This window comes from Chionomys nivalis, chromosome 9 (genome assembly GCF_950005125.1).
Source record: "Chionomys nivalis chromosome 9, mChiNiv1.1, whole genome shotgun sequence".
NCBI lineage: Eukaryota > Metazoa > Chordata > Mammalia > Rodentia > Cricetidae > Chionomys > Chionomys nivalis.
The window spans coordinates 27,922,402-28,065,087 of record NC_080094.1 but is presented as its reverse complement, the minus strand read 5'-3'; the positions used below and the strand labels follow the sequence as shown (position 1 = coordinate 28,065,087).

At 44.0% G+C, this 142,686-nt stretch overlaps 8 protein-coding genes across 8 annotated transcripts in view; 6 read left to right on the top strand and 2 right to left on the bottom strand.

The window, feature by feature from the left end:
- The first annotated feature begins 28,211 nt into the window (after positions 1-28,211).
- Nxt1 (nuclear transport factor 2 like export factor 1) lies at positions 28,212-32,107 on the top strand. Its single transcript, XM_057781240.1, has 2 exons — positions 28,212-28,438; positions 31,383-32,107. Exon 2 carries the CDS (start codon positions 31,441-31,443, stop codon positions 31,861-31,863), a length of 423 nt encoding a protein of 140 aa, XP_057637223.1. The 5' UTR covers positions 28,212-28,438; positions 31,383-31,440; the 3' UTR covers positions 31,864-32,107.
- Positions 32,108-40,823: 8,716 nt separating this feature from the next.
- Positions 40,824-53,916, top strand: Gzf1 (GDNF inducible zinc finger protein 1). The gene is made up of 6 exons (XM_057781860.1): positions 40,824-40,923; positions 43,941-45,312; positions 47,330-47,424; positions 48,762-48,929; positions 50,761-50,918; positions 51,642-53,916. Exons 2-6 carry the CDS (start codon positions 43,958-43,960, stop codon positions 51,981-51,983), a joined length of 2,118 nt encoding a protein of 705 aa, XP_057637843.1. The 5' UTR covers positions 40,824-40,923; positions 43,941-43,957; the 3' UTR covers positions 51,984-53,916.
- A 3,173-nt stretch (positions 53,917-57,089) lies between these two features.
- On the bottom strand, positions 57,090-99,805 carry Napb (NSF attachment protein beta). The gene is made up of 11 exons (XM_057780913.1): positions 99,623-99,805; positions 82,536-82,615; positions 78,294-78,410; positions 75,865-75,911; positions 75,650-75,727; positions 69,159-69,214; positions 68,938-69,022; positions 64,388-64,492; positions 62,738-62,806; positions 62,002-62,052; positions 57,090-60,754 (listed from the first exon to the last, which is right to left on the bottom strand). The coding sequence occupies exons 1-11, from the start codon at positions 99,718-99,720 to the stop codon at positions 60,644-60,646; spliced, it is 897 nt and encodes a 298-aa protein (XP_057636896.1). The 5' UTR covers positions 99,721-99,805; the 3' UTR covers positions 57,090-60,643.
- Positions 99,806-113,926: 14,121 nt separating this feature from the next.
- Cstl1 (cystatin like 1) lies at positions 113,927-118,380 on the top strand. Its single transcript, XM_057781981.1, has 3 exons — positions 113,927-114,148; positions 117,545-117,655; positions 118,266-118,380. Exons 1-3 carry the CDS (start codon positions 113,927-113,929, stop codon positions 118,359-118,361), a joined length of 429 nt encoding a protein of 142 aa, XP_057637964.1. The 3' UTR covers positions 118,362-118,380.
- A 5,791-nt stretch (positions 118,381-124,171) lies between these two features.
- On the bottom strand, positions 124,172-128,392 carry Cst11 (cystatin 11). The gene is made up of 4 exons (XM_057781151.1): positions 128,356-128,392; positions 126,504-126,738; positions 125,674-125,778; positions 124,172-124,255 (listed from the first exon to the last, which is right to left on the bottom strand). Exons 2-4 carry the CDS (start codon positions 126,729-126,731, stop codon positions 124,172-124,174), a joined length of 417 nt encoding a protein of 138 aa, XP_057637134.1. The 5' UTR covers positions 126,732-126,738; positions 128,356-128,392.
- Positions 128,393-129,513: 1,121 nt separating this feature from the next.
- LOC130881540 (cystatin-14) lies at positions 129,514-131,453 on the top strand. Its single transcript, XM_057781150.1, has 3 exons — positions 129,514-129,729; positions 130,159-130,269; positions 131,373-131,453. Exons 1-3 carry the CDS (start codon positions 129,514-129,516, stop codon positions 131,451-131,453), a joined length of 408 nt encoding a protein of 135 aa, XP_057637133.1.
- A 2,950-nt stretch (positions 131,454-134,403) lies between these two features.
- Positions 134,404-137,808, top strand: LOC130881538 (cystatin-12-like). Its single transcript, XM_057781147.1, has 3 exons — positions 134,404-134,598; positions 136,571-136,681; positions 137,728-137,808. Exons 1-3 carry the CDS (start codon positions 134,404-134,406, stop codon positions 137,806-137,808), a joined length of 387 nt encoding a protein of 128 aa, XP_057637130.1.
- Positions 137,809-140,930: 3,122 nt separating this feature from the next.
- Positions 140,931-142,686, top strand: part of Cst8 (cystatin 8) — a 4,893-nt gene continuing 3,137 nt past the window's right edge. The window contains exon 1 of the mRNA XM_057781146.1: positions 140,931-141,161. Coding sequence (XP_057637129.1) covers positions 140,931-141,161 — 231 coding nt within the window. The remainder of the gene's footprint in view (positions 141,162-142,686) is intronic.

Below are 142,686 nucleotides of genomic sequence, written 5' to 3'. Positions count from 1 at the left end.
ACAGAGCTTGCTGATCTCTGGTGCTTCCTCACGGCCAGTCTTGTTTAATTAGCAAGCCCAGGATTCCACTGAGAAATGCCACCTTAAGAAATAAATAAAATAAAATACAAGTTGGGAGCAAACAAGGTAGGGGCTGGAGAGATGGGTCTGCAATGAAAACGAGAGAGTATTCTCACAGAGGACCCAAATTCAGTTCCCAGCACCCTTGTTGTCAGCTCACTGCTAAAAAGAATCTTAAGAAGGGCCTCTCCGCTGATGCAAAATTAGACCAGATTAGATCAAATAAAAAATGCCCACATTTAATAAATGCCACACTCCCAGGTGGACCAGCACAGCGGGGGGGGGGGGGAGCCCACGCAAACCCAGAGACCACGAGTTCCTTTTTTCTGTGCAAGCCTAAATAGCCTATGGGAGTGGTCCTGACACTCCCTGGGAAGGAGCCAGCGCTTAGCAGGCTGGGAGTTGGAGTCTGGAGGTGGAGTCTGGCCCAAGGCAACTTCCAGGAGGAAGGGGCCTGAGATGGAGCTTTCAGCTCCATTGGCCCTCCATTGGTGCCCCAAGGATGACTGCCAGGGGCTGCGGTGATGCCCCTAACTTAATATTGCACTCACAGCTGACTGATCTACATAGTGAGTTTCAAGCCAGCCAGAGATACACCCTCTTTTTTTGTACATTTATTTTATTTTATATGCATTGGTGGGTTTGCCATGGGCGTTGGCTCCCCTGGAACTAGTGTTACAGAGAGTTGTGAGCTGCCATGTGGGTGCTGGGAATTGAACCGGGGTCCTCTGGAAGAACAACCAGTGCTCTTAACCACTGATCCATCATTTTAAAAAATGTAAAAAGGTAGATGTTTCCTGACAAATGCCACCGAAGGCTGACCTTTGGTTGCCACATGTACATACACGAACATAGATCCAGTGACTGGATTCTACAAAGAGCACGAGAGTGGATTCTGTTTTACTCCTGGGGTGCAGAAGGCAAGAGATATTCTCACAGAGGACCCAAGTTCAAAGAAATCCTAGGAGCGACAGCTATGCTGCAGTGAACGTCACAGCCTCTTTCGCATCTTATCCCTGCCGGTTTGAGTTTCATAGCTCTTTGCTCTCATTCAAACTGCATTCCTGCTCATCAGAGCCAGGGTAGACACAATATTCAAATAATTTCATGGCTTTGATTATTTTATTTAAGCAGAGGCCAACCAGAAGGAAAGATGAGACCTGAGACTCATTGTGTGTTTGGTTTTCCACATAAATAGGAGAATTGAGATCTAATGAAACAAGGTGACATGGAAAAGCCACAGGGGACAGTGTTGACTGCCAAAAGCTAACTGCTGAACTACTTCCTGCACACATTTCATTTGTTCACTCATTCATTCATTCTTTAGCCGAAGTTTTAGTGTATGTTAAGACTGCGGCATCCAGTGACAAAGGCCAGAAAGGGGAATGGGAACTGATAGGAGAAGGAAAAAGAATGGAAATTAATGGAGTGTGGGGCAGATGCCTCTAATCTCAGGAAGGAGCGTTGTGAGTTCAAAACTATCCTGGGATGTAAGGGAAGACTTAGGGGAAAGAAAAACAAAACAAAAGGATATCACTAGGCAGCATACGCCACACTGGGGAGTTAAGAGGGCGCGTCTCAGCCACTCATCTACTGAGGGCGCTTCTCAGCCACTTATCTACTGAGGGCGCTTCTCAGCCACTCATCTACTGAGGGCGCTTCTCAGCTACTCATCTACTGGCAGAAACACCTGTAAATAACTAAGGATCCTAAAAGCAATGGGAGTCTTTGTTTACCTAGTTCTTCTTCTTGTTACTCATTTTCTTTTGTCTTCTTTGAAATAGAGTTTCATGGATCCCAGGCTAGCTATGTAACAAAAGATGATCTTGAACTTGTGACCCTTCTGTACTCTCCATCATGCCTAGTTTATTTGGTGCTGGAGACTGAGCCCAGAGCTTCAAGCATGCCAGACCAGTGCTCTACCAACTGAACTACTTCAAATTCATCACACTGCTGAGGACGGCCTTGAATTGACCCACCTGCTTCTACCTCATAAGTGCTAGGGTTACAGATGGGAGCAACCGCACACACCTCTGAAGCAGAAGAGAGCCAGAGTCAAGCACTCAACATCAGCAGAAGGCAATGGGACTTAAACATAATGATATCACAGGATGTGTTTAAGCCAGGATCTCAGGACCGTTGACAGTTCAAGTCAGAAGGACTCCCCTCCCAACTCCTCCTACCCCACTCCCCGGCCTCCCCAACTGAAAACTGGTCTGCGCATTGCAGGTTCTGGTAACACTTCTGCCTCTCATCATTCAGTGCTACAGCTCTCCCCAATCCCAGAGCTATCTCCAGACATTCTCTGGGAATCTTTGGAAAAGTGAATTACCACAAGGAACAAGGAGAATTGGGTATTTCTTCAGAAGAAAAATCCTGAATAATCAGAATTTTAAAAACCACCCAGGTTAGTACATTGAGTAGTTCAGGTGGGTTTAGTAGAGGCAGGACATAAAATATCCTAGAGGTATGTATCAGTTAGAATTGCCTGCAGGTGGCCTGAATTGCCCCAAAGGAAGATTTTAGTAAACTAAGTGCAGAGATAAGCAAGTTGAGGATGCCTGGTGACTCCAGATGTCTTCCCAGCTTGCTCTTGTGCCATCTGCCACTGTGCCTCAGAGTTGCACACAGTGCTTCAGCTCCAGCTAGCACATCTACATTCCTGCCAGCTACTGGCCAGAACTCTAAGAGGGGCTAGCAAAGGCACGTCTTTATTCTGTGCCACCATGTACCCTCCCACTTCAAAAGGCTCAAGAGAATCTTTGCTAAAGTGAAATAGGAAGATGGATATGGAGAGACCATGTGATCGTGTGTCATTTCTACCTCAGAAGCTACCAGGCTACGGAAGAGATACAGGGGCTTATTGCAGCAGAGCTGAGGAATAATAGGAACCAACCAAATCCTGAGAACATTCTTGAAGCACAATGGATGGGCTTGTTGAGGGTTTAGGTATGGGGGTGACACAAAAGGGGTGCAGAAACTTCCAAGTTTATATTGATTTCCTGGGGCATGGAACAGGTTACCAAAAGCCTCTGACATAAAATAACTTAAGTTCATCCTCTTATGTATCTGAAGGTGAGAGAGCTGAGGGGCATCTCATGGTATCAAGCACAGGAAAATGGATGAGTTCAAGAGATGGAGAAGGGGATACAAAAGGCTACAGGCCTCAGGGTGTGCCCATGCCAGCTCTGTTATCATCACCAACTGGTCCCTTGCTGTTCTTTAGCCCTCCCCTGCAGTCCTGCTTCTTTGAGAGCTGAGGCTGCTCACTCCTGGTTTCCTATCTACAGATTCCACCCCACATGCTATTATAAAGAGGTTGGGAAACGACAGTCATCAACAGTCAGACAATGCAAGCAGACTCCAGCAATGGTTTAGAACAAGGATTTGCTTTACAAGCTAAAAGAATCTGCTGTTTGGGAGTTGCTGTCAATCATGAATCCTGATAAAAATGAATAATGATACGTTTGCAGTCGTTTGACACAGGTTTTTTAAAATAAAACATGTCTGATTTGATTTCCAAATTGCAGGGTTCGTTCCTAAGCAACATGCAGATGCATTTAGAAATATTGACAAGAACAAAGGGAACCAGACCTCTTCTTAGCATCACTTGTGCTGAATGAAAATCAGCTGAGGGGGGAGTGTATCTGCCTCTCACCACTATCATGAGCCAGCCTCAGAGATCTCAAGGAAAAGGTGGTCTCAAAGAGACAGGAGATCCTTAAGGCAGACCACAGCCTTGCTGAGCTATGTGCCTAATACTGGAGCTCTGGCAGAATGTTTTGTTAGGCCTCAGTGCATCAAGTCCACAGACTATCCTGGTTACACATGTTGGCCTTGTGGCTAGCTACCAGCCATTGCTCCTGCTTCAAACCCAAAAGGTCCAAACACCATATTCTTGTTCAGTTCTGGTAGCATGGTTTCTGTGGACCCATACACCAACACAGTACAAAGGCCTGATATCTGGATTTCTGAACCCATGTTCTCCACACACACACACACACACACACACACACGAACAGGATGCCTCCTACAAAGTTCTGTAAGTTCCTCAACCCATATCCTGTGGGTTTCCAAGAACCCTGACCCATCCCTGGCCTCAAACCAAGCTGCTTCCAGAGACCCAGTCAACAAATGAGTTTTGTTCCCATTAGGTATTTCCCATTCCCACACCATGCCTTCAGAATGCCACCCTTTCCCCATGTTTGCCAATAGGTCCCCACTCAGTTCTCATCAGCACTTTCTCATTTCTTTATGAAGCTATTTGCTTGCTGTTCAAGTCAACAGCAAGACCTAACAAAGTCTGATGCTGTTGTTTTTAATGAGGTGAACTGAAGAGGGGCAGTTTTCTTTGCTTAGATGGTCATCTCCTCTCTGCTGCCCTATCAGGATTTGTCTTTCAGGAGATGTCTTGATGGCAAAGTGTTTGAAGGTCTCGGGACTCAAAAGCACGAGGACTGAAGTTCAGAACCTCAAGATCCACATAAATGTCAGGTGGGCGTAGCCACCCAAGTATAATCCAAGTTTCAGAAGGAAACGACAAAAGATCCCCAGACCAGCCACATCTGGGTTTATTGAGAGATCTTGTCTCAAGGAATGAAGCGGAGAAATGACTGAGGATGATTTCTGACATCCATCTTGGGCCTCCACATGCGTGCAAACACACATACATGTGCAGCTACACAAACCTGTGCCCATACTCATATCAAAACATGAATATACACATGTATACCACACAGATATGAAAATGATATTTTTAAAAAAAAAAGGTCTTTAGAAACTGAAATTTATGACCATGATGAGTTTATCTTTATAAAAGTGAGATGCTATTCTTGGCTCCTGATTCATCTTGGAATAATTCTTTGTTGCCAAAACCAACGAACAAAATTGGGTGAATTTCTTCATTAAACACCGTCTCTGGAACTCTGTCTGCTTTGGCACAAGTGTATCCCATTATCCACAGCCCAATACACAAAGTTCAAGGATACAATTAAATATGACCAAGGGTGAATGTCACTTTACATGTCAGCTTGACTAAGTCACTAAGCATAGTGGTACATCACTTTAATCCCAGCACTTGGGAGGCAGAGGCAGATGGATATCTGTGAGTTTGAGGCCAGCCTGGTCTACAGAGTGAGTTCCAGGACAGCCAAGACTACGTAGAGAGAGCACGTCTCAAAAAAGACATAGAAATGTCGAAAAAAGAAAGAAAGAAAAAAAATAAATTATATATTACAAATCTGCTCCTAGACATATATCTGGATGCATGATTTTTATATATACTTATACTTATTTATATTTATTATTTATTTATGTATAACATTTAGGGTATATCTTTTTATATTTATATAATTTTATGCTAATATAAAATAATGTGCTTTGTATATAGAACAGAAAATATGTTTTCTCTGGGGACCCCTAAGATACCAATGATGATGAAATTCAATCGGGGTGACCACTCACTGCCTTCTCACTGAGTCTAGCTACTTGCTTTCTTTCTTTCTTTCTTTTTTTTTTTTTTTTTCTTTCTTTTTATTAAGTGTCCATGAGAGAGGGTTTAGCATACTCAGAGCCTTGGCCAAACTGTGTTCCACAAAGATGAAAGGGTCACAGAGCTCAAAGACAGTCCACAAAGGGGAATGAATATGCACATAACAGAAACATTAAAGTGCAGATTCTCAAAGCGATTGGGGCTAAATGACAGAGAATGGCATTTTTTTTTTTTGGTTGCACATTTTGTGTTAATTACTTTTCTTAAAGTTGTGACCAAAACCTAACATGAGCAGCTTAAGAGAAAAGGGATTCTTTTGGCTCATGGTTAGAGGTTACAGATCATTAAGATAGGAAAGACATGGCTGCAGGAGTGAGGCGGGTGGTCACATTGTATCCAGTCAGGAAGCGGGGAGATGAATGGTGATGTTCAGTCTCCTTTTCCTGTTTATTCAGTCTGGGGCACTAGCTATGAAATGGTGTCTACTCAACCAACCCAGTCTACAAACTTCCTCAGAGACATTCCCAGAGGTTTGTCTCCTAGGTAAGGTAAAATCCTCTCAAGCTGACAAATTAAGCCTCATGACACTTGACGCTTGAGAATTACGGTGAATATTAAGACCAGGGGTATATTATTGAAGCTGCGTCTTAGGCAGCATAGTCTAGCATCATATGTAATATGTACTAAAGAGGATCTTAAAGATGAGAAACTCAGGTTGTGTGGGATAACAAGGAGAAGGGAGTGTGGAACCAGAGAGAGGGTGGGACTGAAATGCCAAAGTTCCATATTTCAGGGCTTCTTTTTCAGAACACTGAAGTTTGGTTTCCAGAACCTGTGTTGGGCAGCTCACAATTGCCTGTAGTTCCAGCTCCAAGGGGTCCTACACCTTCTTCTACACCAAAGCAGGCACCCACACACAAATGTACAAACGCATACACACATGCGCACACGTGAATAAAAGTAAGTAAGCTTTTTAAGAAGAGGAACAGTGATGGGGGCTGGAGTGATGACTCTGGCTAAGAGCAGTTGCTGCAGTTCTAGAGCAGGGTTTGGTTCACAGCACCAACACAGCAGTTTGTAACTATCCGAAACTCCAGCTACAGAGGAGCTGGTGCTCATAGGCACCAGGCATGCACACAGTGCATTTACATATATGCAGGTAAAGCAATCATATACAGAAAGTAGAAACAAATAAACATCAGGGCAGTGGTGGCACATACTTTTAACCCCAGAACTAAGGAGAAGGAGACAGGTGGAACTCGGTGAGTTTGAGGCCAGCCTGGTCTTCAGAAGTAGTTCCAGGACAGCCAAGGCAACACAAAGAAACCCTGTCTCGAAAAACATCATCATCATTATCATCATCATAAATAACAACAATAAATACATATTTAAATATTTAAAGAAAAAGAAGGAGAAAAGAGTGAAGGCATATAGGAGATACAGGAGGGCTAAGCTAGCTCTCTTAGAACCAGAGCCAGAGAAGGGGATATGGAAATCTGGAAGTACCATCTGGGATGGCTCTCAACAAAGAGAAAAGGAGACAGGACAAGGCAGAGGGAAAGAGAGCAATGAGCAAGGGTCTTGTTTCCATGGTACCAAGCCTCATTGTAACCCACAGAAGCATAGGGACATGGACTATGGTATAGAGTGAATTGCACTTTGATTTAGATGCTATGTTGGTAGTGTTTGTTATGACCAGTTAACACACAGTGAGCACACTAGGTTGGTGAAATATCCAGTAATAGAAATTGGAGCGGAGGACCTACCCAGCCCACACATGCCCTTGAAACAAACAGGATTTTAAAACTCACAGACAGACGTGGCTTTGACCAAAAAATGTTTATGCACTCTTTCACACACAAAGTTATTGGTGTTTTCCAAGGAGGCAGACTATAACAATACTTGAACTCTAGAAAGAATAGCTTCTTCTAGAACTGGGGAATTTATTTGCATGGGTTTTCTTTGGTAGTTTTTCTTAAACAAGATTCATTGGAAAATTCTTTTCTGGGGAGGGGGGAGGCGGCAGTTCGAGACAGGTTTTCTCTAGCTTTGGTGCCTGTCCTGGAACTAGCTCTTGTAGACAAGGCTGACCTCAAACTCACAGAGATCGGCCTGCCTCTACCTCCCAAGTGCTGGGGTTAAAGGCATGTGCCACCACCGCCCAGCAGAAAATTCTATAAGAGACCCATAATAGGGGTTCAGGATGGAAAGAAGGATGAGAAGGACAAAGTTGATATGTGAGACATGACTACCAGAGGATAATTATAGCAGGTATGACCAACCTCAAGTATTCTGTTTGTTGGCTACTCCCCAGAGTCACATCTAAGAGGCCACGTCCTTCCCCAGGTGATGGAAACTGCCTTGGCCCATCTGATAGGGCAGAATTTAGATAGGTGGAGTAAACAGAACAGAATGCTGAGAGGACAGCCTGGTCTACAGAGTTATTCCAGGTCAAAGATACAGAGAACCTGCCTCAAAAAGCAAAAAATAAAAGTAAAAATAAACAAAAGAGAGGTCAAAATAAAGTGCACAAAGATGGAAAATACACAGAGAATTTTGATACTGTATGCTATTATGCTCTGTTTGAATTGTTTGAATGCTGAGGAAGGAGCAATAGCTGCTAAAAGATATTTGTTTATAAATGCTACTGAACTAATCCAACATAGATATTTTGAAAATACCTTGACTTCAGAATTTGGATCTAAGGATATGATACTTTGAAAAAGAGATTCTTCTTTTGTTTTCACAGACGATGACACCCTGCGGATTGCTTCCATCCCAATATGGTATGATGGACCACGCCCTCCTGAAAGGTTGCAATGAACACCTTCAAAAAATTACTTCACTCAATTGACGACTGAAATGAACCTAGCACACAGGTTATACCCTGAAATATCTGATTAACAGTGCCCCCATTCAGCAGGAAGCAGTTTGGAGAGAAATAACTACGTCCATATTCCCAAATATTGTTTATAAATGTTCTTTTACATTTAAAGGGGGATATGATATAGGTATGAATAATTTTCATTGATATGGATTTTGCTTTAGTGATTTAAATTTAAGGTCAATTATATGTATTTCTGATCTTGATTAAGGTATTGTGATTGTGTAGTTCACTTAAAAATGTAATGTATATAGGTTGTTAATAGATAATCATAATAGTCAAGTTTGTAGTCATGTTAGTTAAGATTTTCTAGATGTACATAGATATATTTTAGATAGGCATTATTCATATCTTTCAAAGATTATAAAATATGGCATTTTAAGTGTTTTAATAACTTAGGGTTTTTCATGACAATGAGACACGTCTGCTCCTGGCAGCACCAATCTACTTCAAGAAGAAAGAAGATGGGCATCGAAGAGGCACCTTATGGAGTTTGATAGCCATTTGGGCAAGAAATTGCTCTTGCCTGGACTATTGCATAAACTGGACACAGAGAACCCACAGAGAGAGGACTACTGAACTTGCCTAAAGGTGAGATGATCTTTTGGGGTTCCTGATTCATGAAGGAGTCTGCGAGACATTCTGCAGGACACAGCAGATAGTGACTGAACTGCCTTTGAAATTTCCTGCTTCATGGAAATGTCTCTGGATACTATGGACCTGTAGGCCGAAGATGGATGCCCCAATGGTACAGAGGAACTTTGGGTGACTGTCCAGGCAGTGAGATGTCTCTGTGATTTCTAGAGTTTTGTAAGTTGCTTACTTCTCATTTACTTAGGTAATATTATATCCTTCTGGAGTCTTTGATGGAGTTGAAGAATAGATAGATAGTTATAGCTGTTTTCCTTTGTTATGATAAAAGATAAAATAGATGTAAATATTGTAACTGTAATTCTTACTTGATAACTGTTTTGTTATATGTAATTGTGCTATGTTAAAGCCTTTCCTTTTTGTTTAAACAGAAAAAGGGGAAATGATGGAGGAAGGTCATTGGCTAATAAAGAAACTGCCTTGGCCGATCTGATAGGGCAGAATTTAGATAGGAGGAGTAAACAGAACAGAATGCTGGGAGGAAGAGGAAGTGAGCTCAGATGCAGGGCAGCTCCTCTCAGAGCCAGACGCGATGAAGCAAGCCGCCAGGTCAGACATGCTGAATCTTTCCCGGTAAGACTGGTGCTACACAGATTATTAGAGATGGGTTGATCGGGATATGAGAATTAGCCAGTAAGGGCTAGAGTTAATGGGTCAAGCAGTGTTTAAAAGAATACAGTTTGTGTGTTGTTATTTCGGAGCATAAGCTAGTCAGGCCGGGAGCTGGGTGGCAGGAACGCAGCCCGCAGCTCCTTCAATACCCAGGGACCAAAAGCATCAGATAATTTTTCCCTCCCAAGAGCTTCATTAAAAGCTTTCGCACTGGGATCTGGGATAAATCAACCATGACTTCTCACTGTAAATCTCAAAAAAAAAAAAAAAAAAACCAACTTCATCTCCCTATAAGAACACCAGGCTTTAAGTCTCATTTTCTTTGAATAATTTTTTGGTATTTGTATACATCTCAAGCCCCAGAAAAAAATAATTACTTAAAGAATCATTTTCTTTCTCTCTCTTTTTGTTAATGCTTTTTTTCTTTTCTTCCTCTTTTAAATTTTTCAAAAAACAAACAAACAAAAAAAAAAACCCAAGAAACAAAAAACCCACTAGACTCAGGAAGAAAGAATCATTTCTCCCATGATATCAAAAACACCTTCTTTAACCACCCATCCACTCCTGTCCAGCCACAGCCTTCCTTGCTTTGGACCCAGTTAGGTGTGCAATATGAAAGCTTGTTTCCAGTGTCCAGGGAGTAGGTATGCAACCCAAGGGGCTTGGATCCTTATCCCTGGTGAATCAACTCTGGGGAACAAGAAAGACAGTCCATCATACAACCTGCTCCTACCTACGTTTTTTTTTTTTAAAAAAGATACTTCATAGACATTAGGCTGTCTCTGTGACCCCAAAGCTATGCCACCCCACCCTTCACCTGCACCTCCCACTTGCAAGCAAGGTCGTCTTCAAATGTGGCCTACATTTGGTTGTCGATAAGAAGAGCATCAACCCTATCATCATCTAAGCTCATCTTTGAGGAGTTTCATTAAAGCTAATTATTATTTACTATGGTAAAACATCACTTCTTGAATAAATGCTGTTTGTAACCCTGAACTTTTACTTTATATTTTTTTGTTAAGTTTTTGCAAACCCTTCTAGCATGAATCATAGCTCTGGAGCTACAGTGAAGGAAAAACAACCAACAGATGAATAAAGACAAATAAATAATTCAGAACCCAGATGCCATTTGCCTTTGCCTCTCTCCTCTCTCCTCTCTCCTCTCTCCAGAGCCAGCTGGGTCCTGTTTCTCTAGTTTTCATTCCTCTGCTAAATAAGCTTTTTCAGCTTGTTCCAGAGAGGTAAATAAAAATGAATAATTCAGTTTCCCATCTCATTTGTCCTCCCCTGCAGGGAGCCGGCGTCCTCTTTTGTTTTCTGTCAATCTCTGGTTAAACAACATTAGCACCAGCCATGTATTCTTTCTCCAGTCTCCACCTAGGAGATGGCTTGCTATGGTCACCAACCATTCCTGCGAGGGGAGTGCATTTGGGGGGTCTCAGATGTGACCAAATTGCCTTTGAATGCATACTTTCTTTGTGGTTTAATGAGAACTGAGATTGATGATCCTACACTGAGATGTGCCAGGACAAGCAGCTTCAAAGATACTCATCAAGGACTGTGGAACTCCCTAGAGAGACTAAAGAGTCTCTCACCAGCCAGGAAAACTTGGGTGGCTCCACCAGGGTCTTTCTGAGTGCCAAGGCCAGACTGACCACTTGGTTATACCATAGTGACCAGTTCAGTGCCTCATCCCTTTTTTCAAGGAGCTGCAGGCCTTCCTTCTTGGTGTGCTGGGAATCTGAATAGGAAAACATCCGAGCAGTTGTTCCCTTTTCTTAGCCTGTAACTAAGTTCTTCATATTTAATCTTTCAGAACATCCCTCTGATTCCCTATGGAGATTTGTCTCTATGAATCAATCACATGATTTGTACTTCCAGGTACTTAAATCATTTAAGCATCTCTGGTGCCTGCATAAGTTGATTCATTACATCTTTGCAAGCTCCCTGTACCCAATTTAGTCCTGAAAATAGCTCTGATTTTTCATGTAATTTGTCATTTCCATTTTCTGCTCCTAGTGGAAGTATAATAAATTCTAATATTCAACAGATAGAAGAACCTATAGAGAAAGATTTTAGCAGCTATAAACAAAACAAACAAACAAAAAAGCCCTCAATTAAGTATATACTATAAAATGAATGTCATAGCTAGCACTATTTATGATGAGATGCCCTAGGCCAGATTGCTCTGGTTTGGATATGAAATATTCCCTGGTGACTCATGTGTTAAAGGCCTAGGTGCCTGCATAAGCTGTTTTTCTGTTGCTATGATAAAATGGAATGCCCAAAAGCTACTTCTGGAACAAAGAGTTGATTTTAGCATATGGTTCCAGAGTGAGAGTCTACATGGCAAGGGAGGCATGGAAGCAGGTGGCAGGAACAGGAAGCTGAGATCACATCTTCAAGGGTAAAGCAGTGAGTGAACTGGGAGAAGGTTGAGGCTATAAGCTCTCAAAGCTCATCCCCAGTGACATACTTCCTCTAAGAAGCGGCACCTCTTAAAGGTCCTACAATCTTTCAAACTGTGCCACAAACTGGGGACCAAATATTCAAATACCCAAGCCTGTAGAGAACAAACCTCATTCAAACCACGTGGCCTCGCTCAGGCTTCCAACGATTCTTGCTTTTCAGTATAGTGCTGTACATTTTTAACTTCTACTTTCTGGGGGTGTCTTTAAGATAATGTACAAGCTTTTCATCTTTATGGGGCACAGCATGGCTTAGACTCCGGCCTGATCATGGATTAATCCCTTGATGAAGTCATAGTAAGAAAGTATTATTGGGATGTGGTCAGAGGAGGAAATGGGGCCTAATGGAAGAAATGGATCTCTAGAAATATATCTTCTCAGTCCCTTCCCTTGCTTCCTGGTTTCCAGGAAGTGACCAGCTTTGCTGCCCCACATATTCTTACTGTAGTGGAGTCTGCCTCACCTCAGGACCAAAGCAATGGTGCCATCCAAGCGGGGGTAGAAACCACATGTCAGAACAAATCTGTCTTTTCAATTGCTCCTCTGAGACTTTTGTTACAGTGACAAAAAGTTAATATCCTGGCACCTATATGCTGGGTCCTGTGCTTCTGGTGGCACCGCAGGCTGAAACACAACAATCAGGGTAGCACTGGAGTGACTGTATCTTTCATCTGCATTCAGATCCTCAGAGACATACCTTTAACCAATGTGTCATCTGTGCTCCAGCCTGAACAGCAAATGATTTTCCACTTAATATCTGCTATGTTCCCACACCCAGCCTAATATTCCCGAATTGCATCCATCTCTTTCCTGGTTAGCACCATCATATGTGGTCCCCATCATCTTGCTGAATTATAATGTGCAGAAATATCCAAGTAGGAAATCCGTATCCCCCCACTTCTCTCCCCACCGCCTGCAGTCAGCTTCCATGTCTCATAGCTTTCTCCACATCTCAGTACTCTTGTAGTGATATGGGAGGCGGCAGAGAAGAATCACCTGGAAGCTTGCACACAGAATCAAGGAACAACTCTTTTTTCTTCTTGACCTTTATTTATTTACTTATTTTACACCCCATCACAGTTTCCCCTCACTTCTCTCCTCCCAGTCCCTCCCCACCACCTCCTCTCTGCCCCCCAACCCCCGCTATCCACTCCTCTTCTGTTTCTATTCAGAAAAGAGCAGGCCTCCCATGGATATCGACAAAACATGGCACATCAAGTTGTAAGATGAAGCACCTAGCCTTGTATAAGGCTGGGCAAGGACAACCAGTTTGAAGAATAGATCCCAAAAGTCAACAAGAGTCAGAGGTAGCCCCTGGCTCCCACTGTTAAAAGTCCCACAAGAAGACCAAGCTACACAATTGTCAGATATATGTAGAGGGCCTAGATCAGTCCCATGAAGGCTCCCTGGTTGTTGGTTCAGTGTCTGTGAGCTCCTATAGGCCAAGTTTAGTTGATTCTGTGGGTTTTCTTGTGATGTCCTTGACCCCTCTGGCTCCTACAATTCTTTCTCCCTCTCTTCAGCAGGATTCCCTGAGCTCAGCCTAATATTTGACTGTGAGTCTCTGCATCTGTTTCCACCAGTTGCTGGATGAAGCCTCTCTGATATCTATTGGGCTAGGCACCAAGCTATGAGTATAGCAGACTATCATGAGGCATCACTACATAGACATTTTTTTTCCAGTCATGTTTGGTCCTATTCTACATCTCTAGACCATCCAGACTCTGGGCCTTAGCACTCCAGTCAGTGTCAAGGGTAGGCTCACTTGTGTGGCATGGGTCTCAGGCTGACCCAATCATTGGTTGGCCATTTCCACACTCTCTGTGTCACCCTTTTTCCAGTACATCACATAGGCAGGACAGATTGTAGGCCAAAGATTATGTGGTTGGGTTTGTGTCCCAGTCCCTCCACTGGTAGTCCTGCCTGGTCACAGGAGGTGGCCAGTTCAGGCTACATATCCCCGATGGCTAGTAGTCCTAGCTAGTGTCATCCTTATAGATTCCTGGAGTTTCTCTTGCACCAGGTTTTTACCTGACTCTGAAATGACCCCCTTTCCAGCCAGCTCTTTCCGTACTGTCCCCTTAACCCCTCAGGATGACTTTTTAAAAACTAAAGATTCCCTGGTTATTAAGCAGTGTCCCATTAGCTTGAAAAACTGGATTTATACAGAATGTCTTTATTAACAAAAGGAATGTGCTCTGTAGAACTCTATAGGAAACATCAGCACCACAGATAGGAATGACCTAAAGCCCTGGGAGCACAGCATATGAGGACCATTTGTGAGTAAAACAACAATCATTAAACAAGATGGAACATAATCCCAAGGACAACAGAAACACTGAAAGATGCACCTGAAAGCTGAGGAAATAGTTAAGGAAGCATCTGCAACGGTTCTCAATCTGTGGGTCACGACCCCTATATACATATCAGATATCCTGCAAATCAGATATTTATGTTACAGTTTGTAACAGTAGGAAAATTACTTGCCTATGGAATTAATGTCTTCTAATAAATCTCTTTTAAAGAGGAAAAAATGGGGGCTAGAGAGATGACTCAGAGGCTAAGAGCACAGACCACTCTTCTAGAGGTCCTGAGTTTAATTCCCAGCAACCATGTGGTGGCTCACAACAATCTGTAATGAAATCTAGTGCCCTCTTCTGGTGTGCAAGCATACATACAGGCAGAACACTATACATAATAAATAACTAAATCTTAAAAAAAAAAAGAAAGAAAAAAGAAAAAAACTCAAATGTTTTTTGTTTTCTTGACTGGAACTAACATTCAGGCAATAAAACTACCATATAAATTGGTAGTTTATGCCAGGTGGTGGTGGTGTATGCCTTTAATCCCAGCACTTGGGAGGCAGAGGTAGGTGGATCTCAGTGAGTTTGAGGCCAGCCTGCTCTACAAAGCGAGTTCCAGGACAGCCAAGACTGAGAAAACCTGTCTTGAAAAGCCAAAAAAAAAAAAAGTTGGCTATTTATAAAGAGGAAGAATAACTAATGTAAAAAGCGAGAATCTCTTCATAAGTTTGGCGAAGAGAACTGTGGTTTGTAGCTCTTTAAACAGACACTTGTCAGAACTTTCACCCAAGAGCAGAACTTTTTCCCGTGCTGTCCCAGTTTAGGGCAAATTTAATCTATGGAGACAGGTTTTTGTCTTTTTTTCTTCGTCCTTTCTCCCATTTGGTACCTGCCCTGAACATATAAAAACAACTGAGGTTGGTTAGTACAAAACTAACAACTTACACCCCGATAAAGTTGTGAAGCAGAGAAAGTATTTTATCATTTACTGCATGACAACTACAATAGCAATGGGATTGAGTTCATGATTACATCCACTGCATATTGGCATTGAAATGCAATCTTTGACTTGGAATTAAAACCTTTTCCTGTTGAGGCATCTCAGGCATTGTGGAATTTGTCATCCTACAAGGCTGTATTAGCAGAGATAGCTTTGACGTTAACCTGGATGAGCAAATAGCAATGAAACTGATTTAAGATGCTCCCTGATGCTCCAGGGGAAACTGGGAAGGTGCTCATGGTGCCTTTTTCCTAAGAATCATTCACAGCAAACTAATAATGTTGTCCATCCTCTATAACAAGGACCAACTCTCGAAAGCTGTCTCTTACCTTCACACGTGGGCCAGAGTGTACATGTACTCAGACTCTTATACACACACACAGAGAGAGAGAGAGAGAGAGAGAGAGAGAGAGAGAGAGAGAGAGATCAATTCTTTCTCTTCCTCTCAGAAAAAATACAAAAAATCAATTATTATATTTACTATAAAACAAAAAATTTTAAAGCAACCAGCAGGTAAAGAAATGCATGCAGACAGAGCAGGTGTCACGGTTCACAGTGACTGAGAAACAAAGGCTGTTTTCTAAGCAGTGATGGTGTTCTGGGGAGGTTGGTCCACTGCAGGGTAGGGTTAAGGCACATCATCATCTTGCTAATGGTAAACAGCTACCAGATTTTTAAAAAGATTTATTTATTTTGTATACAGTTTGTATGTTTGCCTAAAGGCCAGAAGAGGGCGCCAGATCTCATTACAGATGGTTGTGAGCCATCATGTGGTTGCTTGGAATTGAACTCAGGACCTCTGGAAGAGCAGCCAGTGTTCTTAACTGCTGAGCCATCTCTCCAAGCCAGCAACCAGATTTTAAAAAAAAAAAATCAGAAATGCCAAGAAAAATGAAATTCTACCCAAGAAAGCCATAAAATGGGAAGCACACTAAAGTTAGGGAGGATGGAAGAGTGCAGGGAAAGAGAACACCTAGTGCTGTGAACCTGACAGCACCTTCAGGAGGCAAGGGCAATGGGCAGAGGAGAGTGTAAGCCCCCACATGCTGCCTGACCTATAAGAGGAAAGAGTAAATTGTAGTCATGTGAACACTGCTCATTCATTTTCCTCAGAAGATAACTTTGGTCAGTATTGACGACAGAGGCAACGCTGCTAGTCTTCAAATGGGCCTGATAGTACTTATAATTTACTTTGTTAGCTTCTAAAAATTAGCCTGGAATTCTGCAGGCAAAATAGATTTAATACATAAAGCTTGCCTGAAGTTCATAGAGCAAACCAACCACACTTTCTGTCAGACATTCTGTCATAGAGACAATTAACTGAAGCCGCAAAACAATCCCACACCAGTTCAGAAGAATGGATAATAAAAAAGGGTTATTTAAGGAGAAAAACTTACAGATCACCGTCCCAAACAACAGTCCTCTCATTGCAAACAAGAAACAGAGTCTAGTAGCAGGAATGGGAGCCAGAAGAGAGAGAGAGAGAGAGAGAGAGAGAGAGAGAGAGAGAGAGAGAGAGCATGCAAGGTTCCCACTGCTTTTTAAAGTATAAGAAACCATGATGCCCCAGTGGGCTGGGATCTTATAGGCTATTGGCTGAAGGAGCAGAATGTACTCCGGCAGCAATTAACTAATAGAAGAAATGTCTCCCAAAAGGCCCATGTGTGTAGGATTTGGCTCCAACTGGCAGCATTATTTGGGGAGGTCCTTGACATTTTAGGATGTGGGTTGTAGCTGAATGAAGTAGGTCACCAGGAGTGTGCTGTTGGGAGTATCTTGTACTAGCTTATATCTGCCTGTCTCTGCTTCCTGAGTGCAATGAAGAACTTCCTGGGTCACATCCTCACCATGTGAAACTCTGCCCAAGCACCCTCTGAAGCAGTCAGCTGAAATAAGTCCCTCTACCCTTACATTTTCTGTCATGTAGTCAGAGCAATGCTACACCACCATAGCTAACACATCCACACAATCACCACAACCTTTTCTATTTTTTTATCAGCAACCTCTAAATTCTAAACAACTTTATATTCAAGTTTGACTTATCAACTCTAGTCATTCATCAGTGACTAATATAGAGAAAACTGAGAAGAAAATCTTAGCCAGTTTTATTAGCTGAGGCATGGCCAGCTCACCTTGTTAGGGTATCCTTATGGCCCCCTATTGGGGGGCTCTGATGTCCTGAACACCTACCCTCCATATCTGGATATAGGCAAGGAAATCTAGAATGTTCTTTAATCACGCACTTTTTCATGGCTAGAATCTAGCTAGGTTCCTCTGTCAGCGGCATCTGGCCAAAAAGATGTGGCTGCCTGGGGGTTACCAGGGCTAATCCTCTCACCATCCCTTCTGTGTACTGCCCACCTGGAACCAAGCCTGATACAAAGTCCCAACTGCTAGCCATATACCTAAAGTGCTAATCAAGAAGTATTCTGAGCAAGCACTTCAGAGACAGAAACAACACAAGTTCCAGTGCTTTGAGCAGGAGCGACACAAACCTGGAGTGTCTAAAGCTCCCCTCTAAGGAATGAAACGACATCAAAGCCCCTGGCCACCACCACCTATCCAGATGACAGACAGCCTTGGAATTTTGAGGTTTGTCAAATGTTTGAGCTAGGGGAGAAATAAATGCCTTCTAAAGGATAAAATGAACGCAACGCAGCAGCACCGTTTGCAAGGCGAGAGCGCCCCCATGTGGCAGGTACTTTGAATGTCAACTCAGAATCCAAGAGCAGGCCAAATGAAGGCAGCTTCCAAACAAGGAAATGGAGGCTCAAACTTTGAGCCTCAATTAACAGTCGGATAGTGTAAAGTTGTTTTATTGAGTGAGCTTGCAGCATTTGTACACACAAAGTGTTTTTGTACTATAGTCAGAGCAGTGTTCCCACTGTGTGATCCATGACAACAGCAGTATCTCTGAGAACTGGTTAGAAATGCAAATTGCTACTGCTTTAGACACTCTGAAGCTAAGGGTCCAGCTTCCAAATATCACATGCCCTCTTTGAATTCTGAAGCTTATTCATGTGTGTCATGTGGAACATGTGTTTATGTATGTGTGTACACGCGTGGGTGTGTATGCACATATGTGCATGCGTGTGGAAGGCATACATCAATATCAATATTAAGGAAAATATCAATAGTGGGTATTTTCGTTAATGGCTCTTCATCTTATTTTTATTTTTATTTTTTGTGTTTGTATGTGCACATATCCTAATATATACACCTGTAACTCCAGCTTTGCACAGACTCATCTACCTTTTTCACCTTATTTGAGGTAGGGTCTCTCACTGAGTCTGGAGCTCATCAATTCTGCCAAACTGGCTAGGGATTCTCCTGTCTCAGCCCCTAGAATGGAGTTTTACACACACACACACACACACACACACACACACACACATGCATATACACCTAGCAGCAGCTATGACATAACCACAGCAGCATCCATGACAATCACATTAGCATAAGAAGTACACCTGGTGGGGTTCAGGGACCGCACAGGACAGGGTCAGCACATGAATTCTCTCTTTCTGCCATACAGGCTGCAGGGATTGAACCCTGATCATCAGGCTAGGCAACAGGTGCCTTTACCTCATGAGCCATCACAGCCATGCAAACTGCCAACTGTATACTAGACTAACATTCCAACTTGGAACTTTGTACCAGACATGGTTTCCAGGTGGGCAGTACACACCAGGCAGGGAGGATGAATGATGAAAGAACCAGCCATGCCCCCCTCCACCCAGATGTTAGCTGACTTGTTAGCCAGATGTTGGCTAAGAGTGAGATGCCTAGGAGGTTCCACTTCCACAAAGGACCTCAGCTTCTAGCCAAGAGAGGACAGGTTATGCAGCAGGAAGTCCCATAGCTACTGGGGCCATCAGGGTACCCTGACTAGGAGAGCTAGCCATGCCTCAACCTGGGTGAGCTCTCTGCCCCAGGAAAACCCCTTTGAAAGGTTATAGATTCCTTTTCTTAGGAAAGAAAAGGAAGGCAGAGACAGAGTTTGTGGTAAGGGAACCTACCTAGACACACCCAGAGCAGTACCTACCACCTGGGCATCAACTCATCTATCCATGTGTCAGCATGAGGAAGAGAGCACCAACTCTGCGGATTGGGAAGCTGAGTCCTCAGGGATTAGACAATTCACACTTGACCTTGCATGTCTACCTTGTCTTTCTGCTTCCTCTGCGTGGATTTCTCCTAATGATCCCCAAAGCCAATGAGGCTCTTGCTCCAGTTCTAGTAGGAACTGTGGGGCATGAGTGGCCCTGTGGGGCTGATGCAGTGCGGGCCGCACAGAGAGAAAGGAACATTACCCAGACTGTGGCCCTTTGCTCACCGAATCAGACGTACAGACAGATGGTACAGGATAGGAAAACGAATTCTCAGAGGTTACTGCTAGCTGGTATTCCAGAAGGAGGCAGCAGAGAACACCTGGCTTTTGAACTGAATCTAGAAAGAAGGGCTTTCTTCCCTTCCCTGTTTAATACTGGTGATAAAGAAGCAGAGGCAGGCGGATCTCTGGGAGTTCAAGGCCAGCCTGGTCTACATTTGAGTTCCAGGACAGCCAGGATTGTTACACAGAGAAACCCTATCTCGAAAACAAAACAAACTTGACATAAAAATTACACAGCATTAAATGACCATTTTAAAGTGAATAATTTGATGGCATCTAGTACACTCAATCTTACTCAACTTCTGTCTAGTTTCAAAGTGTTCCCACAGCTGCACAATAAAATGCTTTTTCTATTGGGCTGCTTCTCCCCAACTCCTCCCTGCCCACAATCCCTAGAAAATGCCAGTCTGCATTCTGTTACTATGGATTTACCTAATCTTCTTTTTTTTTTTTTTTAAGATTTATTTATTATGTATACAACATTCTGCCTCCATGTATGCCCGCACGCCAGAAGAGGGCGCCAAATCTCATTACAGATGGCTGTGAGCCACCATATGGTTGCTGGGAATTGAACTCCAGACCTTTGGAAGAGCAGCCAGTGCTCTTAACCGCTGAGCCATCTCTCCAGCCCCACCAGATTTACCTAATCTGGATATTTCACGTAAGTGGAAACATATTCTAGGTGACCTTTTGTGTCTGGCTTCCTTCACACAGTGTGATTTCAAGGTTCATAGATGCTGTAGTGTATAGCAATACCTCATTCATTTTTCATGGCTGAATTAAATTCCATCATACAGTCAAACCACATTTTGCTTGTTCATTCATCCATAGATGGACATTTGAGTTGTTTCCTGATTCGGGCTATTATAAATATTCATATACAAATGTTTGCTTGAGCACCTGTTTTCAATTCTTAGAGTACATATCAAGAAGTAGACTTGCTGGTCATATGGTAAATCAGCTTAATTTGGGGCAGGGGAAGCAACTGTCACGCCACATCCCACAGTGACCATTTTACAAGCATACAGTGTACACAGCTTCCAATGTCTCAACCATGCCATTGGCATTTATTTTCCAGCGATACCTCACTGGGATTTTATTTGCACACTCCTGAAAGGGCCTTCAGGCCATATCACAAGGTCACTGGCTAATCGGGTAATGGGCCTGCAAATTCCTGCTACTTGGGAGGCTGAGGCAAGATAATCAAATTCCAAGGCCAATCAGAATGTGCACAAGACCAGCCCTGATCCAATGAGACCCTGAATCCAGCTGAAGCCATTTAGAAGGCTCAGTGTCGAAATAAAAACTACAAAGAGGTTGAGATGGCTCTGCAAGAAAAAGCTCTTGCCATCAGCCCTGACCACCTGAGTTTAATCCCTGGCACCTGCGAGAAGAAAACTGATCCTCAAAGCTGTCCTCTGATCTTCACATGCGCACTGACAAGCAATACACGCGCACACGCGCACACACACACACACAAAGATGGCTGGAGGTATAGCTACATGATAGGGCAGTTAACTTACACGCACAGGTCATGGGCTTAATGGCTAGTGCCAAAACAAACAAGACCACAGAACTGTCCCCTCAGTTCACAGGTGTCATGCCCTCACCCGAGACTGGCTTACTGATGGCAGAGGTCATGCCATATCTCACTTTTTCTCTATGTCCTCAGTTCAGTGTACCCTGGGCTTCGTGTGGCACCCAGTCCCTCCCCACACAAACTGGCCGCTGATCCACATGGCTGGATGTCTGATGGCAACAACCTCTTGGAAGGTCCTCTTCAATGTCACCAAGGTGTCTATGAAGCACACAAAATGTGCTGGGTCATCCAGGGCCACTTGGGAAATTCACAATCCCTGCCACAGTCAACACTATGCACTGCAGCCTGGGGCTTACCACATCAGAGAAGTCAGCAGATTTCTCAATTCCTGGTGAGCTTTGGGAGGGACCTCTGACAACTTCTGTCCATCTCTTGCTAGGCAGTCCAAAAGTACCAGCACAGTAGGAACTTCCCAAGCAGTCTTCATACTCGAGAGATGTGTAATTTCTCACGGCAATTCCCTTCCTCAGGCCCCACCCCCTCCTGCAGCACATCCAGTGAGAACTCTGAAGTCTGAGCTCAGAGGGGGCCTATGCTGGTCTATGCTGAGCTCCATAGTGTGATTTCATAGTGGCAGCTGCCTGAGTGCTCATCTCTTCTCCTACACATTCCCAACCAATGCCTTGCACTGGATCCCTTCTGTGAATCTTGTTTTACTTTTTTCTCAGATAGGTGTCACTACATAGCCATAGCCTGGGCTGGCCCTCTATACGTAGACCAGGCTGGCCTCAAATTTGTAGAGATATGATGGATGACTCTGTGTCCCAAGTGTCAAGGTTCAAGGCCTGCACTACCCTGCCCAGCTCCCTGATCTAAATCATTTTTAAAGATTCATTTTTATTATTTTTAATTATGCATATCTGAGTGTATCTGTGTGAGAGTATGTGCACATGAGTGCAGGTGTCTTTGGGTACTGGATCCCCAAAGCTGGGATTACAGGCAGTTTGTGGGAACTCTGGTCCTCTAGAAAAGCAGTAAGTACTCTGAACCACAGAACCATTCTCTCAAGCCCCTAAATCTGTTCTTAAAGAATACATTCTAGGGCAAGTGAGAGGGTTCAACAGGTAAAGTCACCTGCCCCCAAGCCCAACAACCTGAGTCTGATCACAAGGACTCACGTGGTAGGAGAGAACTGACTGCTGAAAGTTGTCCTCTCCCTCCACATATATACCATGGCACAGGCGCACGTGTGTGTGGATGCACCTTCATCACACACACTAAATAATAAATAATGTAAATTTAATTTTTTAAAATGCAAGCTAATGGTCTGGGGAAATGGCTCGGCCAGTAAAGTGTTTGCCGTGTAAGCATGAAGACCCAAGTTCAGAACCCCAGCACCTATATGAAAAGGGAGGCACAGGAGGGTGCACCTGCAATCCTAGCACTGAGGAGGCAAAAGTAGGATCCCTGGGGCTTGCTAGGCAGTCAGTCTAGCTAAAGACAGGAGCTCTAGGTCCAATGAAGAGACCCTGTCTCTAAAAATAAGGGAGAAGAAGACCCCTGATGACCTCTGGCCTCCATATGCTTATGAACATGTTTGAACACATATATACCAACCATACACAAATAAAGACAAAAACAAAATAAAAAATTAAAGAATTGGTACTGGCAAGATAGCTCAGGAAGTAAGGGCACTAGTTACCAAGCCTGACGACCTGGTTCAATACCCAGAATCCATAGCGTGGAAGGAGGGAATTAACTCCCTAACGTTATCCAGACTTCTAGACACACTCCATGGCATATGCATTCTTCTTCCTGCCCACCCCCCACAAAAGAAATGGCTTCTTAAAAATTAAAGTAGGGACTGAAGAGATGGCTTAGCAGCTAAGGAAACTTACTGCTCTTGCAGAGGACCAAGGTTCTATTTCCAGAGTTCGCATGACAGCTTACAGCAGTGGTTCCTAACCTGTGGGTCAAGACCCCATTGGCAAAACTCTATTTCTAAAACTATTTACACTATGATTCATAACAGTAGCAAAACTACTGTTAATTTGAAGTAGCAATGAAAATAATTTTATGGTTGGGGGTCACCACAACATGAGGAACTGTATTAAAGTGTCATGGCATTAGGAAGGTTAAGAGTCGCTGACTTACAGCTTTCCATAACTCCAGTTCCAGGGGACTGACAACCTCTTCTGGCCTCTAGGTACCAGGCATGTAAGCAATGTACATACACATAAAGACAGAAAAAATACTTGTTTATAAAATAAGTAAGTCTTTAAAATTTTTTAAATGAGAGAGTCCAAACTAAGCTCCAGGCACTTCACACACATTAATCAACAGAAATTCCTAAGAAATAGAGGCGTAAGAATGTCCCCGGGAGTTTTCAGTAGGACATTTATCATAGTCACACAGACCTTTATGATCCACAGCAAGGGCCATGAGCAATGTCACCATTAAGAGAAAGAAGGCTCCTGGTCACAAATGTGTGACACAATAAAATACCTCCACCTAATGCAAGCTACATACAACAAACACATAGCCAACATGATACTCATGGGAGAAAACTAAGTCTACCTCCTAAAGTGAGAATGGGACAAGGATGTCCACTCTGCTCATTCAGTTCAATGTAATGAAATGGCTGAATGGAATGCTCCCCATGGCTTGCTCAGCTTGCTCTTTTATACAACTCAGGACCACTTGCCCAGGAGTAACACCATCCACAGTGGGCTAGGTCCTCCCATGTTAACCCCCCACAACTTGCCTATAAGATAATATATTTTTTTAATTCTATTTTGCTTTATTTCACCTTATGTGTGTGAGTATTTTATGTGCATGGGTGTCTACGCAAGACTTGTGTGCCTGGTACGCAGAAAAGGGCATCAGATCTCCTGGAACTGCAGTTATAGGCGCTTGTGAGCTTATGGAGGCATTTTCTCAGTTGAGCTTGGACCCCAACTTATATCAAGCATCAAGCTAACACAATAAACAAACACTAACTAACCAGCACACCCAGCACACATCTCTTTATGCAGTTCTGTCTAGTTCATATTCCTAGACCCCAGGAATCACCTTCCTAATGGTTGCTGCCGATTTTACTAGCAGCCTTCCCATAAAGCCGTTTTGGCTTAAATTAACCAAAATTGGTTTCTTGTACTTTGCAAATACTGATAAATATAGATGTCCCATTTTGACCACACAGAGGCTTTGTAGACATGTGTAACCTGTCCCACCATTTCAGGTTGCTGATAGCAGAGATGGGAAAAGGCACACCTGAGACTTAGTCAACAGTGATTATTACAACCTTCTCAGGCAAACAATGACATCACAGGGAACACTTACATGTAATGTCTACAGAAGCCACATTCCCAGGAATACATTCTATTCCTTGACAATAGAGAAGGCAGAGCATGGATTTTACAAAATACTACCTGGTTCTATTGACTGTGCTTCTTCCGTGTCCCCCCATAGTGTCCGCACAGTCCAGTCCCTAAATGAGCACAAAGCCCTAGCTCACCCTGGTCCACTAAAACTTAGATGGGCCTGCCAAGGTCAAGAGACTGGAGGAGACAGATGTGGTTCAGGTGACAGTGTACTCAAGACACAGCTGTGAATTCACTCACTGCAAGTCACAGCTGCTCTGCAAACAGGCTGCTCAGATTCTGGCCTAGGGAAGAGCATTGGCAGTGGGGAAGGAGAGCAAGCCCATATTGACAGGCTTTAAGATTTTTAAGTCAGGCCCAACTCTGTGTGTGGAGCAGATGTGTCCTTTTTCTGGACAGGATCCACGGCTGCTTAGGCCAGCCTCATTTATCAAAAATGTCCACGTGATCAGGCAACAAATCCCAGCAATTTGTCATATGCTTGTCCCAAATGTAAAAGTCAATCATCTCATTAGAAGGACTGTTGACAAATGAAGAAGTTGCTGTTGACATAAAATACAAACCATAATTTGGTCCCATTAACGTTTCTGAATGCTAACTTGGACTCAGACCCATATGAAGCTGTTCCCAAGAATATCATTAGTGCCCCTGCTTTATAGAGAAGCAGCTGGTTCCTAGACAGGCAACCTCACATGCCACAATCATAAGGCTGATACTCAAAGACACAAAGCTGAAGCTGCAAGTAAGTAAAATTATGCCCAGTTTTAAACACTAATTCTAGAAACTGCAAAACTGAAGACTGGGGCTGAGGTTTGGTACAGTGGCAAGGCACTTGGTTAGCATGTTGAGGCCCTGGGTTCAACCACCATTACAATATCTCTCTCTCACACACACACTCACCAAAGGCCTGATTCCTTCTTACCCTTCTGGTCTGCCTCATCACTGATCAGTCAGTTTCTCCTCGGGGAAGCAAAAAGGCTGAAGCACTGCTGTCCACACCTATATTAAAAAAAGAAAAAAGATGCTCCTTTCCCAGAATGCCCTATCAAAGTCCTTCTCCAGTCCAATGAGTGTAACTGGGCCTCCAAAACCCTGTGATGGCTATTCTTAGTTGTCATCTTGACTACATTTGAAATTAACTAAAACCCAAATAACTCGGAAAAACTTTGAGGGATTGTTTTTCTTTTTTCTTTCTTTCTTTTTTTTTTTTTTTTTTTTTTTTTTTTTTGGTTTTTTCGAGACAGGGTTTCTCTGTGGTTTTGGAGCCTGTCCTGGAACTAGCTCTTGTAGACCAGGCTGGTCTCGAACTCACAGAGATCCGCCTGCCTCTGCCTCCCAAGTGCTGGGATTAAAGGCACCACCGCCCGGCTCGAGGGATTGTTTTTCTTGATTAAATTATTTAAAGTGGGAAGACCCATTTTTAATCTGGGATTCTGAGGTGGGATGATAAACCTTTAATCCTTTACCTTTATTCTGGATCACTTGGGGTATGATTAATAAAAACTAAGGACAGAAATTGGGGTTCAACCTGATGGTCAGAAAAGCAAAACAGCCAGACACTGGCTCTCACCTCTACCTCAGTCCGAAATGGAGATCCTGCCTCCAGGAATCTCAGAAAGAGACTTAGAGCTGTCTCCTTCCGTTTTACAATTCTCTCTAGTTCTGGGATTAAGGGCATGCACCACTACCACCTGGTTTCTATGGCAAACTAGTGCGGCTATTAGAATTAAATGTGTGTGTCACTGCTGCATGGTCTGGCCAATGTGGTGGTTTTACTTTTCAGATCCTCCGGCAAGCTTTATTTATTAAAATACAAATGAAATAAAAATGAAATGCCACTGCACCACACCTTCTACTAGCAGCCTATATAAAGTACATGGAAGAAGGAAGTTCTTTCTCTTTGCCTGCTTGCTCTCACCCTTGCTAGCAAGTCCGTTCCTTCACTGACATTAAAGCCTACTTCCAGCACACCACAGTGTATGAGCTGAGACACCCAGCTGGACCACAGTGTATGAGCTGAGATAGAGAGAGGGGGAGAAAGGGCAAGAGAGAGATTCATTCATTCATTTTGTAAGTTCTGTTTCTCTAGAGAACCTTGGCTAATATCCATCCTCAACTGTGTCACTGGTATGTCCTCTGGAGACAGGGGTATCTCTAATCTCCCCAAACTGAAGGGCTACAGAAAGAATAAAACTCAAGTCCTCTCTCAGGATCACTACCTACCGCCATGTTTATAAAGCTATTTTGGTGTCTGCTCCGAAGGCACTTGATTCATCCTCTAACCTCAGCCTCCCACTTACTTCTTTCCATAAAGCAAGCTTTTCACCTACTTGACTGGAGTAGGGTGTGGCCTAGATTAAATAGTCTATCTGGTTTCTCAAGTCTATAAACAAAAGTTATCTCAGAGCACTCGGGAGGCAGAGGCAGGCGGATCTCTGTGAGTTCGAGACCAGCCTGGTCTACAAGAGCTAGTTCCAGGACAGGCTCCAAAACCACAGAGAAACCCTGTCTCGAAAAACCAAAAAAAAAAAAAAAAAAAAAAAAGTTATCTCAGGAACATGAAAAGGACCCGAGAGGTTGCCTACAAAATGCAGTACTTCAATTAACCTTCTTCCAGAGGGCTCTCCCAGCGGGACAGATGAAGCAGAGAATCGCGTGTCTCGGGAAAATGAGTTTTTCGAGTTTTGTGTTACCCTGAGCAGTTTCCAAAGTTCCTACACTAAATTGTTCCATTCTAACGCTAAGTATCTAGACGGCTCCAGATTAACCAAAACAAAACAAACAAACAAACAAACCTTACGTGCGTGCGGAGGAACAGCGCGCCGCAGCCAGAGCCAGAGAGGCTCATCTTACAAGGCACAGAAAATCAACTGCCACCGCTAGCTGTCTCTCCCGCAACCTCGGCCCTACCCTCAATTCTTCTCTCTTGACTGAAACTGGTTCTCTTGTATAAGCACATCTGCAATGTCTATGGCTTTGCCTAAGAAAGAGCGATCAGCTAAGAAGCTTGACTCCATGGACTTTACGGGACTCTCTCACTTAGCTTTCCACTCGGGCTCCAATACTGCGGGCGTCCTATGGGCTAGGTTCAGTCCAGAGCCTTACTGCAGCCATGCTGCTGTCTCCCTAGATGGCATCAAGCCGTGAAGCTTCACGAGTCTTCACAAAAAAAAAAAAAGAAAGAAAGAAAGCCTAACAGAGATGGTGGGAGCCTGACGCGTCCCAAAGCACTCTCTCGTCAGCCAAATCTTCCGCAACTGAGCGAGTAACCCCACCCCCACCCTCCCATACCCTCCAATCAGAGCTCCCGCAACCGGATCTTTTAAGTTGGTGACTGCCCCGGAAGCCGCCCTGTCGTCGCAGCCACACCTGGGCGGAGCCAGCTTTTCTACTGGCTCGCGTCACTGCCCGTCGCGCGGACGAAGAAGCTGTCGGGAAACCGGGACCCTCGCGCCTGCGTAGACCGCAGCTCGCCGCGCGCGGGAAGCCCCTACCGGCGCCCAACCGTTTCCCACCTCCAGGACGCCAGCACCCCAGGCAAAGCCTCTGGGAGGAAGAGGGAGGGTAGGAGCGTGACTCTTCTGGCCCGGGACCGCAGCCAGGGCGGGACCCGGGACCGAGTTGCCTTGGAGGAGCTGACCCGGGCGGAGCAGGTAAGTGACCGCCCCTGCCAGGCTGCGCGGTGGCTGTCGAGCGGCGCCGCGGGGCCGGGCTCAGTAAGACCTGGGCGTTGTCTTTTCCCCACGTGGTGCCTTTGCAGCTGGGCATCAGGCTTTTTTTTTTTTTTTTTTTTTTTTTTTTTGGTTTTTCGAGACAGGGTTTCTCTGTGGCTTTGGAGCCTGTCCTGGAACTAGCTCTTGAAGACCAGGCTGGTCTCGAACTCACCGAGATCCGCCCATCAGGCTTTTTTCTATGCAAAACGGTAGCGGTGAGTTTGCCCTGCCTGGAGGAGAGCAGCAGTTTGGGGTCCCGAGGATGGCTCTGAAGAGAGTACAGTCAACTGCCAGCGGCTTTGATAAGAAGCGACGTCCGGCTGGACAGGAGGCCCTGGCAGGGCTGCCGCTCCTGGGATCCAGCTCCGGGAAGTTAGAGTGTGAACCACGGAATGAAGCACCCTCCTTAACTCTTACTCTACTGTGTTTCGGTCTTACTGTTTCCCCCTCATTTGATAGCTAAGCAGGTTCTGTGGGTAGCTGAGGACCAAAATTAAGGATGATTATCATCGTTGGGGGGCGTGACCATTGTTGAATTGTGTTTGGAGAAAGACCCGGAAGCATCGTGGTCTAGGGAAGCGGCATTTGTATAGATGAGCAGGTTAGGCAGAGAGAAATGTGCCTACGTGGGAGTACATTCCCAAGCCGGCATCCCTGGATATAGACCTACTTTCAAAAGTCCAGGAACTTAGTAAACAGGACCCCATGGCCTCGACCCCTCGTATGACCTTGAACCTTGAGAGTCTGCTGCTCCTCTTCCTCTTTAGTAAATTTGTTACAGAGATACCCATTTGTGCAGTGATGATTGAGGGCATGTTCCTAAACTACTTAGCAAATATGTCTTCAGATTGATTGTTGAGTCTTCAGTCTGAGGTCCTTGGAGAGAGTGGAAAGAGCATTATCAAACTGGCTCTGAACTGCTCATCTCCCAGCCCTGTGTGGAATCATCGTCCATGAACTGATAGTTAATAAGAGTTGGGTCAGGCATGGTGGTGCACACCTTTTAACCTGGCAGAGGCAGGTGAACCTCTGTGAGTTCGAGGCCAGCCTGGTCTACATAGCAAGTTCCAGAAGTACATAGAGAGACCCTGTATCAATAAAATGAAATAAAGATACTCGAAATGAAAAAGAATTGTCCACTACCTAAGTTCTAAGCTTACTCAGTAGAGGCCCTGTTTCTGGAAATTGACAAATACTACAAATTACTTGTGACTACTATTTTCAATAATATTGGTCAGTATTAGTTTCTTTTAAATGGAGAATTTTAATCATAGAAGAAATTAACAGACATTCCTGTTAATGGAAAAAATACTGTGTAGTGATATTTCATTTGTATTTTAATAAGTAAAGCTTGCCTGAAGTTCAGAGAGTAAAACAGCCACACTGACCGCCTTACAGACCAGGCAGCAATGACACACACCTTTAATCCCAGTAGCCACACTAGCTTGCCACAGAAACCAGGTGGTAGTGGTGCATGTCCTTAATCCCAGCACTAGAGAGGATTGATTATAAGACAGGAGGAGACCGCTCTAGGTCTCATTCTGAGATTCCTGGAGGCAGGATTGCCATTTTGAACTGAGGTAGAGGTAAGAGCCAATGGCTGGCTGTTTTTTGTTTTTCTGACCTTCAGGTTGAACCCTAATTTCTGTCTCTGGGTTTTTATTAATCATGCTTCAATGCTGTTTATTTGTTGGAACTTAAATGTTTTTAGGGAGCTGTGATTTTTCAGATAGAAATACTGTCCATCACCTCCCCCTTAGAATGTTTGAATCCAAGGGGCTTTCTGCTATGGTATTATGGTCCCTCTGGTCTAACATTGTGGGCATTACTGCTAAAGATGTAAATTCCAGGCAATCTTAGGTTTACTTTTTTGGGGGATTGTGACCACTATCCTCCACTGTCCTTAGAAATCTGCCATTCCCTGCATCTTCTGGGTCTTTGTTGGGTTAGTTCCTTGTAGTCTTCCCAGACTAGCACCTGCTCTTCCTCTGGTAGCCTTTGTTGGGCCAGTAACCACTCAATTCTTCAGCATGAGCCACTGTCTTGATGAAGATGAGCCACACTCTGGTTTCCTAGAGGCAGTCACACCTATTCCAAGCTTTCAGGAAGGAACAGTGTTCTTTCATCAAATGTGCTCTAGTAAGAAAATGGATTTTAAAGTTTTAAAGCCCATTGTAAGATTAACATATCAGACTCCTTTTTTTCCTCCTTTTTTTTTTTCCTTTTTTCCTTTTTTCATTTTTGAGACAAGGTTATCTCTGTTGCTTTTTGAGACCAGGCTTGCTCTCTCTGTTCCAGGCTGGCCCCTGCCTCAGCTTCTTCAGTGTGCCCCTCCACTCCTGTCTTAAACTTCTTGACTCAATGCTGGATATTCATTTTCTATTTTAATTCTCCTGTTGCTTTTTTTTTTTAATGAGGAAACTGAGGATTAGTAAGATTAAACAGGCAACAATTGTTGGGCTTTGTGGTGAACACCTTTAATCCCAGCGCTTGACAGAGAGAGGCAGATGGATTTCTCAGTTCCAGGGCAGCCAAGACTACATATTGAGACCTGCCTTGAAAATGAATAGGCACCAGTGTGAGCCTAAGGTCATCTGCCTGCAGTATGTAAGTGTTCTGTCAGCTGTGGGAAAGGAGGGTTGGGGCAGGTGGTCAGTAGGGATAGGTGCTTGCTGTCAAGCCTAACGACCTGAGTTTGATTCCTAGTACCACATGGTGGGCAGAGAAGACTCCTGCAGGTTGTCCTCTGACCTCATGTACCGAGCCACATCCATACATACATACAACTATAATTTTAAAAATTAAAACTTGAGAGAAAAGTTTTATCAGAGCAGAATAGACTTTAATATTCACATGTGTTCCCTTCATCTTTTCTGTCCTACAGCCCCTGGATTCCTACAGAGGAGCCACTCTGACAGAGGCCTCTGTCAGCCGAACCAGAGATGGCATCAGTAGATTTCAAGACCTATGTGGACCAGGCCTGCAGAGCTGCAGAGGAGTTTGTCAATGTCTACTACACCACCATGGATAAGCGGCGGCGGCTGCTGTCCCGCCTGTACATGGGCACGGCCACCTTAGTATGGAATGGAAATGCTGTTACAGGACAAGAATCCTTGAATGAGTTTTTTGAGATGTTGCCTTCCAGTGAGTTCCAAATCAGCGTGGTAGACTGCCAGCCTGTCCATGATGAAGCTACACCAAGCCAGACCACAGTCCTTGTGTTGATCTGTGGATCAGTGAAATTTGAGGGCAACAAACAGCGGGACTTCAACCAGAACTTCATCTTGACCGCCCAGGCCTCACCCACTAACACAGTGTGGAAGATAGCAAGTGACTGCTTCCGGTTCCAGGACTGGGCCAGCTAGTGGGGTGAGAAAGGCTTCTTGGCTTCAGCCCAGCCCCGCAGAGGAATGCCAGTCTCAGATCTCAGGATGTGGAGGACACAGTGCATTTTTGTTGTCACAGCAGCACTGCAAACTGGATGTTAGACTCCCAGAAACCCCTGTCCTGCTTATATACTGGTTTGTCATAGTTGCCTTTTGAAAGTAGTAAACTTGCTATTTTTCTACTTAACAGTAGAGACCCTGTTTCTGGAAGTTGACAAATAAATAATTTAAATGTTGCTTCTCTGCCTTATGTGTCTAAATTTTGAGAAGGACAGAGGAGCCTGACAGGCAGAAAACATAGTAGAAAGCACCTATAGAGGTGGGAGGGTCCAGGAACAGCTCCTATCCCAGTGTGAACGCTGTGGGTAGCACTAGCCACACTAGAATCCTCAAAACATTGCAAATTACCTGTCCTAGGCCATATCCCTAGCCAGCACCTCCATCACAAATAAGATTCTGGGCATTGGCATTTTACTATTTTTCAAAAGCCCTTGTGTTAATGTGTGATTAATAAAAAAGGTGATGGACCTGACAGTTGGCTTTGCCCTTAGCACCTGGGATGGGAGTTACTGGTTATAAATGTAAAGAGTTAGCTGATGGCTGAGTGCTGCTCCTGCCAGAAGCACCAGGGTTAGAGGGAACATCAGAGGCTGCAACTACAAAGGACCCACTTTTTAGTCTGAGTTATTGCTAGATTGACATGTGATTAGATTCTGGCCAATGAAGCAGAAGCTGAAGGATTGAACTGGGGGATTTTGCTTCAATTAAACCTTCACTTCCTGACTGCTAGACCACTTCATCTTGAGTGACAAGACAATCTGAATGTGACCTAGAGGTAGGGTCCTCATGCAATACCGCAACTGCATGTGGAGAGCACAACTGCCCAGAGTAGCCCGATTTAGGATTATATTACTTTATGTCTCAGCCAGTCATACCCATGATATAACTCCAAAGCCACATCTAGAGCAGTCAAACCAGTCCTACAGACTTGGTGACAAGATGAAACTCGAAGTTCAATCTGAGATGCTACTAACATGTGAAATAGCAAACAGGTTTCTGCCATGAATTCACTTAAGATCCTGGAACACTAAACATGACCCTTAGGAAGACAGGAAAGAAGAATGGAGGAGAATGAGAAGTTTCAGTGATTTGAAAGGACATGTTGCTGAGCTTTAAATACCACAAACTGTCACCTTGATACAAAAGCCCTGGAGTCAAAGAATTAAGTTCTTTAAACTCTATCCTGTCCAAAATAGCAAGAATAGAATGGTGTTCACTTTCCAGGCTTGGAACTGACATATTCTTAAGGTTCCGATTTTCCTGGCACTCTGGGAGTGTTTGAATCTGAATTAACATGACTTTCAAAAGACAAGCTTTGCTCAATATCCATTCCACACTCCACCCTCACTTCTTTCTGCTAGCGTCCTTCCAGTTCTCCCCTTCACCTCTGTTCTCCAGGTTACTGTTCCTTACTCCCTGCCCTGTCAGGGTTTCCTGCTGTGTCCCTCACATCAGCCCACCTCCCTTTTGCCCTCCCTGCACACTCAAGCCTCACCAAAGTGCACTTCACACACAAGGAACAGGCAAGCACACCCTGCTGTCAGCACCAGGCTGGCTGCTGTCACACTGCAAACCAGAGCACGCACCCAGGGACCTGGAAAAAGTAGTAAGAAAGGAGGTGACTTTTGGCGCCGCAACAGCCACATTTTGTTTTGGAGCAATAAAGGCAAAGTTGGCTTTAATCACAAATCCTCATTTTAGTCATATTTCAAGTTCTCTGCTATGGTGTTTGCCAAATTGCGAAGTTTGGATTCTGTTATAACATGTATTTTGTTATAAAAAAGACAAGATGCTCTATATCTTTGATGCTACCTTGTTGGAAAAATGGAAACAGTCTTTACATTTAGCAGTGAGGGTAAATTAATTTTTGCAGAGTTTTCTTTGCTCTCAGCAGTGATGAGGACATGGTAACGACAGAAAACTGAACTCTTTTCAAGTTCCCAAGGCTCTTGCGGCCTCTGTAATTCATGTGCCATGCCCTGGTCCCTGGAAAGAACGGTGAGAAATGCTTTAGGATTGGCCCTAAATGGAAGGACTTTGGGAACCAGGGTGGCCCGACTTAGGGCTGGAGATGGCTCAGCAGGAAGGGGCCTTGCTGCTCTTCCAGAGAACCCAGATCAATTCCTAGCATCTGCATGGTGTTTCACAGCTGTGTGTAACTCCAGTTCCCAGGTCTGATGCCCTTTCCAGCCTCCTTGGCCACAAGGCCCACCAGTGGTGCACAGGCATATATGCAGGCAAAACATCCACACAGTCAAATTAATTTTTGTTAAAAGTGGGCAAACTTATTGGAGAGAAAATGATGTCAGGGTGAGGGAGGTGTCAAAGTTGAGTCCTAGACATACAACATATATGTAGATGACTTAACTAGAAAAGTGGACACAAACAGTTAGGTTTGAAGATAGAAATCTCTAAGCCCAGATTTTAGATTACTGAATTTTCAGTACTTTGGAGACTGGAAGAGGAAACACTGAGTAGGAAGTCTGAAGTTCAAGGGAAAGGTCTGTGCTACTGCTATATAAATAGGTGAGTCATTTATGAGTCACACTATATACAGGATTGTCTCATGTGTTTTTCATATTTAATATGTTACATATGGATTAATCTCAATAGCCAAATATCATTTGGTGTTGAATTCAAATGCACTATCATTTATTTAACTATTTCTTCAGTAGTGAACATTCACGTTACCTCCATGATTTTTAAAAACTATTACACATTATAATGTTTATACATATTTTAAAAAGTGGGCAAGCTTGATCCTGATTCATAGACTGACATCTTCCCATCCACTGCCAATCCTCTCCTGGTGGACCCTGGCCAGGGGAAAGCTAGTAGCATAGGCCCAGCTACTCTGAGACAACCAGGATGGTGTGGGGTACAATGTCTTTTGGGGAATCTTACTGCTCAGGCATCATCAGCCACAGGACATAGGACCACATTCCAAACACTTGCGAGGCAGGATCCAGCATCCACAGCTCACTGAGATTGATTTGTGAGCAAACAACACAAGACCTTGGCCAGTGAGGTCATGTTCTGGCTGATCACAGCACAGTGAATAGAAACAGCAAATACAGGAGATGTTTTCTACGATGGGGGTCTCACAGCACTGCCCAGGCTGCTTAGCTCGTAGGCTCACATGTTCCTCTTGACTTTCCAGGGAATAGCCGGGACTACAGGCACAGGCAACTGCACCCATGGTCTTGGTATTAGAAAAGTGTCTTCGAGTAATGTTTGCCTTTTCAGGGAGTTACCAATTTTACTGAGTTTTCAAAGAGTTTATGTCAGTGATTTTTCTGTTTTCAGTTTAGCAGGCTCTTGCTCTCTGTGATCGCCTTCCTCCTGTTTATTTTCAGTCTTTTTTAAAAAAAGTTCTTCCACGGAAAGTGCTGAGATTAGCCTGTGCCACCACACCTGGCTTAGATCCCTATCACAAGCATCCTTTGTGAAGTGGAAATCGCGAGACTCCCAATGTCCACTAGCATGATTATTTTTAAAATTCTAATATTGCCACAAAGGAGACTATTGTGCAGACCTTTATGTGATAGGGTTCATATGAAATGTTTGAGTTTAGTAGCAGAAAAGCTCGAACTCTTGGAGGATAAGAGTCAGAAACAGCACAGACATCCCAAGAGCTGCTCAAGTTGTCTTGCCTTTAATACTGATAAGGTAATTGATTTGTGAATTTAAAATGAAATTATAGTAGACATGAAATTTATAGAACTTCGATCAAAATTTAGAGCTGTTTCTCAGGCACTGGCTTCTAGGATTTTAATATTCAATTACTGGGACCAACATAGTGGGAAGGAAGGAACTGACACCTGCAAGTGGTTCTCTGATCTCCCCAACATATGATCCTATCCCAATGTAATTTAAGAAAAAAAAAATGAGTCCTCTAATGTGTTTAAAAATCAGAGATGAGGGGGATGGAGAGATGGCTCAGTGGTTAAGAGCATTGCCTGTTCTTCCAAAGGTCCTGAGTTCAATTCCTGGCAACCACATGGTGGCTCACAACCATCTGTAATGAGGTCTGGTGTCCTATTCTGGCCTGCAGACACACAGACAGAATATTGTATACACAATAAATAAATATTTAAAAAAAAAAGTCAGAGATGAATCTTGTGGATTTGGAATCTGTAAGAACAGTCCAACGCGAGCAATGAAAATAAGATGGTTTTACACACACACACACATCTTAAGTTAATTGTCATTACCAAATGCACTTGTGAGAAAAGGCTTATATCGGGTTGTGTACTGGGTGAAGTTTTAAGTAATAATGTGCCCAAATTTAAAGCAGGTAAAAACCTGTAGGCTGTTGAAACTCAACTCTTGAACTGACCCATAATTGACACGCTAGACACAATAACATCACTGGCAGAATTTTGGAGCCTGGGACTCGCACATCACGACACTACTACCTGGTTCCTCCATCAGCATCCACACGGAACACCGCCATAGCAACTCACCCATTAAGGTGGAAGGATCGCCGGAACACTCGACCTTTAAGACCATATAGCGTCATCATTCCGCGACCACGCAGAACCAATTGCAAGACGGTTCCCTGGGAAACGCAGCGGCAGAACACGTGATCTGGGCCCCTGAGTGTTAGCTGCCCTGAGTCTCCTGGAGCAGGGACAAAGCGGTGCCCCAGGCCGCCGGGGTACTCCTATCGGCAGTGCGTGCTCACCATGGACGGCGTGGTCCGGCTTGTTGGGTGTTCGGGAATGCGACCAACAATGTCTAACGTACTGTTCACCTATCTCCTTAGGAGTGTGTAGATTGTTTCCAAAGTTTCACCGAAATAAGCGCATTGAAGTGAACACACATTATAGTTGATTTCCACATACTTCTTCAAGATGACTAACAGGGAAAAATTTTACACACACGTAAACACATGACATCTTTCCCTTTCCCCCCTCACTGCTGAGATTGCACTTCTTGTACTTGCAGTATCAAATACTATTTAACATTTTTGTCAGTTTGACTGCATGCAGTGGCTTTTATGCTGTTCCATTTTCAGCCGATTCTTCTATTCATCCAGCATTCTGCTGGTGGTTTGCTGCTGATTTCCAGAGGTTCTTTGAGGTCTGTCCTGCTGTCTTACATGAGAGTAGCTTCAGTCCCTTGCCACAAGGACGCTCATGGGTCTGTAGCTCTGAAATCCAAGGTAACCTTAAGAAGAAAGGTTAGGGCAATGACTTAACTGAAAGGGAATGAAGTGAGGTCAGCAGAGTCAAGCAGGAATCTGAGCCGAAGTAACTTAGACACAGAAAGAGGTGACTAGGCTTCCATCCAGATTTTAGTTACTTTGAAGTAGAAAAAAATTATAAAGGATTTACTAAGAGATTTGCATAGGAGACATTAAGTCACACAAGTGGAATTTAGCTAAAGGAGCTGCCTGCTAAATACCCCAGAGATAAATAGTTTGCTAATTAGGTCTGTTAGAGAGAAACAAAACTTAGGATGCTAGGATGCAAATATGTATTCACCAGGATTGGTGAGCCATTAGGATCAAAGACTACCTCTAAGAGGAAGCTTAAGGGGGCAGCTCAAAATCTCACCATCATGAAGTGTACAGCTGCCTTTAAGTCCCCTGGGTAACAACCATTCAAAAAACAAAGCAACCAAAAGACTGATGTGCCCAAACTAATTCTGACAATATGTTATATCTTTGGATATAAATATAGGAGATGTAAATCTCCTAAGCAGCCAGACTTTGCAGTCTCCTGTCTCTGTTTAAATTGTTCAAAGTTCTGGTGCCAGAGCCCAGAAGAAATGTAAGGATGAAAGCATATGTAAAATGCAGAAGCCTAATACATACATATATATATATATATATATATATATATATATATATAGAGAGAGAGAGAGAGAGAGAGAGAGAGAGAGAGATAGTAAGCCAATGAAATCTTTGTTGATGCTAACCCTTACTTGGGCCTTAGCCCCAGTTGTCAGGTACTTTTGTAAAGAGCTTTATCTTCATTAATCTCTAAGTGTGCAGAGTGATTTCTCACTAGGAAGGCAGATTTTCTATAACAACTTTGTGGGCCTAAGCAGTCAGTGTTTTCTAGCAAAAGTATTCTAAGTTACAAACCCATTAAGAGTGTGTGCAGAGCAGCGCTGGTGGGCTGTGAGGAGCTCAGAAATTAGAACCTTCAGCTCTACCTGCAGAAACAATGTCTGGATATAAAAAAAAATGAGAGAGAGAGAGAGAGAGAGAGAGAGAGAGAGAGAGAGAGAGAGAGAGAGAGAGAGAAGCTTTAACTTCCTGGTAGCTACCCACACATATGTGTCTGTACATATACCTGTCTGACAGTCCTTATTAACGCATCCAACTTTCATCCCACAAAAAGGAGGGGGTTCACTGAGCAGTGGTGGCTCACACCTTTAATCCCAGCACTTGGGAGGCAGAAGCAGGCAGATTTCCATGAGTTTGAAGCCAGCCTGGTCTGAAGAACTAGGTTCAGAACAGCTTTTTTTGAGACAGAGAAACCCTGTCGAAGAAGAAGAAGAAGAAGAAGAAGAAGAAGAAGAAGAGGAGGAGGAGGAGGAGGAGGAGGAGGAGGAGGAGGAGAAGAAGAAGAAGAATGTTGGCTCCTTAACACATCTTGTAAGTATTATATTATTTAAAGTCACAGAAAGTGGTTTCCAAGTTACACAAAATGGTTTCACTTGTGTTCCTAATGGAATTGTCAACAAGATTTAATTCTTCTGTGTAGCAAAGCAGTTATATTATACATATATAGACATATTTTTAAGATATAATCTTCAAATATAATTTGATGGCACTCCCACACATACTTTAAAATAACTTCATCTTGTAATTGAATTGAACCTTTATTTGAGATAATTGGCTTAATTCAAAGGACTCGATCACCTCTCTGCAGCAGGGGCTAGTTTCAGTAAGAGCAAGGCATTTGCCAAGTTAAAGAAGCTATCAATCCCGGTGGGCATTTCTAGTTCAAATAGGTGGCTTCCACAGCTTAGAGAAAGATGAGGTCTATATGTTACTCTTCTAGAAGACTGTATACATTTCAAAGAGGGGAAGGCACTATCTCCCTAAACTAAATGCTCCACGAAGGGAGAGTGACTCGAGATTGTCTATTCTCTTGTTCTCAGCAAGAAGATGTCTTGTTGGCTGATTGCAGTATGGAGGCGACTTCACAAAGCTTTAGCAGTGAGTTGTAGCATCAAGCATGATCGCCATTTAACAGGAATTGGACATCTAAGCAGGGCTTTCATGTTACCAGGTTTTAAAGACAAGGATGGAGCCGGAGGGGCACACACCTTTAATCCCAGCACTCAGGAGGCAGAGGTAGGTGGATCTGTGAGTTCGAGGCCACCCTGATCTACATACAGTGCTAGTTCCAGGGCAGACTAAACCACCCCCCACCCCAGAAAAAAGATGAAGGATTTAGAGCACTGTGTCATCCTTCCCACCACGTCACAGCAAGCACGCCTACGATGAGATCTGGGCCACCACGGCACCCAGGAGGGCCTAATAGTTGTTTCCAGCAACATAATTGTAGAGGAATGTGGTACAGTAGTGGTGTTGGGATATCCTGACTTATCGGGAAGCCAGGATATACTTAGAGCCACAACAGGACAACTCTAGAGGGGTAGAGCCACAATTGGACAGCTCTGGGGGTGGGGGTGTTGAGCCGCAAAAGGATAGCTCTGGAGGGGTAGAGCCCCAATTGGACAGCTCTAGAGGCTGGAGCTGCAATAGGAGCTGCTCAGCCCTGGAGGAAAGGTGTCCTGACTATTGGGAAGTGAGGCTACCTGAAGCTGGGGTGCGGTGGGGGAGGGTCTCCCTGCAGAATATAGGGATCCTGCTCCTCTCCTGGAGAATCGCTACAGCTGAGTTCTGCTCTGTTCCCTTATGGGAGCGTCCTAGCAGAGCTATCTGCTTCTTCTCAGGCCCAAGATGTTTCTTTTGCTAACACTCTGCTAAAGGGAAGCCCCCTGCAGAAATGTAGCAATGTCCTCAGCTGGAGGAAAAGTAGTTACAACTTTTCCTCCAGCTGGCCTTCCTCAGCTCCCTTAAGGAACATCCTAGCAAGGTTCTTCTGTTCTGCTTGGCCTTGCTGAGGACCCCTAGGGAGAGTCTCAGCAAGGTTTTTCAGCTCAGTCCCCAAAGGGACATCCCGCCAGGTTCTTCTGCTCTGAGCTGACCAATGAAGGTCATCATCCAAGACTCTTGAGAAAGAGATTTGGGAAGGAGGAATCACTGAAGGGTGGAGAGTCTTATATATGGCTTCTTAGGGGCAGTTTTCCCAGGGAGAAGGGGGATTGGTTAGTTTTTTCCTGCTCCGGGATTGGCCAGTTTAGCTGGTCAAGGGCAGAAATGGCTCTGACTTCATGGCCAAACTGTTTCTTTCACTGGTCCTTTTTAGCTTTTTGACTCTAATCTTAGGACCAGGTCATACTTCTTTCACTGACTGATCCTAGGGACAAAGTGTGTTTCTTTGACACTAGGGATAAAGATGTTTTTTTCTTAACCCAGGCCTCAAATACAGGGTGTGTTTCTTTCACTGGCACGGGGTTCAGAGTCAGGGTGCTCTGTTATTGGTTGTTTTCCTGCTCCAGTTGTCCCTTTTACTCTACAGTAACGACCAGCTGAGGACAAGAACGCAGCAACGTAGCCCCAGGTATTTCCAACTTGGGCAACTAACACTCCCCTATCCCCCCCCCCCCCTCCGCCATTGCTGTCTTCTGCACAGGCGTGGCCTTGGCTTGCTGCAGGTACACATCCGGAGCTACCAGCAGCCGCCCTGCCCCAAATCACGTAAAACCACGCAGCGCACAGCACAACGGCCGGAACCGCCTCTGCAGCTGGACTTGCGCGCGCAGCGCCTTCCTGGCCTGCGGGGGGCGGAGCCCACTAGGGGGCGGGGCGCGCTCGTGGCAACCATTCCGTGGTCCCCAAGTGCCGCTGTTCCTGCGGGACTGTTCCAGGGGTACGGGCCCGGCTGCGAGGTGAGTGTGTTGCGGACTGTCTGACTTAGTAGTTGTCCTCCGCCTGCTGTCCCTTGGAACGGCGGGCTGTGGGGACCCAAGCCGAGAGCAGTAGTCTGGTCCCTTTGGGCTCTGGAGGCCGGAATCGGGGACAAGGGGCTGGACCTTGGCCGCAAGAGTTCGTTCTCCCCGTAGCTTTGGAAGATCCCCTTGGTCGTCTGGGACTCTGGGGGATCACAGTGGGGACGGAGGTGGTGCCGTCAGAGAGGCCATAGCCACCAGGACTTTACACCCTGCGTGAGAGCCAGGATCCCTGGAGAGTGGGCACGCTGCGGAGAGCAGCATCTCCTGGAGGCCTAGCCTGGAAGTCCAGACCCCAAGGCTACTTAGCGACCTTGGTGAGGATGCTCGGCCTTCCCAGAGGCGGCAGAAAGCCAATGAGTGTCAGTGGAACACAGCTGTCACCAGGCCACAAATAGCCGCTCAACATGACTGGTGGCTCCCCCCCCTCCTCGCCGCCCCCCATTTGGAAGGCAAAAGAGGAAATCTGCTCATGGTCTCCTTGGTTGATGGTGAAGTCGCTGCCAGGTCTGCTGGAAGGACTTTCCATTTAGGGGGCAGAACGAGGTGTTAGGAAGTCAGGCTAGCCGTATGAGCATCAGGTAGAGAGGAGTCTATAGCCTTTGTCCCCAGGCTGCGACCTGGTGTTGGGTCCTGGAATCACGCAATTAACAGGGAGCAGACCACGGAAGTCTACTAACTAGAAGCAACTTTCTTCAAAAACACTGCTGGAGCGGTGGGGTGGGGTGGGGGGACGGACGACGACTTCTAACTAGCTAGAAAATTATTTGGTTCCCCGAGTAAGAAATATAAGCTTTTTTTTTTAAAAGATTTATTTTATTTATTATGTATACAACATTCTGCCTCCATGTATGCCCTCATACCAGAGGAGGGCGCCAGATCTCAGTCCAGATGGTCGTGAGCCACCATGTGGTTGCTGGGAATTGAACTCAGGCCCTCTGGAAGAGCTTCCATTGCTCTTAACCTCTGAGCCATCTCTCCAGCCCAAGCTTTTTTTTTTTTTATATAGTCAAAGGTTATACATAGGACAGAGAATACAGGGATTTACGGTGTCTTGGCGTCTTAGTATCTAGGGAGTGCTGTCCTCTGAGCTTGAGCTTGGAGATTTATGGCATTTCAGGAAAATCTTCCTGAGCTCGAACTAGGGGATTTACGACCTCTGATAACAGGGTGTTTGTTCAAAATGTTCCCTTGTCTGGGAGAATGCAGGGCAAAGGGTTAAAGCAGCTATCAGTCCTCATACAATCAGAAATATGTGTATAGGCTATAAGCATACAATTTTTTCATATTCCTGGACTTCTCGCGGGAACTCTGAAGAGCATTGGCTCACCACTACTGCTTCAGGCATGTCTCCTTTACTTAAGCTTCCTTGATAGGTAGCTAGTGTTTACCTGTGGAGGCCCCTTCAGTCCTTCCACAGGTGCTGATTTTACAGTCGCCTCCCTAGGAGAGTCTTTTCTGTGTTTGAGCCTGGGTACAATGGGTAGTGGTCTCTTGAATGAGATGGGCAGGCAATGGCGAAGATCAGCAGGAGTACTCTGGACGGAGGAGACTTGGAAACTAAATGGAACCTAGAAAGGGAAGATAGATTCAGGGACAGAGGTCTCAGTGAAGAGTCCACAGAGCAGAAGACATGAAGTTGGGTTAGCATTTTAGAGTCCAAAAGAGTCCTGGGGGGATAATAGCAACTGCAGGGGAAACAACTTTCATTTGGTGAGGTTGCGGTGAGAGTGGTTTTGAGAAACTTCAGTTAAATATAGACCATGAGGGCCATGAGATTTAGTTTCAAAACCCCATCAGCCAGATAACCAATTTTCTTCCTAGCTTGTCACCTGTAAGATGAGGCTCCCTCAGTACCTTTTCAGGTATATAGGAAGTCTATTACAAGATAGCAGATGTCAGGCCAGCTGGAAGTGTTTGCAGTGTTGTGTTCCTTAAAACCTCGGGATAACTGGGCCTTCGAAGAGGAGGAAGTGAAGGTTCAGAGAGGCTCTAGCCTGCTCAAGGTAGCACAGTTTAGAAATGCCAGGGAACCGAAATTATTTCAGGAGAGTATCTTTATTTACCAGGCATTTAAGGACATTGCAAATGAGGATAGGTGTTTGAACTATTATCCCAGGAAGTATGCAACAGTTTTCAGTGGTGGCAGTGATTATCAAATGACTGTTTCTTGTTCAAAGAACTAAACACGGATTTTCCTATATCTTTGGCATATGTCTTTTAGTAGATTAGAAATGACCTTGGTAAGCAAACTTTTGCCTTGAGTTTCACTAAAGGCAAGCTAATCAATCATTTGTGCTTATCACTGGGGGGTGGGAAGTCTTGCCAAAATTGTTTTCATGAATATTATCTCATGAAACCTATTCAGGAACTTTAGAAAACTGCTAAGAAGTGTAATTTTACTCTGTGTGTCTATGTTTGGGTTTTTTTTTTTTTAAGATTAGTCTTGTTTTTAATAATGTGTGTATGTCTTGTTTGGGGTATGTGTATGTGAATACAGGTACCTGAGAGGTTAGATCCCCTAGAACTGGAATGAGAGGCATCTGTGAGTCACCCAATGTGGGTACTAAGAATTAAATTTGGGTCCCCTACAAGATCAGTATGTACTCTTAACTGCTGAGCTGTCTCTCTAGCCTTGTCTGTGCGTTTTGTTTGTTTGCTTTCATTGTTTTGAGATGCGTTCTCACGTAGTTTAGGCTGGCCTCAAAGTTACTGTGTAGCTGAGATTGGTTTTGAACTCCTTATCTTCCTGAGTCTTACCCATCTAAATACTGGATTGTACCTGGGGCTATAAATCATGCCACCACATCCAGCTGTGATTTGAATCTTTCAATGAGAAAAGTTGGGTTTGTTAGTTACCGTTTATCTTCTCAAGAATTAATCTAAACCCTGATAATTTCAAGTCCCTTTTCTTCAGGGATTCATATATGAGCTTATTCGTGTTTTTGTTTTCAAAGCTGTTTTTAGAAGAAAGATGGAAAGCGGCACAGTTTTGCTGGAATCCAAATCTTCACCGTTGAACCTTCTGCATGAGATGCACGAGCTCCGACTTCTGGGCCATCTTTGTGACGTCACAGTCAGAGTAGAGTATCAGGGTGTCCGTGAAGACTTCATGGCCCATAAAGCAGTGCTGGCAGCCACCAGCAAGTTTTTTAAGGAGGTGTTCCTGAATGAGAAGAGTGTAGACGGTACCAGGACTAATGTCTGCTTAAATGAACTTCAGGTCGTTGACTTTGCTTCATTTCTGGAGTTTGTCTATACGGCCAGGGTGCAGGTAGAAGAGGATCGGGTGCAGCGGATGCTGGAAGTGGCTGAAAAGCTAAAGTGTCTGGACCTGACTGAAACATGCTTTCAGCTCAAGAAGCAGATGCTGCAGTCAGTCCTTCTGGAATCACAGAGTTTCCCTGAGTCTCAGGAGGTGGAGGCCAGCAGTGGCCCCCAGGTGAGTGTGACCCCCAGCTCCAAAGCAAGTGTACCAGGGGAGGATGCTCACTCCAGTGGCCTTGTTGATACCTCTGACTATCCAATAGAGAGTTTTGATAATGGCCTCTTGCCAGAAATACCATCCAGGAAGTGCAAGGAGAAACTGGACAAGAAGAAAGATGTGGCTAAGCCTCCCTACCCTAAAATCAGAAGACCTAGTGGGAGGCTAGCTGGAAGAAAAGTGTTTGTGGAAATTCCTAAAAAGAAATATACAAGAAGGCTCCGAGAGCAACAGACAAATGCGGAGGAGGAAGCTGCAGAGAATGACAGGTGTCCCCACGACCAAAGCCCAGACCATGAAAGGACAGAGTCAGAACCAGCTTCCAAAAGTGAGGCCTCCCCTGCTGGCGTGAAACTGGAGGAAAGCCTGCAGAAAGTGGAGGGGGAGAAGGAGGAGGAAGAAGGGAAGGATGGGGAGAAGAAGAGTAACTTCCAGTGCACAGTCTGTGAGAAGGCCTTCCTGTATGAGAAGAGTTTCCTGAAACATATCAGGCACCACCACGGCATGGCCACCGAAGTAGTGTACCGATGTGACACCTGTGGCCAGACCTTTGCCAACCGCTGCAACCTGAAGAGCCACCAGCGCCATGTGCACAGCAGTGAGCGCCACTTTCCATGTGAGCTGTGTGCAAAGAAGTTCAAACGTAAGAAGGACGTGAAACGCCATGTGCTGCAGGTGCACGAGGGTGGTGGTGAGCGGCACCGCTGCGACCTGTGTGGCAAGGGTCTGAGCTCCAAGACTTCTCTGCGGATGCACGAGCGCACACACACGGGCGATAGGCCCTATGGCTGCACCAAGTGTGAGGCCAAGTTCTCACAGCCCTCAGCGCTGAAGACCCACATGAGGTGCGACTGCCTGGGAACATTGCTGTGTGTAGCAGGGCCGTCCTGCGTGCAGGGATGTGATTTCCCAAGTACTAGAGGGTTCCTCAGTGCTAATGTGCACTGGGTGGTTGGAGATGGCTGTAGGGCGTGGACCAGCATGTTTGTGTCTGTGGGTCTTCGTTTCCCCACTGGTGCTATCTAGGACTTGGGAAATTGAGGCAACATTGAATCCTCTTTGGAGGTGTGGAGGTCTGGGAAATGGTTCTTTGGCCCTTCCTCCCAAGCTTAGAGGCCAGGGTACAGCAGAACCATCCAGCACTCTGGGTGCTATGTGCCTGGCCTCCAGGTGGCCTGAGGTCTCAAGATGCTCTGTACTTGAACAAGAGCTGGGCTTTTTCTTCACTCGGTTCCATTGAAGTTCTGTGAGATGAGCTGTAGTGCTGTAGACACTTCTCTAGCGGTCTTTCAGTGGTTGATCTAAGAATTAGGATCTAAGAATCAGACAACATTTTTTTAATTTTTTTTTAAAGGTATTTATTTTTATTTCATGTATACAGTGTTTGGCCTGAATGTACGTATGTACCATGTAAGTGCCTGGTGCCCTCAGAGGTCAGAAGGCAAATGTCAGATCCCCTGGAACTGAAGTAACCAATGGTTGTGAGCTACATGTGGGTGGGTGCTGGGAACTGAATGCTGGTCCTCTGCCGGAGCAGCAAGTGCCCTTGCCCACTGAGCCATCTCTCCAGCCTCTGAACAATGCTTTCTATTTGTTTTCAGACTATAGGTGGATAGTGAGTTCTCATATTTGTTTCCTTACAGGATTTTCTTTGTTGTTGTTTTAGACCAGCAGCTCTTGCCCCATGAGTCGCAACCCCTTTTGTGAGGATGTGTCCAATGACCCTTTCATAGAGGTTGCTAGCAGATGTTTACAATTTGTAACAGTAGCAAAATTACAATAATGAAGTAATATTGAAAATAATTTTGTGGTTGGGGGTCACCACACTATGAGGAACTGTATTAAAGGGTCACAGCATTAGGAAGGTTGAGAACCACTGGTTTAGACAATGTCTCACTGTGTCGTCCTTGTTGGTCTGAACTTGTCTGTGTAGACTGTGCTTGCTTTAGATTTTCAGTGGATGGGTCTGCCTCTGCCTCCCAAGTGCTGGGATCAAAGGCATGTGTCTCTTTATAGTTCTAAGTATATATGTTCTCATTCTGGCTGAGCAGTTGAATTTTCTACTGTATTCTGCCTTTGCCTTCCAACGTACAACAGACTGTGGGGAGGGAGCATGGCGGCTGTCAATGTTCACTTTGCCTGAGTTCAAAGTGCTTGTATAGAGTATACTCAGCAGATCATGGCGATTGCCATACCATTCTGTCTGTAACTGAAATGATCCTGTGTGCTTCTCAGCAATCTGAGAGCAGATTCTCTCTTTAGGCTGGCGAGACTGGTCATGTGTTAGGAAATAATGGCAAAATGTTTGGTCATATGGTACTTTGCCAGCAGTAGTTCCTAAGCTTATTCCAAATGAGGAAGCTTCAAATATTAAGTGATACCCTTTAATAGTAAAGTATCCAAAGGCACTTTCTGCCTCCAGTGCTGCACAGCATGAATAAGGCCAAGGGGAGATGTAGGAGCTGCTCAGTGGCTCTCCTCTGGTATGTGAAACTAAGTGGAGATAGCATCGTCGGGTCTTGTACGGAAACTCCGTTTGTGTTGGGATTATGGTAAACTATTTTTTTTTCAAGGTGGGGTTTTTCTGTATAGCCCTGGCCATCCTGGATCTTGCTCTATAGACCAGGCTGGCCTCAAAATCAGAGATTCACCTGTATCTACTTCCCAAGTGCTGGGATTAAAGGTGTAAGGCATGGGCCATCACCACCAAGCATATGGTGAACTCTTGACTGTCCCACCAGTCAGTTTTCTCAGCTCTCTTGGAGGAAATGGTTTTGCACAATACAGAGGAAATTGGAGATTGTAATGCAAAGTGACCTTTGAAATATACCCTGAGTTATCATCTGAATGTTGTACTTTCAGAATTCATACAGGGGAAAGACCTTTTATCTGTGATGAATGTGGTGCAAGATTCACTCAGAACCACATGCTGATTTATCATAAAAGGTGCCACACAGGTAAATACCCATGCTGTTGTGAATGACTGTCTTTCCTAGCTATAGAAGAAAGCTGCAGTTGCTTATTAGAAGTTGGCATCCACCATGGCAGGACAGGTTTTATGAAGCTTTTCCATCTAGTAAGAGAGGATTGCAGATCAACCTGCTGCCTGCAGTGCTGCTGTACATGTGGCATGGTCTGTGCCACTAGGTGCTAAAATAGAGCACACAGGTCTTAGACACCTAGAGGTATGAAACAGTTCCTATTGTAACTTTTCATCTCTAGGAGTCTGTCCTAAACAAATTATCCAAAATCTGAGAAAGCTGTGTGATCAGCTCTCTTCTTGCTATGTTTAGTAACAATTGGGAACAACACGATGGACCAGCTGCAAGGTCCATCTCATGCCCTACTCATGACCTGGTTCGAGAGGAAGAACTCTTGAATTATGGGCACATCTGTGCTTGAATGTTGACTCTAACAATGAATAGTTAAACATGGTCAGTGCCAACTGTTGAAAAACCTGGACAAAAACCAGGAGCAAATACTTACATGATAAATAATCATATTTAGAGAGGAGATTACCTCTATTTTAAGTTGGCTTTATTCTAGCTCAGCATTGCAGTCCTGTGGTTGAAATTTTGATGTAAACAAGACACAGATCCCAGTCCATCAGCGTGTACCGTACTCACTCATCCAGGCCTTCCTTTGCTTACACTGTCTGTATCTAAGCACTCACACTGGCCACCCTGACAGGTGAGGTGTGGACCATGTGTTCCAGGAATGCAGAACACCACTGGAAGCTGCGGAGGAGTCAGCGGCACATCACAGATTTCACTAGAGTTGGTCATTGTATATGGCTATTAATGTATTAACATTTTATGAAAGCCAATGTTTTAATGTTTGTAAAACTAGGAGCACACCAGTTGACTCCATGAGTAAGTTGGAAGAATGAACAGAGAACTTACAACATTGAAATTGCCCTGCAGTCTGGTCAAGTCGACTGGTGTGCCAGCCTAGAAGCTGCTTGATAATCCATTGTGAGGGACTTTTGTTCTGATGAGGAGCTACAGAAACACTATTGAAAATAATCCCACAAATCCCCAAAGTTGTAAAAACTTTTCTTATTTTCGGTAACGAAATTTATTAAATTTGAGCTGTCCAAACAGTAATCATTGATTCTAGTCCAATGGATTGCTGTTTGGATTTCCCAGGATATTCACCACTTTTAGCAAGTAGCAAGAGTAATGTGTTTGATGTTTAATTAGCAAGTGTCTGGTGCTGCTTGCCACGGTGTAGAGAGGAGACGAGCAGGGGTTCTTAATGACTATGTCTACTTTTGTCTCATCTTCTCATGTAGGTGAAAGGCCTTTCATGTGTGAGACATGTGGCAAGAGTTTTGCTTCTAAGGAGTACTTAAAACACCATAATAGAATCCACACTGGATCTAAACCCTTTAAATGTGAAGTGTGTTTGCGGACCTTTGCCCAGCGGAATTCCCTTTACCAGCATGCTAAAATCCACACAGGTATGGCTGCACAGTGCCAGAGAAGAGTTCAGTCTGGCAAGGAAAACAGTTCACAAGTTTTAGATGTATTACAAAGCCACTTGGAGAGTGTTGCTTTGGTATGCTGTGACTATATTAACTTCCCAGGGGGGACTGATAGTGGCTCCAAGTTTCCCAGGCTTCCATCTGGCATGGTGGGAAAAGCATGGCCAGGTTCATGGCAGCAGGAAATTAGGGATCCTCACATTGTATAGACTAGAGAGGACTAGCTGGAACTAGAGGCTGGTATAATCTTAAAAATCTGCTCTACTGCCGGGCGGTGGTGGCGCACGCCTTTAATCCCAGCACTCGGGAGGCAGAGGCAGGTGAATCTCTGTGAGTTCGAGACCAGCCTGGTCTTCAAGAGCTAGTTCCAGGACAGGCTCCGAAGCCACAGAGAAACCCTGTCTCGAAAAAAAAAAAAAAAAAATCTGCTCTACTAACCTACTTCAGCCACCCAGGAAGTAGCCAGTTTCTAAAGATTCCATAGCCTTCAAATAGTGAGCAGCCTGAGAATTAAGAACACAACACTGTGAGGCACATTTCAAATTCATTCTGAATCGAAGCTTTAGGAGAAAATGGTCAAACTCTGTTAGAATGACTTCCTCCCTCCCTCCCTCCCTCCCTCCCTCCCTCCCTCCCTCCCTCCCTCCCTCCCTCCCTCCCTCCCTCCCTCCCTCCCTTCCTCCCTTCCTTTCTTTATTTTGACAGTTTCTCTGTGTAACAGCCCTAGTTGTCCTGGAACTAGCTCTTAGAGACCAGGTTGGCCTTGAACTCACAGAGATTCGCCTGCTTTTGCCTGGGATTAAAGGTGTGTGCCACCACCACCTGGTTATAATTGCATTTTTAAAGTGATTTTTTAAGTTAAAGTATAATTATATATGATAGTATCTTTAGACTTCTCACTCCCTCTGGGCTTTGGACTGACCATACAGCCTTGCGCATGCTATATGAGTGCTGTGCCACTATATTAATTCGTGGGCCCCTATGTTTATGTTTCATTTTTGAGACAGATTTTCATACAGCCCATGAACTTGCTTTGTAGCCCATGACCTTCAATTCCTGATCATCCTCCCTCTACCACTCAAGTGCTAGGGTTACTGGCCTGGCTTCCCACATGGTTTTTATGCTTTTGAGTTTATAGTTTTTGTTTTTTTGTCTTGTTGTTGTCTTAATTAAGTTTATTTTGCGCATGTATGTGTGTGGGTGACTAAGTGCCTTGACACACGTGGAGGTCAGAGGGCAACTGTGGGAGTTGGTTCTTGCCTCTCACCACGTAAGTCCAGGAGATTGAACTCAGATCTTCCGGTTTGCTGGCAGGTACTTTTACTTACTGAGCTACCTTATAGGCCCAGTTTCTGGTTCTGAATATGGTATGCATATGGGGGACAGTCTGTGTGCAGCATGGGTGTTTATTGAGAGGGCATATAGCTTCCTGTGGTATGACAGCTTGAGCATTATGCTTGAATGGATGCAAGTCTTTCCGATATAAACAGGGAGAAAGGATGGATGTTACTGTACACATGTGCACACAACATGCTATTTGTTATTAGGACAGTGTATTACTATACACTACTGGTTTGTATTTCACACAGTGTCAGCTGCCTGCACAGAACCGACCTATTCTTGGTACAATTGTAAGTTTTGGGTATTATAGTATAGTTGATTGGCATCTCTACTAGGTGCCGCTTCCTTGAGTCATTGTGATGTAGCTTTCCCTTTTGGGGAGTGCTCAGGCTATGCAGATGTGTATCCAGTGTTAAATAAAGTAGACTGAGAAGTCACTGAGTAGTTTCCTTCTCTCTGTGTTCAGGAGAGCGGCCTTATTGTTGTGACCAGTGTGGGAAGCAGTTCACCCAGGTAAATGCCCTCCAGCGCCACCATCGCATCCACACGGGAGAGAAACCGTTCATGTGCAATGCGTGTGGGCGAACATTTACTGACAAGTCCACTCTCCGGAGGCACACCTCGGTAAGTGATAGGTAGGCTGTTTAAAAACAAAGCCCTTGGGGCTGGGCGGTGGTGGCGCACGCCTTTAATCCCAGCACTTGGGAGGCAGAGGCAGGCGGATCTCTGTGAGTTCGAGACCAGCCTGGTCTACAAGAGCTAGTTCCAGGACAGGCTCCAAAGCCACAGAGAAACCCTGTCTCGAAAAACCAAAAAAAAAAAACAAAAAAAAAAACCAAAGCCCTTCTGGTCTAGGTTGCTAGCTCTGAATACCTGTCATTATTCCCATCCAGAGAGTCCAAGGTTCTCTCTCTCCTGAATGTCCTGCAGTGACATCCAGCGAATAAGGTGGAAGGCTAAGGCCCCCTACTGCCAAGTCTATGCCAAATACTTCTTTGCAGAGGCTGCTGTACTCATTTAGTAATTAGTACCAGGGTGGTCCACTAGAAAGCATATTTAAAAGCCAGGGAGTGCTTGCTCTTTTTTGTAATTAAAAATCATTTTTTTTAATATTTACTTTTTGATTGGGAGACTGTCTATCTCTGTAGTACAGGCTGACCTCGGACCCAGCATGACCTTCCTGTCTCTGACTCCCATATGCTAGGATTATTTTTTTATAATGGGTGTGTGCCATAGTGCCAGGCCCTGAAGAGAGAATGTTGTTTTAAAAGATTCATGTATTACTAATAAGTATCTGTAAATTGGGAGACTTAGAAACACATAAAGTGACTTTTGTTTTATTTGTAGATACATGATAAGAATACGCCGTGGAAGTCTTTCCTTGTCATTGTAGATGGCTCACCTAAGAATGACGAAGGACATAGGACAGAACAACCCGATGATGAATATGTATCACCCAAGCTTTCAGGTAGATTATTACCTTTTGGTGAAAATAGCCATTTTAACAACCTATTGGAAGTTCAAGGCAGTGTGCCTGCCGTGCAGGAGAATAGTTCCACAGACACTGCTTGCAAAACAGTGGTGTCTCAGGATGCTCTACTCACCACTACCATCAGTGAGCTTGGTGAGCTGACGTCACAGACAGGCTCAATACCTGCACACCTTCCCACCTTGACCAACATGGAGTGAGAGCCTGAAGTTGTGTGCTGAACAGTCTGTGTAATTGCCGCATTCCAGGTGACGCCAGGGGCTGAGAAAAAAAGTTGTCTATCCAGAGATATAGGCAAGACTGGCCTTGAACATTTCCCCAAACTTCCATGACCTTGCACGCCTGTACCACACTTAAAGCTTTTCCAAAAACATTCTGATCTGCATGATCTTAGTTACATTTCATCAACAGATATGGCACTTAGCACAGATCCCTGGTGTAGCTGTACATGTCAGTCACACTAATGCCTGATTCCCTTGATGTCTAAACCACTGCTTGTCTTAATCAGAGTACACAGCATTGACCCAGCTTGGGAAAGTGCTGTTTGTGGTCTCCTGGTCTCGCCCTGCCTTATACTTCCATGTGTGTTTACTTTACTCTGATCCTCTTAGGGCATTTTTCTACAAAGTTAGCTATTTCTTCCTTACTGAGATAAAAGAAAACAGGATTTGTTCTGGGGACCCTAAGATGGAACTGAAGGTTGCATTTGTTCCTCCCTAATCCTCTATTTGTACATACGAAGAGGAATGACACACTGAACGTTTTCCGTGTAGTACCTTAGCATGTGTGCAGGTAGGGAGTTGGTCATAAAATTCAACCTGGGATGAGATGTGGCTGTTAATTTCATTCCCTAAATCAGATTAAGTCAAAGCTGTCCTACCAAAGAATCTCACAAAATAGTTGTCTCGTTTGCAGAGGTGTGAGAAATGAAGAGGAGATGTCAGAACATTTGACTAGTCACATTTTTACAACCAGCCTGCTGAGTGAGCCTGGCAAATCTCAAGTACTTCTGCCAGGCTTTTCTATAACGTCCAGAGTCCCCACAGTGGAAGGTGACACGGACTAGTAACTGCTACAAAGCCACCTCTTTAGGAGCATGTAAGGAGCTAGAGCAGTGGTTCTCAACCTGTGGGTAGTGACCCTTCCGTGGGTTTCTATAGCATATTAACATTACAATTCAGAACAGCAACATAATTACAGTTATTAAAGTAGCAAGACAAGGAATTTTAGGGTTGGAGGTAACCACAACATGAAGAACTGTATTAAAGGGTCACAGAATTAGGACGGTTGAGAACCACTGATTTAGAGGATACCAGAAGCCTTGGCATGCTCAATTCCTATGCCTTAACCAGTGGATAAAGAACCAGAAATGTCTCCAATGTTCCTTTGGCTTTCTCATGCTGAATTATTGCTCAGCAAACTTCACTATGAAAAATGCATTCTGTGGCATTTGCTATTCCTGATGTATGAACCCAGGGCCTTGGGTATGTGGACATTCGCCATGTGTGACCCTTAAGCATTAATTTTAAGAGCGCCTTAATGGGAGAATTATTCTGCTTTCTAGTTGATGTTTCCTGTTTTTAACTTATTAAGCTTGCTGTGAGAATACTCTGGTTTCTAAGAGGAAGATACCTTAAGTTCAGAATGAAGACAGAGCACTATAATAGAAACTGAGGGTCCTTCCACAGTGCTGACTTTGTGGTAACACCTTCAAGAAAGCCGTTAAAGCCACCAAAAGGTGTTCCAGGCACTTACAATATTTCAAACTTGCTCTTGAAGGTTCAGGGCTGAATTGTCTCACATTCAGTTGTGACCTGGCCATCCTAGTTGTGTTTACAGACAGAAACAAACAAAAGACTAGTGACTGGCACATGATCATTTTAACTGGTAAGAGTAAACCTGCCCAGCTGATAAACTGTGTTATGGAATAAAGTCATCTTGATGAGAAGGAATTTAAACAATAGATTATTTTGTTACTTATTGGAAGAGCTGTCTTGAATTTGTTTCTTTCAAAGTTCTAAATAAAATTTAATGTGTTAATAAATGTCTTTGTAAAGGTTCTGCATTTCTAAATTTATTTACGTTACTCTAACATGGTCTGTAGAAAAAAAGATTCTTAACTGAAATTAGTCTAATTTGTTTAATAGCATGAACATTAAAACTTAAAATTAGGGTCTGTAGATTTTTATTTATACAATCACCACAGGTGATTGACCTCCACAGTGTCAGACAGAAGAATGGCCCCTGCTTAGCAGTGGCCTGCATTGAGCTGGGGAGCGTACAATGTAAAGGCACCCTACCAGTCTTTGCAGTGACAAGTCAGAGTGACCATGAGGTTTTTGTCTCTTCCCAAGAGAGGAAGGTGATCCTTAAGGACATAAACCTTGGTGCTAACACCACTTTGTGGCATCTTCCTATCAATCCTAGCAGTTCGTCTGTGAGAAAGCAAGGCTGCCTTCTGTGGGCTGGTTCTAGCTGTGTTCTGGCAGCACAAACTCTCGGAGCAGGAGCATCGGGAGGGGCTGCCAAAGAGGTGACCTAGTGCTATTCCAACCATTCTTAACACAGCCTGAAAGAACCAGCTTCCAAACTGCACACAGAGCTCAAAGGGAAAGTTCACAGCGAAGCCCAATCTGAGACATTTTAAATCTGAGACACTTAAGATTCCTTTCTTAATTCTCTCATGTTGTTGTGTCTTCCTTTGTTCTTCACAGCTTATATACCCAATAAAATCTTTCAGGCTATATAGGAGTCACACACAGAGATCACATTCCAATTCTTAATTGATTAAAAAGAGTCATCCTGATAACTCACAAGCAATATTTCTAAATAACTTGTCACAGAGTGAGGAAGGAACTTTTTTTTTCTGAGCCAACTCGTTCATTGACAGGCTGCAAATTATGGTAGTAAAGAATGAATCATTTTGTTATCTATCTAGAGAGGTACTCTTATAAGGAATTTTAAAGGAGTGTATAAACCTAAACTACTGAGGAGTCTAATAAAGGAATTGTGTACTATAACCTATCCTTCTGAGTGTATAAACATTCTGAACTAACATCTGTGATCAGAAGTCATAAATGCTGGGCTTTCTTGGACTCAGAGTGTCGGGTTTAGAGAGAGAGGTGTCCTAAATTCTTTAGTATGGCCTCAGGTTACATAAATCTTTTACAAACAGCTTAGTCAGCATTACCTAAGGCATAGTGACACTAATAGCATTTTAAATCTCGAAATCACTTTCTGTCCTGCATGTAACTCAAGACCATAAAAAGAAACTTGTCTCTCTTGTAGCCCCGACCAGTTAAAATATCTTTTCCTGCAGTGTTTCTGAACAAAAGCTCTTTTTTTTTTTTTTTGGTTCCTGTCACTTATGCAATTCCAGGACCCAACATTTTTACACATAAAAAAGTTAGTTGGCTGAACTTTGAGTCTTTAGGATACATACCTGTATTATAAAACCAAGGTGAGGGATTTGTGCAGAGAGTTAATCATTATCCTAGGGTATCAACCAGATCTAGCAAAGAAACTGCATTCAGCAATTAGGTTGCTTTGGTAGCTGGGGAAATTCAGCTATTTTCCTAATTATCAACCTGAACTGTGATCTAAAGCAGCTCCTAGGAGGAAATTAAGCCTTGACTGCATAGCATTTCTTTGTATTCATTATTATTCATCAGAACTCTGTGTCAGCTAACATTACAATATAACTTAAGGAGGGGTCATCTTCTTGACAATCCACAGATAAAAATGCCTACTAGATTGGGATGTATTCATGAGATGAACTGCTGTGGGACAATAATCTTGTACCCTGTAAAGATTTGTTACTTGTATTTTAATAAAATGCTGATTGGCTAGTAGCCAGGGAAGAAGTATAGGTGGGGCGACCAGAACAGGAGAATTCTGGGAAGAGGAAAGAGTCAGTCTGCAGTCGTCACCCAGAAAGGAAGCAAGATGAGAATGCCTCGCTGGTAAAAGGGTACCAAGCCATGTGGCTAAGACAGACAAGATTATGGATTAATGTAAGTTGTAAGAATTAGTTAATAAGAAGCCTGAGCAAATAGGCCAACCAGTTTATAATTAATGTAGGCCTGTGTGTTTCTTTGGGACTGAAAGGCTGTGGGACAGAAACCTCTGTCAACAATGAACATACTACATACAGGGAAATGTGCAGCAGTACATGTGAGGTTACAGACAGAAGCAGAAGATATTCTGGAGTCTGTAGCCTTGTGGCCTTGCCTAACAAGGTTTTCCCATCAAGAGATTTTTTTTTCCTGGTGGCTGACACCTTGATTATTAATTACCATCTGCTGTTCTTATGACATGGCCCTCGTCACCTTTTGTGTTTCAACATAGTCCAAACTACAGAGGGCTCCACAGCCTTTGGTTTTACCAAAGTTTTCTGTAGTAGTTTAAAAAGTAGGTCAGGAAGTAGTGAGAACCTTTGGTTTTTTGCTGTTGGTAACTAAGGGAGATTGTAGATTAAATTTAACTTTCTAAAGATTTTATGTATACGGGTATTTTGCCTGCACATTTGTATGTCTGTGTACTACATGCGTGCCTGGTGCCCAAGGAGGCATCAGATACCCTGGAATGGGAGTTACAGACAGTTGCGAGCCACCATGTGATGCTAGGAATTCAGCTGGGGTCCACTGGAAGAGGAGCCAGTCCTCTTAATCACCAAACCTTGTGTCCAGTCACAACTGTAACTTGCTTAATGTCAGACCATCGTAACTGTTCACTCTGGCCATTTGTACAAGCTAATGAAGCCAGGCTCCGATTTCCTTCATAGTAAGGAAACCAACTGAGGAGAGACACTGGGGTCACCAGACCTGCAGTGACCCAACAATTTCTGATAGCACATTCATTTTAAGTTGTGAATCTGTTATAGCTCTGGCCAAGTTCTGTAACTCACTGGCAAGGGGCTGTACTTCCCACCTCCAAGGGCAACAATAGTTCCTGTGAAGATACCTGCCTATAAGATGAAAAAGGCCACATATGGCCTTTTCAGGGAAGGGGAACATAGGGCTGCCAGGTCCCTCCCAGAACTCAACAGTTCCCAGCAGCCACTTTTCTGTTTGCCTTGCAAGTGACAGTGAAGCTCAAAGGATACAAGGAAGGGAAGAGATGAGCTTGGCAGCCACTGGCACCTGACTCGCAGCAAGAGAAGATACCAGGGTTTCCTTCTAAACCTCAGCTAGCAGAATCATCGGGTGAGCATGGCACAAAAAGCCTAGCATCAGTAAAGTCAGTACTCTAAACTTGATAGGAACAACTTCAACTAGTTCTGGTAGCAAAGACTAGTCAAACCAGTATTGATAATTTCCACTTTATTTACTGTACAAGTTCACATAAAACATCCTTTCAGCTAAGGTAGACTTATTGTTACATGGTTAGTTTTTATAATGTACTCCCTTGCCTGAGAGCAACTCAGGACATCAGAGGGCCTGCTACTGGTCATAGTTCACACTGCAGCAGGCAGGTCACGGGCATGCTGTGCTGCCAGATCCTCCACAGTCACAAAGGTTTGTATTTGGACATTTTAAATGCACAACATCAGAGGGAACAATAAATGCACAAGGGTTGGTGCATATACTTTGGTTATAGTAACACCACCACACATGGTTACAACTGTGCAAAAATACTGTTTTATGTCATTAAATAAAAAAGGAATTCACACAAGCTATAAAAATGTTGCCACAAAAGCAAAGCTTTTCAACTGACGTAACTATGAACTATCCCCAGATGCTCTCAAGTATGAGAACTATAACAAATGATCATTGTGTTTTGTTCATAATATTCTAGAGACCTGGAAAGCCCACACCTAGGCATCTTGAGACATTTGGAGAAAGTAAGCTTGCATACTTCTGTCTAGATTTTTTTCCTCATTCTTTTACTTTCTGTCAGGTCTGTTCTTAGGTGGTCTTGCTACAATGTTTATTCTAGTCTGTTCTGGAAATTATGCTCTTCTTCCTTGGCCTCCCAAGTGCTGGGACAAAACAAACCCGAGCACTGACTGATCCCAGCCTTTCCTTTTTTTGTTTGTTTTGGTTTGTTTTTTGAGATAAGGATTCACATTGTAACCTAGGCTGGCCTGGAATTCACTGGGTAACCTAGGCTGGCCTCAAACTCAAAGCAATCCTCCAAACTCTATCCTCTTAAATACTATAGGATTACAAGTGGCTATGATGCTTGCTCAAGCACTTATTTGACTTCAGGAAAAACAAATAACTGAAAGAATACAAACACTACTTAAAAAACCCAACACTTCTCTAGATAGGTATGTTAGGGAATCATGATGAAAGGTAAACCAAAGTGTCTTACAAGATACCATGTGGGCTTTTCAATCATCACACCAGAAGACTGAAGAAGTGAGGCAGAGTACAGAGACTGGCCAGTGCTCAAATGTTCTCCCACTGGAACTGATTTACAGCCATTTACACATCTCTTTTCCACAGCTGCCTGTAGTTGGTTGTGAATAAAGCAATAACCCACTTTTCTATAAACCAGGGTTTTAAAAAACTTATTTTTAAGTGTATGCATTTTGTCTACATGTAAGTCTGTGTGCTACATGCATGCCTGGTACCTGTGGAGGCGAGAAGAGGATGGTGGATCCCTTAGGACTGGAGGTACAGATAGCTGAGTCCCTCATATGGTTGCTGGGACTTAAACACGGGTACTCTGGAACAGTAGATGAGGTATCTCTCTAGCCCAATAACTAACTTTTCTGTTTGTCTTTGCATAAGAGATTCTAATGGAGTCAAGAAGGATATACGAGGCTCAAGTACAAATTTTACCTTTGGTGCAGCCAGCTATCATTCAGAAACACCCCCTCCCCGCAAAATGTGCCAGGTGGTAGTGGCGCACGCCTTTAATCCCAGCATGCAGGAGGTAGAGACAGGCGGATCTCTGTGAGTTTGAGGCAGCCTGGTCTACAGAGCAAGTTCAGGACAGGCTCCAAAGCTACACAGAGAAACCCTGACTTGGTGTGCAGGGGGAGAAAAGAAAATAAACTCCAAAAACCATTGAAGGGAAAAGGAATCCTCATCAGATTCTAGGGCACATTCCCTCTTCTCCAGACATGTGGAGGCCTCTGAGTTCCCTGCACACACACCCTTTTACCACCGGGTCAGGACTAGAGAGTCTTCACAGTGCCTGACAGACACCTACCACTTGTCCCCATGGGCCCAATCTCAACTTCATCGCCTGCTAATATTTTCTTTAAAAATATTTTTAAAAATTGATTTATTATTTTATATATGGGTATTTTGCCTACATGTATGTATATATTCATTTACATGTATATGCTTATCTGTATGCATGTGCTTATTGAGGCAGAAGAGGGTACTTAGAACTCCTGGGAGCACTGGAGTTACAGGTGATTTTGAGCCACTCAGCAAGGGTGCTGGGGCTCAAACTTGGGCCCCCTGGAAGAACAGGAACCATGTCTCTAATCTCATCCTGCTACTTTCACTTCTGAAAGATCTGAATTTCTCAACAGTCCTCAAACTCTCCTCCTTTAACCCTGGTCCTGGCATAGCCACTCTACTGCACAGTTCGTGCCGCCAACCCTACTCCAGGGCCATCCAAAGATGAAAACATCATTCCGGTGCCATTTGATACCTGTCTGTCACACGACAGCAGTACATTAGGACTATGAAGTATTTCTAGTAACACATGCTCTTTAAGCACAGATCATCTCAGCATACAAATGCACAGGCAACTCAGGAAGCAAGACCATGTCTACAGTACTGTATCAGCATATAAAGTAGCAGGGAGAGTCAAACTCTGAAATAACAGAGCATACATCTTATATAAATCAAATGGGACAAGGGAACTCATACATACACGTGAAGTCACTTCAGTTAAGAATAAACCAGGGACTATCAGGCACAGGTAAGGTTCTTATCCAACCAGATATAACAAACACATGCCACACTGACCCCCACTTAACTACCATGCCCAACATATGGACACTAACCACGCATTCTCAAGCTTCAGCTGGAATCTTCTGTCCAGCTCTGCTCAAGCTTGGCATGACCATGGCCCAGAAGACAATGTGAGGAATGTATAAGTGTGAGAACAAAGGAGATACCAGTTATAACATTTTTGTGAAAATATGAAGAGATTTCTATTATGACTAAAAGTGGAAACTCTTGGTAAGGGAAAAAAATTCATTTCTCATAGATTGTGTAAGTTAAAAAAATATATATCAATGAAATCCACCTTGACATTCATCCATATAATAAATAGGACCACAGAACCTGCCAGCAAGTTCCTTCCCCTTATAATGCAAGTGATGCCAACAGATCCCAGCTGTTTTCAGTGCCTGCCGTGTACATGTGAGCATATGGGGCAAAATAAAAAGGAAATGAATTCATCACTAGCACCATCAAAATAACTATAAAAGAAAGCCAGACAGTTTCTATCTGAATTAAAAACTTATTCCTAATAACCATCCTAAACTAAACCACTTGTATAAAGGGTCCATTCAGATACCAATGCACAATGCAAAGCATCTATAAAACTGGGTTGAGTACCAGAGTTTAGGAAAAAAGGAAAAACACATGGGGACATTGACCATGGGCCCTGAAAATATCAGAGAAACAGGAATAAGATTCGGCAGTACTTCTCAGAAAACTATGAGGACTCTGATAAGCATTATATACTTTGGCTGTCATAACCACAAACTGAATAGAAGCTTCCCATTCTCACAGTAACACAGACATGGCGAGCTGAAACTATGACATAAATTGTGTGGCTTATTTACAACAAAATTAAGTCATTAAATGGGCATCCCAGAAAGATTGCTTTGCCTGAAGACAAAACTAAAAAGGAATGAGCTGCATGCCACAAAGAGATCAGCACTTCACTTGAGGTCTCCATCTCCTTCTCCATCCCCTTGGATGGACTTCTTGATACGAAGCAACATGGTGGTCAGCCACTGATCCAAGCGTGATATTGAGTCAAACTCCTTCACCTGGTTTAAGGAACAAGGAACAGGAATTATACCCTGAAGCATATTGAAAACACAATATGACAGTGACCTAAGCTGTCTGAAGATGTTACTGTAATAACTCACTGACTTTGATTAGAAATTATTCATTCTAATTTATAACTTTTCTCAGTAAAAACAGTTCGTAGCCAGGTGGTGGCGGCACATGCCTTTAATCCCAGCACTGGGGAGGCAGAGGCAGGTGGATCTCTGTGAGTGTGAGGCCAGCCTGGTCTATAGAGTGAGTTCCAGGACAGCTAGGACCACTGCACAGAGAAACCAAGTCACAAAAAAATTAAACAAACACAAATAAACAAAAACACTGCCCCAAAACTGTTTCCTTTATTCCATAAGCCTGTGCATTTAATTTTTCTCTGTATGTGAACATGTGCATGGCAATTCAGAAAAGCTATTATAAATGCAAAGGTAAATTCTTTATACAGAGGACAGTGGACATGGCATAAGAGTTAGAAAGGTGGAAGAAAACTATTATTTACTGACCATGAAAAAAAATATAATCAAATAGTTAGGGGATGGGGGCAGAATTCCCTTGATGGGTCTCAGCACACGCAAAGAGAGACAGTGACATTGGCGAGAGCACTTGGAGGTGACAGTTATCATATCCCTTTCACTGTCACTCTAGAAGTTATCATTCCCTTTCACTGTCACTCTAGGACTGAAGCTGAACCATTCCAGGCTGCTGAGAATCTGCTTGACTTTGAACACAGGATTGCAAAAGATAAAACAAACAAAAAATAGAAAAAAAAACCCCACAAGTACAAAGAAAGTAACCTATAACACAAATACACCACAGTACACCAAATGCCCAGTTTTGATACTTCAGTCTTAACCATAAGCCCTCCTTTCCACTGTCAGTTTTCAGCACTAAAACTCCGTGTGACAACTCTCACAACAATGTGTGTGTCAGGTGCCCATGGAGGTCAGAAGAGGGCACTGATCCCCTGGAATTGGTGTCACAGATGATTATGAGCTGTGGCATGCTCGGAATCCAACTCTGGTCCTTTAAAGAGAAACAAATGTTCTTCTAAAGCACAGAGTGATCTCTCCAACCCTAGAGGATCGAGCTTTGTGGACAAACAAAACATCTTTAGAAAATACAAGCAACCGAGCCACATTCAAATAAATGTTCAAAATTTACACAAGGTAAAGAAAAATGAATTTTTATACTATAAACCTTTAAAAATGCAATATTCCCTAAAGGTGTAACTTACTGCTTCAGTGTAAGCTTCACTGTTCTGCTCTTCATGGGCTTCTAGAAGTTTCTGGTGATATTAAAAAAAACAAGAAAATACTTTCAGCTAGAAAGTCCTGTTTCTGAAGGAATACTTTAGACACAATCCACTTTGGTATCTCATGAACTGATGTTCCTAGTATCTCACAAAACAGGATATAACCAGATATAAGTATTACCCAAGAAGAGGATCTAACTTTGTACTGCTTTTTAAGTCTGCCTACTTTGGAACAGTGTTAAATACTAAACCTTCTTGACATAGGAATATCTACAATGAAAGAGCCAAGTCTGAGGCGCTCAAGTAATGGCTTGTCTTCATTGTCAACTTTGTCACTATTTAAACACATCTTTGGGTGTTTCAGGAAAGGTTTAAGTGAAGAAGGAAGAACTAAAGAAGGAAGACCCACTATCTCTTGAGTTCTGGACTGACTAAAAGGGAATAGCAAGTGATGCACCAGCATTCATTTCTCTCTGCTTATTTATTCATTGGAGACACAGTGTGACCAAACACCTCATGCCCCTGGTGCCATGATGGACTGCCTATCAAAACTGTAGCCAAAACATACTTCCTCTATTACTTCATTACAGCAATAAGTCCAGTAACCAGTACACCCCCAGAAGAGTTACTGATGAAAACTACACCCATCAGCTGCCCCACTTTGGTGCCATCACCCAACAGTAAAGGCTTTTGTCTTCAAAGTTGCTTTAGTACGTACTTTCAATAATTTACATTCTCTGGAGTCAGTAAATGCTGGAAACATTTCCTCGTATTTCTCAAGAGCAAGCTGAGGAAGGAAAACAACTGGTCAATCTAAAACTTAGTGAACTAAGAAAGCTGTCAATGCCCTGTTAATCCAAAAAAACTATTTCAATCCCATTTAATTGTTGAAGAAACATGTTAAACATATCATAACAGGAAGCCTATTTATGTTAGCTATTTCATTTCAATCGAGAATAAAATTTCTAAAAATTTTTAGATTTCAGTTGGGCTACTGGACAGAAGAAAACTGAATAAAATCTAATTCACTTGCCAGGATCTATACTTGTCTGCTAAACTGAAACCTTCTTCACATCCTCCAAATGCCAAATACCCATAGGGCAGGAATGACCCTGGCACAGTTTTTCTTTGCGGGTCTTTGAACGCTAGATGGCAGTGCCAAGGCTGCTCAAGCCCAATCCTGCTTTCTAGTTGTCCCCTTGCTTTGCAGTTTTCTCCAACCTTTATTTTAATTCCACTTCTTTTTTTTTTAAAGATTTATTTTTATTTATTATATACACAGTGTTCAGTCTCCATGCCTGCAGGCCAGAAAAGGGCACCAGATCTCATTACAGATGGTTGTGAGCCACCATGTGGTTGCTGGGAATTGAACTCAAGACCTCTGGAAGAGCAGTCAGTGCTCTTAACCTCTGAGCCATCTCTCCAGCCCCTTAATTCCACTTCTGAGGTTGTCTGCACACTTTTTAAGAGTACTTAGAAGCTGGGTGTGGTGATCTATACCTTTAATCCCAGCATTTGGGAAGCAGAGGCAGGTGGATCTCTGTGAGTTCAAGGTTATCCTGGTCTACACAGTAAGTTTCGGGACAGTCAGGGATACACAGAGACACCCTGTCTCAACAACAAAAAAGCTAGTAGGGGCAATGAGGTAGTTTAGCAGGTAAAAGCAATTTGCCATCATGTCTGACTTGAGTTTGATCCATGGGTCCTATATGGTAAAAGAAGACTAACTCCTAAAAGGAGTTCTCTAACTTCCACATGTGTGCTGTGACATAGCCACAGGCAATCCCTTCCTCACAAAAATAAGTAAATAGCAAGCAAATGTAAAAAGGACAGAGGACATTAATTTTACTGTCTTCTCTCTTAGTTCCCCATTCTACTTAAGCAACCACTAATGGAAACGTGAAGGGGACAGCACTGCAGCTGTCAAAAAGATTCAAACTTACACATCACAGAAGAACTATTATTTTTACTTGTATATGTTGGGGCAGGATAAGTATGTATTCATGTGGCTGTGTGCATCTGCACATAAGTGTGTACATGTGGGGGTAAGGGGTCAATATCAAGGATCTCTCTGTCATCCTCCACCTTATTTTTGAGATGGAGCATCTCTCTGAACCCGAAGGATCATCACTTGGCTCAGGGACCAGCTTATCTCTGCCCTGCTCCTCAGTGCTGGAATTACAGATGTGAGCCACTGCACCTGACTTTTACATGGGTGCTGGGCATCTGAATGCGAGTCTGCAGGTTTGTGAGTTAAGTCCTTTATCAGCTGAGCCATCGCCACAGCTCTGTGTGAAGAGACATCAAGAGCGACAAAGCATGTCTTCTCAAGAGTAAGGTAAGTCATCAGAAAGGAGTATGTTCTCACCTTGGCATTCAGCTCATCCACTATAAAATGACAGAGCGCTGCCTTGAAGAAGTAATCCTTTGCACTGTACTTCAACAAGGGGTTATCCATAGTGTTTGCTCCTACCTAGGCAGAGAAGACAGTAAAGTCACTAGCACAGGCAAACAACCCACCTACTCACCTGTTTTATTCTAAAAAATACTTTTTAGTATCTTATACTGATATACCCAATACCACATAGTACAAAGTTTTACTAGATAAGAAATAATTATTAGGCACAGGAACTGTTAAAAATGTCTAAAAATACGTTTGTTTCTAAGATAATGAAAAAGATCTAAACTTTCCCCCATTCTTTTTTTTTTTTTTTTTTTTTTCGAGACAGGGTTTCTCTGTAGCTTTGGAGCTTGTCCTGGAACTCCCTTTGTAGACCAGGCTGGTCTCGAACTCACAGAGATCCGCCTGCCTCTGCCTCCCGAGTGCTGGGATTAAAGGCGTGCGCCACCACCGCCCGGCTTCCCCCATTCTTCCTATGAAGTGCAACTAGAAGTTTATTAAGAAACACAAATGTCTATTCCATGACATTTTGATTGCATTCTGACAAAGTTTGCTTTAGTCAGAGGTGGAGCTAGCCATTAACTGACCAAAATTAAACATGGAGGTCTTGAAGGACTGAGGACAGACAGGAGATAGGAAGTAGTAATGTAGGATTATTTGTTCTTTTGACAACCAATCTCTTGAGTTATTTATATATTTTGGAGATCAGACCTCTGTCTGATGTGGGGTTGGTGAAGATCTTTTCCTATTCTGTAGGCTGTCGCTTTGTCTTGTTGACCATGTCCTTTATTTTACAGAAGCTTTTCAGTTTCAGGAGGTTCCATTTATTGTTTCTCTCAGTGTCTGTGCTACTGGGGTTATATTTAGGAAGTGGTCTCCTGTGTTCAACTGTACTTCCTACTTTCTCTTCTATGAGGTTCAGTGTGGCTGGCTGTATGTTGAGGTCATTAATCCATTTGGACTTGAATTTTGTGCATGGTGATAGATATGGATCTATTAAGAAGTAGTAAGGTAGGACTTAGAGAGGATCTCAGCTTTTTGGACTGAGGAATGGAAGAGAAGAGAGGAGGTCACTGGTGGCTTCTCCATCACTTCTCTGATCATTCAAGGTTCTTACCCCATATCTGACTCTCAATGTTTTGTTGATAAAGAATGATTAGATAAACACTTCAAATGTCTGTGAACAGAGGCCCAGGAAAGCCAACCAACCAGGGGTGTGCAATCTGGGAAAACCCCATAGGGGATAGGGGGAAGGGCTACTGGGTTTTATTCTTCTTTACTATAACCCCAACATAGAAATAAAGAACCTAGCATCCACAAGTTCCAGGAGAAGTCAATTAAGAGAGAACAGAGGTCATAAGAGGCCTAACAAGGGTGGGAACTTCTACATCATAATGGTAAGGCTACTTTCCTCTGCCCAGGGAGAATGAGAGTTTCCTTCCTAGGTATTAACAAGGCCAAAGGGGAGCCTGAGCTCCACCTCCACCAACACCCCTAGCTGTCTAAACAATTAACACTGTTTAGGGCCAGTACAAAGAGGGATGATAAAAATCTGAGCAGCCTGGAGCACAATCTGAAGACCGCCAATGACAGCACAATCTGAAGCTGACCACAGAGGCAGCAGACAGTTTGAGGGGACAAAACCTCAGAGGGACGGGGTGGGGGTGGGGGTGCGGTGGGTGGGTGGGGGTGGGGTGGGTGGGGGTGGGGTGGGTGTCCCCCCTCCACTCCTGTCCCCAAAGGCCCATCTCCTCTCTCCCTTCCCCCCCCTTTTCCCATTTACTTCCCTCCAATAAAAGCCCCTCCACGGGAATTGTCACATGGCATCTTTCTCTCTCCAGCGCTCTTTTTAAATTACAATACCCATCCTAACTGCCACAAATAAAGATGAAGAGGAGCTGAATATCAATCAGTCCTTATCATTCTCCGCCTCCTGACTGTGGAGGCCATGTGACCTGCTGCCTTGTATTCCTTCTGCTGTGAGTTCTGACCATAAAGGATTTATACCCTGGAACTGTAACACTCCCCTCCCCCACCCCTCTGTGGTTTTGGTTTTTTGAGACAGGATTTTTCTGTGTAACCCTAGCTGTTCAGGAACTGGCTCATAACCAGGCTGACCTTGAACTGCCTGACTCTGTCTCCCAAATGCTGAGGTTAAAGGCAGTGTTACCAATGCCTGCCTAAACCTTTCTGTCTTTAAATTACTCTTGTCAGGCATTTAGTCACAGCAACACAAAAACTATGTAATATATTACTTAAATACTAAATATTAAAAAATGGCAATATTTTTTGAGGATTAACTCTATATATGTCAACTTGGTGCCCAGATACTAGCTAAATATCACCCTGGATGTTTCTGAGTAAGATTTAGCATTTCAATCAGCAGAGAAGAAAAGCAGACTTCCCTTCCCAACAGGGATGGGCCTCAGCCAACTTACTGATGCCTGGACCAATAAGAAGTCTAAGCAAAAGGCTGGTGAGATGGCTTAGAGGTAAAGGTGCTTACACCAAGCTGGGCAGCCTGTTAATTTCCTGGATTCCTGGTGAGAGAACTGACTTCTACAATTTTCTTTGCATTTACCCTTTGCCCCAATAAGCAAATATAATAAAAAATACTTTTTTTTTTTTTTTAATTTAAGAAAAGGACTTGATAGTTCTAGAATTGAGACAAAGCTCTTCTGCATTTGGGCTAGGCTCATATAATCTGTTTTCATGATAGATCTGGGCCATCTCAACCACTACTACTGAGAGTGAACCCCTAACATCTTTCTTTTCTTCCTGCGCTCCAATCTATTGCTCTGTCTGTCTCTGGAGAACCTTAACTAATATGCTCTTTGAATTGCTCTACACACCCAGTTCAAGTCCTATTAACAGTGAGGCTAGATTCACTGTAGGATAACATACTGATCCCAACATTTATGTTAATTCAAGGGATCCAGCAGGAGGACAATCTTGAGAAGGACTGCAGGACAGATAGTTCCTGTTTTCAAATTTCCCTGTAAAGATACCTTTGTCAGGGCCGGGCGATGGTGGCGCACGCCTTTAATCCCAGCACTCGGGAGGCAGAGGCAGGCGGATCTCTGGGAGTTCGAGACCAGCCTGGTCTACAAGAGCTAGTTCCAGGACAGGCTCCAAAACCACAGAGAAACCCTGTCTCGAAAAACCAAAAAAAAAAAAAAAAAAAGATACCTTTGTCAGAACTAAGTGATACCGGCATAAAGCTAGACGGATGGATGGAGTAGAGCCCTGGAGTGAGACAACTGCCAGACCACTGAGGAGTGCTTTTACCCAGGGACCGTGATGTTAGAGTGAAGGTGGATCCCTGGTTAACAGGCACACGAATAGCTTAACTCACTGGACCAAAGACCTGAACCAAAGGGCAGAAATCTTAAGGCTCTTAGAACAAATTACTGGTTAAAATGATTCATGATGCTCAATTTAAATATACAAGGATTCAACAACAAAATACAGATAGTAAAAAGGAAAAGACAAACTAAGAGTTCATAAAAATTAAAAATTCAGAGGCTGGCGAGATGGCTCAGTTGGTAAAGTGCTTGTTGCCTGGAGACCTAAGTTTGAGTCCCAAGACCCAGACATAGAAGGAGAGAACCAATTCCTTCAAGTTGTCCTCTCTTTTCCACAGGTTTTCTGTACTCCATTTTCTACACTCACATACTCCACGCACACACTCCACACACACAAAATAAATACATGTAAAAAATTATTTTAAAGATTAAAAAATCTAGATCAAGGCAAATAAGTAACAGAATAAAAAGGAAATCCATACAACAGGAAAAAAGTGTTAAGTTATTCCTGACCATAAAGAACTTGTATCCTAATATCTAGGGTTAAAGAATTCCTAACTCTCAAAATGAAAAAGGACTCAGACATTTCACAAAAAACAGAAAACAGCCAGTGGGCACATAAAAATTAGTATAACTCAGCTGAGAGAAAGAAGAAATGACCCTTCACACTCATTAAGCACCACAGAGAGATGCTAGTGGGGATGTAGAGAAGTTGAGCCCTGGGCACTGTGCTGGGAGTGCTCAATGATTCAGTACTCTGTAAGATTCCGGTAGTCCTCAGTAAGGCAGGCTTGGGTGTACCATGAAGCCCAACAATCTCTATTCCATCCCCAAGTATGTAGCCAAAACAACTGAGAACATGTTCCCACAATAGTTAAGGACAAATGTTCACAGCAGTATGTCCTCAATAGACCCTAAGTGGAAGCACCCCAAATGCTTACTAACAGATGAACATATAAACCAGAGTAAATATTATTCAACCATGAAAAGCAATGAAACATTGACACATTACAATATGAAGAACCTTGAAAACACTGCGACAAATGACACAAGAACAGATAGTGTAGTATTCTATATATGTGAAAGGGTCAAGAATGGCAAACCAGGGAAACAGAAACCAGGCTGTCGTTCTTTCCAAACTTCTTTGGGAGTGCCGGGAATGTTTTAAGCAGTCGGTAGCAGTGATTGTTACAAACATAACAGTGTCCTCACCTGCTCGTAGATCTCGATGGCTTTCTGATACTGCTCCAGCTGTGCAGCGTAGGCTGCCACCTTCAGCAGACACTTGTTAGCAGAGCTGAAAGTAGCACAGTGCAGAGTAAGTGACATGGCCTGAGGCCACTTGCTTCTGGCAGAGATGCTCAGATAACAGAGATGAGCTATCCTTTACCACATATGAAAAGCCCATTACAGATATGAAGAAAAGCACGTACCTGTTAGATTCTTCTCCTTTGTAATAATCAGCAGATTGCTCATAATGTGCAATAGCCTGAAAGTACATACATGTAATTTACAAACAATTCATTCCACGAATTGCATTTAAAAACTACACATGGAGGCTGGTAAGATGACTTGGCAGGTTAAAGCGCTTGCTGCCAAGCCTGGCACTCGAGTTTGATCCCTGGAACTCTGATGGTGGGAGGAAAGAAGGGATTCCTGCAAGTTGTCCCCTGACCTCCACAAGCATGTCATGACACATGTGCACACAAAAAATAAATGAATATATGTAAGAAAAAAAATTAAAACTACATGTACACCGATATTTTTTTTCCTATAATTAAGCTTATTCCAGTGACAAATCTTTCTGAACTTGGTCTCCTCAGCAAATACAGTAAAGCATGTGGCCCTGAAGCCTCCTGGAGAAAGAATGGTTGATTTCATCCGAATCTATCTGTGGAATGGGAAATGTTCCTCTTAGGCTCACATATTTGACAACTTGGCCCCAGTTCATGGTGCTGTATGGAGAGGTTATGGGAAAGTACAGGCTTGCTGGAAGAAGCCCTCACTGAGGGTGGGCTTTAAGAGTTTACAGCCCCATCCCACTTCTACTTCCTTCTCTCGTGTTTGACATTGAAGATATGATCTCTTGGCTTCCTGCTTCTACCACAAAGTCTGTCGCTGGCTGTCATGCCTCCCTGTCATGATGGAATCTATCCCCTTGGAACTCAAAACAAAATAAGTTCTTTATTCCATAAATTGCTTTTGGTCATGCTGTTTCATGTACAGCAACAGAAAAGTAACCAGTAGTTACTTACTCACGGCAAATGGTCCAGCTTCCACTGTAGTCAGGGTGGCCCCATGACTAGTTCTCTGATAGATGTGAATAGTCAAAGATCTTACTCAGTACCCTTTCTTCTTTTCCACTTTCTAAAAGTTATAAGACATGGTCAGGTCTGGGGTGACTGAAGATGGCCAAATTCTATCAACCTGCTTCCTAACTGACCCCTTATCCCAGAATACTCATCCCTGTCAAATCTGCACCCTGGAGTATTAGTTTAGAGGGCTCTGAAGCCATTAGACTCTGCAACTTACTGCAACAGCTTTGGCTTTTCCTACCACCACAAGTATCACCTAAGCAAAGGAGTTCCTTCCATTTAAAATATGTGACACCCAAGCAATAGTCAAAGGGATGGAGAAGAAAGCCAGATGCCCTCATTGGGCTGTGACAAGAGTATTAGTGAAATCAGACCCGACCAACACTTTAGAAGGTAGACCACACTATCAGAGCCCCAAAGTATGCAAAGCAGTTAGAAGAACAGGATGGTGGTATATACTGCTTTAATAAATCTGATGAGAGTGGGCGGAGGTGGTGCATGAATAATCCCAGCACTTGGGAGGCAGAGGCAGGTGGATCTCTGTGAGTTCAAGGCCACCCTGAGCAGTTAGAGAGTTCCAGAGCAGTTAGAACAGCTACACAGAGAAACCCTGTCTTGAAAATCCAGAAGGAAAAAGAAAAGAAGCCTGATGAGGATGAATCTGGAAATAATTTGCTGCTTTTCAGGCAGTTACGGGGGCAACAGAGCATGTATACTGGTAAAGGCCTGAAAAATCAATGGCTTCTACAGCCCAAATGGTAACAGGTAAGTCTGTAGGAGGCTTTAAAACAGGGATCAGATAAGCATTTTTTGCAGTGGCTTAAATCACACTTTGGGGTCTAGGAGTTGACTGAGCTCTGCTGCAGTACTCAGTGATCCTGTAACAGTACAGCCACCAATGACATCGGAATACGTGCTGTCTAGAGACTGACAGGACACCTTCATTTTCACATGATTTCAACATTTGAAAGAGTTGACTGGGGGAGGGCGGGTCAGAGGCACATGGAAGTCAGTGGATACTCTGTGGAGTGGGTTTTCTCCTTCCACTTTGTCTGGGTTCTGGGGGTTGGACTAGTTCATCAGGCTTACACAGCAAGTGCTTTACCCCAAGCCACCTCACTGGCCCAATTTTTATCAGTCACAAATGGTTTTGATTCTGATGATTAAGCAGTAAATCAGTTTTGCTAGCTTTTAGACATATATAAGCAAGCAATAGGTTTGCAGTCCTCTGCCTTAATTTACACAGCTTTCCCAACAGGCCCCAAATATACAACTACTGGACTAAAGGTGCTAGGTACAGAAATAAGAAAACAACTACAATGAAGCAGGCTTGAGAACTACGCCTGAATACCCCTTTAAAAGCCCGCGGCCTCAGCCTGTCTGTAAAGTAGTGATTACAGCTCCCAGAGCCAATACTACCAAAGTCTCTAGGTTGTGGAACATCCCAAGGATACACACTTGAACAGTTCTTCAATAAGATACCTCTACTCTGTATCTCAGTCACATAGCCCACCTACCTACTATGCTCTCCAAACGGATTTCTTCAATGTTATTTATAACAGAAAAAAAAAAAAAAAAAAAAAACCTTCACTGGTTCAACATGTGAGCCTCATACAGTTAAAGGTAAAGGGTAGAAGTGCCAAGTCAGAAAAAGGTTAGGTACACTATGACCCCATTTTAACAGATAGAAAAGTTCATAAAAAGCAGCAGGACAATACAATTACTTGGAATCCTTCTCAGAACCACCACACACATTGTTCCAAGTTCTGTGAGGGAAAGCCCAGGACTACTGTTCACCATAGCATCCTGAGCCTAGGATAATGCCTACTGTATGGCAGGTGCTCAGTAACCAGAAGTGAATGAACAAAAGGCCCCTGCTAGACCACTGTCAACATCCAATACAAAGGACCACAGCGAAGTTATGATTGGGGGCTGGGGTGTAGCCTAGTGGTAGAGTGCATGCCTGACCTCTATGAAGCTTTAGATTTGATGCCTGGCCTCACCCTCTTTCCCCTTCTGAACCCTTCTTATTCTCTGAACTACTCAGCACTGTTTCCACTGTAATAAATGGATCAAGGCACAAAAAGCCATACCCGTTTCTCTTGTAAAAAAAAAACCTGGACCACAGACCCTCTTCCTAGAGAGAGGGAGCTACCCTCTTCCCAGTTTTTCACTGAGAGCAATGAACAGGGTTGAGCTGAGCCATATGGAGCTGCTGTCTTAGATAGAAGGATTGGGGAGAAGTACATACTTAACAATTTGGTCTAATTTAATATTTATTAGGAAGATGTTTATTATAACCTTTATATGTTTATTTAATTATTTTTAGGGAGTGTCACTGGAACTGTCCTGGAACTTGCTATGAGTTCAGGATGACCTTGAACTTACAAAGACCCAACTGCCTCTACCTCCCAAATGCTGGTATTCAAGCCACTCCTGGCTACAAGGTTTTGTTTTGTTTTAATTATTTTATTTTTTGATATTATAATTACATCATTTTCCCCATTCCTTTTCTTCCTCCAAACACTCCTTGCTCTCTTTCAAATTCGGGGCCTATTTTTTCATTAATTGTTGTTACACATATGCTCAGTCTGTGTATCAGGGCTAACCAGTTGGTACTGGATAACAAACTAGTATGCTTGTCCCTGGGGAAGACAATTTCTCTTGCTCTCAGCATTCTTTAGCTGCCTGCAGACTTTGGCTAGGGCTGAGGCCTGGGTTTTCCTCTGTCCACACTAGCGCGTCTATTGCTCTCCGTGTTCATCTGATCTTTAGGCACTCCTGCTGGTGAGGCTTTATGGATTTGGTCTCCAGGAGAGACCATCTCATGGCAAACTCCCCATTCCTCTGACTCTTAAATCTTTTTTGTTTGTTTGTTCGCTTTTTCTGAGATAGGGTCTCTCTGTGTAGTTCTGGCTGTCCTGGAACTTGCTCTGTATGTGTGTGTGTAAAATATATATATATATATATATATATATATATATATATATATATATATATATAAAATATATATATATTTTAAGGCAGTGCCTTGCTCTGCAGCCATACTGGCCTTGAGTTTATAACTCTTCAGTTGCAAACTCCTGACGGCTGGGATCACGTGCATATCACACTCAGGCTTTATTTCTTAAACTTCTTTCAACAGAACAAAATACATCAGTGAAAAGAAGGTGCCACCTACTGGCTAATTCACAGAATAACAAAAACAGACCAGGTACTAGAAGTTCAAAATGGCCACCATGACAAACCAAAAATAAAAAAATGACAACCCTAGAAGCCATTTCATTCACCCCAATTTGTGGAGCCCATGTAGTGAAGTGGTTGTGTGAAATATTCCCTGGTATAAGGAATGGGCTCCAAGCCAGTGTGCCCTTCTGACTGCCAGACCAGTGTGCTCTCCTGACTGCCAGACCAGTGTGCTCTCCTGACTGCCAGGCCAGTGTGCCCTTCTGACTGCCAGGCCAGTGTGCCCTTCTGACTGCCAGACCAGTGTGCTCTCCTGACTGCCAGGCCAGTGTGCCCTCCTGATTGCCAGGCCAGTGTGCCCTTCTGACTGCCAGGCCAGTGTGCTCTCCTGACTGCCAGGCCAGTGTGCTCTCCTGACTGCCAGGCCAGTGTGCTCTCCTGACTGCCAGGCCAGTGTGCCCTTCTGACTGCCAGGCCAGTGTGCCCTTCTGACTGCCATGGGCCTAAAAGCAACCCAGAATGATGCCTGTGCACATTCAACATGCTCCACAGGACCCACTGGTCAGTAAAAAGACAATGTCCATCCCAGTTGCTGAGAAAAATTAAGCCCCCGTCACAGCAGACCTGTCCCCTCCCATCCCTTTATTAATCCTACACCAGAGATAAACTGCAGACTCTATTCACTCCCCAGGCCCCAGTCTGTGCACCCAACGCACACACAGATTAAGATTAAGACCAGAGCTTCCTCAAAAAAAAAAAAAAAAAAATAGGGAATGGGGCAGAGTGTGTTTCTCTCTCTCTCTCTCTCTCTCTCTCTCTCTCTCTCTCTCTGTGTGTGTGTGTATGCTGGGGGGTGAACAGCATGAAGTAAATGCAACAACTGTGGCAGTTGGTAAGATATCAGTCTTGCATGCTTCCTGCATCCTTGACTATGTCAGAGAGAGGGCAGTATGCTTGCTTACACGTTAGCATTTGTTTAGAACCTACTATGTCTTGGCCCTTGGGGCCTATCAGAAAAGTAGTGGCAGAACTCGGCAGATATGGCACCAAGCCCAGAGGTGGGAAGGAGACAGAAATACCAGAACTGTGAAGAAGCATATGCCACAGGATGAAGGGTGAAATGTGGTGGTAAAGGGGGTGGGGATGAGTAAAGAGTGTGCATTTGTGGAGGTGTCATCTGGTTAAGTATTCCTGGGGTCTAAATCTTAATTAGGGGGCCATCAGCTGGAAAGGGTGATAAAGGACAAAAGGAGTCAGCTTGTGGGTGTGCGAGGAAGAGTTGGACAAACAGAGGGAACAGCTGGTACCCAGGTCCCAGGGCAGTGGCTAGAGCAAGGTGAACAGAGAAAAAGAACAGGATAAAATTGAGTCCCCAGAGGTACAGGAGTGTGGTGGGAGGAGCAACTCAGTGAGGTCCTGAAGAGCTAATGCAGGTCTCCAGCTGTTCCTGAAGGGTGTGTCAACAGAAGCCTGGATGCAGGGGCTGGAGAGTTCTTCCAAAGGACCCAGGTTTGATTCCCAGTGCCCACAGGGAGGATCAACCCATCTGTAACTTCAGGTCCGGGGGATCCAATGCTCTCTTCTGACCTCCCAGGGCACATGTAGACATGTAGACAGAACACCCAAACATATAAAATGACTGTTTGTTTGAGACAGGGTTTCTTTGTGTAGCCTTGGCTGTTCTCGAACTAGCTCTGTAGACTAGGGTAGCTTCAAATTCAGAGATCCACCTGCCTTTACCTCCTGAGTTCTGGGATTAAAGTTACACACTACCTTGGCATGGCTTAAAATGGATCTTAAGAGAAAAAAAAGACCATAAGGCCACACTGACACACTAGTATCAAGGCTCACGGTGTCTGCTTTGCTTCTAGAGTCTAGGATGAGAGAATGCGAGAGGAGACGTGCGGGGGGCTCTGGCACTACAAGAGTAGTGAGAACAGCACCCAAAGCAACTCTTTAGAAGCTAGATGGGGACAAGAGAAAGGGCAGGGAGCCTGCTGACCGGAGAACTCAGGGGTAAGGGCGGCACTTGGGAAGATAAGTAATCCGGTCTAAAACCCATTTTGGCTCAGAGACTGTGGGACCCAAGAAGAAAGGCCTGCAAGCAGATGAGAGCAGTGATGTTGAGCAAGTAGTGGTTGCCTTCAACATGTCCAGAGCCTCAGAGAACTTGGCAGACAGGTGGCAAGTCTTTTGAGTATTCTGACATGAATCAAAGCACAAACAACAGGTAAGCTCAGCATCTCTCTGGCACTCCAGGGAAAGAGTCCCTTTACTCTGCCAGCTAGGCCTAGGCAGTCTCCTCCAGGACACCTGTAATGATGCTGGACTACTCTAATCAGCTGGGAAAGAGCAGGAGAGGATTCCAAAGAGGCCGAGCATCTACCTTCTGCACCGAGCTCATAGGCGCGGCCAGTGCTCACCTTCTCAATGTCCACAAGCTCAGTCTCATAGATCTCTGCAATCGTGATGTGATGCTTGGCTGCGATTGTAAACCTTCCCTAGGGGAGAGAGCAGAGTCATCCACCTGCTTAACCTACACAAAATACCAATCAGTTTGAGAACAGGAAGGAAAACATAACTCTAAAGCAGCTCCAGGATGCCACCCCACAGCCATTCAAGCAATGCAATGTCTTACCATGTCTGTGTAAATGTCGATGGCTGCATTTAAGCAGTTGATAGCCTCTGAAGCGTGGGCATTTAAGAAAAACAATGAAAAATTCATTCAGTGAAAGAGGGTTCAGCTGAGCCTGTTACCTGGCTGTTACTGATGGCAGGAAGTAAAATCTGGGGTAGTGGGTCAGCAGGCTGGTTAGTGGGAGCAGACACAATCATGCACAGTCCAGACTCATTAGTGTGGCTTTGTTCCTAGCAGCTGCACTGGTATTTAAAGGCATGTGGCTGCAGTAATCCTGGCTCAGTAACTCTTAGGGAGTCCATCCAGGCGGCAGATTCTATTACAAAGGAAACAAGACCACAGGGATTGCCACCCACACTGGTAAACCAAACCTACTACTATACAAGGTCAACGCAGCCTTCATTAATACCATATGTGTTATATTAATTTTGGAAAATATCACTTCTTCACAAGAAAGACCATTTCAACAGTCTCCACTCTTCATGTGGCCATCATCAAAAGCACTTTGTAACACTTACTCAACTCTTCCTTTTTAAGGGAAGAATGTTTCTTTTGGCTTGTGACTTAATAGGCAACCCATGACAAGAAGGTACTTCAGCAGGAACATGAGGCAGCTGGTCAAACTGTACTCAGTCAGGAGTGTGAATCTAATAAGCCAAATATGCAAATGTGTATACCACTCCAAGATGCTAAACGTTGGTATACTAGCAGTTACGTTGATATGCATATCCAAGGGCAGTGGTGGCGCACGCCTCTAATCCCAGCACTTGGGAGGCAGAGGCAGGCGGATCTCTGTGAGTTCGAGATCAGCCTGGTCTACAAGAGCTAGTTCCAGGACAGGCTCCAAAGCTACAGAGAAACCCTGTCTTGAAAAAAAAAAAAAAAAAAAAAAAAAGAAAGAACCGATATGCATATCCAAGAAATGAATGGAAAACTTTACAACAACGACGCTAATATGTTATATTCGTTTCCTAAAACATTGAGCCACAAAGTTTCCTCTCACAGAACAGTGTGGCTGACAGCACCAAGTTTGCCTTCAGTTTGAAAGAGATAGCAAGGAAACAAAGCTTAACTGGAGAAACAGAAAAGTGGCTAGAATAACAAAAAGGAAAAGTGACTTCCCTAAAGTGTATTTAAAAGTGTACACTCGCTGTTGCGCCTTTCCTATCAGAGGAAAATGGAGACGGTTATCTACAGCACCACTCAGGCCCAGCATTCCCACTTCAGTGCCTCCCTTCCTCCCTTCCAGTGCTCTGGATGTGTTTCCACATGCACATGGTTTTGTTTTTTTTTGTTTTTTAGAAATTGTGGCCACATAACACTCAGTTCCTTAATTTAATTAGCAAGTGAACATTTACCAGGTCAACAAACATTCTATGAATCCAAGCCCTTTGTTTTTTTGAGGTAGGATCTCATATCCCAGGCTGGTCTGCAATTCCCAAGCCTCCAGCCTCAAGTTTCCCAAGTGTAGGGATCACAGGTGTGCATCACTACAGCCAGCCCCAAACCGAGTGGGACTTGGATGCTTGTGTGATGATATTCTATAATATGGAGTCATTCTGCTCACCTACTCTGCTCATACCTGCTGTGCCCAGTCTCTCACATTTGGAAATAAAAATATATTTAATCTTTATACAAAAAAGCTTGATGACATTTTTCTTTGGGATATATTCCTAGAAATTTAGACTGTGTCTTAACTAAATAGACTACAGAAGAAGACTCAAGATAACCATATACACGGATGGTTTAATCCTTCTTGAAAGAGATGTAACTTTTGAAAAACTTTTATTAATAAATGTCCAATATTCTTTTCTATTTAAAAAAAAGCTTTGGAAAGCACTTAGAAAAACAATGAAAAAGCTGGGCAGTGGTGGCACATGCCTTTAATCCCAGCACTCAGGAGGCAGAGGCAGGCGGATCTCTGTGAGCTCAAGGCCAACCTGGTCTACAAGAGTTAGTTCCAGGACAGCTAGGACTGTTACACAGAGAAACCCTGTCTCAAAAAAAGAAGAAGAAAAACAATGAAGAGAGTGTTGTGTGGTTAAGACACCTTTTAACCACTGGATACTACACTCCTTCCCTAAGTGAAATACATTTAGGAGGATGGAAACACCAGGATTTCCTTCTTCGTCCAAGAACATATTTCATAAAGATAAAGATAAGGTTACTATAATCCCAGTGTGTGAGAGGCTGAGGCAGGGGAGTGCAGAGCTTCGAGTTTGAGGCTAGCTTTAGCTACAAAATGAAAAACTGTTCAAATGTTCCTCAACTCCTCATTGATATCTTTATGATTAGACATTATTAAAATGACCAAAATTTATTTCTTATTCCATAATGCAAGAATTGTTATTACCAGGATCCAGCACAGCACACCAGCCTCAACACTACAGGAGACGCTGCTAACCAGAGACACAGATAAGTGGCCTTACCTTGAGGGTCTGCCTTCTTGTAAGCATTTCCAGCATCTACAAAGCTGGTAGCAGAGTCATGTTTGCTCTGAAGCTGCATGTGGAGCTTGGCGGCTTGACAAAATGCATTTCCTGCAGCTGAAAGAGATGTCACAATTAAACAGTGAGGAACAGCTTCCCAAAAGACTCCAGGCTCCACACAGAAAAGATACAGGACTCTAAAAAGAATCCCTGCAGCCAGAGACTGCATGCATCAGGACAAGTGTAACTGGGTGTTGGCCACTTTCCCCTGATAGTTCCAGAGGACCTGCCAAACATCCTGGACACCGAGCCACCTTTTTCTGACCCACCACTCAATGACTGACAGCCAGCATTTAGGATTTTTTTTTTTTTTTTTTTTTTTTTTTTTTGGTTTTTCGAGACAGGGTTTCTCTGTGGCTTTTTTTTGGAGCCTGTCCTGGAACTAGCTCTGTAGAGCAGGCTGGTCTCGAACTCACAGAGATCCACCTGCCTCTGCCTCCCAAGTGCTGGGATTAAAGGCGTGCGCCACCACCGCCCGGCTCAGCATTTAGGATCTTGAGCTCTTTCCCACACCATAAGATCAGCCCAACAAGGGGCACTTTGACCTCACACACTAAAGAAAGGCTAAGCCCCGAAAGCCAAGGCTATTCATCTACCCATTTCTCAATCCTAGGGTCCATGCTACTCAAGTGTCACTGTTCAATCTGCTCCACTAGAAAAACATGACTTAGAAAGGCATAAAAGCTTAAGGCAATGGTTCTCAACCCACCTAATACTGCAACCCTTTAATACAGTTCCTCATGTTGGGGTGATTCTCAACCATAAAATTATTTTCATTGCTACTTCATCTGTAACTTTGCTACTGCTATAGATTATAAAGTAAATACCTGTGTTTTCTGATAGTCTTAGGCAACCCCTATGAAAAGGTCATTCGACCTCCAAGGGGTTGAGAAGCACTTAAAGTTAAAAGTACTTGGAGGAAGGAAGATGTGGTTTGCTAAGACTGGATCTTGCCTTCCCTGAAGTTCCACTCATAATCCTCTTCTGCCTCAGCCTCCCAAGTGTCAGAACTACAGACAGGCATGTGCTGCCATGCCCAGGTTCATGTTCTGAAAGCTTCATCTCCAGCTGGCGGTGCTATTTTAGTTAGTCCTAGAAGCTTTAAGAGGTGTGCCTAAGTGAAAAAAAAAAAAGTCACTGAGGGCTGGGACTGAGACTTGTCAGGGCCACCTTCCTTTCCTTGCCCTTGCTTCCTGTCCACAATAAGACAGCTCCTCTACCCCCCCCCACACACTCCATGACATCTACCCTACCCATGCACATGGGGTCAAACAAGCAGACTGAGCCCCTAAACCTGTGAGCTAAGTGAGCCCCTCTTCCTTCAAGCTGTTCTGGGTATTATCCTCCCAGCTAGAGGCTGTATTAACATCACAAAGCAGAAGAAGTGCACTCTGCTAAGGAACTACTTGCTTTAAATTTACCTGTAAGAAATCAAACATCCAATTCTGTGAAACTTTAGCCATCTCCCTTGTCCCAAACACTGTCCTCACAGGCATTAACCTGACTCCCTCATGGAACTCTGATCATCATCAAGGAAAGGAAGCCACACAAACCCTGTAGCCTGCTCCAGTTCAATTCTTGTCTTATGCTTCTGTTTCTGACACAAGAGTACACATGAAATTGGCCCCCACTCTTCATATTATGGAATCGAATACCCAATGTAATAGTATTATCCATTAGGGCCTTTAAGGAAGTTGTTAATTCATGAGTATTCCACATTTATGAGTGGAAGTAGTACCATTACAGAAGATACTGAAAGGAGCAAGTTGCCTTGTAGGATGAAGCAAGAAGAAGCCATCTTGGAAGCAGAGAGGAGTCCTCACCAGATGCTGAATCTGCTGGCACCTTGATCTTGAACTCTTCTGCCTCCAAAGTTGTGAGCAATATATTTCTATATTTTATAAATTAATCAGATGAAGGTATTTGGTTCCAGTAGCAGAAAAGGACTAAGGGGGATACTGACCAATGAGAACTGGCCTTACAGCTAGAGCTGGATCAGAATAACCCCCTGCTGGCAACTGGAGAGCCACACCAGAGATAAAAGACTGAGAGGTGCCAAAGTCAGGTTAGCTGCAAGAATAAGCCAGCAGATCAGCTTTGATGGTCTCTGCCTTGGAAGAATGCAGTGACCTGGACCTGACATGAAGTCGGGAGGCTCTGGCTCCGGAAGCACTGGTGCAGACACATCTCTCCTTGGCACACCCTGTACTCCAGCACATTGCAACAGCCAGTTCCTCTGGGCTACCTCAATCTCCAAGATAATACTTAGTGCTGGCTTCCCTTTTCTGCTACCAAGGCAAGTCTCTCTCGATCTGGAAGTGTTCTTAAGGAGAACGGCCTCTGGGAGGCTACCCAGTGTGTCACACTTAGTTTGAATAATGCCTGAATCATTATAAGAGTATAGTATAGTAGCTTAATCATTATAAAAGAACTTTTAAACTTATAAGAGACAAAATGGTGTCATGATCACCACCAGAGCAATTCAGGGCCTCGTGTTTATTTATTCAATTAACAAATAAATATACTGAATATCTACTACATCAGAGATGCAATGTGGACCCTGGAGAGCAGTCAGAATGGAAAACACATAAACACTCTGACCTTCAAAAGTACATGCTAGTGAGGGCCACCATGTAATAAATACATGCAAATATAAATAACTAAAACACCAGGTAACTTCCATGTTTTTGCTAGGTGGTAATGTGGGCAGTGGTGAAGAGTAGCGAGTTTCCAGGAAGAAGACTGTTGACTATAAGGGGTAGTCAAAAGTGAACAGGCTGAGAAGATAACATTTGAAGCTGGACCTGAAGAAAGACGTAAACAAGGGCAAAGTATGCAGAGAGAGGAAACAGCACATGCCAAGGCTCTGGAGTGGGAGCCCAGAGCATGAGCAGATGAATTCAGAAAAGGAAGAAGACAGTCCTGGAAGGTCAGTGTACAAACCCAATACATGACCTGACTTACTGAACCTCAGTAAGACTGTCTGGGAGCTAAGCAGGGAGGCACATGCTACTATCCTAGCACCTGGGAGATGAGGGAGGAAGATGGCTCTAAGTACAAGATCTATCTGGGCTTATACTGAGTGCCAGAGCAGCCTGGGCTACATAGTCTGACACTATCTCAAAATAAAACTGAGAAAGGGCAGAACACAGGGACATTGGGGACACTACCCTACACTACCCTGGCGACAGACAGAGGCAGGGTACACGGCAGGTCTCCACGGTTATATGAAGGACAGGGGCCTTTGCAGGTGCATTTCCTAGCGCTCTTGGGTGAGATTACTTTTCACCCATGATTACAGGACTTGAATAGAAAAGATGGGCTGGGGGACGATTCTGTTTATCTTCCATTTCTTCTTTAGTAAAATACAATGTGGGCATAAGTTCTTTTGAAACCCTTCCCTTTCCCTTTAAACTAAAGCTCTACTGCAAAGTAAGCTAATAAAGGAACTTCAGAGCTAGATGCAGCCTTTCAGATCCACCCAGCTCAAAAGCATCTTCTCCTTTGAAACAAAGTGTCTGCTTTACAGGAAATGGATAACAGCAGCTAGTAAAAGCTAGTAAAAACAGCTGTTGGCCAAGCAGGAGACCCATGTTCTCTCTGGCCTAAGGATGCCTCCACATTCACCTGCATAAGGATCCCATCACCATCTGAGCTATAGAAGTTTCCAAGGGAAAAGCATGTATTTTTCTCTCTAGTTAGTAAGGACAGTCCCCTCAGACAAGGAGAATCTTAGTGTGAGGGCTTAACTTAAAGAATGTGCTAGCTAATGGGGCTTATGCTGTCACTCCGTTTTCAGTGAATTTAGAGTAGAGAATTGCTTTGAAATTCTCAACTCATGCTAAGGTATTTCTAGCCATCTTGTTAGTTCCCAATGAGTTTTCCTATAATTATGGCATTGTATTTATTGGAATACAATTCTAGGGGCATGCCTACCCTTCCTAGCCCATGAAATGCTTCTTTCAGATTCCACAAGCCTGGAATCTGTAGAAACTGAGGGAGACATTGTCCCGATGGTCAACCTTGAAACCAGGTTAGTTACCTGAGATGAGGATCCTCTCGGCACCAACGCCTGCTCTGGAACCAACAGTCTCACTCTTTAACAGGACGCACAGTCCTGTCTTCCTACAAAATTAGGTTTTAAAGTATTTACCTAATAAGTAAACAAAATATTGTACATACCACTCCAATTCTTGGCCATCTTGAACATATTTGCGGCTCTGGTATACATTTCACATGCCTCTTCTATTCTCGTGTTCCCTCTAAGAAAAATTTAAATACGAGGTTATACTTGTTGTTAACCATCCACATCTCTTCTCCCTCCCTGAAACAATGAAATTATTTTATTAGTTATTATGGAATAATTATATTATTATAACCCTGAAACACTCAATGAGCTCTTCTGTGCTCACTACAGAAAGAATATTAACAGCTAATACTGCTCCTGACCCCAAATTCCAGATGAGGAGGCTGAAGAACGCTGAAGTTACTGTCCTGGGCCACAGACTAGATGTCATAAAAATGGCACCTAGACAAAGATCTGGTGAATCCAGAGTCCACAACCTTAACTAGAATGTTCTATGTATAATAAATGTAAGTTTTGGGTCAGTGGTTAAGAACACTGTTCTTGCAGAGGACCTGGGTTTAGTTCCAATCACTTGTATGGAGGCTCACAACCATCTGTAACTAGTTCCAGGAGGATTTGATACTCTCTTCTAACCTCTGTGGGCAGCAGGGATGCTCGTAGTAGGCATGCATACATGTAGGCAAAACACTCATAAATACAAAAATAAATATATCCAAAAGTTTTTAGAAATTTAAGTTTTCTATCAGGCTGAGTAAATAGACTTCTTATATTAGAAATGTATTTCTCAAAGAAGATTGCATTTCGAAGAGCGAAGATACTTCATCCTGCCATTCTTTAACTATTTAGCATAAAACCCAAAAGCCAGATGTGGTGGTCCAGGCCTGTAACCCCCCGCATTGGAATGGCAAAGGCAAGAGGATGGTGAGTTCCAGACCAGCCTAAACGCAATAGTGAGACTCTGTCTGAAAAGCAACCACCCAACCCCCAGAAAACCCACAAAACTGTCAGTTCTGGCAGGAGTCAGCCTGCTTCCAACGTGGAAGAACCTCAGAGCCCCATCCTCACCAGGTACAGAAAAGCACTGTGTAAAGATCTTAAGAGGACACTCCACAAGCAGCTAAAAATGCATGTAGTTCTAGAACGTTCTTCATTGGGCAGCCAATCCCTACTTTTAATTACAAAATTATTTTGTGTATGAGTGTTTTGTTGGCATATATTTCAGAAGGGGCATCAGAGCTCCTTGAACTGGAGTTACAAATGGTTGTGAGTTACCACATGGATGTTGGGACTTAAACCCAGGTCCTCTGAAAGAGCCACCATTTGCTCACTGAGCCATCTCTCCAGCCTCTAGGGGACAGCTTTATACACTCAGCAGTTTCTTCATACATAAAGCCAAATTAGTCTTTGGTGGTTACCTAGTGTTTCTGAGTTCAACTCTTCTTCTAATTAGCCCAGGCTCTTCCACACAGACATTTGTCTATTTTGTCTATCTACACTGCAAAACCAAAATTTCAAAGGAAGACCAAGGCCCAAGAGACTCTGACTGTGTAGCGCAGACAATGAGGACTTCAGAGTGGAGCTTGGAAACACAGACTTACAGGGAGTGGACGAGGGAAAGCAAGCACATCTCCAGTGAGCTCAGGTGGCTCCTGAGCAGTGAACTAGTACAGCTGCGGGAGAGCTTGTGGAGTAGATCTCTCTTCTTGGCTCCACTGCCAAGCAAGTACACAACATGCTTCCCTACCTGCAGACTTCCACCATGTGAGGAAAGTAAAGGTCACACCAGATGCCAGCACCGTCACTTTACAGGTTCTACTTTCCAGAACTGAGAGTCAGTTTCTGGTAGTCTGATGTCACAAAACCAGAGGTAAAACATCAAAGCCAAGAGTGAGGGGAAAGGATGTGTTGTTTCATTTGGGGTGGTTACTGTCAAGATCGCACAACTCCACTATGCAAAGATTTTCAAAAATCAGCTAATACTTCACAAAGATAAACTATCTTCCAGGTGAATTTTATCTCAATAAATTACTACTCCTGCCTGCCAAATAAAAAAACCTGGTTCCATGTCACACACAAGGAATAACAGGATATCATCAAGCTGTTCCAAAAATGAACAGTCAAAATAAGCAAAGATTTCGACTTCAACTTTCAGGTTCCTTTTCTCTGTTTCTAATATACATTAATTTAAAAAAAAAGATTTGTTTTCTTTATGTGTATTCATGTTTTTCCTGCATTTATGAATGTGCATCATTTGTGTGTCTGGTGCCCACAGAAATTAGAAGACGGTGTCAGGTCCCTGAAACCAGAGTCACGGAAGGTTGTGAGCTGCCGTGTAGGTGCTGGGAACTGAACCCAGATACTCTGGAAGAACAGCTGGTGCTCTCAAGCCCTGAGCCATCTCTCCAGCCCATCTATATTTCTTTTCTTTTTTTTTAGAGCAATGAACTAATAGGCTTCCCTAGTGGAAAATTCCTCCATGAGAAGTTTCTCACTTTTAGTCACAGCTCCACAGAGTTAACACAAGCGAGCTTTTTCCTGTGTCTTGTTTTTCTGTCAAGTACTAGGAATCTTTAACTGTAATTACAGTGTAGTGCAGCCATTCTTATTAAGTTTCTAAAAAAACTAGCTTAATTAAAGTGTACCTTATCCTACTTTCAAGTAGAGATGTGAACAACAAAACTCCTGTGCCGTGCTAAGTTCACACCAGATGTTGCCACATCAGGCCATTTCTTTTTAAATCACCATATATCATAATAATCAGAGGAGACACTACCTATATCTCACTGGCATCTGTGACAAGAGACAAAGCCAATGGCCGCTTTGGTCACTCAGCACAAGCTATCAGGGGAGCTGACTCCTGACTCCAAAGTTAGAGATCTTTGCGCAAAGGCTGAATGAGCTGGCTGGATTAGATCAAGAGGCACTTACCTGCCCTGAACAGAATTACCACAGCATACTCAATGCTAGTAAAGGGGCTGGAGCGATGGCTTCGTGATAAAGAACACATACTGCTCTTGTAGAAGACCTGAGTTTGGTTCCCAGCACCCACACTGAGTGGATCACAACAGCCTGCAACTCTAGATCCAGATCCCATGCCTCTGACCTCAGGAGGCACCTGCACTCATATGCACATTCCCATACACAGATACACAGAAGTACACATAAAAATCAATCTTAAAAAGACAATTGAAGAAAGTCAGGCATCAACATCTGGAAGGCAGAGGCATAATGATCAGGAGGTTTAAAGGTCATCCTCAGTGAGTTTGAAGCCAATCTGTGCTACATGAGAACCTGTCTCAAAACAAACAAATAAACAACAACAAAACATCTAAGAGAGACTCATTATCAAAAAAATGAGAATACAGTCTGGGGAGGTGGCTCCGCTGATAGACTACTTGCCTAGCACACACAAAGTCCTGGGTTTGATCCTCACCCAATCCATATACTGTACATGATGGCCTGTACCTGTATTTCTAGCTCTTGGAAAATAAAGGCAAGTGGATCAGAAGTTCAGGTCATCATCTACCATACAATGAGTCTGAGGCCAGCCCTGGAAACATGAGGCTTTGTCTTCAAAGGGGTGAGGGGTACTTTAGGAAGCCATATAAAAACAAAAGGTGGGCTCCTGATAGGTAAAGATTCTTGTCACATAAGATTGGCAACTTAAGTTCAATCTCCAAACCCATGTAAAGGTGGAAGGAAAGAACAGACTCCACAAATGACTAACTGTAAACCTTCTGGGAAATGTCTTTAAAAGTACCCCAATTACTTACTTCACGTACATGAAGATTAAATATTACACGCTTTAAAGAGCACTACTCAGAATTTATATTCAAATAAATCATTGGTGGCTAAGTAGCCGATTATTCTTGGATCTGAAAGTATCTCTGTTAGGAGGTAACATAAGTAACAATATGTCAGCACACAGCACTAAGTGGCAGGAAGAAAACTGAACTGAGATAAACTCAGTGTCTTTTGGTATTAGGAGTTTCTGACTTTGAACAAGGAAACACCTTCTCCACCAAGAAAGGAAACAGGAGCAGGCATAAGACCTGCCTCCACCTGATGCACCAGCTTGGCACCTCTTTCATTTCAGAGCCAGGAGCTTCTTGGCTACTTACTGAGCAAACAGCTGCTAAGGTCAGCATGTGCCACATGACACTAACGAGGGAGGTCAGAATGTTCACAAAAACTCAAGCTTCAGGGATGAAGATGCCTGCAACAGCATATCCCGCCCCACCCTGTTCCACTGTGGTCAAAGGCAGCCCACTAAGGGTCAGTGAACAGCAAAGCTGTCAAAACTCAATTAATCCCCCAATCCTCTGAAGTCCTACTTTCCCCAGACTGAGTCATCACTGTTTGGAGCACCAAGCCACACTGGCAACAGTAATACATACTATTTTAAAACTGTGGGTGGGAGGACGGGGGTATCAAAGAAGAGTTGTGGGAATTAATGGCACACACACATCATGAGATGTACCCAAAAGGAAAAGGTGACAACTGCAGAGGCAGAAATAAAGCTGCCTCTAAAATCACAAGATATTAGAGTAGAAATATCTCAAATAATGATAATTACAGCACTGTATCAGTGTGCAGGCACAACCAGAATTCTGGTCTATAATTAGGATACCCTGAGGGCTATCCAGCCACACCAAACTCCAAAGACAAGGACCATTGAGCTTATTACTGGGACCCATAGTGAGGTGTGTGCAGGAGGGTGTCACCCAAGACAAGGAAAGGTCAGCACAGGGCCTGGCACAGAGGTTACAATGATAATGCTAGCTTGCTGTGTGGATGGGAGAATCTGCCTGCATCACTGCTTTTTGTTGCTGCTGGCGGTGGTTACACTGGGGTTTTTGTTTGTTGTTTGTTTTGGGGGGGTGTTGCTACTGATGTTTGTTTTGACACAAGGTCTTGCTCTATATAACCCAGGAAAGCCTCAAAAAAGATCCTGCTGCCTCGCCAGCCCCAGGATTACAGGCATGCAGTAGTAAGCCCAGCTCCACATACCAATTTTTCTTTTCATTTTATTTATTTTTTTCAAACAATCTTTTCTGATTTTTACATACCATTCCCAGTTTCCACTCCCTTCCCTCCTCACACTCCCCTTCCCTCCCCCCTACTCCTTGGAGTGGGTAAGGTTTCCCATGGGGAGTCAACAAAGTCTGGCACTTTAAGGCAGGACCAAGGCCCTCCTCACTATATCTAGGCTGAGCAAGGTGTCCCTCCAAAGAACATAGCCAGTTCAAGCACTAGGGATAAATCCTGGTCCTAGTGACTGCCCAAGCCACACAACTGTCACCCATATTCAGAGGGCCTACTTTGGTCCTATGCAGGTTCCCCCACTGTCATTCTGGAGTCAGTGAGCTCCCACTAGTTCAGGTCAGCTGTGGGTATCCCCATCATGGTCTTGGCCCTTTGCTCTATTATTGCTTCTCCCTCTCTTCGACTGGCCTCTGGGGAGCCCGGCCCAGTGCGTGTGGAGGCCAGAAAATGTGAGCCTATTTCCATGTTGACCAAAGGTCAGAGAGTTGGAACTTTCCTCTAGTTCCTTCAAGAAATATGGAGGAGCTTAGAGATACAGGCTAGCAAAGCCCGAGAGTGCTATCAACAGAGCTTACTGTGCCATTGCAGTGGGGGTAGAGAAGGCTACAATGCTGATATAGATGTAAACAGTGAAGGTGTTCATACCAGGTTTCAGAGGGAAACAAAGATTAGAACTAGAACTGGGCCATTTGTTGCATATTCTGGCAAAGAATCTGGCTATGTTCTGCCTGTCCTGAAAATCTGAGTGAGGAGGAATTAAAAAGTAGTGGACTATGTATTTTGTAAAACTCCAAGACACGATAGCATTGTGGCTACAGAATGGTTACCACTTCATGCTCTTAGCCAGATTCATGGTGGGCTAGGCAGAAAGATATGAAAATGTAGTTTAGAGAGGAAAGGCACAGGAGCCATTTACAAGCTGTGGGTAACACGGGCAAGCGTTAAAGACTCGTGCTGTGAAAGAGAAATCAGATGCTGGGTGGACAGGACAAGGGCCTTGGGGGCAAGGCCACACCTACCAAGAAATCCAGAACTTGTTTGAAAAACTTGCATTTTAAAACTATTTTTTTTATTCTGATAGAAGTTCACTAATATATGTAGACTTTAAGTCTGGCTAATCTTGCTGCATGATTCTCTCCCCCCCCCCCCACACACACGTTCTTTATAATAAAGCTTTAATAAAATCATTTTATGTGGTACGTTTGTGTGTAAGAGAGTGCAGATGAGAGTGTAGTAGTCAGAGGACAGCTGTGGTCCAAGCGGCAGGCTACACCTCAAGCTGGCAGAAGCCGGCATTGTTCACATGGTAATGGTTTTGGAGGTGTGGAAAAAAATGTAAGTAATGGGGTCACAGAGGCTTGTACTAGGGTCTCAGGAGATGCTGTAGCAAGGCGACATGTGGCTAGATTCCCTGAAGAAGGACTGAGAGGTCACTGCACAAAATGATGAAGGGGAAACCTGAATTATAATGAAGATCTCAGGATACTAAAGGTGCCAGAAACATGAGCTATCCATAAAGACAACCGAGAGAAAGCTTCTGTGGGATTACTCTTAATGTTTAGGTACCGCCCTCAAGGGCTGAGTAACCACCAGCTTCTCAGCATCTCACTGCGATTTGGCTGTCACTGCCATTTTAAAGCTCCCTTAATAAATCCTGACTTTTTTTTTATCCCCTTGCTTCTGGCCCTGTAGAGAGCCCGACTAAAATAGAAGTATGGAATGGAGTTGTAGTTACCAAGGCTTGGGAAGCAGTATGGGGCAGGAGAGGGCAGAGAGAGAGCATGGCTAACATGTACAGGGGTGCAGGTGAACATGTGGAAGAACGCACACATTCCTACAGCACGGCAGGATAAATACTGCTGACAGCACTTCAAAATACCCAGGAGAGACCACTCCCCACGGAGAGATGCAATGAGTACTCCAGGTGATGGTTATGACAGCTGCTCTGGCCTGTGCTGTACACATAACATACACTGAAATGTCACATTGTGGTACAATTACTATGCACCAATTAAAAACAGTATGTTTACCAAAATGGAGGCAGGAGCAGGATATTCTTCAGAATGCTAATGTGACATCTAACACCAAAAGCCAGTCCATGGAGAGGGGAGGTAGCACGCAAAAGTTCCTTCATTTGTCTATTAACTGATGACAGAGTTCAACGATCAGCGAAAAGAACCAAGTCCTGCAGACGACGCCATTCACAGTCCTGTCACAGGAGCACTCCAGCCGGGAGGGGAGGAGAAGCAACACCAAGTTGGGCACTGGCACGTGCTGCCAAACCGACTCTTGGAAGCTCTCTCCCAGACATTTAGATTCAACTTTATGAGACTTTTTGTTTTCACCATTTCTGCTTATTTAAGGAGAAAAAAAATGGAATCTCAAAGAGAACACTGACATTTAACAACTGGCTGATAAAAGTATTAGCTGGGTTTAATCTCCTAAATAAAGGCAATGGGCTAGGTATGCGTAGTAAGGAAGGCTAACTGGATTTTTATTCTGGCAGTGCTCTGAAGCTCCACCTTGACAGGCGGAGTATGTGCCAAGAAGAGCCAGCAACAGAAGAGATGCTAGATAGGTAAATACCTAAGAAGCGAGAACAGCAACAATTCAATAAACTTACAAACGAGTTACATAAAACTTGGCCCAACTACTGGTGTTTTAAATGCATTTTGCCAAGTGTGGTGGTTCATGTCTTTATTTATTTATTTATTTATTTATTATTTTTATTTTTGGTTTTTTGAGACAGGGTTTCTCTGTGGTTTCTGGAGCCTGTCCTGGAACTAGCTCTTGTAGACCAGGCTGGTCTCGAACTCACAGAGATCCGCCTGCCTCTGCCTCCCAAGTGCTGGGATTAAAGGCGTGCACCACCACCGCCCGGCTGGTTCATGTCTTTAATTCCAGCACTCAGGAGGCAGAGGCAGGCAGATTTCTGTGAGTTCAATGCCTCCCTGGTCTACAGAGCAAATTATAGCCAGAGTTACATAGTAAGATTTTATCTTAATTCTTTTAACCTTTGTAAAAATGAAATTTTTGAACTGAATTTCAGTCTTTATATAACATTATAAACAACTGTTTTAATTTCCAAATGATAATATTGTCTAAATATAAACTTACAAACAGACCCTGAATATAGTAAACGTCCTTGGAAATGGAGCTGGTGAGAAACAAATCCAGTGTGGAGGGCTCCCTTGGGAAGTCAGTAAGGTGGGGGTCTATGGGCCAAAGCTCCAAGCTTCGGAGGGCACCACTCCCCAGCAAGGGAGCCCCACCCGACCAAGGAATTCCAAAGCCAGGCAGGAGACCTGAGGTCAGGTCAGGAAACTGAAAAGGAGTGCCTCGGATGGACAGACAGGGCTGCGAGAGAGGGAGGGAACTCCCTAGAGGGGACAGTGCAGGGAAAGAAGGCAACAGCGAGAAAGGAGCCCCTAACTACTGCTCCGCGGTGCCACTCTGTCCAGACACTGCACCCAACTCTACAGCAGCAAAGAACATTCTAAGAAGCTCCTCTCCTACCACAAAAGCCACTGTGCTGCAGGTTGTGGGGAGCCAAAGCCTTGAGTGAATGTGTAAAGAGCAGATGAAGTCCTAGTGACTGTGTGTTGTTGACATGGGCATGGAAGGATCCAATGTCTCAGACCCATGGGAAATTAGCAAAGCCAAGCTCATATGGGTCAGGCTCAGAATTAGTGGCAAAGCCTTTCTCTGATTCAATGGCAAATGTTGACAGTGTTGATGATTAACCAGTCTAAGCAAAAGTAATCAACTGTAACTTCCTCCTCTTGGATGTTTACAGCCTGAGAATACTTACCCACAGGGACCTCCTACTAAGACAACAAACCCCTCCCCAGGTGCTTTAGGTAACAATCACACTGAGGTTCTAGGTTGTTGCATAGTTGGTGCTATCCATCAGAACAAAGGCAGCCCAGCTGACCCCAGCTTTTCTGTAGGTGTGTCTGTGTCTGCCCTTTCTGTATTCCCTCACTGCACCTTGCCAGGATCAAGGGCAAGCGAGAGGGCCAACAGGCCTTGTGCACACAGATAAGCACTGGAGAAGTTAAACACACAGTGTACCTCGTTGATGGAAGGGGGTGCACAGCTGCTCTTCCTGGAATGCTAGGAATGATGCTGTTTTGCAACCTGGTGATCCCTGGCTGTCTGACGAGACAGGCTCTGTCTGCATCTTCCAGAATTTATGTTTTCATTTATCCTAGACCTTTCCCCCTAAATCTTGAGCATTGCATTTGACCATAAAACCCATTCTTTTGAGTGATGTCATGTGTGCTTTACAACAGCCTACGTGACTTCTATGTTATCTTAGGGCCTGGCCAATGCTGACACCCACAGGCATTTCCTCAGTCAAGCTCCATAGACCCTAAATCTCGGGTACTATCTCTGACCTCCCAGTCCCTCTCCCTATTTCCCCCATCTCATCCCCAAACAACAGTACTTGCTCTTATGAAAGACGCCAAATGAACTTTGTAAATCTCAATGTAAACGTGTCTTAAATTGTGCATTTGGGACTGAGTTGTTATCTGAATACTTTTTTCCAAAATTGTGCTGTGGTTAAATATGAATAAAGCAAAACGATCTTGGCCAAACTCTAGAAGTCTTGGTCCAGAGCCACTTACAATAAAATCGGGCTGAGCTGAGAGTTTCATTCTTGGTTTTTTGTGGGTCATTTTTCTCTGCCTGCAATAAAGGCTGGAGGAGAATCACCGCAGGCAAGCCCTGCTGGACTCATTGGCAGGCAGGCCAAGAGACTGACTCCATGTATTTGGAATCCTCCAAAAAAGGAGGAGGAAAAGTCCCTCAAACAGGTATTTGAACCAGAATCTCAGAAAATTCCCAGGACATAAAAACACCTGAATCCAAACACTAAACTGGCTGACTATGTACTAAGGTCCACTTAGAAATCCTGGTAAACTATCCAGTTCTATAAATAAAATCTCTGGGCTCCCACATCAAAAGGCAAAGGAGCTTACAAACCTAAGAAATCAAGGTAGGAGTGGATTTCAATGCTAGCATACACAGCTAATAGCACTGGGGCATTTCCCAAGAACTCAAAAGGGAAAGAAAGTCACACTGCTACCAAAGAGCAAATCAAACCATCCATCAAGGGTCACTGATGCAAAGCAAAACTCCAGAGAAATAAATGGACACCAGAGAATACCAGTGGAGCGGCTCTGGATACATTTTCTTACAGATCTAAGACAAAAGTACATAATGAGAACAGTTAAAAAATAAAGTGCATGGAAATATTTTTTGTCTAAGTACAAATAGCAAAACTCCCACACCAAACCAACAAAAGCAGACAATGGAGGAGGAGAAGTGACACACACTTTCGAGCACACAGGGAACAGGTGCTTTCCAGAACAAATGAAATAACTGAGGCCTAAGTGAGGAACAGAAGCTGGATTATTTTTAAAAACTTTATGGCATAAATGTATCAGGTGAACAAAGCATGAATGGCCCAGGTAACAAAGAGATCATAAAAAGGATCAGATAAAATATAAAATACAGTAAATATAACAAAGTACTTCAACAGTTGAGAACCAAAATCTTCACATCAATATCACTTTCAGATTTGCTCACAAAGCAGAGCCACAGAAGAGACACAGTTGATGTAAGGCCCCTGCAAAAGGCTTGGGATACAGACCCAGAAATACACCAGAGTGCTGCACAGATGCCTCAGCCACCCTTACAGATTCAATTCCTGGCACCTATAAGGCAGCTCACAATTGTCTGTAACTCGAGTTCCAGAAGATCTGACACCCTTTTCTAGTTTCCTTGGGCACCAGGCATGCATGTGGTGTAAAATACCACATACCCATACGTGTAAAATAAAAGATAAATAAGATTTTTAAAGGGTGGTTTTTTAAAAAAAAAAAGTATACCAAAAGTTTGAGGCCAGCCTGGTCAACATAAATGAGTTTTGGTCAGCCAGGGCTAACCAGTAAAACCCTGTATCAAAAATAAAATAAAACAATAAAACCAGAATATGGCAGCCAACTCTGGTTAGATGCGCTGCAGCCTTTCACCCTGCAAGGGTTTCTCTTGTTCGCTTCAGCTGCAGGGAGTGTGATGTGGGTTCTTTCCCGAGGGCTCTCACTCTCTACCCAGGACAGTCTTCTTAACTCTCAATAGATAAAGATTCAGAAGGTGGGTGGTGGTGGTGGCACATGCCCTTAATCCTAGCACTTGAGAGGCGGGGCCAGAGGGCAGAGGGCAGAGGCAGAGGCAGGTGGATCTCTTTGAATTAATGGCCAGTTTGGTATACAAAGCGAGTTTCAGGACAGCTAGAGATACACAGAGAAACCTTGTCTTGAAAAATCAAGAAAAAAAAAAAAAGATTCAGCAGAAGCACAGGGTGGCTCTGCATTTCCAAGGGGAAGCATATGTCTCTTCCTCTTAACTTCCCCAGAGTTAGTCATGAAGCTACCCAGGGGGAGGGGAAGCTGGCTGACACAGAGCACATGGTCACTGAATGAATGTGTGATTTTTCTTATATAATACACAGTCCCAATGCAGGAAATGCACACAATAAAAAATTGACAATGTACAATTTGGGTTTAAAAGCACCAAACAATATAAATAAGTTCATTCTATAACACTAAAGATAAAGCTCATAATGGAGTTATCGTAGCTGTGAATATCTCTGAATGAAAGGAGGAGTCACTTTCTTATAGCAGAAACTAAGAGAGCCACAGAAAGAAACACATGAAGAGAAGACATTAATGTACTTCTCTTAGTCGAAAGTAGATCATATATTTTAAAAAACCACACAGCTGGGCAGTGGTGGCGCATGCCTTTAATCCCAGCACTCGGGAGGCAGAGACAGGCGGATCTCTGTGAGTTCAAGGCCAGCCCGGTCTACAAGAGCTAGTTCCAGGACAGGCTTCAAAGCTACACAGAGAAACCCTATCTTGAAAAATAAAAATAAAATAAAATAAAAACCACACACACACACACACACACACACACACACTGCCTCATCCTAACTATATAGTCAATAGTTCGATACTATGGATTTCTATCAAACTGAGAAGCAAAGATCTATCTTCTTCCAGCTCACAAGGACCATTCACGAGCACTGATAACATATTAGGCAGTGGAGAAAGCAAAGAAATAGCTATTAATTTTTCAATTACAAGGAAATAAGGTAGGAATTTAACATAAATATACAAAAAGGCTCTCCTGCCTGGAAGGATGCCCCAGAACAACTCCTGGATCAAGGGGGGAAACGAATGAAGATAAAACCACTATGTGTCAGGCTCTACAGCACACAATTAAAGCAGTTTAAAAATTCAAATCCGAACCAGATTCGGATAAGTAAAATGGAGACAGCAAATTAATATCCCTTCAAAAAAAAAAAAAAAAGCCAGAGGAAAAAAATAAATGATAAAAAAACCCAGAAAGCAATAAAGGTAAAAGCATAATTAAGGAAGAATGCTTACATGCTCATTTATCACCAAATCAAATGAACACATTATGAAAGTCTAACAGGGCATAAAGTTTCCTTTAACTAGGATGCTAATATGATCTGGTGACATGGGCACTCTTGGTTTACATCCATTTTCCTGATATTTCAAAAAAGACAGTTTGGTGATGTCTTAGGGTTTCTTATTATAAGCAAGACATCATAATCAAGAGCAACTTGGGAAGAAAAAGTTTATTTTCATGCCTTCTTCCTTACGCTTTTACCTTTATTGCTTTCTGATTTCTTTATCATTTATTTTTCCCTCTGGCTCTTTTTTTCAGGGGTATTAATTTGCTGTCTCTGTTTTACTTATATGAATCTTGTTTGGCTTACAAGTCCTGGATCACAGGTCACTGAAGGAAGCCAAGGCAAGAACCTGGAAGCAGAAACTGAAGCAGAAGCCATGAAAGAATACTGTTTACTGGCTTGCTCAGCCAGCTTTCTTATGGAACTCAAGGCTGCCTCCATCCTGTGCGCTGAAACTACATGCAGACTTGCCTACAGACCAATCTACGCAGACATTTTCTCAGCTGAAGTTCATTTACCCGGCTAACTCTAGCTTTCATCAAGTTGACAAAAATAAAAACAAACAAACAAAATCAACCAGGACAGAGTAATATTATTTACAACACTCATGAATAATTCTCAGAAATAAGGAATATCTGAAAAAAAATCCAAAGTACAAAATTCCAGAATTACAGATGTAAATGGCAAGTATTATTTCTCTTTTATATAATATACAGTTATCCATATCTTAGCGTTTGCATTTATAAGAAACATACACAAATACTTCCACACTTCTTACACTGTAACATCTGTCTCTGTAAGTAACCAAATCTACATTTACTGTCTTGGTTTTGAGACGGGCTGGCCTGAAGCTCAAGATCCTCCTGCTTCAGCCTTTTGATTGCTGAGATCACAGGCATGCGTGATTATAATAATGATTTTGTTGCTGTTATTGTTGTTGCTCTTTCTCTTTTTGTTTTCGAGACATTTCTCTACATATCCCTGGCTGTCCTAAGACTTAATACATAGACCAGGCTGAACTCCCTATGTAGACCAGGCTGGCCTTGAACTCAGAGATCCACCTACATGTGCCTCCCTATTGCTGAGATCAAAGGTGAATACCATGATGTCCCTCCGATTAATGACTTTTTAAAAAGTTCTATCTATATTTAAGTATTAATTGTAACTGAGAAAGATGTAAATGCTATCAAGGCTCTCACATGACCATGCTAAACATGGAAACACAATCTTCATTGGAATAAAAACAAGTGGAGAATATGGATATAGCCTACAAAACCTAAGAAATATTTGAACCTTCACAAACAGATATTAAGTAAACTCATGCTTAGTTGCAGTAACCTAAAAGGATCCTTCACTAAATTTACACCAAATAGATAACTCTTTAATTAGCCCCAAGATTGAGGAACATTGCAAAGGAACCATCAGGGGCTGGGAACATAGCTCAGTGGCCGGATAAATACTTACTTAGCAAGTACAAAGCCTGGGGGCTGCACCCAGACAAACTGCAAACAAACCAATGATGATAGCTCAGAAACATTCTCCTGCCATTCCTAAGTATGGATTTGGTCATCTACCTGTGTTCCCCTAGCAACAAATGAAGATAGCAAGCAGGTCTTTGCAACTGGAAAGGATCCTACTTCAGATCATTCTAGCAGTTTGTTGAGATTTAAACTAGAATCTGAAGTTAACCACAAATTTCCACAGCCCCTCTCTGGCAATGCAGTAACTAAAAATCTGACATTTTCATTGGTGATTTTATACCGTGCTCTTCAGAAAAAGAGAGACTGGACTCCTCATCTAAAAAGATACATCACTCTTTAGCCGGGAATTAGAAAGAAAATCGAACAAAGGTAAAACTGGTTGCAGACATGTCTGCATCATTCCTCAACTCTTTTCCTGCAGGGAAGCTGCAAGGGACTTTGCTGGGGGAAAGGAATGCACTGATGCTCCCTCCCCACCTCCAGCTTCCAGACAGAAAAAGCTTGTAGCTTACACACAGAGGAATCATCCAAAGGACCCACTCTTGGGAATACCCATGTACATTTCCATCTAACGCAACAACAGACAGATTTATGGAACAATCCTGAGAACGCAGTATTGCCACAAAAGCATTGTGCAGCATACAAGAGATGAACTCAAGCTAGGCTTTAATCTGCAATCGGGAGATGAACAGCTAGCGACGAGAAACATCTGTGATAAGCCAGATGCCTTTTTAAACGTTCCCCACATCCTCAAAACATCACTTGTCCATCCCGTTAGATGGAACGGTGATACTTGGGTGAACCAAGACATGTGATTATGAATTCTCCGTTAGCCTGAGGGTATCACATGGAGGTAGATAACACTACCATAAATGAAAGATAAAACCTAAGGGGGGCTGGGCAAGGCAACATGGAAGGTGATGACAGATGCACGTAATGTTTAGAACTCTAAACATCTACTACTGATACAAAATCTTAGTCTTCCCATTATAAGTCAAAGAGAAATAGCTCTGGTTTGGGGTTTCAAATACTTACATACTTATAACGAATCTCACGAAGCTCTACATATTCTTCTTCCCCTAAGCTTTCCAGGACCAAATATTACCGGAAACCTCCCAGTCCCGGTCCTCATAGTACAAAGGACATTTAACCTGGCTAAAACTCTTAAGATATTTATTTATTAAAAGACCAGTGACCAAGTCTTTGGCTCCAAAATCCTGCAAAACTCAATCCATCTGCCCTCCGCTTCCCTGCTGAGCGGAGCTGACAGCTTTGATGAATATATGGATAATCACCTGACAACCATTTCCAACACCCATAAGCCTGAGTGTTTTGAAAATATATAAACTGACTGATAACTACTCACGAGATACACTGTGGATTATAGAAGAAACTGAGGCCCAAAGACACAAAGTTACCCTGATTCAGGTTCCAAAGCCATGATAATAACCTGACCTGCTGCTTCCACACGAGTAGGAAGTAGTAACTCTCGGCAAACTGCGTGTGAATGATGGAAGATGAGTCTTCCGACACGGCCTGTCACCGACAGGGCAGCCACAGTCAAAAAGACCTTCCTTCAGCAATCAAGATTCCTCAAAATTTTTTAGTTGACTCAAGATCTGACCTAGTTTCCTCAAAACTTTGGGCCTCTGGACCAAAAGAAATGCCCATAACTGGCTCAAGGAAACACGATTTGAAACTCTTTGGGCATTAAACCATCTCCCATGATGAGGCAGTCACCCTACCATTAAATTTCACACAGTGAATCTCGTGTGTTTTGTGATTCACAGACAGGAATTAGTATTTGGCACTTATATTACATACAAAGAATGCTCCCTGTCCCCTTTAAAGAGGAAACAGAGTATCCATAACTTACAGCTACAGTTCCAAGCCTTGTATTTCTTGAGAAATTTAGGACCTAGTAGTGATAAATGCCCTTAGAGGTCTCCAAGTGTGGTCTCCTTTATCTTGGCAGAGCATGGTACCATGCACTGTATCAAAGTGACCCTAAGCATTTCCTGAAGATGGAAACATAACGGGGTTCCACTAAACTGTTACATAATAACGAATATTATAATTAACAGTTAAATGAACGAAGTTGGAAAAAAACAAGTCAAAGCTCACTGGGTGTGTTTTTAGAACTAAGTATCCAAATTGAATTTGTACAGAAATAAAATTGTGTCTCAAAATGCGATAGTTAAGTATGTACTACTAGTCCTTCCCGATAATTTAAATCTGCTCTTGGTAAAGATCTTTCACTTTCAAATGGAAAAAAAAAATGAGGTACACACGTAATCTCTGCCGCTGTCATAAACAGCTGAATCATTCGCATAATCAACAGCCCCGAATTCTTCCACAAGCTCTCAGTTCAGGTTCTGCCTTTTGAAAGCTCGGAATGTAAAGCCTCCCCCTACTACAGCATGTAAGAATTACACCAAATCACGGGACTCCCAAAAGATACTGACTTTAAACAGAGGCAACGTTATATGGTCCATCAAACAGGAGGCCCGGGCTATGGATACAAATCACTCCAGCAAAGGAAAAACACACCACCCGAGGAAATGATTGCAAGGCCTGTGGGACAGAGCCAGCCGGCAAGTGCCCAGGATACAAGGGGCGCTGACCTCACGCTCCTGTGAGTCTCTCGCAGATGCCAGGCGCCAGGCTGAGTTCCAGGACCTTCCCGTCTGGCTACCCTAAGTGATATATGGCTCAGACTCGGGTAAATTAATCAATCCGGTCCCCTAGAAAGGTGGTGTTCCCGGAGGGGCAGCTCGGCGCTGACCCTGCCACCAATATCGGACCACACGAGAGGCGTCGGAGTACACAGAAGTCTCCAGGGGCTCTTATAGGGTTCTGGGTGCCTGGGGGTTGAGGGTTCTTCGGGTTGTATGTGGGGATGCCCAAGGCCTGAGGATCCCCGAAAGGAGATGTGTGCAGACTAGAGCTCCCAAGGCATGGCCCAGGAGATGCAATGGCCCCTAGTCGGCTGCAGGACCCAAGGCCGACCATGAGCCACCTGGCTGTGTTCTGAAGGCCGCTGGGAACACAGAACCCTAAGCAGTTGTGCGGGGCACTCTGCGGTGGCAGCCGGCTGGGCGGGGGACCGGGCACCAAGACCCCTAAGGGCAAGAACTCTGGCGCTCACCCGAACAGCCCTCGGAGGAAGGAGTGGGAGGCCTTCACTCGTTTTTCGGCCTCCGCCATCAGCTGGACCGCTTCTCGCTCCTTCCCTGCGTTGTCCATGTCGCCCGCCGCTGCCAAAGCCTCCACCGCCGACTTGCTCTGCTCCCGGGACGACTTAACCCTCCCTCTAGCAGGTGCCCGCACGCAGGCGCGGTGCGAGCGGCCTGTAGGGATCTGTAGTCCTAGACTCCACTATATGGCAGCTGTGTCATAAGTCACAACTACAGTTCCCAGAAGGCCGTTGGGCAGGGCCGGGCGATAGCCTGTCTTGCGGACCTTGAGTTCTCCGGACTCTCTCGGTGGAGGGAGAAGGGGCGTGGCCCTCCGGAGGGGTCGTGGGCCAAGGTGGACTTCAAGGGTCTCAGGAATGCTGAATTAGAAAATGACCGGTGGCTTCCAGGGGAGATAACCTAAAATAAGCATCATCAGGAATTAATGACCATGACTGAGACGTGGCGATGGATAGACTGTTGACCATGGCATTTTAAAGAAAAAAAAAAGAAGAAAGAGAAGCCGCAGACGTTCAACCTACTGCAAAACGTAATCTAACGCAGCAGTTCAGCTCAATTTCGTCAACCATGTGGTGCCTCTTCACCTCCCGACTCTCCCAGAAAAGGAGCAACAGCTGGCCAAAAGAGTTATTTTTAATTTCTGAGAGCAAGACGTTAAAAATGCACCATCTTCCCCAATATAAATTCAGAGTTGTTTTTAAGCGCCCCCAAATTGCAACTTGTTTAGAAATGAGTGGCATATCTTCCGTGTAGGCATAATCCACTCATTTTATATTGACCGAATTCTGTTAGATGGCTACCAGCCAGTGAACTCCTTTATCCTTTACATAATGCTGGCCACAGTGGGTGGATCCTGACAAAATTCCTGTCTGCCAGGAAGATTTTTAATCTACTGAATATCCATAGATAGTTACAGTCCTGTGCCAATGTCTTCTAGGCCCATCCCAGAGGGAGCTGTTTTTTAATACAATGTCTAGGCCATCTAGGCTTGGCAGTGCTAAGGCAGAGGTGGTGAGGCAAGTGGGACGGCTGCCAAATGAGAGTTTCTGAGGACTTAAAACTCTCCACGAATACACTGTGGGGACTGGCAAGAGATGAATCCTGTCTTCAGAGAACAAAGCAAGACAGTTCAAACTCTTTGAAACAAGTGGCCAAAACTGATGTCACAACCTCGATAGGATGCTCTCAAGATAGAAGGGAATACCAGCTCTGGGGACACAGTTTTACTTATGACTCCTGTAGGCATTCTTCTCATTTTGGAAAACTGATGTATGTTTGGAGCAGTTAATGGGAGTCAGGAAGGAGGAAGGAAATTGGAGGTGGAGGTAGATGTTGGGTTGAAGAGAGAAAAACGGTAGAGAGTGGATGGACATTGGCCTTTGAAAGGGAAGCAGTTGGGGGATTTGGCGGAGTGAGCCTGCTCACACGCTCCATGTGTAGCAGCAGTGTGTTGATCAGAGCAATTCCCAAGCTTGGCTCAGTGGAGCAGCTTTGCAGGACAGTCAAGAAACAGTGATCCCTCTGTCACCAGTCTTTGATGTCCGGATCTCCACCCCACCCTATTCTAGGGCTCACTGTTCTAAATCCTGCCATTTTACCTAAAAAGGAGCTTAGAATGGATTTCCCGAAAGCACGCCTCAAAAACCAGATTTTTCACACATAGGCCTTTGGCGAATACTGTTTCAAACTGTGGCACCTGTCAGTGACTCTGGGCACATCCTATTCAATGGACATTCAGGATACATAGACGGTCAGGCTGAATCAATACAGAGGAGAATAGACTAGAAGATGAAAGACTCACCATCCATATGAAATACTCCATAGAGGCAGGACTGAAGCCCTCTGAAATTCCAGTCAAACAGAGCAGGGAGCAGAAAACGACTTATGTAAATAGAGGATGTGGCCATCTGCATCACTAGAGTTCCAGGTAGAGTGGAGTCACCTTCTACAGCCAAGCCTCAGAAGCAACCAGTGGTTTGACATTTTTCTACACTGAGACAAAGAGGTAAAGTTAGCCTGCGTGCGGGGCGGGGGATTGGATGCTGTCTCTTGAGGGCAGGGGCTCAACCTTATTCATGTATTTGTTTGCTTGCTTTTAGTTTTTGAGACAGGGACTCTCATGTAGTCCTGGCTGTCCTGGAACTTGCTATATAGGCCAGGCTGACCTTGATCACAGGATCACGGAGATCCTCCTGCCTGTGCCTCCCGACTGCTAGGATTCAAGATATATACCACCATGCCAAGCCTGGAACTCAACTTTTTTCTTTCAGACATTTTCAAACCATCACAGGTAGGCTAGAGGTAGGTTGTCGGTTGACAGCCTGGTCCATCCTGGTAATGCTGACCTTGTGTGTCTGGAGGCCCCAGACTGAGGAACAGCAAGCTGTTCCTACCTACCTTTCCTACCAGGAGTCTGCTGGAGGCTTCGGCTCCCTCTTCCAGGACATCTTGTGCTCTGCTCTGGTAGGCAGCAGCCTCAGAAGCCTCTTTACCCACAATCATTAAAGCTGTGCACTAATGAGAATAAATAAACTTCAGTCATAGCTAAAAACTAATTAATGATCTGTTTTATTAATTCTCAAAAGACATTCAAAGCAAAATGAGTTTGTGAGGGAAGTGAATTTGTGTGACAGGGGATGAGTGTGTGTGTGGGGGGGTGGGTAACATTTCATATTAAGTCACACATGCTGTAAGTATCCACTCAAAAAACTTTAAAGCTATAATTTAACAGTTTCCTTAATAAATAATTCTACAAAACCAGGTGTGATGGCACACACCTTTAATCCCAGTACTCAGGAGGCAGAGTTAGGTAGACTTCTGTGAGTTCAAGGTCAGCCTGAAATACAGAGTGATACCTTGTCTTGAGAGAAAGAAACGAAAAAAGTCTCTGTAATCAAGACCCCAAATTAGGAGTGATAAAATTATTTATCAGTAAGTATCTGTCAGGGGAGAAGTTTGTAATCGATGTTTATAAGAAAGTGCTTACTATATACATTGTTATCACAACTTAGTGTGATATTCCTTGCATTGGTTGGTGTGAAAATTGGTGCAAGGTTTGAAATTGGTGGGGTTTTTTTTTGTTTGTTTGTTTTTGTTTTGTACAGACAAGGTCTTGTGTAGTTCAGACAGACTCACTATGTAGCCCAGGATGATCTGAAACTTGTGATTCTCCTGTCTCTCTCTACCTCCCAAGCTCTGGAATTGCACGCATGCACCCCCATACACTGTGCTACTTTTATGCCCTGCTGGAGATCAAACTTCACACCTGCTAGGCAAGTTCTCTAGCAACGGCCCTACTTTGATATGTTTAATTGTGGGAAGGGGGAAAACAGCAAAGATGACCTCTTGAGGGACTGGAGAAGAGCTTCAGCAGTTAAGAGCACTTGCTGCTCTTGCAGAGAACCTGGGTTCAATTCCCAATACATTCCAGCTGTAACTCCAGTCCTAGAGGGTCTGATGCCCTCATCTGGCTTTTGCGTATATTGTGTACATGTGATACACTCTAATACATAAAGGCAGAATATATAAACAGATAAAATAAAAAATTCATCTTTTAAAAAAGATAATAACTTTGTATGTTATATACTAAGATCTTTCTCTACCTTGCTTAAAATAAGACAAAGGAAGATTATGATTCTGAACTGCAGACATACTGCTAAGTAAAAATGCTTTACTTTCCTTAAGTCCTTTGACTTTCTTTGGTACACAGTTTAACATTACACTCTAAGTGTGTGTGTGTGTGTGTGTGTCTGTGTCTGTGTGTGATTTTGAAATGGGTGCTGCAGATCCAAACTCATCCACATGCTTGTATCACAAGCTTCTGATTCACAGCAGCATCCCCCAGCCACTTTTTCACTTTTAACACATCCATTCCCATCTAATCTTCATCCATAAAGCACACAGACATCATCAGGGTGCAGGTTTGTAGTTTATGGGTTTTGTACTTTTAGGGCATCAGCTAAGAGAGAGCATTTCCATGCAAAACAGTCGGGAGATAAGACTATAACTGTTAACTGCCAATAGTCGAACACATTAGATTTACATAACTCTTTCCCATGGAGGCCACAGCTGAGCTGTATGAAATTTGGCTCTTATGGAAATATTCACATCTGTCCTGAAAATGAGGGAAATTGCTCTTATCTGGAACACCCTGCCAGCAGTTGATTTAAGAGAAAGCTAGCAGCTCTTCCTGATCAGTTGGGAAGAGCCTAGTTTTCCCAGACTTGCTATGCATTGGGGGAACTGGCTTTGGAGAGGCAGCCAATGCTTATTATTTCCAAGTGGGTAAACTCACTCACTCGTTAACACTTGTGGTATCTTTGCAGCCACTGCGAGCACATCCAGAGCGGGGAAAGATGTGAATGCACTGACGTATACCTTCCTATGGTGGCCTTGGACTTCTGGGCCCAGCTGTCAGTAAGCATCCCTTCCACAACCTCTGTAGTGCCATAACTTTTCATTTTAGGGATTTTTATGTTGAAGGATTTTTTTGGATCTCCGACTTGCAAATGGCAAGTTGTTAACTTTCAACCTCCATCACTACATGAGCCAATATTGCACAACAAATCTCTCCATATGTATATAGAACCACGCATACACATATGAATCTATGTTCCTACTGGTTCTGTGTCTCCTAATTCATATATTCTCTGCTATCCTTTCTCCAGGACCTGCAGGAATTCCATCAATGAGACTTGAATTTAGCCAACCGATCATAAGGTAGAGGTCAAGGGTGAGTGATAATACAGTATTTGTTTCCCATTTGTTCTAGAAAGTGGCCACTTGACCCTCCCCTACTCTTTCTGGGTTGTTCCATTCTCCTCGTTGTTCTTGCTTAGGAGTGCTGGCATGGGTAGTGCTACCTGAAAAAGGCTTCCCTGTTTCCTGTGTCCCCTGGTTCCTTTGCATTTTCACCATTGTATAGACATTTTGTTTAGATCAACCTTTTTAAATTTTCTTCTCTCTCTCTCTCTCTCTCCTTCCCCCCCTCCCTTCCTTCTTTTCCTCTCAAGACAGGGTTTGTCTGTATAGCCCTGGCTATCCTGGAACTCGCTCTGTAGACCAGGCTGACTTTGAACTCAGAGATCTCCCTGTCTCTGCCTCCTGAGTGCAGAGATTAAAGATGTGTACCCCCACCTGGCTTCCTTGAATTTTTCTTATTGCTACCATGCCCCTGTTTACTGCAGAAATTCTGACTGACATGTTTCCAGCTCATTGCAGAAGGCCAGTATGATCCTGAACCCTGAACCAGATGAGAACAGCATGGGAAGGGAGAACCACAGGGCAATCACATTCATGACTATAATAAATACAGAGCATGAACCAAGCATTAGCACACATACCACGCACACAGTCCAGATTGCTGACGTAAATGGAAATACTGAAGTTTAAAATGTTTGGGAAAACATGGGGGAAAGTAGCATTTATTAAAATGTTTAAGTAGCTTTTTGACCTTGACTTTCTAACTAAGACATCAAAAACGCAAACCAGGAGAGAGAAAGAAAATCAATACCTTCACTCCATTAAGGTTAAGAATTTCTCTCCTCTAATATGCCAAAAATAAAATGAAAAGGTAAGCCACAATCCAGAAAAGGATATTTGTAATATGTGTACCTAAATCAAAGTAAAGAATTATCAAGGGTAAAGAAATTTTCCAAATCAATGGATGCAAACATCCAAATAGACAAAGGGGGAGAGGCCTTGAACTTTCAGATTTAGAGAATTTCAACTCATGCTTGGTCTTTAGTTACTCATGCTGGCAAGCTTGTCAGCTTCTCATAGAAAAGCAGGACGGCAGGATGCAGAAGCAGGATCCAGAAGTCCTTGCTTTTCATTTTCTTTCAGAGTAGACCTGTTGGGAATTATTGTGGACTCCACAACACATCTCTGTAAGCTGCACTCATCCTCCTACATGGCTACAGAGCCTTTGAATTTACTTTTTCTACCGTATTTTTTTTTTTAAAAAAAAAGTTTTGTTTTTATTTTTTGAGACAAGGTCTTGGTGTGGAGCTAGGCTTTAACTCCCAATTTTGCCCCAGCCTTCTGAATACTGGGGTTACGGACATGTGTCACCACACCTGGTAAAAGTTTTAGTTAATCATTATTAATTGTACACATTTAATACATATAGTGTGGTAATTCAATACACATAAATAACATGTAATGATCAGCTCAGGTTGATTAATTGTCCATGTCCTCATCATTGTGTGAAATTGTGTGAAATTTCCCAGAGTTCTTTCCAATATGTCTAGTAGGCTATTGTGGCTCACTGTGGTACAGATTTACTATTTCTAACTCCTGGTGTTTTGGTGTTTGCTATCCAACTTCCCACTTTCCCACTGTTACTATTCTACATTCAGCTTATTAAGTGTGTGTGTGTGTGTGTGTGTGTGTGTGTGGTAGAGGTATCTACACTTCTTTATGGGTTGTGTTTGCCTGTGTGTGCATGTGTGGAAGCCAGAGTTCAGCGCATCTTCCTCTACCATTCTTCATCTTAGTCTTGTAAACAAAGTCTTTCACAGAACCTGGAGATTGCTGTTTTACTAGCACTGACAGGGTAGAGTCCCTGGGATCTGCCCGTTTCCTCCACACCACACACATTAGAATTACATGTGTGCGCCATCACGTCCAACTTTCCTTGGGTAATGGGGATCCAATTCAGGTTCTGATGCTTGTAGAGCAAACCCTGTAACCATTCAGCCATCTTTCCAGATCCAGGATTTTTAATTAAAAAAACACATGCATAGAGAAGACCACAAGATATTTGCTCCTTTATGTTGGTTTATTTCAGCTAATGTGATGTTCTCTAGTAGTTTTGATGCAGGTGATAGGATATAATTTTATTAATATTTCTTGTTATTATTATTAATTATGTGCAGGTGTGTGTACCCTCACTGTTATGATGTTCTGTCCACGCTCACAGGGTCAGGTAACCATGGATTTAACCCTCTGAAATTGTGAAACCAAGCTAATGCTTCGGTATTTTTATGTTGTTTATGTCTGGTTCCCGCAACAAAGTCTAATTAACACATCAGTTCTTCCCCTGATGGGCACCTGTGCTGATTCTGCACACCTGAGCTGGAACCAGCAGAAAATGCTTACTGCTCGTGAACTTGGGCTTGTCTCCGATATGCTGATTTAATTTTCTTTGGGTCCACCTAGGGATGAGCTAGCAGGATCATAGGCTAGATCTACTTTTCTGAACCGTCCATGCCGTTCTCCACAATGGCTTGACATTCCAAGGGAATAACAAGTTTCCATTTCTTCACCTGCAATCCGTTACTCATTTGTTTACCTCTATTTTGGTTTCTGTTATCAAATTTTCTCTACTGCCCTTTCCTTCGCTGCTTCCCAGCCCCTTGTGGCCTCAGCTCTACTGTGTTATACTGAGTTTAGCATTTGGGTGAGATCATGCAGTCTTTGTGTCCTCCTCATGTCAGGTTTATTTAACTTAATACAGTTTCTTCTGAAGATTTTATTTTTTATTTCATTTCATTTATTTATTTCACTTTGTTTTTTGAGACAGGGTTTCTCTGTGTGGTCCTAGCTGTCCTGGAACTTACTCTGTAGACCAGACTGCTCTCTAACTTAGAGAGTTGCCTTCCACTACTGCCAGAGTACTGATTAAAAATGTGCACCACTACACCTGATTTAAATTTTTATTTTTTTTATTTTTATTGCTTTTTTTAATTTATGGCGGTCAGAGGACAATTTGTGTGAATTAGTTCTTCCATCACGTGGGTCCTAGGACTTGAACTTAGACCTTCAGTTTGGCAGTAGGTGCCTTTCTTTATCTGCTGAGACGTCTCGGCTGCTCTGCTCTCTGAGGTTTTGTTTATTTGTTTTGTTTTGATTTTTCAAGAAAGGGTTTCTCTGTGTAATAGCTCTGACTGTCATGGAACTCATTTTGTAGATGAGGCTGGTCTTGAACTCACAGAGATTTGCCTGCTTCTGCCTCCCCGAGTGATGGGATTAAAGGCATGTACCACCACTGCCTAGCTTGCTTTCTGAGTTTTGATGCAAGGTGTTCTTTGTGTTTGTTTTGGGCGGGGGGGGGGGGGGGGAGGCAATTAGGATTGAACCCAGAGCCTCACACAAGCTAGACAAGGGTTGTACTACTGGACTATACCCTCAGCCCGGCTTTCTGAATCTTAAATATTTCCATTACAGAGAAATGGAACTTGAGGTTGTTTAAAATGTTAATCTTGAATCAAAGGGCAACGTCCGAGACTAGCTGACTAGTATTAGCCACTGAGAAGCCAGGGATATGGATAGAGGAGACACACAAGAAGAAATAGGGAGGGACTTGGAGATTTCAGGTTCTCTTTGATCTGGGAAGTATGGAAAGAAGGTAAACCGGTCCCCACTTCTTCCATCTGTCAGGTTTTCACGCCAATATTGACTCCCGAGACTTTATTGATAATAGCATAGCTTAGATAAACACAGCATTTAGTCACGTTGACAACCAAGAAGAGCCATCACAGAGGTAAATGGCACTGACTCTGATTTTGTCAGGATGAATTATATACACGTATCAACATATCATGTGAGACCCCAAACATACAATTACATCAATTAAAATTTTTAAAAATAAAAAGGAAAAGGAGGAAACCTATTGTTTCTTTAAATGGAGAAGCCCGCTTAGGAGTTGACAAATTATTTTTAACCTGGAAAACATCTGAATTTTAAAAAATACTGAAGTATGGGTGAGGAGGACAGGCTGCCACCAGCTACTCCTCCCTGATAGTCTTAGCCAGCTCTTCCCTCTCAGGGAAGCACTGTGTAACTGTGAGAATGCTCTTTCTTGGCCTTGTTATTTCTCAGATTTCTTAGCCTAGAGGAGAAAATGTACTTTGGATCAATGCCAACTTGAGCCATCTGTAACACCACCTTGTCATCATGACATTCTGTGTGTCGGCTGCAGAATTGCTTCTTAGGAGCTGAGTGCATTTTCAGCCAAGGTCAACCACATCCATCTGTGGCAGCTCCAGAGGTGAGGGTCCAGGGCTGCTTTGGGAACTGCTGCTGACTGCATGGGCAGTGCTGCCCCACAATCAAACCTGGGGTACTTGAGCAGGTGGCAGACTTTTGACTGTTTGTTTCAGGGCCATCTTGGAAGGGTGCCTGGCAACCGGTTGGGTCTTAAATAGATTTGCTTCCTGTCTGCGTTATATCCAGGTCAGTATCCTGCCCAGAGCAGGACTATTCAGGGTACAGAAATGCATTAAAAAAAAAAAAAAGTCCAGAAAAGAAACCAAATGATACCAGCCTTCTTGTTTGTAAGGAGTTATTTTATCCTTTGCCTTGTGGGAAAAGAAAATCAAGACATTGGATATAGGTGTAGGATCTTTAATAGAGTGGCACATTGGGACTGTTCTCCAGGTTCTGACACTGGATCAGTGAAAAACAGATGTCCCTTGGTATCCATAGGGATTGCTTCCAGGGGCCTCTGCAGAAACCAAAAATCTGTGGATGTCCCAGCCTTCCTACAAAACAGCGTAGTGTTTGCATAAGACCTGCACATGCCCCTTTATACTTTTCATTGCCCCTTCATCTCTTAGAATAGCTAATAAAACACAAATCTCGATATAAATATTCTTTAGTCTCTATTTTTCAGGGACATGATTGGTCCAGACCGAATTGCTCTTTAGAAGTTGTCTACTCATACTTGAGTGAATTCAGAGACACAGAACTCACAGGTAACAGACACCCACTGCTCTGCTAGCGTTAAGTCCCGGGTATTCCTGGGAAACAGTATGGAGCCCCGAAGAAGTTCCACCTTTACACTCCCCAGTGCAGGCTTCCTTTTCTTATTGAAACAGCTGACACAACTGATGTCAGGATGAGCCCTGATGTCCCTTGAGCCACAAAGGTGAAGTATCTGTGCAATTCGCAATTTAAATTTCCCAAGCATCTACAGTACTTGAGATGTGAAATGTAACCTAGCAAAAGCTCATGTGTTAAAGGCTTTGTTGCCATCTGATAAGCTTCGAGGGCTGCAACCTCAGTGGATTATTCCATGGACGGACTAAGAATTAGTTGGCATGGTTGGGAGGTGATGAAAACCATGAGGTGAAGTTTAATTTGAGGACGTGTATTAGGGAGAGAGCATGCCCTAGAAGATGTTTATTTTATTTTATTTTTGCCTGTGCTCTGGTTGCCACAAGGTATCTAGTCATATTAATGAAAAACCAGAACATCATCCTATGAGATACTTACTTTGCTGATTGTATACTAGAATTACAATTAAGAAAAGTGAAGCTAAGAAGGTGAAGCAACTGACCAAGCAGCAATGGAAAGGACTGCTTTTTCCTCAGTTGTATGCCCTTCTCGGCAGCTCTCCTGCACCTTCCAGAGTCCCCTAACTGAGACCAGGACTCACAAGCCTGCATGTGTAGGTAGGGCTGCCTGGTCAGGATGTGGTCTATCCTGTTGCCTAGACTGGAAAAAGCCCAACATTCTTGGCATTTGCTAACTGACCTCATTCTGGAGCAAGGGTACCCCACTTCAGGACTCATGGGAGAGGTGAAACACCATGAGCAAAGCCTGTGGACCAGGCTGATGGGCGGTTTAGTGCAGGCTCAAGAAACCTCAGCCAAGGTCAGGCAGAAGCCTGAATAGTTTATCTCTGTGTGTGTGTGTGTGGGGGTGCTACAACATAAGGGAAAACGGCAGTGGCAAGGAGGGAAGAATATAAGGCTTAAATGTTCCCTCTTCATGGGTTTGCCCAGTTAGGCCTCACCCTGTGCCATGGATTTTTCTCATGTCCTATGGACAAGACTAAGGTCCCTGTAGTTACTTCTTTGCATGGACCCAGCCCAAGGTTATTTTTCTCCTTTGCCATGGATTGAGCAAAATTCCTCTAAGTTCTCCTTTAATCCAAGGAATTCTCAATTCCCCATCTTCTCTATAGCCCGTGAGATTATGAGGCATTTTACTTCCAGTGTCATAACATGGAAAGAGCCTTACTTTTCCCTCTCCTTTGGGCATGGCCCACAGTTGCTTGTATGTGACCTGTCTGCGTTTCTTCTCATTCCTGGGTGTAGCTGGGCTATCATGCTTCTCTTATTTCATGGCTATAATCCGGATTTTATAGTTTTATTTTCCAATTCTGTGGAGATTGACAAGCTCTCTCTTTGCCTTTCTTCCAAGAACCAGACCAGGCCTCTTACCTCTTCCTCTTGTCCTCACTGTACTGTATTCCACCTGGCTCCTTATTTTCCTCTTAGTTCATGGTCAGTTTCCTGACACTCACTGTATTTCTCATATTTATGATTGTGACTAGGGTCTCTATTTTACCTTTCCCCCCCCACAAATATAGAAAGATCCCTACTTCCCACATATCCATGGACACGTTGGCACTCTATATCCCTTAGTTATTGGACATTGAGATACCGCCCATTTTATTCCATATTCCATTGATACAATTAGGCCAGTTATTTCTCCTTCATGCCATGGTTTTAACTAAATACCTGTTTCTTCTTCATACCATGGGCCTTTCTGGTATTGTTCAGGGAAAACTGGATCAGGAAAGAAGATGTCTGAATGGATAGGGGCCAGAAGGCAGTTTTATTTGCAGTGTTAGGACTGTTTAAAAAGATGATCCCTGGGCTACTTGGGCTGGGCGGTGGTGGCGCACGCCTTTAATCCCAGCACTCGGGAGGCAGAGGCAGGCGGATCTCTGTGAGTTCGAGACCAGCCTGGTCTACAAGAGCTAGTTCCGGGACAGGCTCCAAAACCACAGAGAAACCCTGTCTCGAAAAAAAAAAAAAAAAAAAAAAAAAGATGATCCCTGGGCCTGGAGAGATGGCTCAGAAGTTAAGAAGAGTACTTGCTGCTCTTGCAGGATATCTGAATTCGATCCCCAGCACCCACACTGGTGGCTCACAACTATGCGTAGCTCCATTTCCTGGAAATCTGAAGCCCTCTTCTGACTTCCTCAGACATCAAACACACAAATGGCACACATACATATGTCTAGGCAAAACATTGATATACATAAATAAAACTTAAAAATATAAAAAAGAAAGAAATATAGAAAAATTAAGAAGGTGAGCTCCAAGTTCAGTTAAACAGATTGTCCCTGTACTGGCCTCCCCATATAGCAATGTCCAGAATGACATGTATTTTGATTGGCTATACTTAGCTTAATTAATAGTTTGTTAAATACCCCCTGCTAGCAGATCCCTCCAAGCAACAGAGTTTACTACAAGTCATTTATAGTACAGCGGGGAAAGGGTAGGGATTAGGCTACAGTTGAGACGTCTCTGTAGTGACCGTGTCCAAAGCTGCTATGTCTGGAGCTGGACAGCTTCTAGGCTTTATCGAGCACAGTATGGCTACCATGATGTATCCTAGCAGGATACCATTGTATACTGTCACAGTGGAGAGCGACTTTGTCTCGGGCGAGGAGCTCAGTGGACACTGGTTCCAGCATGTGAGTTAGTCAGGGAAGAATCACACAGGTGTTTTTAGGAAACCACCAGTGCCAGACACAGGAGTAAGTTCTTCGTCTCCATTCATTTTCATGCCATAGGGATGTCAGGTGTGGTAGCACATGCCTTTGATTCCAGTATGGGGCGCAGGACACAATTAAGAAGATCTCTGAGAATTCCAGGCCGACTTTGTCTACACGATGAGTTTTAGGCCAACCGTGACTGCACAATGAGACCTTATTTCAAAAAAGGATAATTCAAAAAAAAAAAAAAAAGCCAGGCGGTGGTGGCGGAGGCCTTTAATTCCAGCACTTGGGAGGCAGAGGCAGGCTGATCCCTGTGAGTTCGAGGCCAGCCTGGTCTACAAGAGCTAGTTCCAGGACAGGAACCAAAAGCTACAGAGAAACCCTGTCTCGAAAATCCAAAAAAAAAAAAAAAAAAAAAAAAAGAATAATTCATGTTACAGGGAGTTGAAAAATCTAGGCTTAGGGAGATAAACTAGCCCAGAATCCCACAATATAGCTGGGTAATGAGCTGTGTGTGATGCCTGCCATATCACTCTGCTTCTCATTGGCTAGTATTGTTTTGAATATTTTAACTTTTAATTTGAAATAATATGAGACTTACCAAAAGGCTAAAAAAATTTGCAAAATCTGTCCTAGGCTTTTTTCCTCCCCAAACATTGACGTAATCCCAGTATAACTATAAAACTACGAAGTCAATATTTAAAATACAAGCACTGCACTGCATTCAGATTGTGGGGGTGAGTGGTGTATGAAGGCCCAAGGTTGCTTTGATGTCTTACTGCCTTACTCTCCACCTTATATTTTAGAAACAGGATCTCTCAATGAACCTGGAACTTAGCATTTTGGCTACATTGATAGATGGTGAAGCCCTGGGACCCACCCATCTTTGCTCCCCAGCACTAGGGGTGCAGATGCTCACTGTCAAATCTGGCTTTTATGTGGGTGCTGAGGATATGAACTCGGGTCCTCATGCTGGCTCTGAGTCACCTCTGTCGCCCCACATTTCTTTGATTCTCTTCTATTATTCTTTCCCTAGAGCAAAATATAGGGTTCAATAATGAGCTTCTACATACAGGCGGCCCCAGGCAGGGCTAATTTCTGAGTAAGGCTCTTGGCTGATTTCAGTGGGGAGCTTGGGGTTACCTCACAAAGCTCTGCTGGGTCACAAGAGGATTACAAGTGGTAGTGCAGCACAGTGGGAAACAGATGGAAGAAATCTGCTGCAGCGGGAGGCAGGTGAGGAAGAGGGGCGTGACGGAGGAAGCACGGGAGATGCCAGTGGCTTGGTAAGATGCTTGGAGCGCATTACTCCACAGGTCCCATGTGGTTGAATCCCACATCTCAGTTCAAATACGACTTTCTCCATAAACGTTCACCCACTCCTACACACAGTACCCTTTGGCCAGTAGAGCAGCTTTTATTGCAGAGCTCCCAATAGGTCTGTTCTTGGGATTTCTTTCACACTGCATGTGAGTGCAGGCAAGGATAGGGATTCTCCTGGCTTGACAGCATGCAGAGACAACCCCTTCCCTCGACTGTTAAAGAACAGAATGGCCATTACAAGGGGAGGAGCACTGCTGGGGAGTCGGGTGTGTGGTCCTGGTGAAGCTTTCCATCGGTAGTGTTCTTAGCACCATGGAAGAGTGAACTTGGGGTCTTAATCTTTGCTTAAGTGCAGGTGAAGCTGCCTCCCAGGAAAGCTTGTCCGGTGAGACTGCTGCAGAAGAGCGAGGGAGCAGTCGCTGCACTCCTACCCTGGCATCGGTATAGACACGTACCTGCTAAAGCTACGGAGATGGAGGCCAGAGGCCTGAGGATGCCCTTGCTGCTCTTGCTGGTGGCTGTAGTTGTAATGGCCAAGGTGAATCACGTCCAAAGGTGGGGAGGCTTCAAGGAGAAGGCCTCAAGCAAGAAAAACATGAACTCCACCCTCCATTTCTTCATCCAGTCCTACAACAATGCGAGCAACGACACCTACTTGTTTCGAGTTCAGAAACTAATCCAAAGTCAGATGCAGGTTTGTGCCTTGGTTTCTCAGACAGCAACACAACCCCCATCTTACCTTTTCAGACATATGGGGATTCTGACTGGGCCCTTTGGATAACAGTACTGATAACTCTCTGGGGGCGTGTCGTATGTGATGGGAACACTTGACGCTTCTGGGCTAAGTAGCTCCCTCTGTCACCACAGTCACATGACCTAGGTAGGCCTAAGGTTCAGCCAACCTAACTCACTTCGTCTTGGCCAAAAGTGAGCTGTAGAGGTTCTCCATTGTTCTGCGGAGGGGATTGCATTTCATTTTGCCTACCAGATGGCAGGGATGGGGCTGATTTCGCTTTCTTAAACAGCTTTATCTGGACAAAGCCTAAACACTCTCTGTAACTTTTTTCCGACAGCATTTCCTTTCAGTGTCCAGCACTGTCAAATAGGGCTGAATTCTCTGCTTGAGACATTTGCAATCACAAGTCTTTGGGGACAGCTGAGGGAAAGTAGCAGGGAACAAGCAAGGAGCTTCAGTCAGATAGTTCCACCATTTTTGAGGCAGAGTCTCTGTACTTAGCCCTGGCTGGCCTGTATCTCTCTACCCTCAGCCTCCTGCCTTGGCCTCCTGAATGTGGAGCTATGTTTACACCTGTGTGTCACCGTCGTTACTTCTCTTTTGTTGTACACACAATTTTACATATGTGGTCCTTGTGAACTGTATCAGTTGAAAGATGATAGAAGAAAAAAATTGTTGCAAAACTTATTGGTCCACTGTTCCCTTAAGGTCAGGTAGCAAAATATGTAAAGTCAGAAATGATACTGCATCCTAGTTAGATTTGGGAGGAAATGATTCCCTAGGAGGAAAAATTACTAGTCAGAGAGAATGCGAGGCAGATGGAACAGGAGTCAATAGAACGAGGGGAAGGTATGGGAGTGGGGCGGGCCATGTTAATGTTATACCCTGTTCCTAAATCCTGGCACAGACAGTCCAGGGTCTAATATGCACTGGCTATTATGCACTATGACCACCAGGTGGTGCTGTTCTCATTTGTCTTTTTCTCTTGAATCCATATCCTTTTAGTCTTTAGCGGAGACACTAAGATTTAATGTGTGAAACCAACCTTTTACTATTAACAATTAACTGGCCAAGAATGTCTTTAAAAAATGTTATAAGCAAACTCGATGTTACTTAAAGTGGACAGCGTGGGCTTGCCGATTGGAAAGGGAGGATTATGGACGCAGGTTTCTGGACATCTCAATATCCAGATGTGACTTTGAAAGTCTCAGTACCGCAAAGAGAGGATAGTAGACAAGCACGGTGGGCTGCTGGGCCTGCTTTCGACTTTTAGTCGCTCCCAGCCGTGGGATCTTGGTTCGGTGTTATCTAGAGTTTTTCGGGACTGCCTCTTCACCCGCAAACTGGGTCAGAACATGTAACAGTTTAGCTCAATGCTGCCACCTAGCAGCACTTGTCGCAATAGCTGCTGTCGTGACTTCCTATTCTAAGTGAACAGCAGAGACTACGAGGGAGTAAGAAGTTTAATGTGCACAAATGTTTTCCTTTTCTTTTTCCTATATACAACTTGCCGACAGCCGGTCAGTGCGGCAAGGGCCGTCTCAGTTCTACAACATCCCTGTGCATAAGTAGAATGGCCCCTTGGTGACAGCAGAGGAGCAGCTCTAGGGAATTCGGGCTGGTACTGAGATTGTATTCTCGGTGCAGCCATGGGCAATTGCCCTGCGCCTGGCCTTAGATTTTATGTGGGAATCAACTAGGACCAAGGTGAATTTTCAGTCTGTATCTCCCTTCAAGAAACTCACACTGTCTCATTAGGCTGAACGACTGGCATTTGGGCAAGAAGCAGGAGGCTCACTCTCTACTACACACATGGTTGTCTAGTCTACACACTCATCCTTGGAGCCAGACCTGTGACTATAATTGCCAAATTTCCTTAGCGTTTCACTCAAGTGTGAGGCTTCTCTTCCCCAAAAGCCCTCCAAACCTCCTCCTCCTTAGTCTTCAAAGCCTTAGGTTTGATCACGAGAAAGAGAAGACAAAGCCTCCATGGGAGCTGACCCTGGCTTGTGTCTCATCTGTGGCGTACCTGAATTCATCATCTTGCACAGATGGGTATCATTTTGAGTGGAAAGCTCCTGGAGATAAAGCAAGTACTTCAGCATATGACCTTTCTGCCGTCCCTGGCTCTCCCAACATCACAGCTGGTCCACACAGTTGGCAGAAACATTTAGTAACTTAAATATTTGAGTTCTCTTAAGCTATCATTGTGTGGCTTTTCCTGGGGTGACTTGAGCAAGCAGAGGACACCAACATCAGACCAAAGAAATGATTCCAATCAAGTCTAGCTTAGTTTACCAGTGGGACTGTGGAGGATACTTAAAAACCATGAATGGCTCAAAAGCAGTTATATCCCCCCAAAAGCCCATCTCAGCAAGAATGATAACTCAGGATGATGATGGTGTCTTGCAAGTTCCTGCAGGTGGCTCAGCTGGCCTAAAAGTCTCTGTAATGACCTTGGGTAGGAGGTCTTGCAGCCTTGTTTTATTTGATTCCTGAATCTTCTGAGGCAGCCTTTACTCTCCAAAGGGAATGTTTCAATTGGGAGGAAATAGCTATGCAATAGATTGGGTTTTTTTCCTGCCTTAGTGGAAGTGTGCCTGTTTTGCCCAGACTCCACAAGCAGACTGAATGCTTGTGTGGACCTTGCAAATGAAGAAATGGGGCTGCCACGCTACTTTCTCAAGGTTTCAGAGCTAATATATGGTGAACAAAGGTCTGAAATCAATTTGGCTCCCAAGCTCATTTGTAAAGATTTCTAGTTTTACGTGTATGGGTGTTCTGTCTTCAAGTACATGCATATAAGCACACCACATGTGCTTGCAGAGACCAGAGGAGGGCATTGGATCCCTAGAAATTGGAGTTGCAGGTGGTTGTAAACTGCCATGTGGTTTCTGGGAGCCAAACTTTGGTCGTCTGCAAGAGCAACAGGTACTTTTAAGTCATCTCTATAATCAACATTTAGATGTGCTGTTAAAGTGTCTGCTTTCTGATCGTCTGGGATGGAGAGTAAGGAGGGAGAAAATGGCTACACAAACTGGAAGAAACAGAGCCAGGTAGGTCCTCGTTGCATTATGAGGACCACGGTGGTCTGTGGTTACCAAGCAACTCAGCTTGTCTTTTCATGACCACGGGTGGGAGACAAGTAAGAAGTACTATGTGGCTGTCACAGCAAAGTCCAGAGCACATGGTTGTGGTTGGGACCTTAGTTGCCATTGAGACTTACTCAATGGGAGGGGAGGAAAAAAGCTGAGTTTTGGTGGATGAGTTCAGGTAAAAGTCCCTCCCTCCTGGAGAGGGTCAGATACAGGATACTCAAGAGTGGAAATGAACAATGCAATTGCTTCTCCGCAGCTGAGCACAGGGGTGGAGTATTTAGTCACCGTGAAGATTGGCAGGACCAAATGCAAGAAAAGCGAGGCAAGCAATGCTTCCTGTCCTCTGCAAAGCAGCAAGCTGAAAAAGGTGAGTTGTGGGGATCCTCTGAGAAAGCCTCAAGGCCAAGGATGGGGAGTGAACATCCTCAAAGTGTGAGAGTCAGGGTCAGCAAATTCCCAGTCTTAAGGCTACCTGACACTTCTTGATGCATCCCAAGAAGGAAGAAGGCTGTTGGCTTGGGTAGTCTGGCCACCCAAGTAGACACTGCCCTGGATCTAGGTTTCTGCTTTTCCCCATGGAGCCCCAGGGCACAAGTGATGTTTGTTTCTCCTCAGGGCCTTTGCTATTAACTTGCTCCCATTCTCTGGGTCACTGAAGACTGTTCCCATCTCTTCTGTGTCTTCTCAGTTATCTTGTCCCTCTCTATGTTGCCTGGCCCCTCATCAGACAGGTGGTAGATATGAGTACCTCTTTCTGTCCCAGGCTGTAGGTGCAGGGATGGGAGAGGAGGGAGGGTTGGTACCCCTTCCTGGAATCCTAGGTCCTGCTTAGACTGAGGGCTCCAGAGGCCCCTGCCATGGGTCTCAGGGGAACAGTTCTTTTCTGGGTTCCCCAGGGCCCGAGGGGCTACAGCCTTTTCTTCCACCTTTGGAAACCATTTTCCCCCAAACTGACTATCTTCTTTCTTCTCCCACAGAGCCTGATTTGCACGTCACTGATATACACCGTGCCCTGGGTGAACTATTACCAGCTCTGGAACAATTCCTGCCAGGATAGCAAAGTGCCCATATAAAGAGCCCTGATGACACTGAGATGCTTGTGTTGTGTACTGGTTTTTATATAGCTCTAAGAGGACTCACGTACCTCTCTGTGGTGTACACACACACACAAATGCACAAGCGCACACACACACGCTCACTCTCTTTTACAATACTGACACTCAACAGCATGCATAGTAACAGCACCTTTATTGACACATATATTTCCCATTCACACTCAACACCTGTCTCTGAGTTTTTATTATTTATGCTGCATCTGCCATGTCTGAAGTCACAGGCAGTTGTAAACTGCCCAGCAAGAGTCCTGAGAACTGAACTCAGGTCCTCTGCAAGAGTCTGTGCACTTTTAACTTTTGAAACATCTCTTCTGCTCACTGCTTTGAATTTTTTTTTTAAAAAAATCAATTTTCTTTTTCCCACCCCACCTCCCTTGCTTTTTAAATCTACAAACAAAAAAGATCAGGTAAGCAGGAAGCAGAAAGGATAGGTGAATGCAAGTTCTGATCCATTAGGACTCTCAGATGGAATGGTTATGCATAATCTATATGAGTAACAAAATCATACATGCCCACACGCACACACACACACACACACACACACTACTGATCCCCACTGGGTGTTCTGTTTTCCTTAATTATGGAAATTTTGCCATCAGAGAAAACCAGGGGAAAGATACAGGGCACTCCTCTTTGCTACCTTTATAACTTCTTGTAAAAGTACAATTTTTTCCAAAATACATTTCAGCCAAACATTGAAAAATCTGAGACTAATGGGCACAAATGCTGTTTTTCTCTTAAAGAGCAATCACTGTCTGTGGAATGAAATAGTCTAAATGTGTCAGTAGTGTGGATGGGATTCCCAGTGAATTACCGCCATGCCTTCCACTGAGTTCCTGCTCTAGGCTACATGTGTTCTGATGCCTGCCTGCATCACAAGCATCTTCGCTCTCAGATTCTGTAACAGCTCCAAGACGGTGTCCTGTTTTCCTTGGCTGAAGAAGAGAAGTTGTAGATTAGTGTGCTCCCAGGTATTTGGAAGGAGGAATCCCATCTGGTCCCCCCAAATTTTCTAGAGTTTTGATGGGGTGAGAGGAAGCCTAAAATGTCATATCTAACCTTGACTTGGGGAGCCTTCACAAGACTTTTGTTCATACAAGATCACACTTCACATTTGTAGGTCTGCTGCTTGTGCTTTGCAGACTTACCCTTTGGAGTATGCCAGCCCATTTCCCCATGTGCATGCTGTAGCTTTCTCTGACGTAGAGCTCAGAGGCACCATGAAAATCACAGTGCTTGGAGCCACCCTTGGCGAACCTTTTTTCTTTTTTTGGGTTTTTGAGACAGGGTTTCTCTGTGGTTTTGGAGCCTGTCCTGGAACTAGCTCTTGTAGACCAGGCTGGTCTCGAACTCACGGAGATCCGCCTGCCTCTGCCTCCCGAGTGCTGGGATTAAAGGCGTGAGCCACCACCGCCCGGCCCCTTGGCGAATCTTAACTGGATATAGAATATATGCACACACCCATACACCACAAGGGTGAGGCAGTTGAAAGAGTTGAGATACATATCCCTTGGCGAATCTTAACTGGATGTGTATCTCAACTCTTCAACTGCCTCACCCTTGTGGTGTATGGGTGTGTGCATATATTCTAAACTTTACAATGGCAGAGGGGTCTACTAATGGTATTAAACCCTAGGCTTTTGTTGAATTCCTTTGTCAATTTTAAATTTTTTTATTTGTGTCTGTGAATCTCTGTGCTAAGTTTGCATGCCAAAGCCCATGGAGGCTAGGAGAGGGTGTCAGGCTCCCTGGAGATGAAGGCTGTGATGGCTGTAAGCCAGGAATTGAACTCTGGTCCTCTGGAAGAGCCACAAGTTCTCTGAACCACCAAGTCATTTCTCCAGTCTTTTTACTGGAGTCTTGTTATGAGCTCTCTCTCTTCCTATCTGATGAGAATGAGCACACGTGAAGTACTGATAGTTCTCCTGAGACTATAAGGGAAGAGTTGTGTGAAAGGAGCCTGGGGACGCTGAGGTCCCAAGCTGAAGTTTTGGAATGTCCCCACTGTTAATGTGCTACCATGGAAGGCGCTCCCAAACTCCTGTGGAAGACATAAATTTACATCACAAAGAAGAGATGGGACCCACTGGGACTTGTAGGAGGTTACTGGGTCTCTGTCCACATAAGTGGATAAACTCACTGGTCTCATAAATGCATCAATGTGTTAGTGACTTATTGAACCATCTTTTCAGGTATGAAAGCCAGTTTAGATAGGTCTCTGCCACTCCCTGCCTCACTCACCCTGTGATGTTCTGTTATCACCGGTCTCTTCCAAAAAGAAGGCGACCACTAGATGGTGCTCTTTAACCGTAGACCAGAACTATGAGTCCAACTAGTTTCCGTTATAATTTACCAGTTTATTTTATAACCTACAGAGTACAGTTGTGTTTCTGTTGTCATACACTCATGGATGTGATGACGATCTTTGGAATGTGGTGATCCCACCAAGGGTCGCACTCTTCAGGAGAACAAGAAGTTGAGCAGGTTTCGGGTGGACCTGGGTGGAGTTGGGGGAGGAATGAGAGGTGAATATGACCAAAATAATTGAATGGATGTATATAATTCCCAGTTGTGGTAGTGTGTGCCAGTAGGATTTGCTGACGGAGGTGAAGGTAGGAGGATCAAAAGTTTGAGGCCAGCCTGGGCTACAGAGCAAGGTCCAGGACATATTCCTGTCAGGAGCGTGTCCCCCCAAAATTTACAGGAAGCACCGCCATGAGGAGTTTTGCAGAGAGCCCCACTTCCCAATTGTATTGAGAATAGTTTTATTGACCAAGCCTATCCCACACCCAAATTAACTGTTAATAGAGAGCTATCTGTTAACGGAACCTGCCTCACATTCCAAACTATCTAGAGAACTAGGTGTGTCAACTTGTGAACTCCTGGCAGAAGAATCGTGACCTGACCGATCGTAACCTCTTGGACTATGTGACCGGAATGGACCACGTGGTAAGATCCCGTGCCCCAGCCCCCCAAGCTCCTCATCCAGGGGCTATATAAGCTGTAACCATGACTCTAATAAACGGAGGCTTTGACAAATATGCTTGGCCTTCTTCCTCCTATCGGCCTATGTCTTTCAGGTGGTGCCTCTCCGTGACCCTGGAATAACTGACCAGCCAGGCAGGTTACAGACCCTAGACAGAGTAACCTGTCAAGGCGGTCGACATATTCCAAAGCTACACAGAGAAACCCTGTCTCAAAAAACAAACCAAAACAAAGAAAATCCCAGAGGATTAATGAAAATATATTTTAAAACTACACTTAAATCCTATGTAAATGGAAAAGACCTTGGTCAGAGTAGACATTCTGGGATTATAGTAATACTGTTTTTGTTTGTTTGTTTTTGTCATTTCTAATAAGGAGTGGTGAGCAAATTGAAGTAGAAACTAACAACTCGTCAGATGTTCCTCTTTCAGAATGCAGTGGCTAACAACGGTAACTTCACCTCTTGATTCCTTCTGCAAACGATGCAACTTTCTGCCTTTTATTGACTAACTTGCTAAATAAGGAGCCAAATACATGTTTTAAATCATACCTGTTAAATTAAATTTTATATTAATTGTTTAGCATTTTTGTTACTTATGTATAATGAGCATAGGAAAAATTGTATTCAGTGTCATGATTAATTCCACAATTTTATTCATCAATTTCAATGTAAGATATTTTATTATTTGTGTGTGGGGGTGTGGGGGTGTGTGTGTGTGTGCGGGTACCCCCTGAAGTCAGAGATCTTGAGTATGTCAGGGGCTGGAATTACAGGTGGTTGTATGCTGCCTGACATGGGTCCTGGGAACAGAATTTAGGTCCTCTGCAAGAAAGAATGCACCCTTAACCTCTGAGCCATTTCTTCAACTCCAGCGTGAGATATTTTGAACAATACAAGCACATTTTGGCAAGTTATTTAAAACCTGACCCTGAGTGATGTGATGTAAGCATTCATATTTTTTTTATTTGTTTTTCAGAATACCAGTGAACATCTTCCAACTTGATCTAAAGTTGAAGGAATTTTGCAAAAAGCAGCTATATACCCACCACCTACACTATGCAATTTATACATTTGTATTGGTATTATGCATCTCTTTCCTCATTCTTATATTTACCCAACAGTCTCATTTTTCATATGTACTTCAAATTTAGTTGAAGACATCTGTATACTTCACTCCTAAACAAGTCTGATTGTAGATTAAAGAGATATCATAATTTGTTTTTGTTTTTTTCCTTTTGAGCTAAATTTATTTTCTTTCTCTTTTTTCTTTTCTTTTAGAAACATAATCACTTCTTTATTTTACATACCGATCCTATTTCCCCTCCCTCTTCTCCTGCTACTCCCCATCCTATCTCCCACCTACTCCTCAGAGAGTTAACACAGTTGAGGCAGGACCAAGGCCCTCCCCTGTATCTAGGCTGAGCAAGGGATCCCTCCATAGGGAGTAGGCTCCAAAAAGACAGTTCATGAACTAGGGATAGATCCTGATCCCACTGCTAGTGGTCCCACAAATTGCCCAAGCCACACAACTGTCACCCCCATTCAGAGGGCCTAGTTTGGTCCTATGCAGATTCCCCAACTGTCAGTCCAGAGACAGCTAGCTCCCGCTAGCTCAGGTCAGCTGTTCCTCTGGGCTTCCCTATCGTAGTCTTGATCCCTTTGCTCATATTATCGCTCCTCCCTCTCTTCAACTGGTTCTTAATGTACAATTAGACTATTATTAAAAATAATTTACCTCGTTTGTGGTATCGTGTTATTATTGATAGGAAACAGAACAAGACAGAAAGCACAGCTCCTGTGACACAGTGTCTCTGGCTTTTCCCTGACTGCACTCCTTTCTTTTCCAGTGGATTTTATCTCTTTGGTTGATATGGGAAGAATAAAGTGGCATTATGGACTATGCCCTCTTTCCCACAGGGCAACTATTTTCCTTTCTCTCATAGATAAGACCTCCAGAATCCAGGCTGCAGGTGTAATGTGGGGGGAGCCTAGATCTGAGTTTAGTGTTTCCTTACAGAAACAGAGGTCATCTCTCAACTCTGGACTAGGAGTAAGGTCCTTGTCTTTCTTCGTTTGTGTTTTTCCTCCTTGTTTCGTACTTTAGGCGAAAGGAGGGGAGCTATTTGTCAGGCTCCTGAGGGATTCCACAGTGAGAGTCACCTGTTAATATCTCTGCTGTTGAGTTATCCACTGTAAACATCTCTCCGTCTCCTTATTGTCCGTCTCCTGATCTCTCCATGTAGTCTTAAAACCCAGAGTATTTGGTCTGGGGTGTTGCTCAGTTTGTAGAATGTTTGTCTAATCTACCTGAAGTTTTGTGTTTGACACCCCCACCTGCACTGCATAAAGCTGCGTGTGGTGGTAATGCCTGTTATCCCAGCACTTGGGAGGTGGAGAAAGGAAGATCACAAGTTCAAAGTCATCCTTGGCTACAAGTTCAAGGTGGCTACACAGTGAGTCAGCCTGAAACTACCTGAGACCTGATCTCAAAAACAAAAACCAAACAAAAAAGTCCTAAGGTCTCCTACTTGCCATGAAGCTAGGGACCAAGTTCTGCTATCATGTGGGCGTAAGCAATAGGTTCACAAATCACAAACTATCTTTGTTCCTTACTGGAACTGCTAGTGGCCCTCCACATTTTGTTATTACAACTGAAGAATTTATGGGGAAGAAATGGAATCACAACATGAAGAGCATGATGAGAACATTGTGTGAGCGGAGGGTTACTGTTGATTGCAGGGTGACCCAAAGCTTGATGGACACAGCTTGTGCTCCAAGACACTCAGGCACTGGTGCAGTTTTTTCTGAGAATTTTGTATCTTTCAAGCCAGGGCATGGTATACACTGAGAAGTAGCACCGGATTTGCTAAAACAAAAGACCAAAACATGTATTTTAAAAGATGAACAAGAGCCGGGCATGGCGGTACTCTGCAATGGCAGTAATTGGGAATCTGAGGTGGGACGTGCACAGTGAGCTCAAGTGGAGTACATCGTCAGAGTCTCTATGAAAGACACGGTAAAGGGGCTCAAATGCATGGTGAGAAGGAAGAGACTATCAGACATGCGGCCGGGGACATGACACTGCCTTATTACCCCCTCACCCCAATCCTGATATTTATGTGATTTTATTTATGTGACAAAAGCATTGTTGTGATTATTCTGGAGAACGTCCTATTTGTGGTCAGGTTTGGAGTAGAAATAGAAGGCCCCACCTGTATTCCCTGTGGGAATTCCTGGTTCTATTTTCTCATCATTTTCGCTCATATGGTATTTGCCATTCTTCTCTCCCTGGGCTTCTATTGGATCCACATCTCCCTTCTTCTCTCCCTTCTTCTCTTCTCCTCCATAGTTTTCTTCCTTCCCTGCCTCTTCTTTCCCTTTCTTCTTTCCTTTTGTCTGTTTACCTACCCACCTGCCCATTCACAATCTATGCTTCTCACTCCATTCATCCACACATTTATCCTTCTGTTATTCCACCTATTCCTTCCTACTGTCTTCCTATCTCTCCTTTCGCTTATTCAAACCACTGAATTTTATGTTCTAATATAAAGAGGGAGCCTAGAAAAGGACATTTGTGTGTTGAGAACCTCCAAGTCATCATTACTAGGTTTACCATATATAGCTTATGAACTGAATAAGAACATGTTGTAAGCAAAAGGTGAGGCTATTAATGATTACCTTAAAAATTTAGACATCAACCAGGATGGTGCCATCCTTGGTCAAATTCCTTTGAGGAAGACTAAGAGATGGTTATAGGGTTGTTAGGACTCACAGCCTAAAGGTGTGTGTTGGAAATACCCTGACTGTGCACGCAAAAGTGGTGATGACATAGTGCAGCATCTGGCCAGATGTTGGATCAGAATGAAGTCTGCAGGAGACTGAGGTGCCTTTGGGGCTTAAGGTCACTCAGCAGGTTACCCACGCAGGCTTGTTTTCCTTAGTCTACCCGTATGCCAGTCAAATTATTTTCAAATGCATTTCCCACTTCTTGCTAAAATACGGTTAATAGTTAACTCCTTCCCTTGGCCTGGGGTGTCCTTCTGTAGTTGTCTCCCAACTGTTCCATTTGGATCCTATCTTCCTTCTTGTGATTTTTTTACAGCACCAACAAGCAATGGTTCAGTTTTTTCTGCCTCTAGTTCCCTCTTTGAAAGAGGAGATACTACCCATGAGATTTTTTTTCGTGCAATCTTGGATGAATCCCAAATAAGTCTGCCCTCACTTATGCTAAAACCAAGAAAAACCCATGGAAAATCACTTTGTGAGAATGAGCTTGTCTGGCACCTTGTAAAGTTCCCCTTCCTGGACATCACAGGTACTCGTCTCTGTCTTGAAGCAGGTGGTCCTTCGCATTTCCACTGTGATGTGTAACTCCATGTGGTCTGTTACCTGTGGGTCGTGAGGGGAAAAGAAATGGAGAATGACCCCTTCTCCCCACTGTGGCTTCATGGCCAGTGCTCAATGTACCATGTTCAATGGCAAGGACACAGCCTTGCACTGTTGTGGGATCCTTGCTCTCCTTCCTGCCTAACTCCAGGCCTCTTTTAATCACTCACTGAAACAGCACCACGACTACTAGAAAACTTGGAGAGCCGCCAAGATTGCCAGAAATAATCTTTCTCTATGGGTTCAGCCATCCTTTGGACATCATCAAAAGGGCTAATAGTTCCAGGCAGGACTGTGTGTACATTTTCTGTGAGTGGCCGGATAATAACCAGGTTCATCTCTGTAGGCCACCTGTCCTGTGTTGTAAGTTTTCAGACTGACTATGGCATCTTGGTGGTCCCAGATGGACATAGCACAGGTGGTTCTAATAGCACTGCTTTAAGAGGCACACAACTGGGGCAATTGGGCCTGGCTGTGTAATTTGTTGGTTAGCATCAAAAGGACAGATTCGTTCATTCTAGTTTATGTGCATTTCCCCTAAAACGCCCACTTCCAGTAGGGAATGGTAGACTGCACCTGTAATTAATTATATACTGGGGAGGCTGGAGAAGGAAGGCTGCAAGGTTGAGGCTAACCTAGTCTGTACAGTAAGAGTCTACCAAAACAAACACCTGGGGTTTTCCTGGGTCCCTCTGTGGAGGAGAGACAGGGAAGCCACACACACTCACCTGAGACTCAATATCCAGGATGCGGATGATCCTGAAGTTGTACAAGTCATCACTTTTCTTGTTATATTCCTCTGTGACATACTTCAGTGTGCTCTGCGCAGAAGAATCCAGCGTACTCATTTTGAGGACGCTTATATATGTCTTCCTCTTTAGTTGGTAGCTGAAGGCCACCAACGCCACCAGAATGGCTAACAGGAGCTGTGGTGCCTTCCAAGGTCTGGCCATCATCCTTCAGCTGGAGAAGATTGGGAAGAGCTGCCCCCTTCGTCTGTTAGGTCATGCTGACCAGGGCTGACCTGAGTTGGACTTAAGGGAAGCATGCAGCGACACCCACAGGTCTCCTTTCTTTCTCCTCCCATCTGCCTACTCTAGGGGCACTTTGCAATGACTGGCAAGCTTACTCCTTTTCTCATTCTTTTTGCATAGTTTATCTCTCTCTCTCTCTCTCTCTCTCTCTCTCTCTCTCTCTCTCTCTCTCTCTCTCTCACACACACACACACACACACACACACATACACACACATGTATATTAATACTGCTAGGGTGCATGTGACAGGTAGGAGCCAGGGACTCGACCTAGCATTTGTACCCTCCCTGTGAGACAGGTTTCTCAGTGGGATAGAATCCTGGGTATACACAACACTCACGGACTTATCAACACACTGAAGAAGGTGCCTTTGCCTGTCACTCTGCTGGCACCCCCAGCATCCACTGGGTAGCAGGCCACAGAGCCTTCACCTGCCTGAGTAACGAGAGCCTGGAGCTATGCCAGTGCTTTCTTCTGATGACCTTGGGGGATTTGAATTGAGCAACACAGTTGCCCTATCTCTCTGTGTTTCAGCCAACTCCTCTACAAAGAGGTGACCTTGGACTTAGGAGACTCCTAGCCACAGTAACTCATTATCCTTCCTCTCAAAAAGCAAAATACTTTCCCATTGCTGAAAGCACAAGAGAGCGGCCATAGCACTGCAATAGGGACACACTGCATTTACCACTCATGTATCCCCACTCTCATCTGTCGCTATATGCCAAATGTTCTGCCATACCCTGGCATGGCTGAGGTTAAAAAATTTATCTCAAACTGTAATAGAGTTACAGTGTAAAGAATATCAGAAACATCAGCTATACCTCTGAAATATCAGAGAAAGACTCGATGATGTAATTGCCTCCTCACTCTCAAACTTACTATTAATCCCTGTAAACAGGTGTGTTCTTCTCCATAACCCAGGGCAAGCAACCACTGCCCTCAGGGGCTGGCACTAGGACTACCCTCTCGCTGTCCTCAGATGTCATCAGGAATCCAGGAGCAGTACAGGGCCTTAGCTCAGCTAATTGTGGAGTCCTGAGTGTGTCCTGGGTCTTTGGTCTACTTTGATTCCACTTTCCGAGGAATGACTGGAGGACTTGATTTTGAGTCTGAGGATACACTAACTACTTTTGGATGAAGGATTGGGGCGGAGGCTTGAATCTGAATCTGTTGAGGATACACTAACTTCTTATGGATGAATGACTTGGGGTCTTGAGTCTGAACCTGCTGAAATACACTGACTACTTATGAATAAAGGATTGGGCTGCAGGGAGGCATTTTACTTTTCTATGTATGCATGGCATTCAGATTATTCCAAAAGTATAAAATAGTCTAACGTCAGGGGGCAACTCTACTGTGTTCTGCTGTGTCTTCGTGAATTCAGGAATGGCTGATCTCAAATATGGCACAAGAATTAGATACCAGGTCAGAGATTCTCTGAAGCCATGGTGCTGCATAGTCCTGTAGTGATACTTCATTTCTGTTGTAATAAATAAAGCTTGCCTGAAGGTCAGAAAAGCAAAGCAGTCAGCCGCTGGCTCTTACCTCTTCCTCAGTCTGAACCGGTGATCCTGCCTCCAGGACTCTCAGAATGAGACTGTGTGAGAGCTGTCTCCTCCCATCTTACATTCCTCTCCAGGGCTGGGATTAAAAGTGTGTCCCACTACTTCCCAGTTTCTATGGCAAACTAGTGTGACTACTGCGATTAAAGGCGTGTGTCACCACTGCCTAATCTGTAAGGCTGACCAGTGGGACTGTTTTACTCTCTGATCTTCAGGCAAGCTTTATTTATTAAAATACAAATGAACTATCCACTACAGAATCCAGTAAGCCAAGACTTACAATGTACAGACTTAACATTCTACATACTAAATATGCTCTTCTAAAGCACAGGAAATAGTGGTCATATTCTCAACAATAACAATAAAAATCAATCTTAATACATTTCAAAAAAAGGTAAGACAGATGTTCTCTGACTGTGGTCAGCTTGAGTTAGAAGTTGGTAAACGAGAGCTGATTTGAAATCAGAGGTGATGAGAATGAAACAGTTCTGTCATTACAGCCCAGACGTCAGAAAAGACGTCAGAAGATGAGAGCAAGTGAAGGGAACTGATAATGAGCACAGAAAACCAGGAGAATGGAGCCAGATGTAGCTGCTGGCCAAAGAGGGCCGGGACAGTAAGAAGATGGCAGCTCATGGGCACCCCCAAATGATTGGCCTTGAACTTGGCAGGTGGTGTGTATTGCAGGCAAGGTCATGGGTAGGCTTGGCAACAACTGATTCCACTTCCCAGGAATGAGTTCATCAGACTTCTCTGGAGTTTCCTCCGAGCCCTGGGAATCCTCTCCAGCCTCCTGTAATGACAAATGGGGCTGCAGCACAAGTGGGACCTGCCCTGGCAAGGCTCAGGGACAGTCTGGAGATGTGCATACGGAGGGGATGTCTGTGGATGCTTGTCACTTCAGAGTTGGTGTCACCATGGGGTGGGGTTTGTTTCTTTCTGCTCTACCTTCTGTTGGGGTAGTGAGAAGGAACAAGAAGGCAGAAGAGTGGAGATAAGGGCTTAGACGGAAACACAAAAGGAGGCATTCAGGAGCACAAGGCTCTGATGGGCAGGGCTATGTGGGATCCTGGGCTGAAAAGGGCGTTGCCAACTGTGGTTGTTCCATCCCTTTTCCCGCGTGTCCCCAGTCCCTAGGCTGATGCAGAGGACAGCGATGGTGTGGAAGGTGCCCCTGTTTGTAGGACTGATTGTGCTAGGCACTCATTTATGGACCAATGACAAAGAATTCGTAGACATTACTAAGGATCTAGACTATTTTGTGGCGTCAGTGGAGTTTGCCGTGGCTCAGTTCAATGACAACAACCCAGAAGAGAACACATACAGGTTGCTGGAAGTTGGGAGAGCCCAGAAAAAGGTGAGTCTACGTGCAGAGCGTTACCGCTTCATGAACAGACCCCATTTCTTCATCTGATTTAATCAGATTTCTTAGTCTGGCCCATGCTGCTCAGGGGAATGTTTGAGAGTTGTCACATTGTCACGCATGGCTGCAGTGTGTGCAGGTTGCTTGTTGTGTAGGATTTGATTGTGACCTGTGAATGTGCCATACCCTGTATGTGTCCATGCCCCTGTAGAGTGCCAGAGTTTAGCAGGAAGTACTGAAAGAAGACTGGTACACGTGGCCCTCATAGGCACATTTCTCTTGACATTCAATGATGGCATGTACCATATAGATGCCTATTTACAAGCACATGCATATCCAGGCAATGCCCACTTTCTACTTGGTTGTCTTCTTGTTTTGTATTTATGTTATAAAAATAACACTTGCATAATTTATTTTCAACAGACATGGACAATGATTTTCTTAATGGTTTTGGAGATGGGTCGCACAATTTGCAAGAAACACGATAAAAACACGGACAATTGCCCATTGCTACAAGGCTCAGGAGAAAAAAAGGTTAGATAATAAAACCATCCGCAGCTACAACTGATCTTTTGGGAATGAAAAGATAATGAAGTAAATCCTGAGACTGGATGGAGGGAAGGTGTGGGCAAACATCTCAGAGCTCCCTCACTGGAAACAGAAGGGGATATTGTCTCATTTGCTTATTTATTACTTTATTTTTATCTTGAAAAATTTTGTATTAATTCTTTGAGAATTTACTACAGTGTATGTGGATCATGTTCTCTCCCCAGTTCTCCCCTAACTTCTCAGATCTACCTTTATTTCCAACTTCATGTCCTATTTTTATTAACCAATTAATTCCGTTTGTGCTATCCATCTATTCCTGAATGTGGGGTGATCCACTGGAATGTGGTTGACCTACTAGAAATAACACAGAAGGGGTCATCTTAGGCAGACAGAGCCTGACTCTCATGCCCATGGTAGCCCTTTGTTGCAGATGCCCACCTGGCTTCCTTGTGGTCTAGAGACCATCTGGATTTGAGAAAGCAAATTCCTCCAGTGGTCATCAGCCCTCCTTTGCTCATGTCTTGGGGTTAGGGACTATTTAATTTATCTGCTTACTCTGACTTCCTGATAGATTCTGGGTGATTCTGAGTGACATCATTGTCCCATATGACATGTAATCCATGGGATCTGGCATCTTGAGGATGACTTTCCACTGGGGGACTATGTTATTGTTTGGTTTTACCTTCTTACTAATGGCCTTGAAGCAGCATCATTTTTGAGTGGTTTGTGCTGCTGTTCAGCTGGGAAGCGCCCTGATGGGATCTTCTTTCAAGCAATCCTTTGGTTCCTTCAGGATCCTTGGGTTGGATAGAGAAGTTCATCCATCATCATAAGTTGCAGGGTGGAAGGTGGGTGGTGAGTTGTGAGGAAAGGGTGCTTCAGGGTAAAGACCCCAGGCAGGTGCCTTTTCAGGACCCCCATGTCCTAAGTGAGGGGATTTTGTGACTTGTGTCCATTGTCCTAATGGAGATTTGAGCTTTATTATCTCCACTTCCATAAAATGGCTGTTTTAGCTTTATTACTGCATGCTGCACATTATCTCAATGCATTTTAATGTTCTAACTTACTTATTATGATTATCTTTTCAGGTGCACTGTGTTTTCCAAGTAGATGCCCGACCTTGGTTTTCCCAATTCTCCATCCTGAATAGCACCTGTGTGCCAGCATAAGTGGCACAGGGGGCTCTGGCTACACATAGTATTCTCCCTTCCTTGGGAGTGTGACTATCTGTAGTCCAAGGTCTGTGTGGTGCTAATGCAATTAAAAGCATCTCACGGCATCTTTTGTATCCCTGAGCAATGCTTAGGCTCTTCTGTATTGTGTATTTGCCATGAATACCATTTTTAAAAATAAGCAATTGTTGTGTGTGTGTGTGTATGTATGTGTGTGTGTGTGTTTGTGTAGCCCTGACTGTCTAGAACTAGCTTTGTAGACCAGTCTGGCCTTGAACTCACAGAGATTCACCTGTCTCTGCCTCCTGAGCGCTGGAATTAAAGGCCTGTGCCACCACCACCTGGCTGCAAGTGTCTTATTTTATTGCCTTGCCTTAGGTATGGATGTCTGAGTAAATTAGACTCCTCAGTTCCTGTGAAGCAGGAAGTTGAGGAGGAGGATCTTGGAAACTCACAAGCTAGAGACTGGGGTAGGCACCACAGTGATGTTACAACCGACAAAGCTAAAGAAAGAACAGGAAAAGAACTACAAACTCTCTTCCAGGGCACAATCATCTGTCTCCCCACTACTTCTGTATCAGGAACCAGGCTCACAGTGGTGTCCATTCTGCAGTGGGACCAGGTCCAGGCTCAGGGGTGGCAGGAAGGAGCAAATGACAGGATAGGTGGCCTTGTCCTCCCGAATATCACAGACTGTCTGACAGGGCTAGAAATAGACACATGATTCTCATTCGAGAGTTTCAGGTACCTTTCTCAGTAACTGACAGCTCCACAGAGTAAAAATCACCAAAGACATATAAAATGTGAAAATTTATCAAAACAAATTTGATTTTGTGCTACACAGGACATCACCCAAGTTCAGAACATGCCCTCTTTGAACCTGTGGATAATTTACCAAAACTGAGCATATTCTGGTCCATAATCTACATCTTCATGAACTTCGGAGAATGGGTGTCATATGGATTGTGTTCTCTGATGGCAGTGGAATTTATCTAGAAATCAAGGAGGGAAATACTTGAAAATTTAGTTATAAATCTCAAAGTGATAAACAGGCTAGTAGAGTTAATCCGGGTAGGATAGGATGTTTTAAAAAACACATGGTTAAATCATTCTTATTTTTTAAAAAAAAAAGATTTTATTTTTTGTTATTTTAATTACATATATGTGTCTGTGTGTGTATGTCTATGTGTTTGTGCACGTGTGTGTCTGTATGTGGGTATACGCATATGAGCACAAGTGCCTGAAGAGCTACTTGACATAGGTGCCGAGAACCAAATTCCAGTCCTCTGGAAGAGCAGTAAATACTCTCATCACTGCGCCATCTCTCCATTCTTATTTCCTTAAAAAATTATACTTGGCATGTATGGTGTTGTGTTGGGGCGGGGGGAAGCAAGGGGTTCAGGCATGCTTTGAAGTACTACGGGGGGAAGAATATCTGCATATTTTAGACACTCTTACCATCACCACCTATCTTGGTTGTTTTTCTGTCAACTTGACACAAGCTAGATTTATCTGGAAAGAAGAACCTCAGTTGAGAAAATGTTTCCATTAGATGGCCTGTAGGCAAGCCACCTGTAGGGCATTTTATCGATCAATGATTGGCATGGGAAGGCCCAGTCCACTGTGGGTGGTGCCATCCCTGTGAAGCGGTCCTGAGTTGTATAAAATGAAGGCTGAGAAATCCACGAGGAGCAAGTCAGTATGCAGCGTTCACCATGGCACCTGAGTCAGTTCCTGCCTCGGGTTCTTTCCCTGACTTCCCTGATGATGGATAACAAGCTATAAGATGAAATAAACCCTTTCCTCCTCAAATTGATTTTTGTCATGCTGCCTTATTACAACAATAGAAACATAACTAAGACAGCGTCCATCATTAGGCCGTCTTATGAGGTCATTTCCTCCCACCTGGACGCTGCAGGAAGGTATTTCCAATTATGTCCACAGTCCTGTCCCTTTCTATGCCAGAGTTATAGTTCTGCTCCTACTCTGTTCCCGAGGTAATGGTTAGGTTCTGGGACATTTTTTGGAATCATGAAGGTTCAAGTATCCTGTTCTCCCATGACAGGGAAGACCATTTGATCATAAGTCCTTTTCCATGATGGCTACCTTTATGCCTTTCCAGCTCACTCATTCCCCTGCTTTATTGTCATCTCTGCAGTTTCTCCAGAAGGAAGGCAGAATGTGGAGTGTTTTTCCTGAGAAGTCTGGCACAGGGCCAAGTGGCAGAGCTGGGCCTGGATATATTAGTAGGTGCCTCTTTCTTGAGTCCAGTCAGCTTCAAGGTCCATGGCTGCCTTTTTTGTCCATCCCTACAGACCCACTGCCTCCCTTTCTGATTCTCCCTAGTACATGGGTTGCAGGTCTCAGGGAAGGAAGCAGAGGTAATGAACTGGCCGCTATACTGCAGAGATGGTAGAGAAGATGATCTCCCAGTCCTGACTCTGAGCCCTCTCACTGGGCTCCTCTGAGACGCCTAAGTCATGGGCCCTTGATTCTTAATTCTCAACAATTAAAACCTCTTTTACCTCATGAGAGTTTCTGTGGCTCCACCAGTTCTTGAGTTTAGAGCAGTAACGGTAAGCCAGTTGGATTTACAATCCCAAACTTTTTATCAGTTCTTATCAGAGTGGGCCGAGGCTGGGGAAGGCAGTCTTGGGCATGTGCAAGCAAAGGGTAAGTTGCACGAATGCCCATAAGCCTGTGGTTTATGTCCCCAAGGTGTAGAAAATATGACCTCCTCTTCAACCTTCTGCTTTCAGATGGAGGCAGGGACAAGGTGGAGGAGTAGAGATGGCAATAGTCAGCTGCCCTAGTCAAAATGAAGACTTTAGCACCTCGGGGCCTCTGGTGGGCGGGGCCATGTGGAATGGCATCACCAGCTGCAGCTGCGCCACCTCTCTACCAATGCCTGCATCCTCAGCTCCCAGTGCGGACACTGAAGCCAGCCATGTTGTGGAAGGCCTTCCTGCTTGTGGGGCTTATTGTGATGGGGATTCGTGACTGCAGCTTCAGATTTGTAGAAATCAACAAGAACAATGAGGATTTTAGCATTTCTGTGGAGTATGTCGTGTTTCACTTCAATGAAAATCAGGATGATAATTTTGCCTACAAGTTCTTGAGAGTCCGGAGAAGTCAGAGTCAGGTGAGTAGCCTACTTCCTGTGTGGTGCCTGCATTCATACCTGGCAGGGCTGGGGGCTGTTTGGGTTTGCAGTAAGTCGAAACCAAGGCTTTCATTTGGTAAATGTTATTAAAAAAATACCCAATAGTGCTAGAAAAACTCAGAATTTTGGGCTTATTTTAAAGTGAATGCAGCCTCTGCAAAGCAAGGAAGAAGGGTGGCATCAATGTCCCATCTGAGTTCAGGATGAGGGGAATTGAATCAGGGCCGAGGGAAGCCAGGTGTGTGAATAGCAGGCACAGAAACGAGAAGAAACAGATCCCCACACAGTGGCAGTCAGCAGCAAGTGTGACAGGGTGACAGGCACCCTTGGGGAGCTGGATGAGTTGGGTGTTGCTCAGCAAGGTGGGGATGTAGGCTGGGGTACCTGGTAACATCAACATCACTGCCGAGATGACGTTCAGGCAGTCAGCTGAGGAACCAAACAGGGGACCATTCTTTCAAACTGCCATGCTGGGCAAAGACATAAGTTGGCCCCAAACCCATGAGTAAGATGGGATGAGGTGGGGTGTGAGCAGTGACACAGGGTCCTGGGAACTGAAGAAGGTAAGAAAGTGATGGCTCTTCGGGTGGGTGGGGAAAGTGCTTTGTCGCAAGACCCTTAGGGGAGGATAAACCAATGTACCCATGAGACTTGGGTCTCTTGGTAGGATGTACTGCGCTCTGTGACTGCATCTTAGGGAAGGAAATACTGAGATATAGGTGTGCAGAAGCAGGGTATGGCAGTAAGGATGCCAAGCTGGGAGCACTAGGAATTCACTGGATGGTGCTCTTCAAGCGAACCCCCAAGTCTTTCACTGAAGGCTTACTGAGTGTAGTGGCCCACACTGCCACTGGACAAGAAGCTTCAGACCATGTTAGAGAGAATGGTGCCTTGACCACCACAAAGCGGGTCTTGGAGCAGATGTGGTATGTGCTGATCTGGTGCCACCAAGGTTCTTTTTTTTCTGAATTAAGTGGTTAGGAACACAATCAAATAAACAAGCAAAGAGCAGCAAAAACAGAACAAGAGGGATGTAGCAGTCTGAGCAGACATCTCTGTATAAGGAAATAGCCTGTATTTTTGATACAGGATTTTTGATAGATACTGAGAATAATATTGGGACACTCAATGGCCACTTCGTTTAAGTACTTGCAAGATGAGTGCTCTGTGTACTCAGCACCTACATGAAAGACACGTCTTAAATGGGCTGCTGTGTTCCCTGCTCTGTCTGCTCAAGGCAGGCTGTCTCATCAGGGTCCTACTCTAGGTCAAGGAATCACTCACTCAGCAGGTACTTCTGACGCTGCTTAGAACATTTGATAATTGTCATAGTGGCATGGGTGTGGCTGCACCATGTACAGGTTCTTTGCTGTGGACTTGATTGTGTGAATATGTGGCACCCTGGATATTCACTGCCCTGTCACTGAGACTACTCGGTGTTTACTAGTGAGAAAAGGACTGAGGGGAGACTTGGTGCTTACCCTAGTTGTACTTAATAGATATTTGGGAGCTCTGAGCATCAAACTTTGTTCTTTGAACATGCTAAGCACACACTTTCCAACTGAGCTATATCCCTACGTAAGTGGACATATCTCTTGTGCAGAATTAAAAGAAAAATTTGAAAAAATAGATTTAAAAGAGACAGGCTGAGAAAGAGCATGTCTGTAACCCTAGCACTTGCAAAGCTGAGGAGCAGTAAAATCGAAAGTTGGATGTCATCACGGACTATACCAACCTTGTCTAAAAATGCCAAATGACTGTAACAAAGAAAAAACCTACAGCAAGCATCCCCCTTCTCATAAAACAACAGAGAAATAAGATTGTATGTGATATGCGCTATTTATTGCTGCTTGCTTGGACTTTCACATTTTCTGCTTGCTTTTATAATGAGCTCTCTTTCACTTATTCTGATGAGTTGTTTTCTAACAGTTTTGCAATTTCTTCTTGACAGAAAAATAAATTGCTGTTTTTAATAGACCTGGAGATGGGCCGTACAATTTGTAAGAAATTTGAAGAAGACATTGACAATTGCCCATTGCAGGAGGGCCAAGGAGAGAAAAAGGTTTGAGATTAAATCAACCCCTTCTATCAGCAGTCTTTTGGGAAAAAATGCATCTTAAGCAGGCAGGGCCAATCTCCCAGTGCTGGGGCAGCCCTCTGCTCATACCCCCACTGACTGTCCACCGAAAACTTGCAGACACCCAATTGGTCTCCACCTATGATGTAATCTTCCCTGTGGTTCCAGTTCTATGCCTTCAGAGACCTTTGAAGGTCCAGGAAGAACATGATTTCCCTTTGGTCACCAGTCTTCCATTGTTGATTTTTTTTGAGGGGTGGGGAATGAGAACTGTTTGTCTACTCACTCAGACTTTTCCTTTAGGGTCTTAAGGGTGATTCTTGGTGACATCTTTGTCCTATAACTGACATGTGATCCATGGGAACTTGGACCTTATGGATGGTTACCCATCAGGGGGATTCTATTAGGGTGTGGTCTCACTTTTCAACTAACAACCTTCAAGTACCCTCACTAGGGATGAGTTTGTGTGTTCTGTTGGGAAGTTTCTAAACAGATCATTTGTCAAGAAATTCACTGACTTTCAGGACCCTTGGGAAGGGTAGAAGTTCATCTATCACCACGTGTGTTAGGGAAGCTGTGAGGACAGAAAGACTTAAGATGGGTAATAGTTCTAGCCAGGTGCTTTTTTTATTGTTGTTTGTTTGTTTGTTTGTTTGTTTGTTTTTTTGAGACAGGGTTTCTCTGTAGCTTTGGTGCCTGTCTTGGAACTAGTTCTTATAGACCAGGTTGGCCTTGAACTCCCAGAGATCCGCCTGCCTCTACCTCCTGAGTGCTGGGATTAAAGGCGTGCGCCACCACCGCCCGGCCAGCCAGGTGCTTTTTCAGGAGACCGTGGGCTCAGATTTTGCAATCTGTCATTTCTCATGGTGGAGCTTTGAGCTTTATGAGTCTTTCTCTAGGTTAATGTGTTTTAGCTTTCTTTTCCTTTTCTTCTTTTTTAAAACTTGGTTTTGGGTAAATTGAGTCCCTACTATCTAGATAGCCTCAATGCATTGCGCTTTTCTAATTTATGCTTTGTAACTCTTTTTCAGGTGCGCTGCACTTATATTTTGGAGACTCTGCCATGGATAACTCAGTTCACCGTCATGAACAGTACCTGTGCGGAGATTTAAGCGGGGCCGCGGTCTCTGTGTACCTGCAGCCAAAGTCCCCTTTCCTCTTAGGGTGACTGTTTGTGGTCTTAGAGCATTTTAGAACCAGCACAATTAAAATCATCTCACAGAACATTCTGGATCCCTGAACAGTGTTTAAGGTTTTCTGTATTGTCTTTTTGCCATGGATACCATTCTTAGTGATGAGCTACGGCAATTTTATTATTATTATTATCAGCCCACTTGCAGGTTCAGAGTGTTGAGTAGATTCTGTGAAATAGTTCATTGCTTATTTCAAAGTTTCGTTCATTCATTTTTCCATCATTTCATGTTTGTAAATGTAGTTCATTCATTCATCCTACAGTTTCTCCACTCCCTCATTCCTATGCTCAGAAGGAAGGCAAATAATCTTCCAGGCAACAGCCCCCTGCATTCCTTTCTACTTTCATCTCAGGGACCTGGATCACAGTGGGTGACCCTTCTGCAGATGAATAGAGATAGGCCATGGTGTGTGTGTGTGTGTGTGTGTGTGTGTGTGTGTGTATGTGTGTGTGTGTGTATGTGTGTGTGTGTGATGGGAACTGAAAATGACAGAGGTTCTACCCTTATGGACACTGATAGCGGCTGACAAGAGCATTGACTCGTGGCCGGTGTGACGTCTTAAGAAACAGTAGCTTCATCTCAATGTTCTCACCTGCTCCTGGAAGCTCGTGTTCCCACTCAGGTTCCATTTTGGCTTCTGTAACTTTCAGCATCATTGACTGTGTCCAGAGAGGCACTGTGCTGTCTCCAGGTTGAGTAAGACTGAGTTTTCCCCCTCAGATTCTCGGAAAGCCCTTGGAGGGACGTAAGACTGGCAAGTGGGAGGGTGGGACGTTGCAGAGTAGGGAAGGCAGGGGCAGTACTATCTGGAAGAATACCCAGAATGGAAGCCTGTGAGATCTTTCTTCCTACACTTTGGGTCTCTGGTAACTTCAGTTTCAGCGATCTATGGCAGAGATCAGTTCTTTCTCGGTCTTCTTACTCACATAAGCTTGTCACCATGCCCAGGGACAAGGATTTTAGGAACAGTTCTGGGAAGCTCCTTGAACGCAGCACAACAGTAGCCTTTGGCCTTCTGACGTGTGCAGCCTGCTTCCTCCCTCTCAGGCCCAGATCTGGTCAAACAGCGGAGGGAGAAGCTATTGGCCCAAACACAAGGAGCTAAGGGGCCAAGCGTCTCTGATAGGCCGAGATAGGCACAAGTGGGCACATCAAGTCCCCACATGGAAGGTGCTTGCCTGCTGTCTCCAGCCCTCTGAGCTGCTTGGAGCCAAAGGCTAGAGACTGATCAGATGCTGTGAGACATGGATAGTCACAGACGCTGTGAGGCACGGTCACAGGTGCTATATTACATCACAAAGCATGGCCTCCCTCTAAGGGCCTGGGCCTCAAGGTCCGGGCTTACAGAGCTGCCTGGCCAGGACTTGAGTGTGAGCTGAGAGTGTCAGAGACACAGAAGAGCCACAAGCTGGAGTGGCCAGAGTGAGGAAGGATCCCAGCAGGACAAGCAGGTTGGACAGTCTGAGAGGGGAAGTGCCAGTGAACACTGGGGCATGCCAGTTTTTATAAGTCTAGCTTACAGGACACAGTAGGTGGTGGCAGGCACGGGGCCATGTGGAAACATGTCAGGGTCTCCCGGGAGAGGATGTTTCTCTAGATGAATGGATCATACCCAGGATGGAGACAAGAGTCAAAGGCCAAAGGCAGAACCCCTTTAACTAGGGGTGCTATTGGTACATTTCATTAGACAGGAGACAGGTGGCTCTCAAGGGTGTCCCGAAGAGCTGTGTCTTGAATCCAGCTATACTGATACTGAGAAGGTGGGTTCTTTTTTTTTTTTTTTTTTTTTGGTTATTCGAGACAGGGTTTCTCTGTGGTTTAGAGCCTGTCCTGGAACTTGCTCTGTAGACCAGGCTGGTCTCGAACTCACAGAGATCCGCCTGCCTCTGCCTCCCGAGTGCTGGGATTAAAGGCGTGCGCCACCACCGCCCGGCGAAGGTGGGTTCTTGTAAGATCCTTGAGCTGCAAAATTTATCAGAAGCAAAATGGAGCCATTTCGTTGGGCCTTAGCCAGATCTACTAATGAAACATAAAGCTGGAGGCTCTGATGGGGAGGTCGACCTTGTACCATGTACCTGATAAGAAAAACAGTTCTCAAAGATTCTGCCAGGACCCTAATCTCGCACAAAAGGCATTCAGCCTTCCACAGATGATAGACCTGCAAGGACAGCTACCCACTGTCGTGTCTTTAACCGTGGACTGATGCCATCCTCAGTACTGATTCTTGCAACCACAGCTCTATTTCCAAAGTCTGATATAATCCTCCTCATTTTGTTGCTCCCGAGTAAACATAATAAGGATGTTCGGCATGTGTATGGTGGTGTGGAAGTCACACATGTGTGTATGGATGTTCCTGTGTGTGTGTGTGTGTGTGTGTGTGTGTGAGAGAGAGAGAGAGAGAGAGAGCTACTTGTGCACCTGTGTGAATATATGAATATATGTGTGGAGGCAAGAGGTTGACATCAGATATTATCTCAGTCACTCTCCACCATGTGCATGGAGGCAGGAGCTTTCACCTGAAAACAGAGCCCAAGAATTTGGCTAGTTTAGCGAACTATATTGGTTTTCTGTCTGCCCTGCCTCCAGTATGCTGGACTTAGAAGCAGGCCATGGGACCCACCCTGCATTTTGTGGGTACTGGAGATCTGACATCCACCCTCATGTTTGCATTACAAGTGTTTTAACCCACTGGGGCATCTCCCTAGTTCCATAGTCAATATTTTAAAAATATCCAGTGTGTGTGCATGAGTGTGTGTGAGAGAGACTGTGTGCAGCACACATATCACAACATGCATGTGGAAGTTAGGGGACAACTTCCAGGGGGTGCTTTTTTTCTTCCACCATGCGAACCCCATGACTGAACTCATGTCTTCAGATTCTGCAGCAAGTGTCTTAACCCTCTGAGCAATCCTCATGGCCCCGCCAATAGTTAATACTCAGAGACCTTTTCTCTGTGTTATTTAATTTGGCAGACCTACAGCAGCAGAGCTCTAAGAGGACGGGGAGGACAAACACCTCTTGGACCTTTTGACCGAGGGACCATGACAAAATACTTGTGGCCCTTCACGCTCATCCTCATCATTCCAGTGGCTCTGGCAGTAGGTGCGGATCAAGCCAAGAATGAAGTGAAGGCGTTGAGGTACTTTGAATCCATCAACATCTCGAATGCCAATGTGAAGCAGTGTGTATGGTTTGCTATGAAAGAATACAACAAGGGAAGCAAGGACAAGTATATCTTCCTCGTGGACAGGACACTGCATGCCAAGCTTCAGGTAAGAAAGGTCTGTTCAGACCGGACTTTTACATACGGTGGCACAGGCAAAGGCCAGGTTGAGAGAGTACACATATGAGAATACAAGGTAGCAGCACAATCCTAAGTGTGTGACTCGTTATACACATACTTAGAGTGACAAAAGCAATAGACTCACAGGACCCTTCTCACACATGCCGGACTCAGGTTCTAGTCACGTGTATTAACTTAGTAACTCAGAACTGCTAATCGAAGGCTCTCACGCTTATTGAGATCAGGAGACAAATGAAGCACCAGGAATATTTTCCAATAATGTTGCCACAGACAAGTGCTCCACAGAACAGGGAACAGAGGGACATGTAACTGTCTATTGGATAAATTACTAGAGTGTCCTGTACTATTTAATTTTAAATTTATTTTTAGTTATGTGGTTGGAGAGTGTGCAGTTGCCTATGGGGACAGAAGAGGACATTAGACCCCCTGGAAACTGAAGTTAAGGCAGTTGAGAGCCTCTCATATGGGTTCTGGGAGCTGAAATCAGGTCCCTTACAAGAGTGCTATGTGTTTGGAGCTGCTGGGCTATGTGTGTTAATATTTTAATACAATGTGCATTTAGTAGAATTGAAGACACTGATTTTATAATAAAGGCGTGTCCCTTTTCACAGAGCCATGCATTGCCCAGCTCTAAGGAACATGGTCCACATAAATCCAATGGGCACAGTGCTTCCTGGGGTTTGCAACACAGTACTTACTGCTCTCTTTCGTATAACCCCCTCCTCCAATGGCAATTCAGGAGTTGGAAAGTGAAGCCTCAGTTAGTTGATGGTGTGATTGAATTGGAGAGGTTTTCAACAGCAATGTCACTGTTATGACAATTCATGTTTCCCCACGTCTCAGGATAGCATGTCCTCAACATTGTATCTCTAGGACATGATGCTGATGATGTAGCATCCTTTATTGATGGTTTGCACTCCACAATCCCTCTTTTACAGCCTCTCGTTCACTTTCTTTCGTGCTCAGGTAGCATGAATAGTTGGTAGTAGTAAATTTCTCATGAGCCGTTTTTGTCTTAGCTCCTGTAAGGGGGATGGTGAAATGAACAACATTCTTCAGACTATGGGGAGCCAGAAGTCCAACCGAAAAGAAAACCCCTCAGCCAGGAATTAGAATTCTGTTTTGTATTGTGGTACAGCACAGGGGAGCAGACTGTCAGGGGAAGTCTCCTTTAGACAATGTTTTCCACCTGTAGAATGTATAAACGCCCTACCAAACAGACCAAATTGACTATTAAAATGAGAGTCTCTAAGTGGTGTCCAGGTCTTGGGAGGTGTTCAGCTTTTCCAGATGATGTCAGTACATAGTGATGGCAAGAACCGTCACTGTCTTGGGCGTGATCTGGAAGGTAAGGCTTGAAGTCAGAGTAGGAGTTAATGTTTGGGGGAGGCTGTTGGGAGGTGGGTTTCCCCAGAAGCAGAGCATCATGGTAGAATTAAAGTGCAGCTGGTGCATTTTGGAGGCCTTTCCAGCAGGCACTGCGAGGGTAGGAG

Coding starts and splice junctions, on each gene's coding strand:
- Cstl1 (XM_057781981.1), top strand. CDS start 113,927: ATGGAGGCCAGAGGCCTGAGGATGCCCTTGCTGCTCTTGCTGGTGGCT. Junction 114,149..117,544: donor TAATCCAAAGTCAGATGCAG/GTTTGTGCCTTG, acceptor GCTTCTCCGCAG/CTGAGCACAGGGGTGGAGTA. Junction 117,656..118,265: donor AAAGCAGCAAGCTGAAAAAG/GTGAGTTGTGGG, acceptor CTTCTCCCACAG/AGCCTGATTTGCACGTCACT.
- LOC130881538 (XM_057781147.1), top strand. CDS start 134,404: ATGTTGTGGAAGGCCTTCCTGCTTGTGGGGCTTATTGTGATGGGGATT. Junction 134,599..136,570: donor TCCGGAGAAGTCAGAGTCAG/GTGAGTAGCCTA, acceptor TCTTCTTGACAG/AAAAATAAATTGCTGTTTTT. Junction 136,682..137,727: donor AGGGCCAAGGAGAGAAAAAG/GTTTGAGATTAA, acceptor ACTCTTTTTCAG/GTGCGCTGCACTTATATTTT.
- Gzf1 (XM_057781860.1), top strand. CDS start 43,958: ATGGAAAGCGGCACAGTTTTGCTGGAATCCAAATCTTCACCGTTGAAC. Junction 45,313..47,329: donor GCGCTGAAGACCCACATGAG/GTGCGACTGCCT, acceptor TTGTACTTTCAG/AATTCATACAGGGGAAAGAC. Junction 47,425..48,761: donor TCATAAAAGGTGCCACACAG/GTAAATACCCAT, acceptor CTTCTCATGTAG/GTGAAAGGCCTTTCATGTGT.
- Nxt1 (XM_057781240.1), top strand. CDS start 31,441: ATGGCATCAGTAGATTTCAAGACCTATGTGGACCAGGCCTGCAGAGCT.
- LOC130881540 (XM_057781150.1), top strand. CDS start 129,514: ATGCAGAGGACAGCGATGGTGTGGAAGGTGCCCCTGTTTGTAGGACTG. Junction 129,730..130,158: donor TTGGGAGAGCCCAGAAAAAG/GTGAGTCTACGT, acceptor TATTTTCAACAG/ACATGGACAATGATTTTCTT. Junction 130,270..131,372: donor AAGGCTCAGGAGAAAAAAAG/GTTAGATAATAA, acceptor TTATCTTTTCAG/GTGCACTGTGTTTTCCAAGT.
- Cst11 (XM_057781151.1), bottom strand. CDS start 126,731: ATGATGGCCAGACCTTGGAAGGCACCACAGCTCCTGTTAGCCATTCTG. Junction 125,779..126,503: donor TCCTGGATATTGAGTCTCAG/GTGAGTGTGTGT, acceptor CACGACCCACAG/GTAACAGACCACATGGAGTT. Junction 124,256..125,673: donor AGGAAGGGGAACTTTACAAG/GTGCCAGACAAG, acceptor CTTTTGTTTTAG/CAAATCCGGTGCTACTTCTC.
- Napb (XM_057780913.1), bottom strand. CDS start 99,720: ATGGACAACGCAGGGAAGGAGCGAGAAGCGGTCCAGCTGATGGCGGAG. Junction 82,616..99,622: donor TTCCTCCGAGGGCTGTTCGG/GTGAGCGCCAGA, acceptor AATTTTTCTTAG/AGGGAACACGAGAATAGAAG. Junction 69,215..75,649: donor AGCTTGTGGACATTGAGAAG/GTGAGCACTGGC, acceptor ATGTACTTTCAG/GCTATTGCACATTATGAGCA.